General features: G+C 47.0%; 12 protein-coding genes and 1 pseudogene across 19 annotated transcripts in view; 9 read left to right on the top strand and 4 right to left on the bottom strand.

Annotated features, from left to right (window-relative positions):
* Window positions 1–66,706: 66,706 nt before the first annotated feature.
* LOC105156333 (protein DETOXIFICATION 14-like) lies at window positions 66,707–71,164 on the top strand (annotated as a pseudogene).
* Window positions 71,165–72,282: 1,118 nt separating this feature from the next.
* Window positions 72,283–75,730, top strand: LOC105156283 (protein DETOXIFICATION 16). Of its 3 annotated transcripts, none has more exons than XM_011072378.3 (8): window positions 72,283–72,668; window positions 72,871–73,415; window positions 73,950–74,036; window positions 74,106–74,162; window positions 74,314–74,552; window positions 74,632–74,750; window positions 74,835–74,921; window positions 75,508–75,730. In XM_011072378.3, the coding sequence occupies exons 1-8, from the start codon at window positions 72,381–72,383 to the stop codon at window positions 75,583–75,585; spliced, it is 1,500 nt and encodes a 499-aa protein (XP_011070680.1). In that variant the 5' UTR covers window positions 72,283–72,380; the 3' UTR covers window positions 75,586–75,730. The 3 variants fall into 3 exon arrangements, with proteins under 3 accessions (XP_011070680.1, XP_020554163.1, XP_020554160.1); XM_020698504.2 differs by having other exon boundaries at window positions 72,529–72,668; window positions 72,875–73,415; XM_020698501.2 differs by having other exon boundaries at window positions 72,533–72,668; window positions 72,812–73,415.
* A 44-nt stretch (window positions 75,731–75,774) lies between these two features.
* On the bottom strand, window positions 75,775–78,376 carry LOC105156284 (putative histone chaperone ASF1A). The gene is made up of 3 exons (XM_011072379.3): window positions 77,949–78,376; window positions 76,408–76,523; window positions 75,775–76,330 (listed from the first exon to the last, which is right to left on the bottom strand). The coding sequence occupies exons 1-3, from the start codon at window positions 78,055–78,057 to the stop codon at window positions 75,974–75,976; spliced, it is 582 nt and encodes a 193-aa protein (XP_011070681.2). The 5' UTR covers window positions 78,058–78,376; the 3' UTR covers window positions 75,775–75,973.
* A 3,209-nt stretch (window positions 78,377–81,585) lies between these two features.
* LOC105156282 (ATP synthase subunit beta, mitochondrial) lies at window positions 81,586–85,465 on the top strand. Its single transcript, XM_011072377.3, has 9 exons — window positions 81,586–82,166; window positions 82,928–83,003; window positions 83,081–83,169; window positions 83,308–83,425; window positions 83,512–83,615; window positions 83,711–83,869; window positions 83,971–84,195; window positions 84,280–84,591; window positions 85,038–85,465. Exons 1-9 carry the CDS (start codon window positions 81,708–81,710, stop codon window positions 85,149–85,151), a joined length of 1,656 nt encoding a protein of 551 aa, XP_011070679.1. The 5' UTR covers window positions 81,586–81,707; the 3' UTR covers window positions 85,152–85,465.
* A 470-nt stretch (window positions 85,466–85,935) lies between these two features.
* Window positions 85,936–89,386, top strand: LOC105156281 (fruit protein pKIWI502). The gene is made up of 5 exons (XM_011072376.3): window positions 85,936–86,650; window positions 87,627–87,726; window positions 87,857–87,952; window positions 88,026–88,106; window positions 89,080–89,386. Exons 1-5 carry the CDS (start codon window positions 86,094–86,096, stop codon window positions 89,140–89,142), a joined length of 897 nt encoding a protein of 298 aa, XP_011070678.1. The 5' UTR covers window positions 85,936–86,093; the 3' UTR covers window positions 89,143–89,386.
* Window positions 89,387–90,503: 1,117 nt separating this feature from the next.
* LOC105156280 (vacuolar-sorting protein BRO1) lies at window positions 90,504–99,377 on the top strand. Its single transcript, XM_011072374.3, has 9 exons — window positions 90,504–91,043; window positions 91,547–91,854; window positions 93,005–93,958; window positions 94,597–94,686; window positions 94,784–94,852; window positions 95,722–95,862; window positions 96,838–96,886; window positions 97,767–97,870; window positions 98,528–99,377. Exons 1-9 carry the CDS (start codon window positions 90,674–90,676, stop codon window positions 99,056–99,058), a joined length of 2,616 nt encoding a protein of 871 aa, XP_011070676.2. The 5' UTR covers window positions 90,504–90,673; the 3' UTR covers window positions 99,059–99,377.
* A 286-nt stretch (window positions 99,378–99,663) lies between these two features.
* LOC105156279 (loganic acid O-methyltransferase) lies at window positions 99,664–101,667 on the bottom strand. Its single transcript, XM_011072373.3, has 3 exons — window positions 101,278–101,667; window positions 100,502–101,167; window positions 99,664–100,280 (listed from the first exon to the last, which is right to left on the bottom strand). Exons 1-3 carry the CDS (start codon window positions 101,476–101,478, stop codon window positions 99,939–99,941), a joined length of 1,209 nt encoding a protein of 402 aa, XP_011070675.1. The 5' UTR covers window positions 101,479–101,667; the 3' UTR covers window positions 99,664–99,938.
* Window positions 101,668–105,824: 4,157 nt separating this feature from the next.
* On the bottom strand, window positions 105,825–107,258 carry LOC105156277 (loganic acid O-methyltransferase-like). Of its 2 annotated transcripts, none has more exons than XM_088877819.1 (3): window positions 107,014–107,258; window positions 106,252–106,910; window positions 105,825–106,180 (listed from the first exon to the last, which is right to left on the bottom strand). In XM_088877819.1, exons 1-3 carry the CDS (start codon window positions 107,143–107,145, stop codon window positions 105,829–105,831), a joined length of 1,143 nt encoding a protein of 380 aa, XP_088733945.1. In that variant the 5' UTR covers window positions 107,146–107,258; the 3' UTR covers window positions 105,825–105,828. The 2 variants fall into 2 exon arrangements, with proteins under 2 accessions (XP_088733945.1, XP_011070674.1); XM_011072372.3 differs by having other exon boundaries at window positions 105,958–106,138; window positions 106,257–106,910; window positions 107,014–107,245.
* Window positions 107,259–109,154: 1,896 nt separating this feature from the next.
* Window positions 109,155–110,751, top strand: LOC105156276 (loganic acid O-methyltransferase-like). The gene is made up of 3 exons (XM_011072370.3): window positions 109,155–109,391; window positions 109,487–110,140; window positions 110,264–110,751. Exons 1-3 carry the CDS (start codon window positions 109,260–109,262, stop codon window positions 110,621–110,623), a joined length of 1,146 nt encoding a protein of 381 aa, XP_011070672.2. The 5' UTR covers window positions 109,155–109,259; the 3' UTR covers window positions 110,624–110,751.
* Window positions 110,752–112,919: 2,168 nt separating this feature from the next.
* Window positions 112,920–117,372, top strand: LOC105156275 (rRNA-processing protein fcf2). The gene is made up of 6 exons (XM_011072368.3): window positions 112,920–113,170; window positions 114,564–114,785; window positions 114,891–114,951; window positions 116,346–116,423; window positions 116,504–116,619; window positions 116,811–117,372. The coding sequence occupies exons 2-6, from the start codon at window positions 114,565–114,567 to the stop codon at window positions 116,932–116,934; spliced, it is 600 nt and encodes a 199-aa protein (XP_011070670.1). The 5' UTR covers window positions 112,920–113,170; window position 114,564; the 3' UTR covers window positions 116,935–117,372.
* LOC105156274 (loganic acid O-methyltransferase) lies at window positions 116,642–121,129 on the bottom strand. Of its 5 annotated transcripts, XM_088877477.1 has the most exons (4): window positions 120,547–121,115; window positions 119,581–120,234; window positions 118,366–118,566; window positions 116,642–117,224 (listed from the first exon to the last, which is right to left on the bottom strand). In XM_088877477.1, the coding sequence occupies exons 1-4, from the start codon at window positions 120,697–120,699 to the stop codon at window positions 117,159–117,161; spliced, it is 1,074 nt and encodes a 357-aa protein (XP_088733603.1). In that variant the 5' UTR covers window positions 120,700–121,115; the 3' UTR covers window positions 116,642–117,158. The 5 variants fall into 5 exon arrangements, with proteins under 5 accessions (XP_088733603.1, XP_088733605.1, XP_011070669.1 ...); XM_088877479.1 differs by lacking the exon at window positions 118,366–118,566; XM_011072367.3 differs by lacking the exon at window positions 116,642–117,224 and having other exon boundaries at window positions 118,126–118,566; window positions 119,581–120,148; window positions 120,547–121,129.
* Window positions 121,130–132,038: 10,909 nt separating this feature from the next.
* Window positions 132,039–133,799, top strand: LOC105156273 (loganic acid O-methyltransferase). Its single transcript, XM_011072365.3, has 3 exons — window positions 132,039–132,265; window positions 132,375–133,028; window positions 133,267–133,799. The coding sequence occupies exons 1-3, from the start codon at window positions 132,197–132,199 to the stop codon at window positions 133,609–133,611; spliced, it is 1,068 nt and encodes a 355-aa protein (XP_011070667.1). The 5' UTR covers window positions 132,039–132,196; the 3' UTR covers window positions 133,612–133,799.
* Window positions 133,800–137,783: 3,984 nt separating this feature from the next.
* GLIP6 (GDSL-motif lipase/hydrolase 6) overlaps window positions 137,784–138,043 on the top strand; it is a 2,604-nt gene continuing 2,344 nt past the window's right edge. Inside the window, exon 1 of the mRNA XM_011072364.3 lies at window positions 137,784–138,043. This exon is cut by the window's right edge and continues 95 nt beyond it. Coding sequence (XP_011070666.1) covers window positions 137,904–138,043 — 140 coding nt within the window. The 5' untranslated portion in view covers window positions 137,784–137,903.

Raw genomic sequence — 138,043 nt, 5'->3', positions numbered from 1 at the left:
GCGCGCGCGCCCGCCCGGCAGTGCCAGCCTGCGCGCGCGCGCCCGCCCGGCAGTGCCCGCCTGCGCGCGCGCGCCGACAGCGTCCGCGCAAGCGTTTTTTTTTTTTTTTTTTAATAATTAAAATAATTAAATAAAAATTTTCATAACTCAAAAATAAATTATTTCAAGAAAAATGAATTAATCATGTGATTTTGAGGTGACGCGAAAATTTTCATGCAGTGGACGCCCGAGGCCCGGCGTCCGCGCAAGCGTTTTTTTGTTTTTTTAATAATTAAAATAATTAAATAAAAATTTTCATAACTCAAAAGTAAATTATTTCAACAAAAAAGAATTAATCATGTGATTTTGAGGTGACGCGACGCCCGAGGCGCGCGCGCGCGCACGTTGTCAGTGGCTGCCTGCGCGCGGCCGTCGGCAGTGGCTGCTGCGCGCGCCCGCCCGGCAGTGCCAGCCTGCGCGCGCGCGCCCGCCCGGCAGTGCCCGCCTGCGCGCGCGCGCCGGCAGCGTCCGCGCAAGCGTTTTTTTTTTTTTTTTTTAATAATTAAAATAATTAAATAAAAATTTTCATAACTCAAAAGTAAATTATTTCAACAAAAATGAATTAATCATTGATTTTGAGGTGACGCGAAAATTTTCATGCAGTGGACGCCCGAGGCCCGGCGTCCGCGCAAGCGTTTTTTTTTTTTTTTTTTTTAATAATTAAAATAATTAAATAAAATTTTCATAACTCAAAAGTAAATTATTTCAACAAAAATGAATTAATCATGTGATTTTGAGGTGACGCGACGCCCGAGGCGCGCGCGCGCACGTCGGCACGGGCTGCCTGCGCGCGCACGTCGGCAGTGCCCGCACAGGAGCGCGCGCGGCCGTCGGCACTGTCCGTACAGGCGCGCGCGCGCACGTCGGCAGTGGCTGCCTGCGCGCGGCCGTCGGCAGTGGCTGCTGCGCGCGCACGTCGGCAGTGGCTGCCTGCGCGCGCCCGTCGGCAGTGTCCGCGCGAACGTGAACTCTCCAGTTTTTTTCTCAATTATTTTTCAGACATTTGGGACGCACCATATAACTGAATATAATAAAATAAATATTTTGCGATACAAATACGATGCGTAAAAAATTAAAATATTATTCTATTGTGTCTTCATATTTTTCCCATTTTTTTCCTTTTATTTATTATTTTTTTAATATTTAAAATAATTAAATAAAAATTTTCACACCTCAAAAATTAATTATTTCAACAAAAATGAATTGATCATGTCATTTTGAGGTGACGTGCAAATTTTCATGCAGTGGTCGGCCAAGGCGCGCGTGCGCGCGCGTCGGCACGGGATGCCTGCGCGCGCGCGCAGGCCGGCACGGGCCGCGCAGGCGCGCGCGCGCATGCCGGCACGGGCCGCGCAGGCGCGCGCGCGCAGGCCCGCACGGTCCGCGCAGGCCAACACAGGCCGCGCAGGCGCGCGCCCGCATGCCGGCACAGGCCGCGCAGGCGCGCGGGGACAGGCCGGCGCAGGCCGCACAGGCCGCGAGGCGCGCGCGCGCAGGCCGGCACAGACCGCGCAGGCGCGCGCGCGCAGGCCGGCACAGGCCGCGCAGGCGCGCGCGGGCAGGCCGGCACACGCCGCGCAGGCATGCCGGCACAGGCCGCGCAGGCGCGCGCGGGCAGGCCGGCGCAGGCCGCACAGGCCGCGCAGGCGCGCGCGCGCAGGCCGGTACAGTCCGCGCAGGCGCGCGCGCGCAGGCCGGCACAGGCCGCGCAGGCGCGCGCGGGCAGGCCGGCACACGCCGCGCAGGCCGGCACAGTCCGCGCAGGCGCCCGCGCGCCCGGCAGTGCCCGCACTGGCGCCCGCGCGCAGGCCGGCACAGTCCGCGCAGGCGCGCGCGCGCCCGCCCGAGTCCCCGCGCAGGCGCGCGCGGCCCCGCGCGGCAGTGCCCGCGCAGGCGCGCGCGCGCCCGCCCGGCAGTGCCCGCGCAGGCGCGCGCGGCCCCGCCCGGCAGTGCCCGCGCAGGCGCGCGCGCGCCCGCCCGGCAGTGCCCGCGCATGCGCGCGCGGCCCCGCCCGGCAGTGCCCGCGCTGGCGCGCGCGCCGGCAGCGTCCGCGCAAGCGTTTTTTTTTTTTTTTAATAATTAAAATAATTAAATAAAAATTTTCATAACTCAAAAATAAATTATTTCAACAAAAATGAATTAATCATGTGATTTTGAGGTGACGCGAAAATTTTCATGTAGTGGACGCCCGAGGCCCGGCGTCCGCGCAAGCAAGCGTTTTTTTTTTTTTTTTTAATAATTAAAATAATTAAATAAAAATTTTCATAACTCAAAAGTAAATTATTTCAACAAAAATGAATGAATCATGTGATTTTGAGGTGACGCGACGCCCGAGGCGCGCGCGCGCGCACGTCGGCACGGGCTGCCTGCGCGCGCACGTCGGCAGTGCCCGCACAGGCGCGCGCGCGGCCGTCGGCACTGTCCGTACAGGCGCGCGCGCGCCCGTCGGCAGTGGCTGCCTGCGCGCGGCTGTCGGCAGTGGCTGCTGCGCGCGCCCGCCCGGCAGTGCCCGCCTGCGCGCGCGCGCCGGCAGCGTCCGCGCAAGCGTTTTTTTTTTTTTTTTAATAATTAAAATAATTAAATAAAAATTTTCATAACTCAAAAATAAATTATTTCAACAAAAATGAATTAATCATGTGATTTTGAGGTGACGCGAAAATTTTCATGCAGTGGACGCCCGAGGCCCGGCGTCCGCGCAAGCGTTTTTTTTTTGTTTTTTTTAATAATTAAAATAATTAAATAAAAATTTTCATAACTCAAAAATAAATTATTTCAAGAAAAATGAATTAATCATGTGATTTTGAGGTGACGCGAAAATTTTCATGCAGTGGACGCCCGAGGCCCGGCGTCCGCGCAAGCGTTTTTTTGTTTTTTTAATAATTAAAATAATTAAATAAAAATTTTCATAACTCAAAAGTAAATTATTTCAACAAAAAAGAATTAATCATGTGATTTTGAGGTGACGCGACGCCCGAGGCGCGCGCGCGCGCGCACGTTGTCAGTGGCTGCCTGCGCGCGGCCGTCGGCAGTGGCTGCTGCGCGCGCCCGCCCGGCAGTGCTAGCCTGCGCGCGCGCGCCCGCCCGGCAGTGCCCGCCTGCGCGCGCGCGCCGGCAGCGTCCGCGCAAGCGTTTTTTTTTTTTTTTTTAATAATTAAAATAATTAAATAAAAATTTTCATAACTCAAAAATAAATTATTTCAACAAAAATGAATTAATCATTGATTTTGAGGTGACGCGAAAATTTTCATGCAGTGGACGCCCGAGGCCCGGCGTCCGCGCAAGCGTTTTTTTTTTTTTTTTTTAATAATTAAAATAATTAAATAAAATTTTCATAACTCAAAAGTAAATTATTTCAACAAAAATGAATTAATCATGTGATTTTGAGGTGACGCGACGCCCGAGGCGCGCGCGCGCACGTCGGCACGGGCTGCCTGCGCGCGCACGTCGGCAGTGCCCGCACAGGAGCGCGCGCGGCCGTCGGCACTGTCCGTACAGGCGCGCGCGCGCACGTCGGCAGTGGCTGCCTGCGCGCGGCCGTCGGCAGTGGCTGCTGCGCGCGCACGTCGGCAGTGGCTGCCTGCGCGCGCCCGTCGGCAGTGTCCGCGCGAACGTGAACTCTCCAGTTTTTTTCTCAATTATTTTTCAGACATTTGGGACGCACCATATAACTGAATATAATAAAATAAATATTTTGCGATACAAATACGATGCGTAAAAAATTAAAATATTATTCTATTGTGTCTTCATATTTTTCCCATTTTTTTCCTTTTATTTATTATTTTTTTAATATTTAAAATAATTAAATAAAAATTTTCACACCTCAAAAATTAATTATTTCAACAAAAATGAATTAATCATGTCATTTTGAGGTGACGTGCAAATTTTCATGCAGTGGTCGGCCAAGGCGCGCGTGCGCGCGCGTCGGCACGGGCTGCCTGCGCGCGCGCGCAGGCCGGCACGGGCCGCGCAGGCGCGCGCGCGCATGCCGGCACGGGCCGCGCAGGCCGCACAGGCCGCGCAGGCGCGCGCGCGCAGGCCCGCACGGTCCGCGCAGGCCAACACAGGCCGCGCAGGCGCGCGCCCGCATGCCGGCACAGGCCGCGCAGGCGCGCGGGGACAGGCCGGCGCAGGCCGCACAGGCCGCGAGGCGCGCGCGCGCAGGCCGGCACAGACCGCGCAGGCGCGCGCGCGCAGGCCGGCACAGGCCGCGCAGGCGCGCGCGGGCAGGCCGGCACACGCCGCGCAGGCATGCCGGCACAGGCCGCGCAGGCGCGCGCGGGCAGGCCGGCGCAGGCCGCACAGGCCGCGCAGGCGCGCGCGCGCAGGCCGGTACAGTCCGCGCAGGCGCGCGCGCGCAGGCCGGCACAGGCCGCGCAGGCGCGCGCGGGCAGGCCGGCACACGCCGCGCAGGCCGGCACAGTCCGCGCAGGCGCCCGCGCGCCCGGCAGTGCCCGCACTGGCGCCCGCGCGCAGGCCGGCACAGTCCGCGCAGGCGCGCGCGCGCCCGCCCGAGTCCCCGCGCAGGCGCGCGCGGCCCCGCGCGGCAGTGCCCGCGCAGGCGCGCGCGCGCCCGCCCGGCAGTGCCCGCGCAGGCGCGCGCGGCCCCGCCCGGCAGTGCCCGCGCAGGCGCGCGCGCGCCCGCCCGGCAGTGCCCGCGCATGCGCGCGCGGCCCCGCCCGGCAGTGCCCGCGCTGGCGCGCGCGCCGGCAGCGTCCGCGCAAGCGTTTTTTTTTTTTTTTTAATAATTAAAATAATTAAATAAAAATTTTCATAACTCAAAAATAAATTATTTCAACAAAAATGAATTAATCATGTGATTTTGAGGTGACGCGAAAATTTTCATGTAGTGGACGCCCGAGGCCCGGCGTCCGCGCAAGCAAGCGTTTTTTTTTTTTTTTTTAATAATTAAAATAATTAAATAAAAATTTTCATAACTCAAAAGTAAATTATTTCAACAAAAATGAATGAATCATGTGATTTTGAGGTGACGCGACGCCCGAGGCGCGCGCGCGCGCACGTCGGCACGGGCTGCCTGCGCGCGCACGTCGGCAGTGCCCGCACAGGCGCGCGCGCGGCCGTCGGCACTGTCCGTACAGGCGCGCGCGCGCACGTCGGCAGTGGCTGCCTGCGCGCGGCTGTCGGCAGTGGCTGCTGCGCGCGCCCGCCCGGCAGTGCCCGCCTGCGCGCGCGCGCCGGCAGCGTCCGCGCAAGCGTTTTTTTTTTTTTTTTTAATAATTAAAATAATTAAATAAAAATTTTCATAACTCAAAAATAAATTATTTCAACAAAAATGAATTAATCATGTGATTTTGAGGTGACGCGAAAATTTTCATGCAGTGGACGCCCGAGGCCCGGCGTCCGCGCAAGCGTTTTTTTTTTGTTTTTTTTAATAATTAAAATAATTAAATAAAAATTTTCATAACTCAAAAATAAATTATTTCAAGAAAAATGAATTAATCATGTGATTTTGAGGTGACGCGAAAATTTTCATGCAGTGGACGCCCGAGGCCCGGCGTCCGCGCAAGCGTTTTTTTGTTTTTTTAATAATTAAAATAATTAAATAAAAATTTTCATAACTCAAAAGTAAATTATTTCAACAAAAAAGAATTAATCATGTGATTTTGAGGTGACGCGACGCCCGAGGCGCGCGCGCGCGCACGTTGTCAGTGGCTGCCTGCGCGCGGCCGTCGGCAGTGGCTGCTGCGCGCGCCCGCCCGGCAGTGCTAGCCTGCGCGCGCGCGCCCGCCCGGCAGTGCCCGCCTGCGCGCGCGCGCCGGCAGCGTCCGCGCAAGCGTTTTTTTTTTTTTTTTTTAATAATTAAAATAATTAAATAAAAATTTTCATAACTCAAAAATAAATTATTTCAACAAAAATGAATTAATCATTGATTTTGAGGTGACGCGAAAATTTTCATGCAGTGGACGCCCGAGGCCCGGCGTCCGCGCAAGCGTTTTTTTTTTTTTTTTTTAATAATTAAAATAATTAAATAAAATTTTCATAACTCAAAAGTAAATTATTTCAACAAAAATGAATTAATCATGTGATTTTGAGGTGACGCGACGCCCGAGGCGCGCGCGCGCACGTCGGCACGGGCTGCCTGCGCGCGCACGTCGGCAGTGCCCGCACAGGAGCGCGCGCGGCCGTCGGCACTGTCCGTACAGGCGCGCGCGCGCACGTCGGCAGTGGCTGCCTGCGCGCGGCCGTCGGCAGTGGCTGCTGCGCGCGCACGTCGGCAGTGGCTGCCTGCGCGCGCCCGTCGGCAGTGTCCGCGCGAACGTGAACTCTCCAGTTTTTTTCTCAATTATTTTTCAGACATTTGGGACGCACCATATAACTGAATATAATAAAATAAATATTTTGCGATACAAATACGATGCGTAAAAAATTAAAATATTATTCTATTGTGTCTTCATATTTTTCCCATTTTTTTCCTTTTATTTATTATTTTTTTAATATTTAAAATAATTAAATAAAAATTTTCACACCTCAAAAATTAATTATTTCAACAAAAATGAATTAATCATGTCATTTTGAGGTGACGTGCAAATTTTCATGCAGTGGTCGGCCAAGGCGCGCGTGCGCGCGCGTCGGCACGGGCTGCCTGCGCGCGCGCGCAGGCCGGCACGGGCCGCGCAGGCGCGCGCGCGCATGCCGGCACGGGCCGCGCAGGCCGCACAGGCCGCGCAGGCGCGCGCGCGCAGGCCCGCACGGTCCGCGCAGGCCAACACAGGCCGCGCAGGCGCGCGCCCGCATGCCGGCACAGGCCGCGCAGGCGCGCGGGGACAGGCCGGCGCAGGCCGCACAGGCCGCGAGGCGCGCGCGCGCAGGCCGGCACAGACCGCGCAGGCGCGCGCGCGCAGGCCGGCACAGGCCGCGCAGGCGCGCGCGGGCAGGCCGGCACACGCCGCGCAGGCCGCACAGGCATGCCGGCACAGGCCGCGCAGGCGCGCGCGGGCAGGCCGGCGCAGGCCGCACAGGCCGCGCAGGCGCGCGCGCGCAGGCCGGTACAGTCCGCGCAGGCGCGCGCGCGCAGGCCGGCACAGGCCGCGCAGGCGCGCGCGGGCAGGCCGGCACACGCCGCGCAGGCCGGCACAGTCCGCGCAGGCGCCCGCGCGCCCGGCAGTGCCCGCACTGGCGCCCGCGCGCAGGCCGGCACAGTCCGCGCAGGCGCGCGCGCGCCCGCCCGAGTCCCCGCGCAGGCGCGCGCGGCCCCGCGCGGCAGTGCCCGCGCAGGCGCGCGCGCGCCCGCCCGGCAGTGCCCGCGCAGGCGCGCGCGGCCCCGCCCGGCAGTGCCCGCGCAGGCGCGCGCGCGCCCGCCCGGCAGTGCCCGCGCATGCGCGCGCGGCCCCGCCCGGCAGTGCCCGCGCTGGCGCGCGCGCCGGCAGCGTCCGCGCAAGCGTTTTTTTTTTTTTTTTAATAATTAAAATAATTAAATAAAAATTTTCATAACTCAAAAATAAATTATTTCAACAAAAATGAATTAATCATGTGATTTTGAGGTGACGCGAAAATTTTCATGCAGTGGACGCCCGAGGCCCGGCGTCCGCGCAAGCAAGCGTTTTTTTTTTTTTTTTTTTAATAATTAAAATAATTAAATAAAAATTTTCATAACTCAAAAGTAAATTATTTCAACAAAAATGAATGAATCATGTGATTTTGAGGTGACGCGACGCCCGAGGCGCGCGCACGTCGGCAGTGCCCGCACAGGCGCGCGCGCGGCCGTCGGCACTGTCCGTACAGGCGCGCGCGCGCACGTCGGCAGTGGCTGCTGCGCGCGCCCGCCCGGCAGTGCCCGCCTGCGCGCGCGCGCGCCGGCAGCGTCCGCGCAAGCGTTTTTTTTTTTTTTTTTAATAATTAAAATAATTAAATAAAAATTTTCATAACTCAAAAATAAATTATTTCAACAAAAATGAATTAATCATGTGATTTTGAGGTGACGCGAAAATTTTCATGCAGTGGACGCCCGAGGCCCGGCGTCCGCGCAAGCGTTTTTTTTTTGTTTTTTTTAATAATTAAAATAATTAAATAAAAATTTTCATAACTCAAAAATAAATTATTTCAAGAAAAATGAATTAATCATGTGATTTTGAGGTGACGCGAAAATTTTCATGCAGTGGACGCCCGAGGCCCGGCGTCCGCGCAAGCGTTTTTTTTTTTTTTAATAATTAAAATAATTAAATAAAAATTTTCATAACTCAAAAGTAAATTATTTCAACAAAAAAGAATTAATCATGTGATTTTGAGGTGACGCGACGCCCGAGGCGCGCGCAGCGCGCACGTTGTCAGTGGCTGCCTGCGCGCGGCCGTCGGCAGTGGCTGCTGCGCGCGCCCGCCCGGCAGTGCCAGCCTGCGCGCGCGCGCCCGCCCGGCAGTGCCCGCCTGCGCGCGCGCGCCGGCAGCGTCCGCGCAAGCGTTTTTTTTTTTTTTTTTTTAATAATTAAAATAATTAAATAAAAATTTTCATAACTCAAAAATAAATTATTTCAAGAAAAATGAATTAATCATGTGATTTTGAGGTGACGCGAAAATTTTCATGCAGTGGACGCCCGAGGCCCGGCGTCCGCGCAAGCGTTTTTTTTTTTTTAATAATTAAAATAATTAAATAAAAATTTTCATAACTCAAAAGTAAATTATTTCAACAAAAAAGAATTAATCATGTGATTTTGAGGTGACGCGACGCCCGAGGCGCGCGCGCGCGCACGTTGTCAGTGGCTGCCTGCGCGCGGCCGTCGGCAGTGGCTGCTGCGCGCGCCCGCCCGGCAGTGCCAGCCTGCGCGCGCGCGCCCGCCCGGCAGTGCCCCCCTGCGCGCGCGCGCCGGCAGCGTCCGCGCAAGCGTTTTTTTTTTTTTTTTTTTAATAATTAAAATAATTAAATAAAAATTTTCATAACTCAAAAATAAATTATTTCAACAAAAATGAATTAATCATTGATTTTGAGGTGACGCGAAAATTTTCATGCAGTGGACGCCCGAGGCCCGGCGTCCGCGCAAGCGTTTTTTTTTTTTTTTTTTTTTAATAATTAAAATAATTAAATAAAATTTTCATAACTCAAAAGTAAATTATTTCAACAAAAATGAATTAATCATGTGATTTTGAGGTGACGCGACGCCCGAGGCGCGCGGCGCGCACGTCGGCACGGGCTGCCTGCGCGCGCACGTCGGCAGTGCCCGCACAGGAGCGCGCGCGGCCGTCGGCACTGTCCGTACAGGCGCGCGCGCGCACGTCGGCAGTGGCTGCCTGCGCGCGGCCGTCGGCAGTGGCTGCTGCGCGCGCACGTCGGCAGTGGCTGCCTGCGCGCGCCCGTCGGCAGTGTCCGCGCGAACGTGAACTCTCCAGTTTTTTTCTCAATTATTTTTCAGACATTTGGGACGCACCATATAACTGAATATAATAAAATAAATATTTTGCGATACAAATACGATGCGTAAAAAATTAAAATATTATTCTATTGTGTCTTCATATTTTTCCCATTTTTTTCCTTTTATTTATTATTTTTTTAATATTTAAAATAATTAAATAAAAATTTTCACACCTCAAAAATTAATTATTTCAACAAAAATGAATTAATCATGTCATTTTGAGGTGACGTGCAAATTTTCATGCAGTGGTCGGCCAAGGCGCGCGTGCGCGCGCGTCGTCACGGGCTGCCTGCGCGCGCGCGCAGGCCGGCACGGGCCGCGCAGGCGCGCGCGCGCATGCCGGCACGGGCCGCGCAGGCCGCACAGGCCGCGCAGGCGCGCGCGCGCAGGCCCGCACGGTCCGCGCAGGCCAACACAGGCCGCGCAGGCGCGCGCGCGCATGCCGGCACAGGCCGCGCAGGCGCGCGGGGACAGGCCGGCGCAGGCCGCACAGGCCGCGAGGCGCGCGCGCGCAGGCCGGCACAGACCGCGCAGGCGCGCGCGCGCAGGCCGGCACAGGCCGCGCAGGCGCGCGCGGGCAGGCCGGCACACGCCGCGCAGGCCGCGCAGGCATGCCGGCACAGGCCGCGCAGGCGCGCGCGGGCAGGCCGGCGCAGGCCGCACAGGCCGCGCAGGCGCGCGCGCGCAGGCCGGTACAGTCCGCGCAGGCGCGCGCGCGCAGGCCGGCACAGGCCGCGCAGGCGCGCGCGGGCAGGCCGGCACACGCCGCGCAGGCCGGCACAGTCCGCGCAGGCGCCCGCGCGCCCGGCAGTGCCCGCACTGGCGCCCGCGCGCAGGCCGGCACAGTCCGCGCAGGCGCGCGCGCGCCCGCCCGAGTCCCCGCGCAGGCGCGCGCGGCCCCGCGCGGCAGTGCCCGCGCAGGCGCGCGCGCGCCCGCCCGGCAGTGCCCGCGCAGGCGCGCGCGCGCCCGCCCGGCAGTGCCCGCGCATGCGCGCGCGGCCCCGCCCGGCAGTGCCCGCATGAAAATTTTCGCGTCACCTCAAAATCACATGATTAATTCATTTTTGTTGAAATAATTTATTTTTGAGTTATGAAAATTTTTATTTAATTATTTTAATTATTAAAAAAAAAAAAAAAAAAAAACGCTTGCGCGGACGCCGGGCCTCGGGCGTCCACTGCATGAAAATTTTCGCGTCACCTCAAAATCACATGATTAATTCATTTTTGTTGAAATAATTTATTTTTGAGTTATGAAAATTTTTATTTAATTATTTTAATTATTAAAAAAAAAAAAAAAAAAAACGCTTGCGCGGACGCTGCCGGGCGCGCGCGCGCAGGCGGGCACTGCCGGGCGGGCGCGCGCGCGCCTGCGCGGGCACTGCAGGGCGGGGCCGCGCGCGCCTGCGCGGGCACTGCCGGGCGGGCCGCGCGCGCCTGCGCGGGCACTGCCGCGCGGGGCCGCGCGCGCCTGCGCGGGCACTGCCGCGCGGGGCCGCGCGCGCCTGCGCGGGGACTCGGGCGGGCGCGCGCGCGCCTGCGCGGACTGTGCCGGCCTGCGCGCGGGCGCCAGTGCGGGCACTGCCGGGCGCGCGGGCGCCTGCGCGGGCGCCAGTGCGGGCACTGCCGCGCAGGCGGGCACTGCCGGGCGGGGCCGCGCGCGCCTGCGCGGGCACTGCCGGGCAGGGCCGCGCGCGCCTGCGCGGGCACTGCCGGGCAGGGCCGCGCGCGCCTGCGCGGGCACTGCCGGGCGGGCGCGCGCGCGCCTGCGCGGGCACTGCCGGGCGGGGCCGCGCGCGCCTGCGCGGGCACTGCCGGGCGGGGCCCCGCGCGCCTGCGCGGGCACTGCCGGGCGGGCGCCCGCGCCTGCGCGGGCACTGCCGGGCGGGGCCGCGCGGGCACTCGGGCGGGCGCGCGCGCGCCTGCGCGGACTGTGCCGGCCTGCGCGCGGGCGCCAGTGCGGGCACTGCCGGGCGCGCGGGCGCCTGCGCGCGCGCGCCTGCGCGGCCTGCGCGGCGTGTGCCGGCCTGCCCGCGCGCGCCTGCGCGGCCTGTGCCGGCCCCTGCGCGCGCGCGCCTGCGCGGCCTGTGCCGGCATGCGCGCGCGCGCCTGCGCGGCCTGTGTTGGCCTGCGCGGACCGTGCCGGCCTGCGCGCGCGCGCCTGCGCGGCCCGTGCCGGCATGCGCGCGCGCGCCTGCGCGGCCCGTGCGGGCATGCGCGCGCGCGCAGGCAGCCCGTGCCGGCCTGAGCGCGCGCCTGCGCGGCCAGTGCCGGCCTGCGCGCGCGCGCAGGCAGCCCGTGCCGACGCGCGCTGCGCGCGCGCCTTGGCCGACCACTGCATGAAAATTTGCACGTCACCTCAAAATGACATGATTAATTCATTTTAGTTGAAATAATTAATTTTTGAGGTGTGAAAATTTTTATTTAATTATTTTAATTATTAAAAAAATAATAAATAAAAGGAAAAAAATGGGAAAAATATGAAGACACAAGAGAATAATATTTTAATTTTTTACGCATCGTATTTGTATCGCGAAATATTTATTTTATTATATTCAGTTATATTGTGCGTCCCAAATGTTTGAAAAATAATTGAGAAAAAAACTGGAGAGTTCACGTTCGCGCGGACACTGCCGACGTGCGCGCGCAGGCAGCCACTGCCGACGTGCGCGCGCAGGCAGCCACAGCCGACGGCCGCGCGCAGCAGCCACTGCCGACGGCCGCCCGCAGGCAGCCACTGCCGACGTGCGCGCGCGCGCCTGTACGGACAGTGCCGACGGCCGCGCGCGCGCCTGTGCGGGCACTGCCGACGCGCGCGCGCGCGCAGGCAGCCCGTGCCGAGGTGCGCGCGCGCGCGCGCCTCGGGCGTCGCGTTACCTCAAAATCACATGATTAATTCATTTTTGTTGAAATAATTTATTTTTGAGTTATGAAAATTTTTATTTAATTATTTTAATTATTAAAAAAAAAAAAAAAACGCTTGCGCGGACGCCGGGCCTCGGGCGTCCACTGCATGAAAATTTTCGCGTCACCTCAAAATCACATGATTAATTCATTTTTGTTGAAATAATTTATTTTTGGGTCATGAAAATTTTTATTTAATTATTTTAATTATTAAAAAAAAAAAAAAAAAACGCTTGCGCGGACGCTGCCGGCGCGCGCGCGCAGGCGGGCACTGCCGGGCGGGCGCGCGCAGCAGCCACTGCCGACGGCCGCGCGCAGGCAGCCACTGCCGACATGCGCGCGCGCGCCTGTACGGACAGTGCCGACGGCCGCGCGCGCGCCTGTGCGGGCACTGCCGATGTGCGCGCGCAGGCAGCCCGTGCCGACGTGCGCGCGCGCGCGCCTCGGGCGTCGCGTCACCTCAAAATCACATGATTAATTCATTTTTGTTGAAATAATTTACTTTTGAGTTATGAAAATTTATATTTAATTATTTTAATTAATAAAAAAAAAAAATAAAAATAAAAACGCTTGCGCGGACGCCGGGCCTCGGGCGTCCACTGCATGAAAATTTTCGCGTCACCTCAAAATCACATGATTAATTCATTTTTGTTGAAATAATTTATTTTTGAGTTATGAAAATTTTTATTTAATTATTTTAATTATTAAAAAAAAAAAAAAAAAAAAAATCGCTTGCGCGGACGCTGCCGGCGCGCGCGCGCAGGCGGGCACTGCCGGGCGGGCGCGCGCGCGCCTGCGCGGGCACTGCCGGGCGGGGCCTCGCGCGCCTGCGCGGGCACTGCAGGGCGGCCGCGCGCGCCTGCGCGGGCACTGCCGGAAGGGCGCGCGCGCGCCTGCGCGGGCACTGCCGGGCGGGGCCGGGCGCGACTGCGCGGGCACTGCCGGGCGGGCGCGCGCGCGCCAGCGCGGGCACTGCCGGGCGGGGCCTCGCGCGCCTGCGCGGGCACTGCCGGGCGGGGCCGGGCGCGCCTGCGCGGGCACAGCCGGGCGGGGCCGGGCGCGCCTGCGCGGGCACTGCCGGGTGGGGCCGCGCGCGCCTGCGCGGGCACTGCCGGGCGGGGCCCCGCGCGCCTGCGCGGGCACTGCCGGGCGGGCGCTCGCGCGCCTGCGCGGGCACTGCCGGGCGGGGCCGCGCGGGCACTCGGGCGGGCGCGCGCGCGCCTGCGCGGACTGTGCCGGCCTGCGCGCGGGCGCCAGTGCGGGCACTGCCGGGCGCGCGGGCGCCTGCGCGGCCTGCGCGGCGTGTGCCGGCCTGCCCGCGCGCGCCTGCGCGGCCTGCGCGGCCTGTGCCGGCCTGCCCGCGCGCGCCTGCGCGGCCTGTGCGGCCTGCGCCGGCCTGCCCGCGCGCGCCTGCGCGGCCTGTGCCGGCATGCCTGCGCGGCCTGCGCGGCGTGTGCCGGCCTGCCCGCGCGCGCCTGCGCGGCCTGTGCCGGCATGCCTGCGCGGCCTGCCCGCGCGCGCCTGCGCGGCCTGTGGCGGCCTGCGCGCGCGCGCCTGCGCTGGCCTGCCCGCGCGCGCCTGCGCGGACCATGCCGGCCTGCGCGCGCGCGCCTGCGCGGCCTGTGCGGCCTGCGCGGCCCGTGCCGGCATGCGCGCGCGCGCCTGCGCGGCCCGTGCCGGCCTGCGCGCGCGCACAGGCAGCCCGTGCCGACGCGCGCGCGCGCGCGCGCCTTGGCCGACCACTGCATGAAAATTTGCACGTCACCTCAAAATGACATGATTAATTCATTTTTGTTGAAATAATTAATTTTTGAGGTGTGAAAATTTTTATTTAATTATTTTAATTATTAAAAAAATAATAAATAAAAGGAAAAAATTGGGAAAAATATGAAGACACAATAGAATAATATTTTAATTTTTTACGCATCGTATTTGTATCGCGAAATATTTATTTTATTATATTCAGTTATGTTGTGCGTCCCAAATGTTTGAAAAATAATTGAGAAAAAAACTGGAGAGTTCACGTTCGCGCGGACACTGCCGACGTGTGCGCGCAGCAGCCACTGCCGACGGCCGCGCGCAGGCAGCCACTGCCGACGTGCGCGCGCAGACAGCCACTGCCGACGGCCGCGCGCAGGCAGCCACTGCCGACGTGCGCGCGCGCGCCTGTACGGACAGTGCCGACGGCCGCGCGCGCGCCTGTGCGGGCACTGCCGACGCGCGCGCGCGCGCAGGCATCCCGTGCCGAGGTGCGCGCGCGCGCGCCTCGGGCGTCGCGTTACCTCAAAATCACATGATTAATTCATTTTTGTTGAAATAATTTATTTTTGAGTTATGAAAATTTTTATTTAATTATTTTAATTATTAAAAAAAAAAAAAAAACGCTTGCGCGGACGCCGGGCCTCGGGCGTCCACTGCATGAAAATTTTCGCGTCACCTCAAAATCACATGATTAATTCATTTTTGTTGAAATAATTTATTTTTGGGTCATGAAAATTTTTATTTAATTATTTTAATTATTAAAAAAAAAAAAAAAAAAAAACGCTTGCGCGGACGCTGCCGGCGCGCGCGCGCAGGCGGGCACTGCCGGGCGGGCGCGCGCAGCAGCCACTGCTGACGGCCGCGCGCAGGCAGCCACTGTCGACGTGCGCGCGCGCGCCTGTACGGACAGTGCCGACGGCCGCGCGCGCGCCTGTGCGGGCACTGCCGACGTGCGCGCGCAGGCAGCCCGTGCCGACGTGCGCGCGCGCGCGCCTCGGGCGTCGCGTCACCTCAAAATCACATGATTAATTCATTTTTGTTGAAATAATTTACTTTTGAGTTATGAAAATTTATATTTAATTATTTTAATTAATAAAAAAAAAAATAAAAATAAAAACGCTTGCGCGGACGCCGGGCCTCGGGCGTCCACTGCATGAAAATTTTCGCGTCACCTCAAAATCACATGATTAATTCATTTTTGTTGAAATAATTTATTTTTGAGTTATGAAAATTTTTATTTAATTATTTTAATTATTAAAAAAAAAAAAATCGCTTGCGCGGACGCTGCCGGCGCGCGCGCGCAGGCGGGCACTGCCGGGCGGGCGCGCGCGCGCCTGCGCGGGCACTGCCGGGCGGGGCCTCGCGCGCCTGCGCGGGCACTGCAGGGCGGGCGCGCGCGCGCCTGCGCGGGCACTGCCGGGCGGGGCCGCGCGCGCCTGCGCGGGCACTGCCGGAAGGGCGCGCGCGCGCCTGCGCGGGCACTGCCGGGCGGGGCCGGGCGCGCCTGCGCGGGCACTGCCGGGCGGGGCCGCGCGCGCCAGCGCGGGCACTGCCGGGCGGGGCCGTGCGCGCCTGCGCGGGCACTGCCGGGCGGGGCCGCGCGCGCCAGCGCGGGCACTGCCGGGCGGGCGCGCGCGCGCCAGCGCGGGCACTGCCGGGCGGGCGCGCGCGCGCCTGCGCGGGCACTGCCGGGCGGGGCCGGGCGCGCCAGCGCGGGCACTGCCGGTCGGGGCCGCGCGCGCCTGCGCGGGCACTGCCGGGCGGGGCCCCGCGCGCCTGCGCGGGCACTGCCGGGCGGGCGCTCGCGCGCCTGCGCGGGCACTGCCGGGCGGGGCCGCGCGGGCACTCGGGCGGGCGCGCGCGCGCCTGCGCGGACTGTGCCGGCCTGCGCGCGGGCGCCAGTGCGGGCACTGCCGGGCGCGCGGGCGCCTGCGCGGCCTGCGCGGCGTGTGCCGGCCTGCCCGCGGGCGCCTGCGCGGCCTGCGCGGCGTGTGCCGGCCTGCCCGCGCGCGCCTGCGCGGCCTGTGCCGGCATGCCTGCGCGGCCTGCGCGGCGTGTGCCGGCCTGCCCGCGCGCGCCTGCGCGGCCTGTGCCGGCATGCCTGCGCGGCCTGCGCGGCGTGTGCCGGCCTGCCCGCGCGCGCCTGCCCGGCCTGTGCCGGCCTGCGCGCGCGCGCCTGCGCTGGCCTGCCCGCGCGCGCCTGCGCGGACCGTGCCGGCCTGCGCGGCCTGTGCGGCCTGCGCGGCCCGTGCCGGCCTGCGCGGCCAGTGCCGGCCTGCGCGCGCGCGCAGGCAGCCCGTGCCGACGCGCGCGCGCGCGCGCCTTGGCCGACCACTGCATAAAAATTTGCACGTCACCTCAAAATGACATGATTAATTCATTTTTGTTGAAATAATTAATTTTTGAGGTGTGAAAATTTTTATTTAATTATTTTAATTATTAAAAAAATAATAAATAAAAGGAAAAAATTGGGAAAAATATGAAGACACAATAGAATAATATTTTAATTTTTTCCGCATCGTATTTGTATCGCGAAATATTTATTTTATTATATTCAGTTATATTGTGCGTCCCAAATGTTTGAAAAATAATTGAGAAAAAAACTGGAGAGTTCACGTTCGCGCGGACACTGCCGACGTGCGCGCGCAGCAGCCACTGCCGACGGCCGCGCGCAGGCAGCCACTGCCGACGTGCGCGCGCGCGCCTGTACGGACAGTGCCGACGGCCGCGCGCGCGCCTGTGCGGGCACTGCCGACGCGCGCGCGCGCGCGCGCAGGCAGCCCGTGCCGACGTGCGCGCGCGCGCGCCTCATGCGTCGCGTCACCTCAAAATCACATGATTAATTCATTTTTGTTGAAATAATTTATTTTTGAGTTATGAAAATTTTTATTTAATTATTTTAATTATTAAAAAAAAAAAAAAAAAAAAAACGCTTGCGCTGACGCCGGGCCTCGGGCGTCCACTGCATGAAAATTTTCGCGTCACCTCAAAATCACATGATTAATTCATTTTTGTTGAAATAATTTATTTTTGAGTTATGAAAATTTTTATTTAATTATTTTAATTATTAAAAAAAAAAAAAAAAAAATCGCTTGCGCGGACGCTGCCGGCGCGCGCGCGCCTGCGCGGGCACTGCCGGGCGGGGCCGCGCGCGCCTGCGCGGGCACTGCCGGGCGGGCGCGCGCGCGCCTGCGCGGGCACTGCCGGGCGGGGCCGGGCGCGCCTGCGCGGGCACTGCCGGGCGGGCGCGCGCGCGCCTGCGCGGGCACTGCCGGGCGGGCGCGCGCGCGCCTGCGCGGGCACTGCCAGGCGGGGCCGCGCGGGCACTCGGGCGGGCGCGCGCGCGCCTGCGCGGACTGTGCCGGCCTGCGCGCGGGCGCCAGTGCGGGCACTGCCGGGCGCGCGGGCGCCTGCGCGCGCGCGACTGCGCGGCCTGCGCGGCGTGTGCCGGCCTGCCCGCGCGCGCCTGCGCGGCCTGTGCCGGCCTGCGTGCGCGCGCGCGCCTGCGCGGCCTGTGCGGCCTGCGCCGGCCTGCCCGTGCGCGCCTGCGCGGCCTGCGCGGCGTGTGCCGGCCTGCCCGCGCGCGCCTGCGCGGCCTGTGCCGGCCTGCGCGCGCGCGCCTGCGCCGGCCTGCTCGCGCGCGCCTGCGCGGCCTGTGCCGGCATGCGCGCGCGCGCCTGCGCGGCCTGTGCCGGCCTGCGCGCCCGCACCTGCGCGGCCTGTGCGGCCTGCGCCGGCCTGTCCCCGCGCGCCTGCGCGGCCTGTGCCGGCATGCGCGCGCGCGCCTGCGCGGCCTGTGTTGGCCTGCGCGGACCGTGCCGGCCTGCGCGCGCGCGCCTGCGCGGCCTGTGCGGCCTGCGCGGCCCGTGCCGGCATGCGCGCGCGCGCCTGTGCGCGCACGCAGGCATCCCGTGCCGACGCGCGCGCGCGCCTTGGCCGACCACTGCATGAAAATTTGCACGTCACCTCAAAATGACATGATTAATTCATTTTTGTTGAAATAATTAATTTTTGAGGTGTGAAAATTTTTATTTAATTATTTTAATTATTAAAAAAATAATAAATAAAAGGAAAAAAATGGGAAAAATATGAAGACACAATAGAATAATATTTTAATTTTTTACGCATCGTATTTGTATCGCGAAATATTTATTTTATTATATTCAGTTATATTGTGCGTCTCAAATGTTTGAAAAATAATTGAGAAAAAAACTGGAGAGTTCACGTTCGCGCGGACACTGCCGACGTGCGCGCGCAGGCAGCCACTGCCGACGTGCGCGCGCAGGCAGCCACTGCCGACGGCCGCGCGCAGCAGCCACTGCCGACGGCCGCGCGCAGGCAGCCACTGCCGACGTGCGCGCGCGCGCCTGTACGGACAGTGCCGACGGCCGCGCGCGGGCCTGTGCGGGCACTGCCGACGCGCGCGCGCGCGCGCAGGCAGCCCGTGCCGACGTGCGCGCGCGCGCGCCTCGGGCGTCGCGTCACCTCAAAATCACATGATTAATTCATTTTTGTTGAAATAATTTATTTTTGAGTCATGAAAATTTTTATTTAATTATTTTAATTATTAAAAAAAAAAAAAAAAAACGCTTGCGCGGACGCCGGGCCTCGGGCATCCACTGCATGAAAATTTTCGCGTCACCTCAAAATCACATGATTAATTCATTTTTGTTGAAATAATTTATTTTTGAGTTATGAAAATTTTTATTTAATTATTTTAATTATTAAAAAAAAAAAAAAAAAAAAAAAATCGCTTGCGCAGACGCTGCCAGCGCGCGCGTGCAGTCGGGCACTGCCGGGCGGGCGCGCGCGCGCCTGCGCGGGCACTGCCGGGCGGGGCCGCGCGCGCCTGCGCGGGCACTGCAGGGCGGGCGCGCGCGCGCCTGCGCGGGCACTGCCGGGCGGGGCCGCGCGCGCCTGCGCGGGCACTGCCGGGCGGGCGCGCGCGCGCCTGCGCGGGCACTGCCGGGCGGGGCCGGGCCCGCCTGCGCGGGCACTGCCGGGCGGGCGCGCGCGCGCCTGCGCGGGCACTGCCGGGCGGGGCCGCGCGCGCCTGCGCGGGCACGGCCGGGCGGGGCCGGGCGCGCCTGCGCGGGCACAGCCGGGCGGGGCCGGGCGCGCCTGCGCGGGCACTGCCGGGCGGGGCCCCGCGCGCCTGCGCGGGCACTGCCGGCGGGCGCGCGCGCGCCTGCGCTGGCACTGCCGGGCGGGGCCGCGCGGGCACTCGGGCGGGCGCGCGCGCGCCTGCGCGTACTGTGCCGGCCTGCGCGCGGGCGCCTGCGTGCGGCGCCTGCGCGGCCTGCGCGGCGTGTGCCGGCCTGCCCGCGCGCGCCTGCGCGGCCTGTGCCGGCCTGCGCGTGCGCGCATGCGCGGCCTGTGCGGCCTGCGCCGGCCTGCCCGCGCGCGCCTGCGCGGCCTGTGCCGGCATGCCTGCGCGGCCTGCGCGGCGTGTGCCGGCCTGCCCGCGCGCGCCTGCGCGGCCTGTGCCGGCATGCCTGCGCGGCCTGCGCGGCGTGTGCCAGCCTGCCCGCGCACGCCTGCGCGGCCTGTGCCGGCCTGCGCGCGAGCGCCTGCGCCGGCCTGCCGGCGCGCGCCTGCGCGGCCTGTGCCGGCATGCGCGCGCGCGCCTGCGCGGCCTGTGCCGGCATGCGCGCGCGCGCCTGCGCGGCCTGTGCCGGCCTGCGCGCGCGCGCCTGCGCGGTCTGTGCCGGCCTGCGCGGCCTGTGCGGCCTGCGCCGGCCTGTCCCCGCGCGCCTGCGCGGCCTGTGCCGGCATGCGCGCGCGCGCCTGCGCGGTCTGTGTTGGCCTGCGCGGACCGTGCCGGCCTGCGCGCGCGCGCCTGTGCGGCCTGCGCGGCCCGTGCCGGCATGCGCGCGCGCGCCTGCGCGGCCAGTGCCGGCCTGCGCGCGCGCGCAGGCAGCCCGTGCCGACGCGCGCGCGCGCGCGCCTTGGCCGACCACTGCATGAAAATTTGCACGTCACCTCAAAATGACATGATTAATCCATTTTTGTTGAAATAATTAATTTTTGAGGTGTGAAAATTTTTATTTAATTATTTTAATTATTAAAAAAATAATAAATAAAAGGAAAAAAATGGGAAAAATATGAAGACACAATAGAATAATATTTTAATTTTTTACGCATCGTATTTGTATCGCGAAATATTTATTTTATTTAAATTCAGTTATATTGTGCGTCCCAAATGTTTGAAAAATAATTGAGAAAAAAACTGGAGAGTTCACGTTCGCGCGGACACTGCCGACGTGCGCGCGCAGGCAGCCACTGCCGACGGCCGCGCGCAGGCAGCCACTGCCGACGGCCGCGCGCAGGCAGCCACTGCCGACGGCCGGGCGCAGGCAGCCACTGCCGACGTGCGCGCGCGCGCCTGTACGGACAGTGCCGACGGCCGCGCGCGCGCCTGTGCGGGCACTGCCGACGCGCGCGCGCGCGCGCAGGCAGCCCATGCCGACGTCCGCGCGCGCGCCTCGGGCGTCGCGTCACCTCAAAATCACATGATTAATTCATTTTTGTTGAAATAATTTATTTTTGAGCTATGAAAATTTTTATTTAATTATTTTAATTATTAAAAAAAAAAAAAAAAAAAACGCTTGCGCGGACGCCGGGCCTCGGGCGTCCACTGCATGAAAATTTTCGCGTCACCTCAAAATCACATGATTAATTCATTTTTGTTGAAATAATTTATTTTTGAGTTATGAAAATTTTTATTTAATTATTTTAATTATTAAAAAAAAAACGCTTGCGCGGACGCTGCCGGCGCGCGCGCGCAGGCGGGCACTGCCGGGCGGGCGCGCGCAGCAGCCACTGCCGACGGCCGCGCGCAGGCAGCCACTGCCGACGTGCGCGCGCGCGCCTGTACGGACAGTGCCGACGGCCGCGCGCGCGCCTGTGCGGGCACTGCCGACGTGCGCGCGCAGGCAGCCCGTGCCGACGTGCGCGCGCGCGCCTCGGGCGTCGCGTCACCTCAAAATCACATGATTAATTTATTTTTGTTGAAATAATTTACTTTTGAGTTATGAAAATTTATATTTAATTATTTTAATTATTAAAAAAATTATTAAAAAAAAAAAAAAACGCTTGCGCGGACGCCGGGCCTCGGGCGTCCACTGCATGAAAATTTACGCGTCACCTCAAAATCACATGATTAATTCATTTTTGTTGAAATAATTTATTTTTGAGTTATGAAAATTTTTATTTAATTATTTTAATTATTAAAAAAAAAAAAAAAAAAAACGCTTGCGCGGACGCCGGGTCTCGGGCGTCCACTGCATGAAAATTTTCGTGTCACCTCAAAATCACATGATTAATTCATTTTTGTTGAAATAATTTACTTTTGAGTTATGAAAATTTATATTTAATTATTTTAATTATTAAAAAAAAAAAAAACGCTTGCGCGGACGCCGGGCCTCGGGCGTCCACTACATGAAAATTTTCGCGTCACCTCAAAATCACATGATTAATTCATTTTTGTTGAAATAATTTATTTTTGAGTTATGAAAATTTTTATTTAATTATTTTAATTATTAAAAAAAAAAAAAAAAAAAAAACGCTTGCGCGGACGCTGCCGGGCGGGCGCGCGCAGCAGCCACTGCCGACGGCCGCGCGCAGGTAGCCACTGCCGACGTGCGCGCGCGCGCCTGTACGGACAGTGCCGACGGCCGCGCGCGCGCCTGTGCGGGCACTGCCGACGTGCGCGCGCGCGCGCCTCGGGCGTCGCGTCACCTCAAAATCACATGATTAATTCATTTTTGTTGAAATAATTTACTTTTAAGTTATGAAAATTTATATTTAATTATTTTAATTATTAAAAAAAAAAAAAAAAACGCTTGCGCGGACGCCGGGCCTCGGGCGTCCACTGCATGAAAATTTTCGCGTCACCTCAAAATCACATGATTAATTCATTTTTGTTGAAATAATTTATTTTTGAGTTATGAAAATTTTTATTTAATTATTTTAATTATTAAAAAAAAAAAATCGCTTGCGCGGACGCTGCCGGCGCGCGCGCGCAGGCGGGCACTGCCGGGCGGGCGCGCGCGCGCCTGCGCGGGCACTGCCGGGCGGGGCCGCGCGCGCCTGCGCGGGCACTGCCGGGCGGGCGCGCGCGCGCCAGCGCGGGCACTGCCGGGCGGGGCCGCGCGCGCCTGCGCGGGCACTGCCGGGCGGGACCGCGCGCGCCTGCGCGGGCACTGCCGGGCGGTGCCGCCCGCGCCTGCGCGGGCACTGCCGGGCGGGCGCGCGCGCGCCTGCGCGGGCACTGCCGGGCGGGCGCGCGCGCGCCTGCGCGGGCACTGCCGGGCGGGGCCGCGCGCGCCTGCGCGGGCACTGCCGGGCGGGGCCGGGCGCGCCTGCGCGGGCACTGCCGGGCGGGGCCGGGCGCGCCTGCGCGGGCACAGCCGGGCGGGGCCGGGCGCGCCAGCGCGGGCACTGCCGGGCGGGCGCGCGCGCGCCTGCGCGGGCACTGCCGGGCGGGGCCGCGCGGGCACTCGGGCGGGCGCGCGCGCGCCTGCGCGGACTGTGCCGGCCTGCGCGCGGGCGCCAGTGCGGGCACTGCCGGGCGCGCGCGCGCCTGCGCGGCCTGCGCGGCGTGTGCCGGCCTGCCCGCGCGCGCTTGCGCGGCCTGTGCCGGCCTGCGCGCGCGCGCCTGCGCGGCCTGTGCGGCCTGCGCCGGCCTGCCCGCGCGCGCCTGCGCGGCCTGTGCCGGCATGCCTGCGCGGCCTGCGCGGCGTGTGCCGGCCTGCCCGCGCGCGCCTGCGCGGCCTGTGCCGGCATGCCTGCGCGGCCTGCGCGGCGTGTGCCGGCCTGCCCGCGCGCGCGCCTGCGCCGGCCTGCGCGCGCGCGCCTGCGCGGCCTGTGCCGGCCTGCGCGCGCGCTCCTGCGCGGCCTGTGCGGCCTGTCCCCGCGCGCCTGCGCGGCCTGTGCCGGCATGCGCGCGCGCGCCTGCGCGGCCTGTGTTGGCCTGCGGACCGTGCCGGCCTGCGCGCGCGCGCCTGCGCGGCCTGCGCGGCCGGTTCCGGCATGCGCGCGCGCGCCTGCGCGGCCCGTGCCGGCCTGCGCGGCCAGTGCCGGCCTGCGCGCGCGCACAGGCAGCCCGTGCCGACGCGCGCGCGCGCGCGCCTTGGTCGACCACTGCATGAAAATTTGCACGTCACTTCAAAATGACATGATTAATTCATTTTTGTTGAAATAATTAATTTTTGAGGTGTGAAAATTTTTATTTAATTATTTTAATTATTAAAAAAATAATAAATAAAAGGAAAAAAATGGGAAAAATATGAAGACACAATAGAATAATATTTTAATTTTTTACGCATCGTATTTGTATCGCGAAATATTTATTTTATTATATTCAGTTATATTGTGCGTCCCAAATGTTTGAAAAATAATTGAGAAAAAAACTGGAGAGTTCACGTTCGCGCGGACACTGCCGACGTGCGCGCGCAGGCAGCCACTGCCGACGTGCGCCCGCAGGCAGCCACTGCCGACGGCCGCGCGCAGCAACCACTGCCGACGGCCGCGCGCAGGCAGCCACTGCCGACGTGCGCGCGCGCGCCTGTACGGACAGTGCCGACGGCCGCGCGCGCGCCTGTGCGGGCACTGCCGACGCGCGCGCGCGCGCAGGCAGCCCGTGCCGATGTGCGCGCGCGCGCGCCTCGGGCGTCGCGTCACCTCAAAATCACATGATTAATTCATTTTTGTTGAAATAATTTATTTTTGAGTTATGAAAATTTTTATTTAATTATTTTAATTATTAAAAAAAAAAAAAAAAAAAACGCTTGCGCGGGCGCGCGCGCCTCGGGCGTCCACTGCATGAAAATTTTCGCGTCACCTCAAAATCACATGATTAATTCATTTTTGTTGAAATAATTTATTTTTGAGTTATGAAAATTTTTATTTAATTATTTTAATTATTAAAAAAAAAAAAAAAAAACGCTTGCGCGGACGCCGGGCCTCGGGCGTCCACTGCATGAAAATTTTCGCGTCACCTCAAAATCACATGATTAATTCATTTTTGTTGAAATAATTTATTTTTGAGTTATGAAAATTTTTATTTAATTATTTTAATTATTAAAAAAAAAACGCTTGCGCGGACGCTGCCGGCGCGCGCGCGCAGGCGGGCACTGCCGGGCGGGCGCGCGCAGCAGCCACTGCCGACGGCCGCGCGCAGGCAGCCACTGCCGACGTGCGCGCGCGCGCCTGTACGGACAGTGCCGACGGCCGCGCGCGCGCCTGTGCGGGCACTGCCGACGTGCGCGCGCAGGCAGCCCGTGCCGACGTGCGCGCGCGCGCCTCGGGCGTCGCGTCACCTCAAAATCACATGATTAATTTATTTTTGTTGAAATAATTTACTTTTGAGTTATGAAAATTTATATTTAATTATTTTAATTATTAAAAAAATTATTAAAAAAAAAAAAAAAACGCTTGCGCGGACGCCGGGCCTCGGGCGTCCACTGCATGAAAATTTACGCGTCACCTCAAAATCACATGATTAATTCATTTTTGTTGAAATAATTTATTTTTGAGTTATGAAAATTTTTATTTAATTATTTTAATTATTAAAAAAAAAAAAAAAAAAAACGCTTGCGCGGACGCCGGGTCTCGGGCGTCCACTGCATGAAAATTTTCGTGTCACCTCAAAATCACATGATTAATTCATTTTTGTTGAAATAATTTACTTTTGAGTTATGAAAATTTATATTTAATTATTTTAATTATTAAAAAAAAAAAAAACGCTTGCGCGGACGCCGGGCCTCGGGCGTCCACTACATGAAAATTTTCGCGTCACCTCAAAATCACATGATTAATTCATTTTTGTTGAAATAATTTATTTTTGAGTTATGAAAATTTTTATTTAATTATTTTAATTATTAAAAAAAAAAAAAAAAAAAAAACGCTTGCGCGGACGCTGCCGGGCGGGCGCGCGCAGCAGCCACTGCCGACGGCCGCGCGCAGGTAGCCACTGCCGACGTGCGCGCGCGCGCCTGTACGGACAGTGCCGACGGCCGCGCGCGCGCCTGTGCGGGCACTGCCGACGTGCGCGCGCGCGCGCCTCGGGCGTCGCGTCACCTCAAAATCACATGATTAATTCATTTTTGTTGAAATAATTTACTTTTAAGTTATGAAAATTTATATTTAATTATTTTAATTATTAAAAAAAAAAAAAAAAACGCTTGCGCGGACGCCGGGCCTCGGGCGTCCACTGCATGAAAATTTTCGCGTCACCTCAAAATCACATGATTAATTCATTTTTGTTGAAATAATTTATTTTTGAGTTATGAAAATTTTTATTTAATTATTTTAATTATTAAAAAAAAAAAATCGCTTGCGCGGACGCTGCCGGCGCGCGCGCGCAGGCGGGCACTGCCGGGCGGGCGCGCGCGCGCCTGCGCGGGCACTGCCGGGCGGGGCCGCGCGCGCCTGCGCGGGCACTGCCGGGCGGGCGCGCGCGCGCCAGCGCGGGCACTGCCGGGCGGGGCCGCGCGCGCCTGCGCGGGCACTGCCGGGCGGGACCGCGCGCGCCTGCGCGGGCACTGCCGGGCGGTGCCGCCCGCGCCTGCGCGGGCACTGCCGGGCGGGCGCGCGCGCGCCTGCGCGGGCACTGCCGGGCGGGGCCGGGCGCGCCTGCGCGGGCACAGCCGGGCGGGGCCGGGCGCGCCAGCGCGGGCACTGCCGGGCGGGCGCGCGCGCGCCTGCGCGGGCACTGCCGGGCGGGGCCGCGCGGGCACTCGGGCGGGCGCGCGCGCGCCTGCGCGGACTGTGCCGGCCTGCGCGCGGGCGCCAGTGCGGGCAGTGCCGGGCGCGCGCGCGCCTGCGCGGCCTGCGCGGCGTGTGCCGGCCTGCCCGCGCGCGCTTGCGCGGCCTGTGCCGGCCTGCGCGCGCGCGCCTGCGCGGCCTGTGCGGCCTGCGCCGGCCTGCCCGCGCGCGCCTGCGCGGCCTGTGCCGGCATGCCTGCGCGGCCTGCGCGGCGTGTGCCGGCCTGCCCGCGCGCGCCTGCGCGGCCTGTGCCGGCATGCCTGCGCGGCCTGCGCGGCGTGTGCCGGCCTGCCCGCGCGCGCCTGCGCGGCCTGTGCCGGCCTGCGCGCGCGCGCCTGCGCCGGCCTGCGCGCGCGCGCCTGCGCGGCCTGTGCCGGCCTGCGCGCGCGCTCCTGCGCGGCCTGTGCGGCCTGTCCCCGCGCGCCTGCGCGGCCTGTGCCGGCATGCGCGCGCGCGCCTGCGCGGCCTGTGTTGGCCTGCGGACCGTGCCGGCCTGCGCGCGCGCGCCTGCGCGGCCTGCGCGGCCGGTTCCGGCATGCGCGCGCGCGCCTGCGCGGCCCGTGCCGGCCTGCGCGGCCAGTGCCGGCCTGCGCGCGCGCACAGGCAGCCCGTGCCGACGCGCGCGCGCGCGCGCCTTGGTCGACCACTGCATGAAAATTTGCACGTCACTTCAAAATGACATGATTAATTCATTTTTGTTGAAATAATTAATTTTTGAGGTGTGAAAATTTTTATTTAATTATTTTAATTATTAAAAAAATAATAAATAAAAGGAAAAAAATGGGAAAAATATGAAGACACAATAGAATAATATTTTAATTTTTTACGCATCGTATTTGTATCGCGAAATATTTATTTTATTATATTCAGTTATATTGTGCGTCCCAAATGTTTGAAAAATAATTGAGAAAAAAACTGGAGAGTTCACGTTCGCGCGGACACTGCCGACGTGCGCGCGCAGGCAGCCACTGCCGACGTGCGCCCGCAGGCAGCCACTGCCGACGGCCGCGCGCAGCAACCACTGCCGACGGCCGCGCGCAGGCAGCCACTGCCGACGTGCGCGCGCGCGCCTGTACGGACAGTGCCGACGGCCGCGCGCGCGCCTGTGCGGGCACTGCCGACGCGCGCGCGCGCGCAGGCAGCCCGTGCCGATGTGCGCGCGCGCGCGCCTCGGGCGTCGCGTCACCTCAAAATCACATGATTAATTCATTTTTGTTGAAATAATTTATTTTTGAGTTATGAAAATTTTTATTTAATTATTTTAATTATTAAAAAAAAAAAAAAAAAAAACGCTTGCGCGGGCGCGCGCGCCTCGGGCGTCCACTGCATGAAAATTTTCGCGTCACCTCAAAATCACATGATTAATTCATTTTTGTTGAAATAATTTATTTTTGAGTTATGAAAATTTTTATTTAATTATTTTAATTATTAAAAAAAAAAAAAAAAAACGCTTGCGCGGACGCCGGGCCTCGGGCGTCCACTGCATGAAAATTTTCGCGTCACCTCAAAATCACATGATTAATTCATTTTTGTTGAAATAATTTATTTTTGAGTTATGAAAATTTTTATTTAATTATTTTAATTATTAAAAAAAAAAAAAAAAAAACGCTTGCGCGGACGCTGCCGGGCGGGCGCGCGCAGCAGCCACTGCCGACGGCCGCGCGCAGGTAGCCACTGCCGACGTGCGCGCGCGCGCCTGTACGGACAGTGCCGACGGCCGCGCGCGCGCCTGTGCGGGCACTGCCGGCGTGCGCGCGCGCGCGCCTCGGGCGTCGCGTCACCTCAAAATCACATGATTAATTCATTTTTGTTGAAATAATTTACTTTTGAGTTATGAAAATTTATATTTAATTATTTTAATTATTAAAAAAAAAAAAAAAAAAAAAAAAACGCTTGCGCGGACGCCGGGCCTCGGGCGTCCACTGCATGAAAATTTTCGCGTCACCTCAAAATCACATGATTAATTCATTTTTGTTGAAATAATTTATTTTTGAGTTATGAAAATTTTTATTTAATTATTTTAATTATTAAAAAAAAAAAAAAAAAAATCGCTTGCGCGGACGCTGCCGGCGCGCGCGCGCAGGCGGGCACTGCCGGGCGGGCGCGCGCGCGCCTGCGCGGGCACTGCCGGGCGGGCGCGCGCGCGCCAGCGCGGGCACTGCCGGGCGGGGCCGCGCGCGCCTGCGCGGGCACTGCCGGGCGGGGCCGCGCGCGCCTGCGCGGGCACTGCCGGGCGGGGCCGCGCGCGCCTGCGCGGGCACTGCCGGGCGGTGCCGCGCGCGCCTGCGCGGGCACTGCCGGGCGGGCGCGCGCGCGCCTTCGCGGGCACTGCCGGGCGGGGCCGGGCGCGCCTGCGCGGGCACAGCCGGGCGGGGCCGGGCGCGCCTGCGCGGGCACTGCCGGGCGGGGCCGCGCGCGCCTGCGCATGCACTGCCGGGCGGGGCCCCGCGCGCCTGCGCGGGCACTGCCGGGCGGGCGCGCGCGCGCCTGCGCGGGCACTGCCGGGCGGGGCCGCGCGGGCACTCGGGCGGGCGCGCGCGCGCCTGCGCGGACTGTGCCGGCCTGCGCGCGGCCGCCAGTGCGGGCACTGCCGGGCGCGCGGGCGCCTGCGCGCGCGCGCCTGCGCGGCCTGCGCGGCGTGTGCCGGCCTGCCCGCGCGCGCTTGCGCGGCCTGTGCCGGCCTGCGCGCGCGCGCCTGCGCGGCCTGTGCGGCCTGCGCCGGCCTGCCCGCGCGCGCCTGCGCGGCCTGTGCCGGCATGCCTGCGCGGCCTGCGCGGCGTGTGCCGGCCTGCCCGCGCGCGCCTGCGCGGCCTGCGCCGGCCTGCCCGCGCGCGCCTGCGCGGCCTGTGCCGGCATGCCTGCGCGGCCTGCGCGGCGTGTGCCGGCCTGCCCGCGCGCGCCTGCGCGGCCTGTGCCGGCATGCCTGCGCGGCCTGCGCGGCGTGTGCCGGCCTGCCCGCGCGCGCCTGCGCGGCCTGTGCCGGCCTGCGCGCGCGCGCCTGCGCCGGCCTGCGCGCGCGCGCCTGCGCGGCCTGTGCCGGCCTGCTCGCGCGCGCCGCGCCGGCCTGCGCGCGCGCGCCTGCGCGGCCTGTGCCGGCCTGCGCGCGCGCGCCTGCGCTGTCTGTACCGGACTGCGCGCGCGCACCTGCGCGGCCTGTGCGGCCTGCGCCGGCCTGTCCCCGCGCGCCTGCGCGGCCTGTGCCGGCATGCGCGCGCGCGCCTGCGCGGCCTGTGCGGCCTGCGCGGCCGGTTCCGGCATGCGCGCGCGCGCCTGCGCGGCCCGTGCCGGCCTGCGCGGCCAGTGCCGGCCTGCGCGCGCGCACAGGCAGCCCGTGCCGACGCGCGCGCGCGCGCCTTGGCCGACCACTGCATGAAAATTTGCACGTCACCTCAAAATGACATGATTAATTCATTTTTGTTGAAATAATTAATTTTTGAGGTGTGAAAATTTTTATTTAATTATTTTAATTATTAAAAAAATAATAAATAAAAGGAAAAAAATGGGAAAAATATGAAGACACAATAGAATAATATTTTAATTTTTTACGCATCGTGTTTGTATCGCGAAATATTTATTTTATTATATTCAGTTATATTGTGCGTCCCAAATGTTTGAAAAATAATTGAGAAAAAAACTGGAGAGTTCACGTTCGCGCGGACACTGCCGACGTGCGCGCGCAGGCAGCCACTGCCGACGGCCGCGCGCAGGCAGCCACTGCCGACGTGCGCGCGCGCGCCTGTACGGACAGTGCCGACGGCCGCGCGCGCGCCTGTCCGGGCACTGCCGACGCGCGCGCGCGCCTCGGGCGTCGCGACACCTCAAAATCACATGATTAATTCATTTTTGTTGAAATAATTTATTTTTGAGTTATGAAAATTTTTATTTAATTATTTTAATTATTAAAAAAAAAAAAAAAAAACGCTTGCGCGGACGCTGCCGGCGCGCGCGCGCAGGCGGGCACTGCCGGGCGGGCGCGCGCAGCAGCCACTGCCGACGGCCGCGCGCAGGCAGCCACTGCCGACGTGCGCGCGCGCGCCTGTACGGACAGTGCCGACGGCCGCGCGCGCGCCTGTGCGGGCACTGCCGACGTGCGCGCGCAGGCAGCCCGTGCCGACGTGCGCGCGCGCGCGCCTCGGGCGTCGCGTCACCTCAAAATCACATGATTAATTCATTTTTGTTGAAATAATTTACTTTTGAGTTATGAAAATTTATATTTAATTATTTTAATTATTAAAAAAAAAAAAAACGCTTGCGCGGACGCCGGGCCTCGGGCGTCCACTGCATGAAAATTTTCGCGTCACCTCAAAATCACATGATTAATTCATTTTTGAGTTATGAAAATTTTTATTTAATTATTTTAATTATTAAAAAAAAAAAAAAAAAATCGCTTGCGCGGACGCTGCCGGCGCGCGCGCGCAGGCGGGCGCTGCCGGGCGGGCGCGCGCGCGCCTGCGCGGGCACTGCCGGGCGGGGCCGCGCGCGCCTGCGCGGGCACTGCAGGGCGGGCGCGCGCGCGCCTGCGCGGGCACTGCCGGGCGGGCGCGCGCGCGCCAGCGCGGGCACTGCCGGGCGGGGCCGCGCGCGCCTGCGCGGGCACTGCCGGGCGGGGCCGCGCGCGCCTGCGCGGGCACTGCCGGGCGGGCGCGCGCGCGCCTGCGCGGGCACTGCCGGGCGGGCGCGCGCGCGCCTGCGCGGGCACTGCCGGGCGGGGCCGGGCGCGCCTGCGCGGGCACAGCCGGGCGGGGCCGGGCGCGCCTGCGCGGGCACTGCCGGGCGGGGCCGCGCGCGCCTGCGCGGGCACTGCCGGGCGGGGCCCCGCGCGCCTGCGCGGGCACTGCCGGGCGGGCGCCCGCGCCTGCGCGGGCACTGCCGGGCGGGCGCGCGCGCGCCTGCGCGGGCACTGCCGGGCGGGGCAGCGCGCGCACTCGGGCGGGCGCGCGCGCGCCTGCGCGGACTGTGCCGGCCTGCGCGCGCGCGCCTGCGCGGCCTGCGCGGCGTGTGCCGGCCTGCCCGCGCGCGCCTGCGCGGCCTGTGCCGGCATGCCGGCGCGGCCTGCGCGGCGTGTGCCGGCCTGCCCGCGCGCGCAGGAAGCCCGTGCCGACGCGCGCGCGCGCGCGCCTTGGCCGACCACTGCATGAAAATTTGCACGTCACCTCAAAATGACATGATTAATTCGTTTTTGTTGAAATAATTAATTTTTGAGGTGTGAAAATTTTTATTTAATTATTTTAATTATTAAAAAAATAATAAATAAAAGGAAAAAAATGGGAAAAATATGAAGACACAATAGAATAATATTTTAATTTTTTACGCATCGTGTTTGTATCGCGAAATATTTATTTTATTATATTCAGTTATATTGTGCGTCCCAAATGTTTGAAAAAATAATTGAGAAAAAAACTGGAGAGTTCACGTTCGCGCGGACACTGCCGACGTGCGCGCGCAGGCAGCCACTGCCGACGTGCGCGCGCAGGCAGCCACTGCCGACGTGCGCGCGCAGGCAGCCACTGCCGACGGCCGCGCGCAGCAGCCACTGCCGACGGCCGCGCGCAGGCAGCCACTGCCGACGTGCGCGCGCGCGCCTGTACGGACAGTGCCGACGGCCGCGCGCGCGCCTGTCCGGGCACTGCCGACGCGCGCGCGCGCGCAGGCAGCCCGTGCCGACGTGCGCGCGCGCGCGCCTCGGGCGTCGCGTCACCTCAAAATCACATGATTAATTCATTTTTGTTGAAATAATTTATTTTTGAGTTATGAAAATTTTTATTTAATTATTTTAATTATTAAAAAAAAAAAAAAAAAAACGCTTGCACGGACGCTGCCGGCGCGCGCGCGCAGGCGGGCACTGCCGGGCGGGCGCGCGCAGCAGCCACTGCCGACGGCCGCGCGCAGGCAGCCACTGCCGACGTGCGCGCGCGCGCCTGTACGGACAGTGCCGACGGCCGCGCGCGCGCCTGTGCGGGCACTGCCGACGTGCGCGCGCAGGCAGCCCGTGCCGACGTGCGCGCGCGCGCGCCTCGGGCGTCGCGTCACCTCAAAATCACATGATTAATTCATTTTTGTTGAAATAATTTACTTTTGAGTTATGAAAATTTATATTTAATTATTTTAATTATTAAAAAAAAAAAAAAAAAAAAAAAAAAACGCTTGCGCGGACGCCGGGCCTCGGGCGTCCACTGCATGAAAATTTTCGCGTCACCTCAAAATCACATGATTAATTCATTTTTGTTGAAATAATTTACTTTTGAGTTATGAAAATTTATATTTAATTATTTTAATTATTAAAAAAAAAAAAAAAACGCTTGCGCGGACGCCGGGCCTCGGGCGTCCACTGCATGAAAATTTTCGCGTCACCTCAAAATCACATGATTAATTCATTTTTGTTGAAATAATTTATTTTTGAGTTATGAAAATTTTTATTTAATTATTTTAATTATTAAAAAAAAAAAAAATCGCTTGCGCGGACGCTGCCGGCGCGCGCGCGCAGGCGGGCGCGCGCGCGCCTGCGCGGGCACTGCCGGGCGGGGCCGGGCGCGCCTGCGCGGGCACTGCCGGGCGGGCGCGCGCGCGCCTGCGCGTGCACTGCCGGGCGGGGCCGCGCCCGCCTGCGCGGGCACTGCCGGGCGGGGCCGCGCGCGCCTGCGCGGGCACTGCCGGGCGGGCGCGCGCGCGCCTGCGCGGGCACTGCAGGGCGGGCGCGCGCGCGCCTGCGCGGGTACTGCAGGGCGGGCGCGCGCGCGCCTGCGCGGGCACTGCCGGGCGAGGCCGCGCGCGCCTGCGCGGGCACTGCCGGGCGGGGCCGCGCGCGCCTGCGCGGGCACTGCCGGGCGGGGCCGCGCGCGCCTGCGCGGGCACTGCCAGGCGGACGCGCCCGCGCCTGCGCGGGCACTGCCGGGCGGGCGCGCGCGCGCCTGCGCGGGCAATGCCGGGCGGGGCCGGGCGCGCCTGCGCGGGCACAGCCGGGCGGGGCCGGGCGCGCCTGCGCGGGCACAGCCGGGCGGGGCCGGGCGCGCCTGCGCGGGCACAGCCGGGCGGGGCCGGGCGCGCCTGCGCGGGCACTGCCGGGCGGGGCCGGGCGCGCCTGCGCGGGCACTGCCGGGCGGGCGCGCGCGCCTGCGCGGGCACTGCCGGGCGGGGCCGCGCGCGCGCCTGCGCGGACTGTGCCGGCCTGCGCGCGGGCGCCAGTGAGGGCACTGCCGGGCGCGCGGGCGCCTGCGCGCGCGCGCCTACGCGGCCTGCGCGGCGTGTGCCGGCCTGCCCGCGCGCGCCTGCGCGGCCTGTGCCGGCCTGCGCGCGCGCGCCTGCGCGGCCTGTGCGGCCTGCGCCGGCCTGCCCGCGCTCGCCTGCGCGGCCTGCGCGGCGTGTACCGGCCTGCCCGCGCGCGCCTGCGCGGAATGTGCCGGCATGCCTGCGCGGCCTGCGCGGCGTGTGCCGGCCTGCCCGCGCGCGCCTGCGCGGCCTGTGCCGGCCTGCGCGCGCGCGCCTGCGCGGCCTGTGCCGGCCTGCGCGCGCGCGCCTGCGCGGCCTGTGCCGGCCTGCGCGCGCGCGCCTGCGCGGTCTGTGCCGGCCTGCGCGCGCGCACCTGCGCGGCCTGTGCGGCCTGTCCCCGCGCGCCTGCGCGGCCTGTGCCGGCATGCGCGCGCGCGCCTGCGCGGCCTGTGTTGGCCTGCGCGGACCGTGCCGGCATGCGCGCGCGCGCCTGCGCGGCCTGTGCCGGCCTGCGCGCGCGCCTGCGCGGCCAGTGCCGGCCTGCGCGCGAGCGCAGGCAGCCCGTGACGACGCGCGCGCGCGCGCGCCTTGGCCGACCATTGCATGAAAATTTGCACGTCACCTCAAAATGACATGATTAATTCATTTTTGTTTAAATAATTAATTTTTGAGGTGTGAAAATTTTTATTTAATTATTTTAATTATTAAAAAAATAATAAATAAAAGGAAAAAAATGGGAAAAATATGAAGACACAATAGAATAATAATTTAATTTTTTACGCATCGTATTTGTATCGCGAAATATTTATTTTATTATATTCAGTTATATTGTGCGTCCCAAATGTTTGAAAAATAATTGAGAAAAAAACTGGAGAGTTCACGTTCGCGCGGACACTGCCGACGTGCGCGCGCAGGCAGCCACTGTCGACGTGCGCGCGCAGGCAGCCACTGCCGACGGCCGCGCGCAGGCAGCCACTGCCGACGTGCGCGCGCGCGCCTGTACGTACAGTGCCGACGGCCGCGCGCGCGCCTGTGCGGGCACTGCCGACGCGCGCGCATGCGCAGGCAGCCCGTGCCGACGTGCGCGCGCGCGCGCCTCGGGCGTCGCGTCACCTCAAAATCACATGATTAATTCATTTTTGTTGAAATAATTTATTTTTGAGTTATGAAAATTTTTATTTAATTATTTTAATTATTAAAAAAAAAAAAAAAAAAACGCTTGCGCGGACGCCGGGCCTCGGGCGTCCACTGCATGAAAATTTTCGCGTCACTTCAAAATCACATGATTAATTCATTTTTGTTGAAATAATTTATTTTTGAGTTATGAAAATTTTTATTTAATTATTTTAATTATTAAAAAAAAAAAAAAAAAAACGCTTGCGCGGACGCTGCCGGCGCGCGCGCGCAGGCGGGCACTGCCGGGCGGGCGCGCGCAGCAGCCACTGCCGACGGCCGCGCGCAGGCAGCCACTGCCGACGTGCGCGCGCGCGCCTGTACGGACAGTGTCGACGGCCGCGCGCGCGCCTGTGCGGGCACTGCCGACGTGCGCGCGCAGGCAGCCCGTGCCGACGTGCGCGCGCGCGCGCCTCGGGCGTCGCGTCACCTCAAAATCACATGATTAATTCATTTTTGTTGAAATAATTTATTTTTGAGTTATGAAAATTTTTATTTAATTATTTTAATTATTAAAAAAAAAAAAAAAACCGCTTGCGCGGACGCCGGGCCTCGGGCGTCCACTGCATGAAAATTTTCGCGTCACCTCAAAATCACATGATTAATTCATTTTTGTTGAAATAATTTATTTTTGAGTTATGAAAATTTTTATTTAATTATTTTAATTATTAAAAAAAAAAACGCTTGCGCGGACGCTGCCGGCGCGCGCGCGCAGGCGGGCACTGCCGGGCGGGCGCGCGCAGCAGACACTGCCGACGGCCGCGCGCAGGCAGCCACTGCCGACGTGCGCGCGAGCGCCTGTACGGACAGTGCCGACGGCCGCGCGCGCGCCTGTGCGGGCACTGCCGACGTGCGCGCGCGCCTCGGGCGTCGCGTCACCTCTAAATCACATGATTAATTCATTTTTGTTGAAATAATTTACTTTTGAGTTATGAAAATTTATATTTAATTATTTTAATTATTAAAAAAAAAAAAAAAACGCTTGCGCGGACGCCGGGCCTCGGGCGTCCACTGCATGAAAATTTTCGCGTCACCTCAAAATCACATGATTAATTCATTTTTGTTGAAATAATTTATTTTTGAGTTATGAAAATTTTTATTTAATTATTTTAATTATTAAAAAAAAAAAAAAAAAACGCTTGCGCGGACGCCGGGCCTCGGGCGTCCACTGCATGAAAATTTTCGCGTCACCTCAAAATCACATGATTAATTCATTTTTGTTGAAATAATTTATTTTTGAGTTATGAAAATTTTTATTTAATTATTTTAATTATTAAAAAAAAAAAAACGCTTGCGCGGACGCTGCCGGCGCGCGCGCGCAGGCGGGCACTGCCGGGCGGGCGCGCGCAGCAGCCACTGCCGACGGCCGCGCGCAGGCAGCCACTGCCGACGTGCGCGCGCGCGCCTGTACGGACAGTGCCGACGGCCGCGCGCGCGCCTGTGCGGGCACTGCCGACGTGCGCGCGCAGGCAGCCCGTGCCGACGTGCGCGCGCACGCGCCTCGGGCGTCGCGTCACCTCAAAATCACATGATTAATTCATTTTTGTTGAAATAATTTACTTTTGAGTTATGAAAATTTATATTTAATTATTTTAATTATTAAAAAAAAAAAAAACGCTTGCGCGGACGCCGGGCCTCGGGCGTCCACTGCATGAAAATTTTCGCGTCACCTCAAAATCACATGATTAATTCATTTTTGTTGAAATAATTTATTTTTGAGTTATGAAAATTTTTATTTAATTATTTTAATTATTAAAAAAAAAAAAAAAATCACTTGCGCGGACGCTGCCGGCGCGCGCGCGCAGGCGGGCACTGCCGGGCGGGCGCGCGCGCGCCTGCGCGGGCACTGCCGGGCGGGGCCGCGCGCGCCTGCGCGGGCACTGCAGGGCGGGCGCGCGCGCGCCTGCGCGGGCACAGCCGGGCGGGGCCGCGCGCGCCTGCGCGGGCACTGCCGGGCGGGCGCGCGCGCGCCTGCGCGGGCACTGCCGGGCGGGGCCGGGCGCGCCTGCGCGGGCACTGCCGGGCGGGCGCGCGCGCGCCTGCGCGGGCACTGCCGGGCGGGGCCGGGCGCGCCTGCGCGGGCACTGCCGGGCGGGCGCGCGCGCGCCAGCGCGGGCACTGCCGGGCGGGCGCGCGCGCGCCAGCGCGGGCACAGCCGGGCGCGCCTGCGCGGGCACTGCCGGGCGGGGCGGCGCGGGGACTCGGGCGGACGCGCGCGCGCCTGCGCGGACTGTGCCGGCCTGCGCGCGGGCGCCTGCGCGGCCTGCGCGGCGTGTGCCGGCCTGCCCGCGCGCGCCTGCGCGGCCTGTGCCGGCCTGCCGGGCGGCGCCTGCGCGGCCTGTGCGGCCTGCGCCGGCCTGCCCGCGCGCGCCTGCGCGGCCTGTGCCGGCATGCCTGCGCGGCGTGTGCCGGCCTGCCCGCGCGCGCCTGCGCGGCTTGTGCCGGCATGCCTGCGCGGCCTGCGCGGCGTGTGCCGGCCTGCCCGCGCGCGCCTGCGCGGCCTGTGCCGGCCTGCGCGCGCGCGCCTGCGCCGGCCTGCCCGCGCGCGCCTGCGCGGCCTGTGCCGGCATGTGCGCGCGCGCCTGCGCGGCCTGTGCCGGCATGCGCGCGCGCGCCTGCGCGGCCTGTGCCGGCCTGCGCGAGCGCGCCTGCGCGGTCTGTGCCGGCCTGCGCGCGCGCACCTGCGCGGCCTGTGCGGCCTGCGCCGGCCTGTCCCCGCGCGCCTGCGCGGCCTGTGTTGGCCTGCGCGGACCGTGCCGGCCTGCGCGCGCGCGCCTGCGCGGCCCGTGCCGGCATGCGCGCGCGCGCCTGCGCGGCCCGTGCCGGCCTGCGCGCGCGCCTGCGCGGCCAGTGCCGGCCTGCGCGCGCGCGCAGGCAGCCCGTGCCGACGCGCGTGCGCGCGCGCCTTGGCCGACCACTGCATGAAAATTTGCACGTCACCTCAAAATGACATGATTAATTCATTTTTGTTGAAATAATTAATTTTTGAGGTGTGAAAATTTTTATTTAATTATTTTAATTTTTAAAAAAATAATAAATAAAAGGAAAAAAATGGGAAAAATATGAAGACACAATAGAATAATATTTTAATTTTTTACGCATCGTATTTGTATCGCGAAATATTTATTTTATTATATTCAGTTATATTGTGCGTCCCAAATGTTTGAAAAATAATTGAGAAAAAAACTGGAGAGTTCACGTTCGCGCGGACACTGCCGACGTGCGCGCGCAGGCAGCCACTGCCGACGTGCGCGCGCAGGCAGCCACTGCCGCAGGCAGCCACTGCCGACGGCCGCGCGCGGCAGCCACTGCCGACGGCCGCGCGCAGGCAGCCACTGTCGACGTGCGCGCGCGCGCCTGTACGGACAGTGCCGACGGCCGCGCGCGCGCCTGTGCGTCGGCACTCGGGCGTCGCGTCACCTCAAAATCAAATGATTAATTCATTTTTGTTGAAATAATTTATTTTTGAGTTATGAAAATTTTTATTTAATTATTTTAATTATTAAAAAAAAAAAAAAAGAAAACGCTTGCGCGGACGCCGGGCCTCGGGCGTCCACTGCATGAAAATTTTCGCGTCACCTCAAAATCACATGATTAATTCATTTTTGTTGAAATAATTTATTTTTGAGTTATGAAAATTTTTATTTAATTATTTTAATTATTAAAAAAAAAAACGCTTGCGCGGACGCTGCCGGCGCGCGCGCGCAGGCGGGCACTGCCGGGCGGGCGCGCGCAGCAGCCACTGCCGACGGCCGCGCGCAGGCAGCCACTGCCGACGTGCGCGCGCGCGCCTGTACGGACAGTGTCGACGGCCGCGCGCGCGCCTGTGCGGGCACTGCCGACGTGCGCGCGCAGGCAGCCCGTGCCGACGTGCGCGCGCGCGCGCCTCGGGCGTCGCGTCACCTCAAAATCACATGATTAATTCATTTTTGTTGAAATAATTTACTTTTGAGTTATGAAAATTTATATTTAATTATTTTAATTATTAAAAAAAAAAAAACGCTTGCGCGGACGCCGGGCCTCGGGCGTCCACTGCATGAAAATTTTCGCGTCACCTCAAAATCACATGATTAATTCATTTTTGTTGAAATAATTTATTTTTGAGTTATGAAAATTTTTATTTAATTATTTTAATTATTAAAAAAAAAAAAAAAAACGCTTGCGCGGACGCTGCCGGCGCGCGCGCGCAGGCGGGCACTGCCGGGCGGGCGCGCGCAGCAGCCACTGCCTACGGCCGCGCGCGCGCCTGTACGGACAGTGCCGACGGCCGCGCGCGCGCCTGTGCGGGCACTGCCGACGTGCGCGCGCGCGCGCCTCGGGCGTCGCGTCACCTCAAAATCACATGATTAATTCATTTTTGTTGAAATAATTTACTTTTGAGTTATGAAAATTTATATTTAATTATTTTAATTATTAAAAAAAAAAAAAAAAAACGCTTGCGCGGACGCCGGGCCTCGGGCGTCCACTGCATGAAAATTTTCGCGTCACCTCAAAATCACATGATTAATTCATTTTTGTTGAAATAATTTATTTTTGAGTTATGAAAATTTTTATTTAATTATTTTAATTATTAAAAAAAAAAAAAAAAAAATCGCTTGCGCGGACGCTGCCGGCGCGCGCGCGCAGGCGGGCACTGCCGGGCGGGCGCGCGCGCGCCTGCGCGGGCACTGCCGGGCGGGGCCGCGCGCGCCTGCGCGGGCACTGCCGGGCGGGCGCGCGCGCGCCTTCGCGGGCACTGCCGGGCGGGGCCGCGCGGGCACTCGGGCGGGCGCGCGCGGGCACTCGGGCGGGAGCGCGCGCCTGCGCGGACTGTGCCGGCCTGCGCGCGGGCGCCAGTGCGGGCACAGCCGGGCGCGCGGGCGCCTGCGCGGCGTTTGCCGGCCTGCCCGCGCGCGCCTGCGCGGCCTGTGCCGGCCTGCGCGGCCTGTGCGGCCTGCGCCGGCCTGCCCGCGCGCGCCTGCGCGGCCTGTGCCGGCATGCCTGCGCGGCCTGCGCAGCGTGTGCCGGCCTGCCCGCGCGCACCTGCGCGGCCTGTGCCGGCATGCCTGCGCGGCCTGTGCCGGCCTGCGCGCGCGGCCTGTGCCGGCCTGCCCGCGCGCGCCTGCGCGGCCTGTGCCGGCATGCGCGCGCGCGCCTGCGCGGCCTGTGCCGGCATGCGCGCGCGCGCCTGCGCGGCCTGTGCCGGCATGCGCGCGCGCGCCTGCGCGGCCTGTGCCGGCATGCGCGCGCGCGCCTGCGCGGCCTGTGCCGGCCTGCGCGCGCGCGCCTGCGCGGTCTGTGCCGGCCTGCGCGCGCGCACCTGCGCGGCCTGTGCGGCCAGCGCCGGCCTGTCCCCGCGCGCCTGCGCGGCCTGTGCCGGCATGCGCGCGCGCGCCTGCGCGGCCTGTGTTGGCCTGCGCGGACCGTGCCGGCCTGCGCGCGCGCGCCTGCGCGGCCTGTGCGGCCAGCGCGGCCCGTGCCGGCATGCGCGCGCGCGCCTGCGCGGCCCGTGCCGGCCTGCGCGCGCGCGCAGGCAGCCCGTGCCGACGCGCGCGCGCGCGCGCCTTGGCCGACCACTGCATGAAAATTTGCACGTCACCTCAAAATGACATGATTAATTCATTTTTGTTGAAATAATTAATTTTTGAGGTGTGAAAATTTTTATTTAATTATTTTAATTATTAAAAAAATAATAAATAAAAGGAAAAAAATGGGAAAAATATGAAGACACAATAGAATAATATTTTAATTTTTTACGCATCGTATTAGTATCGCGAAATATTTATTTTATTATATTCAGTTATATTGTGTGTCCCAAATGTTTGAAAAATAATTGAGAAAAAAACTGGAGAGTTCACGTTCGCGCGGACACTGCCGACGTGCGCGCGCAGGCAGCCACTGCCGACGTGCGCGCGCAGGCAGCCACTGCCGACGTGCGCGCGCAGGCAGCCACTGCCGACGTGCGCGCGTGCGCCTGTACGGATAGTGCCGACGGCCGCGCGCGCGCCTGTGCGGGCACTGCCGACGCGCGCGCGCGCGCGCAGGCAGCCCGTGCCGACGTGCGCGCACGCGCGCCTCGGGCGTCGCGTCACCTCAAAATCACATGATTAATTCATTTTTGTTGAAATAATTTATTTTTGAGTTATGAAAATTTTTATTTAATTATTTTAATTATTAAAAAAAAAAAAAAAAAAACGCTTGCGCGGACGCCGGGCCTCGGGCGTCCACTGCATGAAAATTTTCGCGTCACCTCAAAATCACATGATTAATTCATTTTTGTTGAATTAATTTATTTTTGAGTTATGAAAATTTTTATTTAATTATTTTAATTATTAAAAAAAAAAAAAAAAAACGCTTGCGCGGACGCTGCCGGCGCGCGCGCGCAGGCGGGCACTGCCGGGCGGGCGCGCGCAGCAGCCACTGCCGACGGCCGCGCGCAGGCAGCCACTGCCGACGTGCGCGCGCGCGCCTGTACGAACAGTGCCGACGGCCGCGCGCGCGCCTGTGCGGGCACTGCCGACGTGCGCGCGCAGGCAGCCCGTGCCGACGTGCGCGCGCGCGCGCCTCGGGCGTCGCGTCACCTCAAAATCACATGATTAATTCATTTTTGTTGAAATAATTTATTTTTTAGTTATGAAAATTTTTATTTAATTATTTTAATTATTTTAAAAAAAAAAAAAAAACGCTTGCGCGGACGCCGGGCCTCGGGCGTCCACTGCATGAAAATTTTCGCGTCACCTCAAAATCACATGATTAATTCATTTTTGTTGAAATAATTTATTTTTGAGTTATGAAAATTTTTATTTAATTATTTTAATTATTAAAAAAAAAAAAAACGCTTGCGCGGACGCTGCCGGCGCGCGCGCGCAGGCGGGCACTGCCGGGCGGGCGCGCGCAGCAGCCACTGCCGACGGCCGCGCGCAGGCAGCCACTGCCGACGTCCGCGCGCGCGCCTGTACGGACAGTGCCGACGGCCGCGCGCGCGCCTGTGCGGGCACTGCCGACGTGCGCGCGCAGGCAGCCCGTGCCGACGTGCGCGCGCGCGCGCCTCGGGCGTCGCGTCACCTCAAAATTATATGATTAATTCATTTTTGTTGAAATAATTTACTTTTGAGTTATGAAAATTTATATTTAATTATTTTAATTATTAAAAAAAAAAAAAAAAAAAACGCTTGCGCGGACGCCGGGCCTCGGGCGTCCACTGCATGAAAATTTTCGCGTCACCTCAAAATCACATGATTAATTCATTTATTTTGAAATAATTTATTTTTGAGTTATGAAAATTTTTATTTAATTATTTTAATTATTAAAAAAAAAAAAAAAAAAACGCTTGCGCGGACGCCGGGCCTCGGGCGTCCACTGCATGAAAATTTTCGCGTCACCTCAAAATCACATGATTAATTCATTTTTGTTGAAATAATTTATTTTTGAGTTATGGAAATTTTTACTTAATTATTTTAATTATTAAAAAAAAAAAAAAAAAAACGCTTGCGCGGACGCTGCCGGCTCGCGCGCGCAGGCGGGCACTGCCGGGCGGGCGCGCGCAGCAGCCACTGCCGACGGCCGCGCGCAGGCAGCCACTGCCGACGTGCGCGCGCGCGCCTGTACGGACAGTGCCGATGGCCGCGCGCGCGCCTGTGCGGGCACTGCCGACGTGCGCGCGCAGGCAGCCCGTGCCGACGTGCGCGCGCGCGCGCCTCGGGCGTCGCGTCACCTCAAAATCACATGATTAATTCATTTTTGTTGAAATAATTTACTTTTGAGTTATGAAAATTTATATTTAATTATTTTAATTTTAAAAAAAAAAAAAAAAAAAAAACGCTTGCGCGGACGCCGGGCCTCGGGCGTCCACTGCATGAAAATTTTCGCGTCACCTCAAAATCACATGATTAATTCATTTTTGTTGAAATAATTTATTTTTGTGTTATGAAAATTTTTATTTAATTATTTTAATTATTAAAAAAAAAAAAAAAATCGCTTGCGCGGACGCTGCCGGCGCGCGCGCGCAGGCGGGCACTGCCGGGCGGGCGCGCGCGCGCCTGCGCGGGCACTGCCGGGCGGGCGCGCGCGCGCCTGCGCGGGCACTGCCGGACGGGGCCGGGCGCGCCTGCGCGGGCACAGCCGGGCGGGGCCGGGCGCGCCTGCGCGGGCACTGCCGGGCGGGGCCCCGCGGGCACATCGGCAGTGGCTGCCTGCGCGCGGCCGTCGGCAGTGGCTGCTGCCCGCGCACGTCGGCAGTGGCTGCCTGCGCGCGCACGTCGGCAGTGTCCGCGCGAACGTGAAATCTCCAGTTTTTTTCTCAATTATTTTTCAAACATTTGGGACGCACAATATAACTGAATATAATAAAATAAATATTTCGCGATACAAATACGATGCGTAAAAAATTAAAATATTATTCTATTGTGTCTTCATATTTTTCCCATTTTTTTCCTTTTATTGATTATTTTTTTAATAATTAAAATAATTAAATAAAAATTTTCACACCTCAAAAATTAATTATTTCAACAAAAATGAATTAATCATGTCATTTTGAGGTGACGTGCAAATTTTCATGCAGTGGTCGGCCAAGGCGCGCGCGCGCACGCGTCGGCACGGGCTGCCTGCGCGCGCGCGCAGGCCGGCACGGGCCGCGCAGGCGCGCGCGCGCATGCCGGCACGGGCCGCGCAGGCGCGCGCGCGCAGGCCGGCACAGGCCGCGCAGGCGCGCGCGCGCATGCCGGCATAGGCCGCGCAGGCGCGCGGGGACAGGCCGGCGCAGGCCGCACAGGCCGCGCTGGCGCGCGCGCGCAGGCCGGCACAGTCCGCGCAGGAGCGCGCGCGCAGGCCGGCACAGGCCGCGCAGGCGCGCGCGCGCATGCCGGCACAGACCGCGCAGGCGCGCGCGGGCAGGCCGGCGCAGGCCGCGCAGGCGCGCGCGCGCAGGCCGGTACAGTCCGCGCAGGCGCGCGCGCGCAGGCGCGCGCGGGCAGGCCGGCACACGCCGCGCAGGCATGCCGGCACACGCCGCGCAGGCGCGCGCGCGCAGTCCGGCACACGCCGCGCAGGCATGCCGGCACAGGCCGCGCAGGCGCCCGCGCGCCGGGCAGTGCCCGCACTGGCGCCCGCGCGCAGGCCGGCACAGTCGGCGCAGGCGCGCGCGGCCCCGCCCGGCAGTGCCCGCGCAGGCGCGCGCGCGCCCGACCGGCAGTGCCCGCGCAGGCGCGGGCGCCCGCCCGGCAGTGCCCGCGCAGGCGCGCGCGGCCCCGCCCGGCAGTGCCCGCGGCCCCGCCCGGCAGTGCCCGCGCAGGCGCGCCCGGCCCCGCCCGGCTGTGCCCGCGCAGGCGCGCCCGGCCCCGCCCGGCAGTGCCCGCGCAGGCGCGCGCGCGCCCGCCCGGCAGTGCCCGCGCAGGCGCGCGCGGCCCCGCCCGCCCGGCAGTGCCCGCGCAGGCGCGCGCGGCCCCGCCCGGCAGTGCCCGCGCAGGCGCGCGCGCGCCCGCCCGGCAGTGCCCGCGCAGGCGCGCGCGGCCCCGCCCGGCAGTTCCCGCGCGCCCGGCCCCGCCCGGCAGTGCCCGCGCAGGCGCGCGCGCGCCCGCCCTGCAGCGCCCGCGCGCGGCCCCGCCCGGCAATGCCCGCGCTGGCGCGCCCGGCCCCGCCCGGCTGTGCCCGCGCAGGCGCGCCCGGCCCCGCCCGGCAGTGCCCGCGCAGGCGCGCGCGCGCCCGCCCGGCAGTGCCCGCGCAGGCGCGCGCGGCCCCGCCCGCCCGGCAGTTCCCGCGCGCCCGCCCGGCAGTGCCCGCGCAAGCGCGCCCGGCCCCGCCCGGCAGTGCCCGCGCAGGCGCGCGCGCGCCCGCCCGGCAGTGCCCGCGCAGGCGCGCGCGCGCCCGCCCTGCAGTGCCCGCGCGCGGCCCCGCCCGGCAATGCCCGCGCTGGCGCGCGCGCGCCCGCCCGGCAGTGCCCGCGTAGGCGCGCCCGGCCCCGCCCGGCAGTGCCCGCGCAGGCGCGCGCGCGCCCGCCCGGCAGTGCCCGCGCAGGCGCGCGCGCGTCCGCCCGGCAGTGCCCGCGCAGGCGCGCGCGCGTCCGCCCTGCAGTGCCCGCGCAGGCGCGCGCGGCCCCGCCCGGCAGTACCCGCGCAGGCGCGCGCGGCCCCGCTCGGCAGTGCCCGCGCATGCGCGCGCGCGCGTCCGCCCGGCAGTGCCCGCCTGCGCGCGCGCGCGCCGGCAGCGTCCGCGCAAGCGTTTTTTTTTTTTTTTTTTTTTTTTTTTAATAATTAAAATAATTAAATAAAAATTTTCATAACTCAAAAGTAAATTATTTCAACAAAAATGAATTAATCATGTGATTTTGAGGTGACGCGACGCCCGAGGCGCGCGCGCGCGCACGTCGGCACGGGCTGCCTGCGCGCGCACGTCGGCAGTGCCCGCACAGGCGCGCGCGCGGCCGTCGGCACTGTCCGTACAGGCGCGTGCGCGCACGTCGGCAGTGGCTGCCTGCGCGCGGCCGTCGGCAGTGGCTGCTGCGCGCGCCCGCCCGGCAGTGCCCGCCTGCGCGCGCGCGCCGGCTGCGTCCGCGCAAGCGTTTTTTTTTTTTTTTTTTAATAATTAAAATAATTAAATAAAAATTTTCATAACTCAAAAATAAATTATTTCAACAAAAATGAATTAATCATGTGATTTTGAGGTGACGCGAAAATTTTCATGCAGTAGACGCCCGAGGCCCGGCGTCCGCGCAAGCGTTTTTTTTTTTTTTTTTTTTAATAATTAAAATAATTAAATAAAAATTTTCATAACTCAAAAATAAATTATTTCAACAAAAATGAAGTAATCATGGGATTTTGAGGTGACGCGAAAATTTTCATGCAGTGGACGCCCGAGGCCCGGCGTCCGCGCAGGCGTTTTTTTTTTTTTTTTTTTTAATAATTAAAATAATTAAATAAAAATTTTCATAACTCAAAAATAAATTATTTCAACAAAAATGAATTAATCATGTGATTTTGAGGTGACGCGACGCCCGAGGCGCGCGCGCGCGCACGTCGGCACGGGCTGCCTGCGCGCGCACGTCGGCAGTGCCCGCACAGGCGCGCGTGCGGCCGTCGGCACTATCCGTACAGGCGCGCGCGCGCACGTCGGCAGTGGCTGCCTGCGCGCAGCCGTCGGCAGTGGCTGCCTGCGCGCGCACGTCGGCAGTGTCCGCGCGAACGTAAACTCTCCAGTTTTTTTCTCAATTATTTTTCAAACATTTGGGACGCACAATATAACTGAATATAATAAAATAAATATTTCGCGATACAAATACGATGCGTAAAAAATTAAAATATTATTCTATTGTGTCTTCATATTTTTCCCATTTTTTTCCTTTTATTTATTATTTTTTTAATAATTAAAATAATTAAATAAAAATTTTCACACCTCAAAAATTAATTATTTCAACAAAAATGAATTAATCATGTCATTTTGAGGTGACGCGAAAATTTTCATGCAGTGGTCGGCCAAGGCGCGCGCGCGCGCGCGTCGGCACGGGCTGCCTGCGCGCGCGCGCAGGCCGGCACGGTCCGCGCAGGCCGGCACAGGCCGCGCAGGCGCGCGCGGGCAGGCCGGCGCAGGCCGCACAGGCCGCGCGGGCAGGCCGGCGCAGGCCGCACAGGCCGCGCGGGCAGGCCGGCGCAGGCCGCACAGGCCGCGCAGGCGCGCGCGCAGGCCGGCACAGTCCGCGCAGGCGCGCGCGCGCATGCCGGCACAGGCCGCGCAGGCCGGCACAGTCCGCGAAGGCGCGCGCGCGCAGGCCGGTACAGGCCGCGCAGGCGCGCGCGGGCTGGCCGGCACAGGCCGCGCAGGCGCGCGCGGGCAGGCCGGCACAGGCCGTGCAGGCGCACGCGCGCATGCCGGCACAGGCCGCGCAGGCGCGCGCGGGCAGGCCGGCGCAGGCCGCACAGGCCGCGCAGGCGCGCGCGCTGAGGCCGGTACAGTCCGCGCAGGCGCGCGCGCGCAGGCCGGCACAGGCCGCGCAGGCGCGCGCGGGCAGGCCGGCACAGGCCGCGCAGGCGCGCGCGCGCAGGCCGGCACAGTCCGCGCAGGCGCCCGCGCGCCCGGCAGTGCCCGCACTGGCGCCCGCGCGCAGGCCGGCACAGTCCGCGCAGGCGCGCGCGCTCCCGCCCGAGTGCCCGCGCAGGCGCGCCCGGCCCCGCCCGGCAGTACCCGCGCAGGCGCGCGCGGCCCCGCCCGGCATTGCCCCGCAGGCGCGCGCGGCCCCGCCCGGCAGTGCCCGCGCAGGCGCGCGCGGCACCGCCCGGCAGTGCCCGCGCAGGCGCGCGCGCGCCAGCCCGGCAGTGCCCGCGCAGGCGCGCGCGCCCGCCCGGCAGTGCCCGCGCCGGCGCGCGCGGCCCCGCCCGGCACTGACCGCGCAGGCGCGCGCGCGCCCGCCCGGCAGTGCCCGCCTGCGCGCGCCCGCCCAGCAGTGCCCGCCTGCGCGCGCGCGCCGGCAGCGTCCGCGCAAGCGTTTTTTTTTTTTTAATAATTAAAATAATTAAATAAAAATTTTCATAACTCAAAAATAAATTATTTCAACAAAAATGAATTAAACATGTGATTTTGAGGTGATGGAAAATTTTCATGCAGTGGACGCCCGAGGCGCGCGCGCGCACGTCGGCACGGGCTGCCTGCGCGCGCACGTCGGCAGTGCCCGCACAGGCGCGCGCGCGGCCGTCGGCACTGTCGGCACAGGCGCGCGCGCGGCCGTCGGTAGTGGCTGCCTGCGCGCGGCCGTCGGCAGTGGCTGCTGCGCGCGCCCGCCCGGCAGTGCCCGCCTGCGCGCGCGCGCCGGCAGCGTCCGCGCGAACGTGAACTCTCCAGTTTTTTTTCCAATTATTTTTCAAACATTTGGGACGCACAAGATAACTGAATATAATAAAATAAATATTTCGCGATACAAATACGATGCGTAAAAAATTAAAATATTATTCTATTGTGTCTTCATATTTTTCCCATTTTTTTCCTTTTATTTATTATTTTTTTAATAATTAAAATAATTAAATAAAAATTTTCACACCTCAAATTAATTATTTCAACAAAAATGAATTAATCATGTCATTTTGAGGTGACGTGCAAATTTTCATACAGTGGTCGGCCAAGGCGCGCGCGCGCGCGCAGGCCGGCACGGGCCGCGCAGGCGCGCGCGGGCAGGCCGGCGCAGGCCGCACAGGCTGCGCTGGCGCGCGCGCAGGCCGGCACAGTCCGCGCAGGCGCGTGCGCGCATGCCGGCACCGTCCGCGCAGGCGCGCGCGCGCAGGCCGGCACAGGCGCGCGCGGGCAGGCCGGCACAGGCCGCGCAGGCGCGCGCGCGCATGCCGGCACAGGCGCGCGCGCGCATGCCGGCACAGGCCGCGCAGGGGCGCGCGGGCAGGCCGGCGCAGGCCGCACAGGCCGCGCAGGCGCGCGCACGGAGGCCGGCACAGTCCGCGCAGGCGCGCGCGCGCAGGCCGGCACAGGCCGCGCAGGCGCCCGCGCGCCCGGCAGTGCCCGCACTGGCGCCCACGCGCAGACCGGCACAGTCCGCGCAGGCGCGCGCGCGCCCGCCGAGTGCCCGCGCAGGCGCGCGCGGCCTCGCCCGGCACTGACCGCGCAGGCGCGCGCGCGCCCGCCCGGCAGTGCCCGCGCAGGCATATACTTGCTTTGAAACATATCGAGGCCACATCTTTATGCATATACTTGAAAATGATAAAGGCACTAGGATAAAAACCCCTTTAGCTTAAAAAGACCACCTACATACAAATCCCCTTAGTAAGCCCATTTGAGCCTTATAAGCCTTAATTCCTTGTTATGCAACCCTATGTATAAACAAACTCTACCGTTTTTTTATTACCCTTGTTTGGCCCTTCCAAGGACTAGTAGAGTGTCAAAGAACAAAGATGTATTCTAAGTATATGTTTTGACATTAAGTGGGGGGATATCTCAATTATTGTAAAGGACGTTTATGAGCTAACATGTCACATGACAATCTTGTTCTATGCCTTAATAGACAAAGAAAGAGAGAAAAGAAAAAAAAATACTTTAAAAAAAAAGATAAAAAAAAAAAAGAGAAAAAAAAGGAGAAGAAAAAGAAAATTCTCTCTTCGAAAGAAAGGCATAGTTCAAGTCGAGGAAAGTGGGACATGAAAGAGCATGAGATAAATCAATTTTGAAAAGCTTGGATTCCTACATCTATTACTTGGTGCTCTAATTTAGTTCCTTGGATTTTCACCTCATTTTTCCTTATTCTTCCTACCCCCAAACGAAAGCCCCATTACAACCAAAATATAAGACCTCTTGATTCAAGTGTGTGCATATTTATAAGTGGTGGAGATTTTGGTGTATAATCAAGCCTATGGTGAAGCATTTTCATAGCAAGCATTTGAGCGAAACACTCAACCAAAAACACTTGAAAGATTGGGAGATATGAGAGCATAGTCCACTTGTTTTCCATGCTTAGTTTTCATTAAGATCATCTTGTGAAAACTTGTTTGAAGCTTGTTGAATTGTCTTTATCATATGATGTACTATTCTTTGAACACTTAACTAGATTCTTGCTTGTTACTTTCGTCTGCGATCCATAAAGTTTGGAATGAATTTCTTCAACTATTTTATCTCTATTTCTTTGCATCGAGGACGAGCAAAGGGTTAAGTGGGGGGAAATATTTGATAGAATCGCATTTTGTACTTATTTCATATAATATTTTAGCCTATTTTGTGATCAAATACTCCTAATTAAATATTATTTTGCAGCATTAGGACAAAAGAATTGGAAAATGAAGAAAAGCACCAAAATGGAAATTCAAACAAGACTCAAACTCAAATTCTGGCAAGAGTTTGGAACTGCTTGGACTACCTCTGATGAAGGAAGAGTTTAACTAGGATTATAATTTTATCTCTATAAGTCTTTTAGTTCAACTAGGAATCTACTTCTAATCCTAGTAAAACTAGGTATCTAGCTATTATAAATAGGTGGTGTAATTCACTTTAAGAGACAACTTTTGAACTCTTTTATTTCTCTACGTTTTTATATTATTTTGCTTTTCATGCGTTCTTCCATGAGCATGTCTAGCTAAATCTCTCATTCCGGTTGAAGACTTGGTGAACGCTTAAATCCAACGGGTTGTGAGATCTAATTTATGCTTTCTACTTTTATTCATATTGGTATTTGTGTTGTTCTTTGTGCTTTTATTACAAATAATCTGATTTATTGTCAAGAATATTTGCCTAGCCAATTGAACTTTCAAATCCATAATTGTTTGTTTAGTTCGATAACTAGTGGTAACTCAACATAATTGATTATGTAGAAGTTTTCGATTATGTTGTGGGGATTGCACAATCTAACTTAAATAAATCCTCGTAGGAATTTATTGGTTAGAATTGGGCCTTTCTAGTTCTTAATGCTGTCGATAAATTAAATCTTGAGAATGTTCCGAAGGTTGTTTACTGATTAGGGATTTAGTCAACGGACGTTCCTTGACTATCCACAAGGTAAGGAAAGGTGAGGTCGTTAGGTCGTACCAATTGCCATAACCAATTTATCTATCATGAATAATTGTTATCTTTGCATCTATGATCAACCGTGGAATTAAGTGTGATCCTATCTTTAACTGGAATACTCTTCTCTTATATTTATCTTTTCTAATTTTATTAGCTTTTTAGTTTTATTCTTCTTCCAATCAAAACTCCCCCTAATTATTTTCGTTTTTGAAAGAATTAATTTAAAACCAATTTCTGTGGATTCGACCCTATTCACACATCTACAAAAGTGTTCGTAGGAATTATTTTTGGTGGATTCGACACCCATCAGCAGTGGCTGCCTGCGCGCGGCCGTCGGCAGTGGCTGCTGCGCGCGCCCGCCCGGCAGTGCCCGCCTGCGCGCGCGCGCCGGCAGCGTCCGCGCAAGCATTTTTTTTTTTTTAATAATTAAAATAATTAAATAAAAATTTTCATAACTCAAAAATAAATTATTTCAACAAAAATGAATTAATCATGTGATTTTGAGGTGACGCGAAAATTTTCATGCAGTGGACGCCCGAGGCGCGCGCGCGCACGTCGGCACGGGTTGCCTGGGCGCGCACGTCGGCAGTGCCCGCACAGGCGCGCGCGCGGCCGTCGGCAGTGGCTGCTGCGCGCGCCCGCCCGGCAGTGCCCGCCGGCGCGCGCGCGCCGGCAGCGTCCACGCGAACGTGAACTCTCCAGTTTTTTTTCCAATTATTTTTCAAACATTTGGGACGCACAATATAACTGAATATAATAAAATAAATATTTCGCGATACAAATACGATGCGTAAAAAATTAAAATATTATTCTATTGTGTCTTCATATTTTTCCCATTTTTTTCCTTTTATTTATTATTTTTTTAATAATTAAAATAATTAAATAAAAATTTTCACACATCAAAAATTAATTATTTCAACAAAAATGAATTAATCATGTCATTTTGAGGTGACGTGCAAATTTTCATGCAGTGATCGGCCAAGGCGCGCGCGCGCGTCGGCACGGGCGCGCAGGCCGGCGCAGGCCGCACAGGCGCGCGCGGGCAGGCCGGCGCAGGCCGCGCAGGCGCGCGCGCGCCCGCCCGAGTGCCCGCGCAGGCGCGCGCGGCCCCGCCCGGCAGTGCCCGCGCAGGCGCGCGCGCGCCCGCCCGGCAATGCCCGCGCAGGCGCGCGCGCGCCCGCCCGGCAGTGCCCGCGCAGGCGCGCGCGCGCCCTCCCGGCAGTGCCCGCCTGCGCGCGCGCGCCGGCAGCGTCCGCGCAAGCGTTTTTTTTTTTTTTTAATAATTAAAATAATTAAATAAAAATTTTCATAACTCAAAAAGAAATTATTTCAACAAAAATGAATTAATCATGTGATTTTGAGGTGACGCGAAAATTTTCATGCAGTGGATGCCCGAGGCGCGCGCGCGCACGTCGGCACGGGCTGCCTGCGCGCGCACGTCGGCAGTGCCCGCACAGGCGCGCGCGCGGCCGTCGGAACTGTCCGCACAGGCGCGCGCGCGGCCGTCGGCAGTGGCTGCCTGCGCGCGGCCGTCGGCAGTGGTAGCTGCGCGCGCCCGCCCGGCAGTGCCCGCCAGCGCGCGCGCGCCGGCAGCGTCCGCGCAAGCATTTTTTTTTTTTTTAATAATTAAAATAATTAAATAAAAATTTTCATAACTCAAAAATAAATTATTTCAACAAAAATGAATTAATCATGTGATTTTGAGGTGACGCGAAAATTTTCATGCAGTGGACGCCCGAGGCGCGCGCGCGCACGTCGGCACGGGCTGCCTGCGCGCGCACGTCGGCAGTGCCCGCACAGGCGCGCGCGCGGCCGTCGGCACTGTCCGCACAGGCGCGCGCGCGGCCGTCGGCAGTGGCTGCCTGCGCGCGGCCGTCGGCAGTGGTAGCTGCGCGCGCCCGCCCGGCAGTGCCCGCCTGCGCGCGCGCGCCGGCAGCGTCCGCGCAAGCGTTTTTTTTTTTTTTTTTTTTAATAATTAAAATAATTAAATAAAAATTTTCATAACTCAAAAATAAATTATTTCAACAAAAATGAATTAATCATGTGATTTTGAGGTGACGCGAAAATTTTCATGCAGTGGACGCCCGAGGCGCGCGCGCACACGTCGGCACGGGCTGCCTGCGCGCGCACGTCGGCAGAGCCCGCACAGGCGCGCGCGCGGCCGTCGGCACTGTCCGCACAGGCGCGCGCGCGGCCGTCGGCAGTGGCTGCCTGCGCGCGGCCGTCGGCAGTGGTAGCTGCGCGCGCCCGCCCGGCAGTGCCCGCCTGCGCGCGCGCGCCGGCAGCGTCCGCGCAAGCGTTTTTTTTTTTTTTTTTTTAATAATTAAAATAATTAAATAAAAATTTTCATAACTCAAAAATAAATTATTTCAACAAAAATGAATTAATCATGTGATTTTGAGGTGACGCGAAAATTTTCATGCAGTGGACGCCCGAGGCGCGCGCGCGCACGTCGGCACGGGCTGCCTGCGCGCGCACGTCGGCAGAGCCCGCACAGGCGCGCGCGCGGCCGTCGGCACTGTCCGCACAGGCGCGCGCGCGGCCGTCGGCAGTGGCTGCCTGCACGCGGCCGTCGGCAGTGGCTGCTGCGCGCGCCCGCCCGGCAGTGCCCGCCTGCGCGCGCGCGCCGGCAGCGTCCGCGCGAACGTGAACTCTCCAGTTTTTTTTCCAATTATTTTTCAAACATTTGGGACGCACAATATAACTGAATATAATAAAATGAATATTTCGCGATACAAATACGATGCGTAAAAAATTAAAATATTATTCTATTGTGTCTTCATATTTTTCCCATTTTTTTCCTTTTATTTATTATTTTTTTAATAATTAAAATAATTAAATAAAAATTTTCACACCTCAAAAATTAATTATTTCAACAAAAATGAATTAATCATGTCATTTTGAGGTGACGTGCAAATTTTCATGCAGTGGTCGGCCAAGGCGCGCGCGCGCGCGCATCGGCCTGGGCTGCCTGCGCGCGCGCGCAGGCGCGCCCGCGCATGCCGGCACAGGCCGCGCAGGCGCGCGCGGGCAGGCCGGCGCAGGCCGCAAAGGCCGCGCAGGCGCGCGCGCGCATGCCGGCACAGGCCGCGCAGGCGCGCGCGCAGGCCGGCACAGTCCGCGCAGGCGCGCGCCGCAGGCCGGCACAGGTCGCGCAGGCGCGCGCGGGCTGGCCGGCACAGGCCGCGCAGGCGCCCGCGCGCCCGGCAGTGCCCGCACTGGCGCCCGCGCGCAGGCCGGCACAGTCCGCGCAGGCGCGCGCGGCCCCGCCCGGCAGTGCCCGCGCAGGCGCGCGCGCGCCCGCCCGGCAGTGCCCGCCTGCGCGCGCGCCGGCAGCGTCCGCGCAAGCGTTTTTTTTTTTTTTTTTTTTAATAATTAAAATAATTAAATAAAAATTTTCATAACTCAAAAATAAATTATTTCAACAAAAATGAATTAATCATGTGATTTTGAGGTGACGCGAAAATTTTCATGCAGTGGATGCCCGAGGCGCGCGCGCGCACGTCGGCACGGGCTGCCTGCGCGCGCACGTCGGCAGTGCCCGCACAGGCGCGCGCGCGGCCGTCGGCAGTGGTAGCTGCGCGCGCCCGCCCGGCAGTGCCCGCCTGCGCGCGCGCGCCGGCAGCGTCCGCGCAAGCGTTTTTTTTTTTTTTTTTTTTAATAATTAAAATAATTAAATAAAAATTTTCATCACTCAAAAATAAATTATTTCAACAAAAATGAATTAATCATGTGATTTTGAGGTGACGCGAAAATTTTCATGCAGTGGACGCCCGAGGCGCGCGCGCGCACGTCGGCACGGGCTGCCTGCGCGCGCACGTCGGCAGTGCCCGCACAGGCGCGCGCGCGGCAGTCGGCACTGTCCGCACAGGCGCGCGCGCGGCCGTCGGCAGTGGCTGCCTGCGCACGGCCGTCGGCAGTGGTAGCTGCTCGCGCCCGCCCGGCAGCGTCCGCGCAAGCGTTTTTTTTTTTTTTTTTTTAATAATTAAAATAATTAAATAAAAATTTTCATAACTCAAAAATAAATTATTTCAACAAAAATGAATTAATCATGTGATTTTGAGGTGACGCGGAAATTTTCATGCAGTTGACGCCCGAGGCGCGCGCGCGCACGTCGGCACGGGCTGCCTGCGCGCGCACGTCGGCAGTGCCCGCACAGGCGCGCGCGCGGCCGTCGGCAGTGGCTGCTGCGCGCGCCCGCCCGGCAGTGCCCGCCTGCGCGCGCGCGCCGGCAGCGTCCGCGCGAACGTAAACTCTCCAGTTTTTTTTCCAATTATTTTTCAAACATTTGGGACGCACAATATAACTGAATATAATAAAATGAATATTTCGCGATACAAATACGATGCGTAAAAAATTAAAATATTATTCTATTGTGTCTTCATATTTTTCCCATTTTTTTCCTTTTATTTATTATTTTTTTAATAATTAAAATAATTAAATAAAAATTTTAACACCTCAAAAATTAATTATTTCAACAAAAATGAATTAATCATGTCATTTTGAGGTGACGTGCAAATTTTCATGCAGTGGTCGGCCAAGGCGCGCGCGCGCTCGCATCGGCACGGGCTGCCTGCGCGCGCGCGCAGGCGCGCCCGCGCATGCCGGCACAGGCCGCGCAGGCGCGCGCGGGCAGGCCGGCGCAGGCCGCAAAGGCCGCGCAGGCGCGCGCGCGCATGCCGGCACAGGCCGCGCAGGCGCGCGCGCGCAGGCCGGCACAGTCCGCGCAGGCGCGCGCCGCAGGCCGGCACAGGTCGCGCAGGCGCGCGCGGGCTGGCCGGCACAGGCCGCGCAGGCGCGCGCGGGCAGGCCGGCACTGGCCGCGCAGGCGCGCGCGCGCATGCCGGCACAGGCCGCGCAGGCGCCCGCGCGCCCGGCAGTGCCCGCACTGGCGCCCGCGCGCAGGCCGGCACAGTCCGCGCAGGCGCGCGCGGCCCCGCCCGGCAGTGCCCGCGCAGGCGCGCGCGCGCCCGCCCGGCAGTGCCCGCCTGCGCGCGCGCGCCGGCAGCGTCCGCGCAAGCGTTTTTTTTTTTTTTTTTTTAATAATTAAAATAATTAAATAAAAATTTTCATAACTCAAAAATAAATTATTTCAACAAAAATGAATTAATCATGTGATTTTGAGGTGACGCGAAAATTTTCATGCAGTGGATGCCCGAGGCGCGCGCGCGCACGTCGGCACGGGCTGCCTGCGCGCGCACGTCGGCAGTGCCCGCACAGGCGCGCGCGCGGCCGTCGGCAGTGGTAGCTGCGCGCGCCCGCCCGGCAGTGCCCGCCTGCGCGCGCGCGCCGGCAGCGTCCGCGCAAGCGTTTTTTTTTTTTTTTTTTTTTAATAATTAAAATAATTAAATAAAAATTTTCATCACTCAAAAATAAATTATTTCAACAAAAATGAATTAATCATGTGATTTTGAGGTGACGCGAAAATTTTCATGCAGTGGACGCCCGAGGCGCGCGCGCGCACGTCGGCACGGGCTGCCTGCGCGCGCACGTCGGCAGTGCCCGCACAGGCGCGCGCGCGGCCGTCGGCACTGTCCGCACAGGCGCGCGCGCGGCCGTCGGCAGTGGCTGCCTGCGCACGGCGTTCGGCAGTGGTAGCTGCTCGCGCCCGCCCGGCAGCGTCCGCGCAAGCGTTTTTTTTTTTTTTTTTTTTAATAATTAAAATAATTAAATAAAAATTTTCATAACTCAAAAATAAATTATTTCAACAAAAATGAATTAATCATGTGATTTTGAGGTGACGCGAAAATTTTCATGCAGTTGACGCCCGAGGCGCGCGCGCGCACGTCGGCACGGGCTGCCTGCGCGCGCACGTCGGCAGTGCCCGCACAGGCGCGCGCGCGGCCGTCGGCACTGTCCGCACAGGCGCGCGCGCGGCCGTCGGCAGTGGCTGCTGCGCGCGCCCGCCCGGCAGTGCCCGCCTGCGCGCGCGCGCCGGCAGCGTCCGCGCGAACGTGAACTCTCCAGTTTTTTTTCCAATTATTTTTCAAACATTTGGGACGCACAATATAACTGAATATAATAAAATGAATATTTCGCGATACAAATACGATGCGTAAAAAATTAAAATATTATTCTATTGTGTCTTCATATTTTTCCCATTTTTTTCCTTTTATTTATTATTTTTTTAATAATTAAAATAATTAAATAAAAATTTTCACACCTCAAAAATTAATTATTTCAACAAAAATGAATTAATCATGTCATTTTGAGGTGACGTGCAAATTTTCATGCAGTGGTCGGCCAAGGCGCGCGCGCGCGCGCATCGGCACGGGCTGCCTGCGCGCGCGCGCAGGCGCGCCCGCGCATGCCGGCACAGGCCGCGCAGGCGCGCGCGCGCAGGCCGGCACAGTCCGCGCCGGCGCGCGCCGCTGGCCGGCACAGGTCGCGCAGGCGCGCGCGGGCTGGCCGGCACAGGCCGCGCAGGCGCGCGCGGGCAGGCCGGCACTGGCCGCGCAGGCGCGCGCGCGCATGCCGGCACAGGCCGCGCAGGCGCCCGCGCGCCCGGCAGTGCCCGCACTGGCGCCCGCGCGCAGGCCGGCACAGTCCGCGCAGGCGCGCGCGGCCCCGCCCGGCAGTGCCCGCGCAGGCGCGCGCGCGCCCGCCCGGCAGTGCCCGCCTGCGCGCGCGCGCCGGCAGCGTCCGCGCAAGCGTTTTTTTTTTTTTTTTTTTAATAATTAAAATAATTAAATAAAAATTTTCATAACTCAAAAATAAATTATTTCAACAAAAATGAATTAATCATGTGATTTTGAGGTGACGCGAAAATTTTCATGCAGTGGACGCCCGAGGCGCGCGCGCGCACGTCGGCACGGGCTGCCTGCGCGCGCACGTCGGCAGAGCCCGCACAGGCGCGCGCGCGGCCGTCGGCACTGTCCGCACAGGCGCGCGCGCGGCCGTCGGCAGTGGCTGCCTGCACGCGGCCGTCGGCAGTGGCTGCTGCGCGCGCCCGCCCGGCAGTGCCCGCCTGCGCGCGCGCGCCGGCAGCGTCCGCGCGAACGTGAACTCTCCAGTTTTTTTTCCAATTATTTTTCAAACATTTGGGACGCACAATATAACTGAATATAATAAAATGAATATTTCGCGATACAAATACGATGCGTAAAAAATTAAAATATTATTCTATTGTGTCTTCATATTTTTCCCATTTTTTTCCTTTTATTTATTATTTTTTTAATAATTGAAATAATTAAATAAAAATTTTCACACCTCAAAAATTAATTATTTCAACAAAAATGAATTAATCATGTCATTTTGAGGTGACGTGCAAATTTTCATGCAGTGGTCGGCCAAGGCGCGCGCGCGCGCGCATCGGCACGGGCTGCCTGCGCGCGCGCGCAGGCGCGCCCGCGCATGCCGGCACAGGCCGCGCAGGCGCGCGCGGGCAGGCCGGCGCAGGCCGCAAAGGCCGCGCAGGCGCGCGCGCGCATGCCGGCACAGGCCGCGCAGGCGCGCGCGCGCAGGCCGGCACAGTCCGCGCAGGCGCGCGCCGCAGGCCGGCACAGGTCGCGCAGGCGCGCGCGGGCTGGCCGGCACAGGCCGCGCAGGCGCGCGCGGGCAGGCCGGCACTGGCCGCGCAGGCGCGCGCGCGCATGCTGGCACAGGCCGCGCAGGCGCCCGCGCGCCCGGCAGTGCCCGCACTGGCGCCCGCGCGCAGGCCGGCACAGTCCGCGCAGGCGCGCGCGGCCCCGCCCGGCAGTGCCCGCGCAGGCGCGCGCGCGCCCGCCCGGCAGTGCCCGCCTGCGCGCGCGCGCCGGCAGCGTCCGCGCAAGCGTTTTTTTTTTTTTTTTTTTTAATAATTAAAATAATTAAATAAAAATTTTCATAACTCAAAAATAAATTATCTCAACAAAAATGAATTAATCATGTGATTTTGAGGTGACGCGAAAATTTTCATGCAGTGGATGCCCGAGGCGCGCGCGCGCACGTCGGCACGGGCTGCCTGCGCGCGCACGTCGGCAGTGCCCGCACAGGCGCGCGCGCGGCCGTCGGCAGTGGTAGCTGCGCGCGCCCGCCCGGCAGTGCCCGCCTGCGCGCGCGCGCCGGCAGCGTCCGCGCAAGCGTTTTTTTTTTTTTTTTTTAATAATTAAAATAATTAAATAAAAATTTTCATCACTCAAAAATAAATTATTTCAACAAAAATGAATTAATCATGTGATTTTGAGGTGACGCGAAAATTTTCATGCAGTGGATGCCCGAGGCGCGCGCGCGCACGTCGGCACGGGCTGCCTGCGCGCGCACGTCGGCAGTGCCCGCACAGGCGCGCGCGCGGCCGTCGGCAGTGGTAGCTGCGCGCGCCCGCCCGGCAGTGCCCGCCTGCGCGCGCGCGCCGGCAGCGTCCGCGCAAGCGTTTTTTTTTTTTTTTTTTTTTAATAATTAAAATAATTAAATAAAAATTTTCATCACTCAAAAATAAATTATTTCAACAAAAATGAATTAATCATGTGATTTTGAGGTGACGCGAAAATTTTCATGCAGTGGACGCCCGAGGCGCGCGCGCGCACGTCGGCACGGGCTGCCTGCGCGCGCACGTCGGCAGTGCCCGCACAGGCGCGCGCGCGGCCGTCGGCACTGTCCGCACAGGCGCGCGCGCGGCCGTCGGCAGTGGCTGCCTGCGCACGGCGTTCGGCAGTGGTAGCTGCTCGCGCCCGCCCGGCAGCGTCCGCGCAAGCGTTTTTTTTTTTTTTTTTTAATAATTAAAATAATTAAATAAAAATTTTCATAACTCAAAAATAAATTATTTCAACAAAAATGAATTAATCATGTGATTTTGAGGTGACGCGAAAATTTTCATGCAGTTGACGCCCGAGGCGCGCGCGCGCACGTCGGCACGGGCTGCCTGCGCGCGCACGTCGGCAGTGCCCGCACAGGCGCGCGCGCGGCCGTCGGCAGTGGCTGCTGCGCGCGCCCGCCCGGCAGTGCCCGCCTGCGCGCGCGCGCCGGCAGCGTCCGCGCGAACGTGAACTCTCCAGTTTTTTTTCCAATTATTTTTCAAACATTTGGGACGCACAATATAACTGAATATAATAAAATGAATATTTCGCGATACAAATACGATGCGTAAAAAATTAAAATATTATTCTATTGTGTCTTCATATTTTTCCCATTTTTTTCCTTTTATTTATTATTTTTTTAATAATTAAAATAATTAAATAAAAATTTTCACACCTCAAAAATTAATTATTTCAACAAAAATGAATTAATCATGTCATTTTGAGGTGACGTGCAAATTTTCATGCAGTGGTCGGCCAAGGCGCGCGCGCGCACGCATCGGCACGGGCTGCCTGCGCGCGCGCGCAGGCGCGCCCGCGCATGCCGGCACAGGCCGCGCAGGCGCGCGCGGGCAGGCCGGCGCAGGCCGCAAAGGCCGCGCAGGCGCGCGCGCGCATGCCGGCACAGGCCGCGCAGGCGCGCGCGGCCCCGCCCGGCAGTGCCCGCGCGCGCCCGCCCGGCAGTGCCCGCCTGCGCGCGCGCGCGCCGGCAGCGTCCGCGCAAGCGTTTTTTTTTTTTTTTTTTTTAATAATTAAAATAATTAAATAAAAATTTTCATAACTCAAAAATAAATTATTTCAACAAAAATGAATTAATCATGTGATTTTGAGGTGACGCGAAAATTTTCATGCAGTGGATGCCCGAGGCGCGCGCGCGCACGTCGGCACGGGCTGCCTGCGCGCGCACGTCGGCAGTGCCCGCACAAGCGCGCGCGCGGCCGTCGGCAGTGGTAGCTGCGCGCGCCCGCCCGGCAGTGCCCGCCTGCGCGCGCGCGCCGGCAGCGTCCGCGCAAGCGTTTTTTTTTTTTTTTTTTTTTTTAATAATTAAAATAATGAAATAAAAATTTTCATAACTCAAAAATAAATTATTTCAACAAAAATGAATTAATCATGTGATTTTGAGGTGACGCGAAAATTTTCATGCAGTGGACGCCCGAGGCGCGCGCGCGCACGTCGGCACGGGCTGCCTGCGCGCGCACGTCGGCAGTGCCCGCACAGGCGCGCGCGCGGCCGTCGGCACTGTCCGCACAGGCGCGCGCGCGGCCGTCGGCAGTGGCTGCCTGCGCACGGCCGTCGGCAGTGGTAGCTGCGCGCGCCCGCCCGGCAGTGCCCGCCTGCGCGCGCGCGCCGGCAGCGTCCGCGCAAGCGTTTTTTTTTTTTTTTTTTAATAATTATAATAATTAAATAAAAATTTTCATAACTCAAAAATAAATTATTTCAACAAAAATGAATTAATCATTTGATTTTGAGGTGACGCGAAAATTTTCATGCAGTGGAAGCCCGAGGCGCGCGCGCGCACGTCGGCACGGGCTGCCTTCGCGCGCACGTCGGCAGTCCCCGCACAGGCGCGCGCGCGGCCGTCGGCACTGTCCGCACAGGCGCGCGCGCGGCCGTCGGCAGTGGCTGCTGCGCGCGCCCGCCCGGCAGTGCCCGCCTGCGCGCGCGCGCCGGCAGCGTCCGCGCGAACGTGAACTCTCCAGTTTTTTTTCCAATTATTTTTCAAACATTTGGGACGCACAATATAACTGAATATAATAAAATAAATATTTCGCGATACAAATACGAAGCGTAAAAAATTAAAATATTATTCTATTGTGTCTTCATATTTTTCCCATTTTTTTCCTTTTATTTATTATTTTTTTAATAATTAAAATAATTAAATAAAAATTTTCACACCTCAAAAATTAATTATTTCAACAAAAATGAATTAATCATGTCATTTTGAGGTGACGTGCATATTTTCATGCAGTGGTCGGCCAAGGAGCGCGCGCGCGCGCGTCGGCACGGGCAGCCTGCGCGCGCGCGCAGGCCGGCACGGTCCGCGCAGGCGCGCGCGCGCAGTCCGGCACAGGCCGCGCAGGCGCGCGCGCGCAGTCCGGCACAGGCCGCGCAGGCGCGCGCGCAGGCCGTCACAGGCCGCGCAGGCGCGCGCGCGCAGGCCGGCACAGTCCGCGCAGGCGCACGCGCTTAGGCCGGCACAGGCCGCGCAGGCGCGCGCGGGCTGGCCGGCACAGGCCGCGCAGGCGCGCGCGCGCAGGTCGCACAGGCCGCGCAGGCGCGCGGGCGGAGGCCGATACAGTCCGCGCAGGCGCGCGCGCGCAGGCCGGCACAGGCCGCGCTGGCGCGCGCGGGCAGGCCGTAGGCGCGCGCGCGCAGGCCGGCACACTCCGCGCAGGCGCCCGCGCGCAGGCCGGCACAGTCCGCGCAGGCGCGCGCTCGCCCGCCCGAGTGCCCGCGCAGGCGCGCGCGGCCCCTCCCGGCAGTGCCCGCGCAGGCGCGCGCGGCCCCTCCCGGCAGTGCCCGCGCGGCCCCTCCCGGCAGTGCCCGCGCAGGCGCGCGCGGTCCCGCCCGGCAGTGCCCGCGCAGGCGCGCGCGGCCCCGCCCGGCAGTGCCCCCGCAGGCGCGCGCGGCCCCGCCCGGCAGTGCCCGCGCAGGCGCGCGCGCGCCCGCCCGGCAGTGCCCGCCTGCGCGCGCGCCGGCAGCGTCCGCGCAAGCGTTTTTTTTTTTTTTTTTTTGAATAATTAAAATAATTAAATAATAATTTTCATAACTCAAAAATAAATTATTTCAACAAAAATGAATTAATCATGTGATTTTGAGGTGACGCGAAAATTTTCATGCAGTGGACGCCCGAGGCGCGCGCGCGCACGTCGGCACGGGCTGGCTGCGCGCGCACGTCGGCAGTGCCCGCACAGGCGCGCGCGCGGCCGTCGGCACTGTCCGCACAGGCGCGCGCGCGGCCGTCGGCAGTTGCTGCTGCGCGCGCCCGCCCGGCAGTGCCCGCCTGCGCGCGCGGGCCGGCAGCGTCCGCGCAAACGTGAACTCTCCAGTTTTTTTCCAATTATTTTTCAAACATTTGGGACCCACAATATAACTGAATATAATAAAATAAATATTTCGCGATACAAATACGATGCGTAAAAAATTAAAATATTATTCTATTGTGTCTTCATATTTTTTCCCATTTTTTTCCTTTTATTTATTATTTTTTTAATAATTAAAATAATTAAATAAAAATTTTCACACCTCAAAAATTAATTATTTCAACAAAAATGAATTAATCATGTCATTTTGAGGTGACGTGCAAATTTTCATGCAGTGGTCGGCCAAGGCGCGCGCGCGCGCGTCGGCACGGGCTGCCTGCGCGCGCGCGCAGGCCGGCACGGTCCGCGCAGGCGCGCGCGCGCATGCCGGCACAGGCCGCGCAGGAGCGCGCGGGCAGGCCGGCGCAGGCCGGCACAGGCCGCGCAGGCGCGCGCGGGCAGGCCGGCACAGGCTGCGCAGGCGCGCGCGCGCAGGCCGGCACAGTCCGCGCAGGCGCCCGCGCGCCCGGCAGTGCCCGCACTGGCGCCCGCGCGCAGGCCGGCACAGTCCGCGCAGGCGCGCGCGCGCCCGCCCGAGTGCCCGCGCAGGCGCGCGCGGCCCCGCCCGGCAGTGCCCGCGCAGGCTCGCGCGCGGCCCCGCCCGGCAGTGCCCACCTGCGCGCGCGCGCCGGCAGCGTCCGCGCAAGCGTTTTTTTTTTTTTTAATAATTAAAATAATTAAATAAAAATTTTCACACCTCAAAAATTAATTATTTCAACAAAAATGAATTAATCATGTCATTTTGAGGTGACGTGCAAATTTTCATGTAGTGGTCGGCCAAGGCGCGCGTCGGCACGGGCTGCCTGCGCGCGCGCAGGCCGGCACGGTCCGCGCAGGCCGGCGCAGGCCGCGCAGGCGCGCGCGCAGGCCGGCACAGTCCGCGCAGGCGCCCGCGCGCCCGACAGTAAAAAATACAAATACGATGCGTAAAAAATTAAAATATTATTCTATTGTGTCTTCATATTTTTCCCATTTTTTTCCTTTTATTTATTATTTTATTAATAATTAAAATAATTAAATAAAAATTTTCACACCTCAAAAATTAATTATTTCAACAAAAATGAATTAATCATGTCATTTTGAGGTGACGTGCAAATTTTCATGCAGTGGTCGGCCAAGCCGCGCGCGCGCGCGCGACGGCACGGGCTGCCTGCGCGCGCGCGCAGGTCGGCACAGGCCGCGCAGGCGCGCGCGCACAGGCCGGCACAGTCCGCGCAGGGGCGCGCGCGCCCGGCTGTGCCCGCACTAGCGCCCGCGCGCAGGCCTGCACAGTTCGAGCAGGCGCGCGCGCGCCCGCCCGGCAGTGCGCGCGCAGGCCCGCTCGGCACCGCCCGGCTGTGCCCGCGCTGGCGCGCAAGCGCCCGCCCGGCAGTGCCCGCGCAAGCGCGCGCGGCGCCGCCCGGCAGTGCCCGCGCAGGCGCGCGCGGGCCCCCCCGGCAGTGGCTGCCCGCGCGCACACGTCGGCAGCGTCCGCGCAGGACTTTTTTTTTTTTTTTAATAATTAAAATAATTAAATAAAAATTTTCATAACTCAAAAATAAATTATTTCAACAAAAATGAATTAATCATGTGATTTTGAGGTGACGCGAAAATTTTCATGCACTGGTCGCCCGAGTCGCGCGCGCACGTCGGCAGTGTCCGCGCAGGCCTTTTTTTTTTTTTAATAATTAAATAAAAATTTTCATAACTCAAAAATAAATTATTTTAACAAAAATGAATTAATCATGTGATTTTGAGGTGACGCAAAAATTTTCATGCAGTGGTCGCCCGAGGCGCGCGCGCGCGCGCACGTCGGCAGTGCCCGCACAGGCGCGCGTGCGGCCGTCGGCACTGTCCGTGCATGCGCGCGCCCACGTCGGCAGTGGCTGCCTGCGCGCGCACGTCGGCAGCATCCGCGCAAACGTGAACCCTCCAGTTTTTTTTCCAATTATTTTTCAAACATTTGGGACGCACAATATAACTGAATATAATAAAATAAATATTTCGCGATACAAATACGATGCGTAAAAAATTAAAATATTATTCTATTGTGACTTCATATTTTTCCCATTTTTTTCCTTTTATTTATTATTTTTTTAATAATTAAAATAATTAAATAAAAATTTTCACACCTCAAAAATTAATTATTTCAACAAAAATGAATTTATCATGTCATTTTGAGTTGACGTGCAAATTTTCATGCAGTTGTCGGCCAAGGCGCGCGCGCGCAGGCCGGCACAGGCCGCGCAGGCGCGCGCGCATGCCGGCACAGGCCGCGCGGGCGCGCGCGGGCAGGCCGGCACAGGCCGCACAGGACGCGCAGGCGCGCGCGCGCAGGCCGGCACAGTCCTCACAGGCGCGTGCGCGCAGGCCGGCACAGTCCTCACAGGCGCGCGCGCGCCCGGCAGTGCCCGCACTGGCGCCCGCGCGCTGGTAGGCACTGTCCGCGCAGGCCGGCACAGTCCGCGCAGGCGCGCGCGCGCCCGCCCGGCAGTGCCCGCACAGGTGCGCGCGCGCCCGCCCGGCAGTGGCTGCCTGCGTGCGCACGTCGGCAGCGTCCACGCAGGATTTTTTTTTTTTTTAATAATTAAAATAATTAAATAAAAATTTTCATAACTCAAAAATAAATTATTTCAACAAAAATAAATTAATCATGTGATTTTGAGATGACGCGAAAATTTTCATGCAGTGGTCGCCCGAGGCGCGCGCACGACGGCAGTGCCCGCACAGGCGCGCGCGCGGCCGTCGGCACTGTCCGCACAGGCGCGCGCGCGCACGTCGGCAGTGGCTGCCTGCGCGCGCACGTCGGCAGTGTCCGCGCAGGCCTTTTTTTTTTTTAATAATTAAAATAATTAAATAAAAATTTTCATAACTCAAAAATAAATTATTTTAACAAAAATGAATTAATCATGTGATTTTGAGGTGACGCGAAAATTTTCATGCAGTGGTCGCCCGAGTCGAGCGCGCGCGCACGTCGGCACGGGCTGCCTGCGCGCGCACGTCAGCAATGCCCGCACAGGCGCGCGCGCGCACGTCGGTAGTGGCTGCCTGCGTGCGGACGTCGGCAGTGGCTGCCTGCGCGCGCACGTCGGCAGTGGCTGCGTGCGCGCGCACGTCGACAGTGTCCGCGCGAACGTGAACCCTCCAGTTTTTTTCTCAATTATTTTTCAAATATTTGGGACGCACAATATAACTGAATATAATAAAATAAATATTTCGCGATACAATTACGGTGCGTAAAAAATTAAAATATTATTCTATTGTGTCTTCATATTTTTCCCATTTTTTTCTTTTATTTATTATTTTTTTAATAATTAAAATAATTAAATAAAAAATTTCACACCTCAAAAATTAATTATTTTAACAAAAATGAATTAATCATGTCATTTTGAGGTGACGTGCAAATTTTCATGCAGTGGTCGGCCAAGGCGCGCGCGCGCGCGTCGGCACGGGCTACCTGCGCGCTCGCGCGCAGGCCGGCAGTGCCGGCGTAGGCGCCCGCGCGCAGGCGGGCAGTGCCCGCACAGGCGCGCGCGCGCCCTGCCGTGCCCGCACTGGCGCCCGCGCGCAGGACCGCGCGCGCAGGCCGGCAGTGCCCGCGTAGGCACCCGCGCGCAGGCGGGCAGTGCCCGCACAAGCGCCCGCGCGCAGGCCGGCATTGTCCGCGCAGGCGCGCGCACGCCCGGCAGTGCCCGCACTGGCGCCCGCGCGCAGGCGGGCACTGTCTGCGCAGGCGCGCGCACGCAGTCCGGCACAGACCGCGCATGCCGGCACAGGCCGCCGTGCGCGCCCGTCGGCAGTGCCTGCCTGCGCGCGCACGTCGGCAGCGGCCGCGCATGCCTTTTTTTTTTTTTTTTTAATAATTAAAATAATTAAATAAAAATTTTCATAACTCAAAAATAAATTATTTCAATAAAAATGAATTAATCATTTGATTTTGAGGTGACGTGAAAATTTTCATGCAGTGGTCGCCCGAGTCGCGCGCGCGCACGTCGGCACGGGCTGCCTGTGCGCGCACGTCGGCAGTGCCCGCACAGGCGCGCGCGCGCACGTCGGCAGTGGCTGCCTGCGCGCGCACGTCGGCAGTGTCCGCGCAGGCCTTTTTTTTTTTTTAATAATTAAAATAATTAAATAAAAATTTTCATAACTCAAAAATAAATTATTTCAACAAAAATGAATTAATCATGTGATTTTGAGGTGACGTGAAAATTTTCATGTAGTGATCGCCCGAGGCGCGCGCGCGCGCACGTCGGCAGTGCCCGCACAGGCGTGCGCGCGGCCGTCGGCACTGTCCGTACAGGCGCGCGCGCATGTCGGCAGTGGCTGCCTGCGCGCGCACGTCGGCAGTGGCTGCCTGCGCGCGCACGTCGGCAGTGTCCGCGCAGGCCTTTTTTTTTTTTTAATAATTAAAATAATTAAATAAAAATTTTCATAACTCAAAAATAAATTATTTCAACAAAAATGAATTAATCATGTGATTTTGAGGTGACGTGAAAATTTTCATGTAGTGGTCGCCCGAGGCGCGCGCGCGCGCACGTTGGCACGGGCTGCCTCCGCGCGCACGTCGGCAGTGCCCGCACAGGCGTGCGCTCGGCCGTCGGCACTGTCCGTACAGGCGCGCGCGCATGTCGGCAATGGCTGCCTGCGTAGGCGCCCGCGCGCAGGCGGGCAATGCCCGCACAGGCGCCCGCGCGCAGGCCGACACTGTCCGCGCAGGCGCGCGCGCAGGCAGGCACTGTCCGCGCAGGCGCGCGCGCCCGTCGGCAGGGACTGCCTGCGCGCGCACGTCGGCAGTGTCCGCGCAGGCCTTTTATTTATTGTTTTTTTAATAATTAAAATAATTAAATAAAAATTTTCATAACTCAAAAATAAATTATTTCAACAAAAATGAATTAATCATGTGATTTTGAGGTGACGTCCAAATTTTCATGCAGTGGTCGCCCAAGGCGCGCGCGCGTACGCCGGCACGGGCTGCCTGCGCGCGCAGCCGTCGGCAGTGTCCGCATAGGCGCGCGCGCGCACGGCGGCAGTGTCCGCACAGGCGCGCGCGCACGTCGGCAGCGTCCGCACGGGTGCGCGCGCGCGCGTCGGCAGTGGTCGGGCAGGCGGCGTCTGCCGCCTTCTGCCTGCACGCGCGCACGTGAAGACGTATAGGATGTGCTCGTGAAGACGAACAAGTAACTGCCCGCGCCAATATCGTATTGGTATGGAGGAGGATTTGTTGTTGAAAGAGAAAGAAGAGAGCGTGATTTGGGAGGAGATGAAGCGGGTGGGTTACGTAGCAGCACCAATGGTAGCTGTCACTTTATCGGAGTATATGCTGCAAGTTATATCAGTGACGGTGGTGGGTCATTTAGGTGAACTCTCCCTCTCCACCACCGCCTTCGCCATCTCTCTTTCTCAGCTCACTGCTTGGAGTCTGCTCGTAAGTCTCTTCCCCCACCAAACAACTCCTTAAATAATTGATTTCCTACGAAACTCGAGAATTACCAAATAACCAACAACCACGTTATAATAAATATTTTAATTATATCATAATAAATGAAGAAACTCGTTAAACCCCTAATTTAATTGCATTTTTATATGTTGTGATTACTTAAGTTGGTAATCAAAATTCATAATTATTTAAATAAGACTTATATATTATTTTAAAAATGGGGAATGCTAACTATTTCTTGGCAATAAAATTTAGATATAACTTAATTATAATGGTAATAGTTCGTCACTTTTTTAACCTCCACAATCATAATAATTTTTGTTTTTAACCGAAACTTTTAATATATTGCTCAAGCCGATTGGACCTGCCCTACAAGTTTTAGACCAGGATGGGACAGACGGGTTGCAAGTCCACTCCTACCTGCCCCATACTCGTTCGCTCCCAAACCTAACTGCAGTGCATGAATAGAAAATGAGAGTATAATTGGATTTTATTTTATTATTATTATTATTTTTCAATCAAAACCTTTTAAATATTTTAAATATATAGAAGGTCAATTTCATAGATATGATGGACATATGAGATTGCATGAAAAAAATGGGAATGGCCATATGGGGAATTTTGTACCTCGTACTTTCTTTTGGATTGGACTTAATTTTCTACTTTAATTTTATAAAATTAGAGATAGTAACATTATGGAACTGAAAAAAATAATAATAATAAGGAAGAAAGAAATTGATTCTGAGAGGATATTGATTATAAGATAATTTTTTTTTTGTGAGAGAATGGATTTTGGAACACTTTATTAGAAAATGTGATTCTGGTATTTAGATTCATAATTGTGTGAGGATAAATTACTATCACCTCTTTACAAATATATGATTGTTGTTTGAGAAATTATAATTACTCCACTGATGTTAACATTCGTCTAATAATGAACCCATTCTGTTAGCCTTTATTAGGTTTCTATCCAATTTTTATGTATAAACTGATCAAAATGCCCTTTTGAACTATAAATTACAAATTTATACATATTTTATAAAAATTATTTTATGAACTAATATTTTCTACAAATTATTTATTTTATCCACACTCAAAATTTTTTTTTATGTTTTTTGAAATATTTTTTTACTTTTTAAACAAAATTCAGCAAGGTAAAATAGTAATGTCCGCTTTAGCGTCTACGGGTTTTACATAATTATTTTTCATTTAGTGGGGGTATTTGTAATTTTAAACTACAAAAAGTATTCGTAATTATGTCAAACTTTGATAAAATTAGTTGAATCCACCTTTCTTTTTAAATTAACCTCTTACTTAGAGTTAATGAATGAAATAAAAAACAATATTTAGTAACATTAATGTGTAATTAGATGAAAAATAATTGCAATGGACTTAAAGCTACAAACTGTAGCATTTATGGAAACGTGATTATGATGGAGTTAGTGATTCGGAAACTTATTATTGGAAAAAAAGAGCCAAATGTCATACAGAATTGCCTTTGCATTCAAAATGCAGATTTTCTTGAAAAAACAAATGTAAAGTTTTACAAATTTTCCGTGAATTATTCTCGTCTTAAAATTTGTTGCTAAGGTCCATTTCTGGTTTCCACAGTAATGTGGTTGTAATTTTGATTAATAGATGGAACAAGAATTTTATCCTCAATAAAATAAATAGTTAAATTTGGACAGAGAATTTTTGGGAGAGAGAGGTTATGAATTGTCGTATGAATAATAACTTGGTGTAAAAAATAATATTTTGGGTATTTATAGTAATGTTGAAAATTATGCAGTGTGATAGGGTTTATGTATTTATGGTATGAGCTTATATATAAAAAAATTACAATTTTATCCTCACAAATAAATATTTATTACCAACATATACATAACAGAGTTTTTTCTCCTAATTAGTAAAACTTTGAGGTGGAGTTGAGTTCCGTCTCCAAAATTCCGTCTCTAGGAGTTGTTATCCCCTAGAGAAGTATACATTATAGAAGCAATGAAAACTTGAGAAGAATTCCTCACATGTTATTGATATGTATGTTAATTATGCATTTGGTTCAAATACATGGAAGGAAATGGTGATACAACTACTGCACGTAGATTTCATGTGGTTTGAAGATGAATTCCGCATGCATGCATCGCGCCTCGCATTCGTTTACTTTGATAGAATAGTATTATAGTTTCGATTTTGGTCACCCATCAACGACAATATATAACTGGGGCGTGTTCCAATTATAGCAAACTTACATAAAAGTCATGAGTGTCTGCAAGTTCAAACATCTTGTTGTATGCTCATACTCTTTTGTTTTGTTAATCTTACCCTTGAAATTAACAACGTTTTGATTAGACTGATTGTACTAGTGTTTTCCGGTTATGTGTTGTGGAACAGTTAGGCTTGGCAGGTGGTCTGGAAAATCTGAATGGACAAGCTTATGGTGCTCGACAATACGAAAAACTCGGAACTCAAACTTACACTGCTATTTTCTGTCTTAACATTGTGTGTATTCCTCTGTCCATTTTGTGGATATATATGGGAATTTGCTAAGGTTGGTAGGCTAAGATCCTCAAATTTCCCATGAAGCTGGGAAATTCTTGATGTGGCTTCTTCCTTCTCTGTTTGGCTATGCAACTCTTCAACCACTAATTCGGTACTATCAGATGCAAAGCTTGATCCTCCCAATGCTTGTGAGCTCGAGCATCAGTATCTGTTTCCACATTATAGCATGTTGGTTACTAGTTTTCAAGTCTGGATTGGACAGTCTCGGAGCAGCAGTTGCCATGGGACTTTCGATGTGGTTAAACGTGATCATCCTCATTTTGTACATGAAGTACTCTTCCACATGTAAGAAAACTCGCGCTGCGATTTCTATGAAGATATTTCGAGGAATAAGAGAATTTTTCCGGTTTGCAGCTCCTTCTACTGTAATGATTTGGTAACCAATTTCGCCTTTTTTCACTTTCTTGGGCAGCAGATCCTAATGCACACATACACACCCACCGACCTGTTAATGGTTGTCTTTTCATGCTAAATCGCCTACATTTTGATTCACATTTGTTGGTTGTAGTCTCGAATGGTGGTCGTTCGAGCTACTTATTTTGCTCGCGGGACTTTTGCCAAATCCGAAACTTGAAACCTCAGTGCTATCCGTGTGGTAGGTTCCTCATGAGTTTCATCTATGGTAGAATAAATAAATACAGCTTGTTTCAACTTTAATTTCTGTGCATGCCTGTTATGAACAGCCTCAACACCATTGTCACACTTAATGCAATACCTTATGGATTATCTGCTGCTGCAAGGTACTTTAAGCACAGCTCTCTGTATTTGATATGTCATTTGTGTGGTATGCTGCTAGTTCATAATCTGCATCGAACTAGCAGATCCAACGGGTCATCAATCCGGTAGGGTGAGATTGCGCATATCTGTTATTGCTACACTGATGGATAGGTTTATGAGCTAGTCATAATTGTTTATAACTAATCATGAGTAACACGGATTTTGCTACATCCAGCATACGAATTTCAAATGAGTTAGGAGCCGGACAACCACATGGAGCTCGTATATCTGTTATTGCTACCATGCTTCTTACAGCCACGAGTGCAATAATTATAAGCACGACCCTCTTAGCTAGCCGAAAGGTTTTTGGCTACACTTTCAGCAATGAGAAGGAAGTTGTGGACAGTTTCAGTAACATGGCTCCCTTTGTTTGTTTGTCGCTTATAATTGACAGCATACAAGGGCGCCTTTCAGGTCAGATTTTTTCCCTCAGTGATGCCTGTCATGAATTGATCAAACTTGTTAAGCTTTCCGTTTCTTGCTAGGTGTTTTGAGGGGTTGTGGCCGGCTGCATACCGGGGCTTATGTCAATATAGCTGCATTTTACCTCTTTGGAATTCCAATTGCTGTTACACTGAGTTTCTGGTTGGACTTCAGAGGAAAAGGTCTCTGGATCGGAATACTCTCCGGTGCTGCATTGCAGGCCGTCATGCTAAGCGTAATCACAAGCTGCACAAACTGGACAAAAGAGGTTTCTCCACTTACTTGGTCCTTCTTTCTTTAACAAGCCAGCAGCCAGCTAATGATTCTTTCCTGTGTGATTCTGAAAGAAATGAATTGATGCCAATAAATTTGGCCCTGCAGGCAGCTAAGGCAAGGCGGAGGTTACTTGAGGTGGAGCCTTCACTAGAAGGTGGCCTTACTTGGAGAAACCACGAGGCTATAATAGTTTAGGAGTTAACAGAGTGTCAGAAAGAATTATCTGAATGGTTTCTTTTCTTTTCTATTTTGCACTATGATTCCTCGTTCATGGCACAACCGAGAAGACGAAATTAAGGACTTTTTTTCATGTGGAAATGGAGGAATCAGTTTGCATGTCTGTGCTGGTTATTTTCCTTCATTCTTTGGATAGATGTCTGAAGTAATGGTGTTGTGTACCATAAAACTATATGTTTATTTGGTCTTCTAAGGTAGGATGATCATGATTCTAAGGTTTGAACCTGATGTATTCCGGTATTTAGTTCATAACCTTATTGCAGAATCTTTGAGGATGAATAATCTGTTAATTGAAGAAGGCCTTAGGAACTAGACTTAAATGGTAAGATTTGTTGGATTTATGAACTTTGAGTCACTTCCAGCTATTTTTTCTAGGGATAACTACACTGTCCTCTTTTGAGATTTAGTATAATTATTCAATGTGGTTTAGAAGATTACATCCAGTAAGTTTATTTCCGTCTAACAAATAGATCCCTACGTTAGTCAAAATTCACCGAATTTGTTGATAGTAGCAAAAAGTTGAATGAAGATACATATTTACACCCAATTGATTTATTATTGATCTATCGCAAGTCAAACAAATCTTTTCTGATCAAACTACTCTTGTAAGGGTGACAATATACTCCTCAAATGCATTAGCGTGTAACCATGTATACGAATTGTTTTATCAGAAAAAGATTCGTTTCAATTGCAATAAGTCAATCGGGGTAAATATGAATTTTTATTTAAGTTTTTTGTTAATATCAGCAAATTCCGTAAATTTTAACTAAATGGTGAAACATAAATAAATACTAAATATAATTTTTCAAACTATTAAAATTTATGTGTAATTATCCCATTTTTCTACTTGCATCTTGTTAAATGATGAAGATATATCTTGTGCTAAGTGCCATAGTTTTAAGTAATAAATATATATCTATAGAATGAGAAAGGTGACAAGGATGTATACAATAAAATCATGCAACACATAATAATATTAAGTTTTGTAAGTGGTGTTTGACCCTTCCAGAGTTCCTGATGATGACACCACACCTAACCATCACCAAGGTCTCTATCTTTGCCATAACTATCATTTGAATGTACATGTTCACAGTGGGAACCACTTCCCTCGCAAATCATAGCTTCTCCAGATTGATTACTGCGTTATTGTTATGAACAAGCAAGATAGGCCAAAATGAGAGGAGAAGAATCAGATCCTCTAATTTCGGACCAAGAAATTGGAAGCCATCATGTTCACAGAGAACAGAACCATAAGGCCGATGAAGGTGGTTGTGGAACTGAGGAATTTATTGAGGAAGGAAAGAGGCAGCTTGGCTTGGCACTGCCTCTCATAGCAGTAAACATGCTGCAGTATTGTTTACAGGTGATTTCTGTGATGTTTGTTGGTCACCTTGGTGAACTTGCACTCTCCAGTGCTTCCATGGCCACTTCCTTCGCATCAGTTACTGGCTTCACTCTTCTTGTGAGTATTTACCATCTACTCTCGTTGACATAGAGAACTCCTAATGATTGAGCATATTATTGAGAAACACTTGAATTTCATAAAATTATAGTTCAGTTGTTCTCGTAATAGAAGAGAATTCATATTGTAAAACATGATTGTAGGAGTATTTTAAGAGTAACAGAAACATTTCTGAACCATCAATATTCGCAACATTCTGAAGCTAGGAATGGGAAGTGCACTGGAAACTCTGTGTGGACAAGCCTATGGAGCAAAGCAATACCACATGCTCGGCGTTTACACGCAACGAGCAATTCTGATTCTCTTAGCCGTAAGCATCGCCCTTGCAGTTATCTGGTACCACACCAGCTTCCTTCTTGTTGCTCTAGGTCAAGATGAAGATATTTCAGCTGGAGCTGGCGAGTTCACCCGTTGGATGATTCCTGGCCTTTTTGCCTACGGCATTCTCCAATGTCTCATTCGATTTTTACAGGCACAGAATAATGTAGTTCCCATGATGATAAGCTCTGGGATGACCGCTACATTCCATATTTTCATGTGTTGGCTTTTCCTGTTCAAGATGAAGCTTGGAAGTAGAGGGGCTGCTTTGGCGAATGCCATCTCATACTGGATTAATGTGCTTTTCTTGGCTGTGTATATTAAGTTCTCCACAGCCTGTGCAGAAAGTTTCACTGGTTTCTCAAGAGAAGCGTTTGAAGATATACTTAGTTTTCTGAGGCTTGCAATTCCTTCAGCTATAATGATCTGGTATGGCCTAGTATTACTGTTATATACAAACTTCACTACATACACATGTGAATATTCACCAAGTGCAACATGCATCATAGCTACTCGAGACTGGTTTTCTTGTGTTTTTTTCTAGGGTAAAATATTTTTTGACATCCGAATTATAACTGTTTGTACACTTTGCCATCTAACCTTTTTTTTGTATCAATTTACCATCTCAATTTTACGAAATTTTGCACTTGCCATTTATAACTATTTTTCCACCAAGTTTTTGTCAAAAAAAACATCACATGCAGTGAACATGTGATATTTAAGGGTCATGTGATGGGATATTTTTAACATATGCACAACATGTGATGTTTTTCCTACAAAAAAAATCAGCAAAAAAACATCATGTATGGTAAATTGAAAATTTTGCAAAATTGAGATGGCAAATTGACTTTAAAAAAAAATGCCAAAAGTAAATATATGTATAGTTCAAATGGCAAAATACAATTTATCCTTTTTTTTTTTTTTTAATATGGGAGAGTTTCTGCTGATTACTTGGAATTGCAGTTTCGAGTACTGGTCATTCGAGATGGTGGTTCTTTTGTCCGGTCTGCTCCCAAATCCAAAGTTAGAGACATCAGTATTATCGATAAGGTCTGTATTTCAAATTTAACAAGTACTTTTTATAGTAACCATATAACAAAAGTTAGTACATCACCGCAGCCTTAACACATGCTGGATGGTTTATATGATCTCAGTTGGTCTTGGTGGTGCAGTAAGGTTAGTCTTACTACAGTTCTAATTATAGTTTCTATAACATAACACTACAATTCTCACATTTTCAGAAGAAAATATAGCAAAGACTAGACGGGAGAACATTGTCCCCATGTTTCACATTCTAACAACTATCTGCTCTCATAACAAACTCTAGCACTAGAGTTTCAAATGAATTAGGCGCTCGGAACCCACAACGTGCACGTCTAGCTGTATGTGTAGCAGCAGCAATCGCCACTTCAGAGGGTGTAATTGTTGGAATAACTACAATTTTGGTTCGACATATTTGGGGAAAGCTATACAGCAATGAAGACGAAGTAATTAAGTATGTTGCCAAAATTATGCCCCTGCTCGCATTATCAGACTTTTTGGATGGTTTTCAGTGCGTGTTATCAGGTAAGATAATGGAAATAAATGTGTCAGCTCTACATAAGCAGAGGAATAATGAATAAAACAATTTTGGAGCCAATCTCAGGAGCTGCTAGAGGATGTGGGTGGCAAACTTTATGTGCAGTTATCAATCTTGGAGCTTACTATGTGGTGGGGATTCCTTCTGCTGTGCTCCTCGCTTTCATGTTTCATGTTGGAGGCATGGTAGGTAAATGTGCCTGTTGTGCTCTGATTTTGTGCACAGACACCGTTTTACATTTCAACTGAAAGGTCAAATGGCCATTGTAGGGACTTTGGATGGGAATAATCTGTGGACTTTCTGTTCAAGCTGTAGCACTGGTGGTTGTAAATGTAGCCACTAATTGGGATGATGAGGTGAGTCTTTCTGATACACTGATGAAAGGTTTGAGTATGAAGTCCAGTAGTCAGAAGCAAGGTTAAATCTGATAACAAGTCTTTTGAGATTGCTAGAAACTGATACATATTTTGACTATTTATATATACTAATATAAAAAATAAACGACATCCATCCATACTCACAATTGAGTGACACCGTCATAACAATTTTTTGTAAAGTAAAAAGTACCCTTCAATTAATAGGATAAATATCTTATTCGACTTTTCAAATTATACATTGACAGATAAGTTACTTTTTTTTTTCTTTTTCTTAGTGTAACGTACTGATTTGTATATTTACTCTTATTTATATTTTAAAGCATGAAAGTTTATTTATCATATACACACAACAGCTAGTAAAACCAAACAGGAAGAATCATTGTTACTGACAAAGCAGAGCATCTCATTTGTTTCTTCAAGTAACTTATGCTCAAAACTAGAATTTTGTTTATTCCAGAAAAGTCATTTTCCAGAGCTCCCCTTTCCTTTTGTTCAGGGTCACTTTCTATCTTCTTTCGAATTTTAATCTCGTTGCTGTTTTCTGCTGCATTTTGTCATGGTTTAGGTGATGAAAGCCATAGACCAAATTCAAGCTACCAGGCACTTAAATGACAACAGAATCAGACTTTTCACAACTTATTGACGCCAAATGAATGCATCAAGACTAGAAACAGAGGAAAGTTTAGATTTGTTGTCTTTATATTCACTCTTGTTATGCTTTGACATAGACAATCCTCTTCCTACCATACATTTGCCTACATAATACCGACACAGAAGCTATTCCAACATGAAGGGAGGGAACATCTTGTTGAAATCTTTATTTGGAGATTGCTGATTGAAGGAGATTTGTATTAACCATTATACAATGTAAAAGCATGTTCTTGCAATTTGTGCGGATGAAGAAACAAAAATCAATACATTGCTACCGGAAAAAACAAAAGATTCCTTTAGCATGACACTAAGAACTTCTAGATTCTAATGAATTAACTGACATCAATTCAACAAAAAAGCCTGACCTTGATGTCTGTAGTTCAGGAACACTCGACAGAGGGCTGGTTGGAGCAAGGCAGCTCATCACCTTTCACATTCATTTCTGTAGGATGATGCTCTGGTGATGGACAAGGCTGTTCTCCATTTTCATTGTTCACAGGATTAAAGTTAATTGGAAACTTAGTCACTCTTGGTTTGTCAGCTAAAATATTTCTTTGGACCTTGTCTATTAAAACCTTCTGGGGAGGCTCTTCTCTTAGCTGCTCATCATCATAATCATTATTGATGTAGTATCCTACTCGAACAAATTCTTGTCCCTGATAAGAGCAAGTCAAAAGTAGCACTGTGACCCCAATAATATCTTCCTCTTGAATTTTTGTCGGGTCCGGAGGATCAGCCTGAAAATTTTGAGCAAGAATTAATGCATGATTTGGAGTGTGAAAACAGAAATGTGCAATGTTAGCATAAAAATTACCTGGAAAACAAAACGATAATTACCAACATTTACAGGCCCAACAAACACACTTTCAAGGACTTGGTCATAAGTTTCATCCTCAGCTGATCCCACATAGATCAGCTTCCATTCCAAATCTGAGACAAACAAGAAGTACCATAACATCTTCAGGAGATGTGACCTTTGTTTGCAAAAGCTAATAAATACAGTGAAATTAATGAACAAAAAATTTCAAACAATTGAACTGGAAAAAAATTCATTTATTTGTTAGAATTGTATAGATCATCTTTGATGGAGATTTTGTTGTGTCTCCAAATTACTTAAGACATGGAAGTCAATTACAGAGAAGATGAACGGGGGGTGCTTGCCCCATCTCCTGAGGGATATTCCCCCCAACAAAAAGATAGTATCACTTCAGTGTGGATTTGTAACGTCATTCCCAAAACCATGATGAAAGTCACATTTTAGCATATAGCACAATTTGGTGACAACCAAGAAAAGATCTAAATCTTGACATTGGACCCTCTTCCACAACTACAAATCACAATTGACTTCTAAGGATTCATGAAAACTAAAAATAGTCTCCCCTGCCTTAGAGCCACCCGATACTCCCTATTTACCTCCATTTTTTAAGTTAGAGACAGCATAAGAACTATCATTGATGTCAAGCAAGAAATTCTTCCAAGAAGATATTTTAGAGAAGGTTTAGACTGTTAAATGTCATCATGCATCTGACTTCCGTATGACTACCGGGTGTAGCACCTGAAGTACCTAATTGGCAAACTCCTGCTTGATTACCATGTAACTTAGTTTGGTTAGAAAATATCAAAATCTGGTATAATTGGTTTAGCCGAAATAGAAGCCAAAGAGCAATTTATGTGCCATATGTCAACATTATACAGATCCTTCTGGCTTAAAGAGAAAAGATAATAGCTAAATCTTGACACAACATGATGACATCAACAGGTACTGAACTTTGATCAATTGTTTTTCTTTTTTTTTTTTCTGTGCAACAAGTAGACCATCGAGTGACGAGTTGCTCAAGATCAGCTAAAACAATGAGATTTTACAAAACAATTCCCATTCAAGACATGATAGAACAGAAGTCTCATAATTAAACAATAAGATTCATTTTTCTTTTATCTAATAGCATTAGATCCTAAACCAATCACGCAAAACCTCAAAATCAAATATATTCACTGCTAGCAGTACAGTGTCCAAGGCTTCTTTCATTCTCCACTTATAAATAAAGAGAAGCAAAAACAAACTTCAATGAAGTTGTAGTGACAACATAATTCCGAACCCAAATGCTTCAAAAATTTTCTGACACTTCAATTCTAACAATAATATTAGCACATCAAACTCGAGGGTCAGATAGAAAAAAACAGAACAAACAATAATGAGAACGGAAATTTCAACAGTTGAATCTCCTCCGACAAGGAACCCTAAGCATCGAAAATATACAAATTCATTTCCAAGAATAGACATATTCGAGTTTCAATACAAGAAAAGGCAAAAGCAAAAAAATAACGCGCGAACTAAGATCAGATTTGTATTTTTACCGTCTTTAAGGGGAGTCAAGCATTCGTAAGAGATTTCGAATTGGAAAGGGTCGATGAACGGAGCCGGGTTGTCCAAAACGGTGACATCCTTTATATTAACTGCGCTCATCGTTCCTCAACAGCGAATTCAACTTCAACCTTTGGATTGGGGAAAAAACAGAAGACCATCCACACAAACGAAACCCTAGAAATTTTGAAAAGCAGTGAAGGAGCTAGAGAGAGAGAGAGAGAGAGAATGCGAAGGCAAGTTTTATACAGAAACAGCAACGGCGAGTTGTGGGTTGGCGGGAAAGTTTTGAGCTTGGAATTGGGCAACCGCGAAAATGAAAGCCCTGGACGAAATCATGAAGTGCAATTATCTGCTTTATTTGATGGAAATCGTAAGCCCTCAAAAGCGATTACAGCTCCCAGGGGAGTGTATTGGAGAGGCTGAAACAGGACGAGCATCCGTAGCGCCATTGAGTGAGTATAAGTACGAAAAGGCCCTTGAACTAAACTTTAGGAATAATTATAGTGTCCTCCCATAATATTTTGTACAATTACACGTATAACTCCTATAATTTAAAAAATAATATTTAATATTCTTAAAATTTATTATTGTCTAATAAATAAGTTATTTTGTTAGTTAAAATTCACCGAATTTATTGATATTAACAAAAAATGATATGAAAATCTATGTTTACTTTCGATTGGCTTATTATTAATTTATTGCAAGTCAAATAAATATTTTTATGATCAAATTATCCTTATACATTTTCAAACATTAGTACATGTGAGGAGGTGTATTTTCACTATTATAAAGGTATTTTAGTAGAAAAAAGTTATTTGACGTACAATAAATTAAAAATAAGTTAATTAAGAGCAAATATTAATTTTTATTTAGTTTTAGTTAATATTAGCAAATTCAGTAAAATTTTATTAACGAATGAACTTATTTGTTAGATTGAAAATTTAAGAATACTAAATATAATTTTTCAAATCATACGGGATCTACATGTAATTACACCAATAGAAGAGTATAATTATCCCAAAAGTTTACGTTCAAATCGCCTCCAATAAAAATAAGTTAATTACATAGCGTAAATTACAATGCATTCCCTGAGATCCGTTATAATTACAAATTCATTGTTTAACAAGTTACAAAAAAATTTTAAAATTAACAGTCGTCTAAAAAATGCCCCTCGTGACAGTCTATTGCAAGGGCATTTATTAGACGGCTGTTAATTTTATAAGATATTTATAAATTTTTAAATAATGATGAGATATTTATAAATTTTTAAATAATGATAAGATATTTATAATTATGTAAAATCTCATCAAACGCATTGTAATTTACCCTAAATACAATTTATCCCTTGGGCATCATTTACTTTGTGATGTTAGGTTGAAATAGAAAATTTATTTAGTTCAAGTGTTTACTTTGTTTTTGGTAAAATTTTTAGGAAAAGAGCTCATAATCTCTAAATATTGAGGAAAATGCATCTCGTTCTTATGTGTTGTACAAAAATAACAATTTACCTCGTTGTATTAAAAAAATAAGCAACTCATTCCCTTGTGTTTTTAAAAAAGAAGCAAGATAACCCCCTTATGAAGAGGTGCAACGCCGCGCTATATGTGCGATTTTGATTATATTTTACCTATAAAATAACATTTTTACCCCTAATTTTGAATTGTTAGATTTTATATATATATAAACGGTGGAAATTTATAAGCAAATCAATGGCTTAGATCTATTTTTATTTAGATCAACAATTCATATTTATATACAAGATAAATGGCTCATATCTATTTGAATTAGATCGACGGTTCAGATTTATAAAAGTTATAAACATAATTATAATCTATATATACATATATAATATAAATAAAAAATAAAAAAATATTTTGAAATTTAATCTCATATATATTATTTATATATAATTTATAAAACTACAAAATACAATAATTAGAAAAAAAGGGCAAAAAAGATCTTAATTTTTATTTAAATTAGCTATAAAATTATCACTATTAACATATTATAAGATCCATAAATTTATTTTATCAAAACACTTCATGAATTTATTCTTAAAATATAATTTACATCTTATAAGTTCTAAAAATATTTTATAAAATGTGCGTACTTATAAAATATTTTAAATAAATTTAGTCAGACATTATTTAATTTTAAATGCAAGATATTGAATCTGACATTGGATAGTTTGATCAATAAATCAACTGAATATGCAAGAAATATGAATCAAGCTAAAAAATGACCTATTTTTCCCAATTGTGCGAAGAATAACACAAAACCCAATGACTTAATTTGACATCTTCAACTATTTTGATTCATCGGAGGACTTCTTGTGAATAAGTAAGCATTGTATTCTTACTCATTCTCTCAACAACTTCATCTGAGACAAAAAGTTGAGGAAAAATTGCATACATCCCCATGTGTTTTAGAAATTCAACTAAAAATCTTCCCTATTAAAAGTATATGTAAAAATCCTCCTTGTAGCTTTCGAAATATTGCACATAGTCTCCTCGCCGTTTATTTGACTTAACGGAGTTATTGTTTTTGTAATTTCTCGTTGTACCATTATGTATTATAAAATAATTTTATTACAATGACCATTAGATTTTCTATGATTGTATTAAAATCATAAGAACCAATCAAATTTTAGTAACCATTGATCTTCCATTTTAAAAATAAACGGTCCGGATATTATATATATGTATAATTGTATATAAATTTATCATACATACATATATAATATTTGTATAGAAATATATATATATATATATATATATATATATGGCCAAACGTGACTTTAATTAACATTCCAGAAAAAATGGTAAATGAGGATTTAGTATATTGATATAATCAATTGATCAATCAGCATATTCATAAACTTGCTTATTCTTACTTAAGTACTATTTTGATTTTTTTTTTCTATAATAGAATTTGATCAACGTGACTTCTTTTCTCAACTATTAATTTTCAATTTGCTCATTTTTTTCACACTTATGGTGTAATAAAAGATTTTATTTAATATTTTAAAAAAATAAAAATTATATAACCATACATAGTACGAATTTTATGTTAGTACTTTATTATTAAGAGAAATAAATATTTGGTGTATTATCTTTTTGAATTTTATTTCGTATCTTTTTAGATATTTAACTTATTTATTTATTTAATTTTTCAGTCTCATGATATTTTTTGATAGTTATTTTTTCTATTTTCATACATTTTTTCCCTGTAATATTATATCATTACATCTTTACAAACATAATATTAATTTATTATTTTATACCTATTTTATTAAATAATATATGTATTTTTGAATAATATTAAAAAACTACGCACACCTAAAAGAACAAAGAGAGAGTAATACCACACGAGAAATTCAAATTATTTTATTATTAAAAGTAGAAAGAAGAAAAAACGAAATTAAATAAAGAAAAAGAAAATAAAGACGTGCAAGAGGTGAGCGGTTCATCACATGCCACGTGTTTGTTCTGTATCCATCCGGACGGTCGATTGATCCCTTTTTTATAAACTGATAATGATTCCCCCATTCGCAGGCGTTACTATTCCTACAGTAAAAAGAAACACTCTGCGGTGAAAAGTTAAAAACACGCTCTACAGTCTCCACTCCTCACTTCCTTTCTCTCTCTAGATAATCCCACTTACAAACCCTAGCTGTTCTTTTTTCTCTCTCTGTCGTCTCTCTTTTTTCTCTCTCCAAAAACCACATCCCAATCGTCAACTCCTCCGCCATGGCTTCTAGGAGGCTCCTGGCCTCACTCCTCCGTTCATCTGCCGCACGCCGACCCAGATCTCCATTCTCTTCCGCTCCGAAGCCCAGCCCTCGCCCCTCTCCCGCTGGCCACTTCCTCCACCGCTTCGCCACCAATTACGCTACCTCCGCGGCTGCTGCTGCTCCTCCCCCATCCAAATCCCCTAGCGGTGGCGCCGGTGGGAAGATCACGGATGAGTTCACAGGTCAGGGCGCGATCGGGAAGGTGTGTCAGGTCATCGGTGCCGTCGTCGATGTGAGGTTTGATGAGGGTTTGCCCCCTATTTTGACGGCGTTGGAGGTTTTGGATAATCAGATCAGGCTTGTATTGGAGGTTGCTCAGCATTTGGGTGAGAATGTGGTCAGGTGTATTGCTATGGATGGGACTGAAGGGTTAGTTAGGGGCCAGCGCGTGCTCAACACTGGGTCACCTATTACTGTGAGTTTGTGATCGATTTTGTTCTTGTTTATTTGTTGAATGCGATCTGTTTTAGGATGATTGTCTGTTTTTATTTTTTCTTCAATTGCTGATGTTTGTTTTAATATAAGAATTTTGTGTTTGGTAGATCTCATTTTGAGTGCATTATGGGCTCTTAGCTTGATTTTTAGGGTATTGCTTGATCCCTAGATGCGCCTTTTTTTTTTAAGTTTCTGTTATTGCTTGTACCATTGTTTCATAGGTAAAAGGGCTTTGTGAATGTTCTGACTTGGTACATCTCGACTTATCTTTTTATTCATGTTTTGACTTTTGTTTTGGAGTTTCAGCTTTGCAATGCCTGATTTTGTAACTTGTGGTTTGTTGATGTCACTTAGTGTGGATTTTTCTTTTCCGATGTTGAATTCGTTCAACCCCTGAGACCAGATTTTATATGTTGAAGCTATTTATAGATGGGCTTCAGAATTTCCAAAATCCTTTGGTTTTATCTGTGGGAATAGTGTTAGTTGTGCGGACTATTACGTTACCTGCGCTTCATTATGTTTAGCATTGAGCTTTTAATTCCTTGGAATTCAGTGTTTGGAGTGGTGTGTTTATTTTGGGTTTTGATGGCCTATTTATGTGTTTCGTGTACCATTCTTTGGGTTCTTTCAGAAATACTTGGAGGCCTGATATTAAATTCCTTGATGATGCTAATTGTCACTGAGATGTTGTGCCATTAATGCTATTTTTTAATAATCTAACCTCTCTGATTTAAATCATAGGTGCCTGTCGGTAGGGCTACTCTAGGCCGCATCATTAATGTTATTGGAGAACCTATTGATGAGAAAGGCGATATTAGTAAGTGAAGTTGCCGTTTTGATAATGAGGTATTGCAGAAGGATTGCAGCTTTACTAACAAAGCAATTATGTTGCAGAGACCGAACACTTTTTACCAATTCACCGTGAAGCTCCGGCATTTGTGGAGCAAGCAACAGAACAGCAAATTCTAGTCACTGGTATCAAGGTACAATCCGAAGAATCCTGTTTGATGACTAGTTCATAACTTCGTATCATCTTCTCTTCATAGCATTGTCCTTACTTTTTTTTTTTTATTTTTTCGTGTTGGGTGCTAATTTACCATTTCTTTTTGTTTAAACTCCAGGTGGTCGACCTGCTTGCACCATACCAAAGAGGAGGAAAGATTGGACTGTTTGGTGGTGCTGGTGTTGGAAAGACTGTGCTTATCATGGAACTTATCAACAATGTTGCAAAAGCTCATGGTTGGTTCCTGTTTTGTACGTTATATGTTTTGAGCGCTAGTAATATTGGCTACCTGATATCTCACTATTACCTATTTCCTTGTCAGGTGGTTTCTCTGTCTTTGCTGGTGTAGGAGAACGTACTCGTGAGGGTAATGACTTGTACAGAGAAATGATTGAAAGTGGAGTCATTAAGCTAGGTGATAAGCAGGTGGGTATCAGTTAATATTTAACAATTTGTTTTTTTCCTTCCCCTCATTTGATATCACCTTTAACCTTATGTTTTCTCCTCTTACTGGTTATCAGGCTGATAGCAAGTGTGCGCTAGTGTATGGTCAAATGAACGAGCCCCCAGGTGCTCGTGCCCGTGTTGGACTTACTGGATTGACTGTCGCTGAACACTTCCGTGATGCAGAAGGGCAGGATGTGCTTCTCTTCATTGATAACATCTTCCGTTTTACACAAGTGAGCTTGCATTTTATTATCATTATTCAACGAGTATCCTGGATTGGTTTAAAATGTCGCTCATGTTGTGTTTTATCATTTCTTTGCTTGAATTTTCACAGGCTAACTCAGAAGTGTCTGCTTTGCTTGGGCGTATCCCTTCTGCTGTTGGTTATCAACCTACTTTGGCTACAGATCTTGGAGGCCTTCAAGAACGTATTACCACAACTAAAAAAGGTTCCATTACATCTGTCCAAGCCATTTATGTGCCAGCTGATGACTTGACGGATCCAGCCCCTGCTACCACCTTTGCTCACTTGGATGCCACAACTGTGTTATCTCGACAGGTATATAATTTTTTAAGTGGCTAGAAGAAACATACCTTTGCCAACTATGATTTTGAGTGTAGGTATTATTGTTTTGGTGTTCAGATTTCTGAGCTTGGTATTTATCCCGCTGTCGATCCGCTTGACTCAACATCTCGTATGCTTTCCCCCCATATCTTGGGAGAGGATCACTACAACACTGCTCGTGGAGTACAAAAAGTTCTTCAGAACTACAAGAATCTGCAAGATATTATTGCCATTCTGGGAATGGATGAACTAAGTGAAGATGACAAATTGACAGTTGCGCGTGCTCGTAAAATTCAAAGATTCTTGAGCCAGCCTTTCCATGTTGCTGAAGTTTTCACGGGTGCCCCTGGCAAGTACGTTGAGTTGAAGGAGAGTATTAACAGCTTCCAGGTAAAAAATTATATCTTTGGAGCTCATGCAACATAGTTTCCTCTGTTGTCTTTGCATCTTCATCTGGAATTGAAGTTTCTTATACATTATTCCTGTCATGCTGTACTTGTAAGGAAAAGAGATAATTATGCAATAGAATGTGTCTTAGTTTGTAAAGCTATTTGAACTACTGACTTCATGCACAAATACTTTTTTATTCCTCTTGTTCACTTGTTCCTTGTACTCCTGGTATTTTATTTACATCCATGACATATGTAGTCTGATTGTGCCTTTATTCGTTCAGAACTTAGATAAATTGCTCTTTAGGAATGATCTGTTTACTTTTGTTACTTGAGGTGTCCTTGTAATGAATGTCAAACTGTATCAATCTTTACTCTCTACTCTGGAATTTAAGTTTTGGTCAACAAGTATCACGCTCTGATGCATTTGTTGATTCCTCTTAACAGGGAGTCTTGGATGGTAAATACGATGATCTCCCAGAACAGTCATTCTACATGGTTGGAGGGATCGACGAGGTTATTGCCAAGGCAGAGAAGATTGCCAAGGAATCTGCTGCCTAGCCCTAGTTAGATAAAAAATTTAATGGACTTCCTCTTGTTCTTCCCAGACTGATAATTTCGAAAATAATTTAAGTTCGTGGCAATCAATGCCAATCATCAAGAGTTTTAATTTTTTCTTGGGACCCAAATTTTCCAAATTATATGTTCCTGTTTTGTATGTACTGCGGGAAGTGTGATACAGATGAGGGAGCCAAGAGGCCTCCCCTACCCAACAAGCCTCCATTTGCTTTTTTATCTGTGTGACATAATAAGAGGAGGGATAGATGACAACGGACTTGTATATTTTTGCGTTGAATTTATTTTCCATTCTTCAATTCAATGCCCTCATCGTGAAATGTTTTTTCTATTTCTGCTGTTTAATTATAAACCCCCGCCCTTTCCTTCCAAGTCAACTTCGAAACATTCTGCTTTTACTTGCTTAGTGGCTCAAAACATGATGGTGTTTTTTAACATATGTGCACGATTCATTTTAAATAGTGCAAAAGAAACGAACGAGATTTGAGTTTAGAGGAAATGAAACCCCAAATTGTGTTGAGAGAAAAAAGTAAATGCAATATATAGTTTAGAAAATAAAAATAAATTAATAAAATATTTAAAGACACCAAAAAGAAAACTAGAACTTAAGAAATTTAGAGAAAGAAAATAACATAAGATAGTTATACACAAAAAAAAAAAAAAGAAAATGATAAGAAATTAAAGATGCTAAAAAACTTGTATTAAAAAAAAGTATAGATTAATGTGAGAACACATTAAATAATATAATTTGGAAATCTAAAATTTTAGCATGCTTGGTAATCCCAGACTTATCAAGACGTCCCACGTGGAAGTGCAGTGCAGTGAGAGTTCACCTCAACGCCACCACAAACTTCCACCCACCATCCCCGGCGGTGCTTTCTATCTCACGACTAACTCAAACTATTCACAGTACAACCTTTCGAGAAAATGGCGCTTCTTGCTCACTTGCCTAATCTCAGCTACAATGCCCCCCACCGTCCCCTCTCTTTCCTCTCCCCACCCATGACTCTTGTCAAACTCCAACCCCTGCGCCAATTGTCCCGCCCCCTCCGCCGTCGCACCCTCACTGTCCCCTCTGCTTCCGTCCGCCAAGATACAACCGTCTGGACTCCTTCCCCGCTGCTAAAAGTCTCCCCGGCCGCCGAGTCTCTTTTCACTGTTGCCATCGACGTCTCGGGGTCGCCCGAGCTCGCCGCCTCTTACACCAAGGCTGGCCAGTATTTACAGCTCCGCCCTCAGGTTCCTGACGCCAAACCCTCGTTCTTGGCCATCGCATCGCCCCCGTCATTCGCCGCGTCCAAAGGTGTCTTCGAGTTTTTGATAAAATCCGTCGCCGGGTCCACCGCTGAGCTCCTTTGCGGGCTCCAAAAAGGTGATGTGGTGGAGTTGACTCCCGCCATGGGTAAGGGATTCGATATTGACCAAATCTCCCCGCCGGAGAAGTATCAGACGGTGCTGATTTTCGCCACCGGATCCGGAATTAGGTGAATAAAAAAGTCCTAATTAGTTTTGCATTTCATATAATTGCGTGATTTCTTTTTCTTTGGGAATCAAGCGGTAGTTGGAGTAGATTTGGTTTCTTTTCATTTTCGCCCTGTTTTTCTTTTAGTAAGCTACGAACATAGCCACACCATTGGTTTGGCTGTTACAAATTTGAGCTTTTTACTATCTGCACTAGAGTTTTGGGAAACTTTCCTGTACTTGTAATATGCAATTTTAGCAAAAACCAGTTTGGTTGGATGTGAACATAACTGCCACAAGGAGCAATCAATTTCATGTTGTTAACTAGTGTTTGAACTGTGTTTGGAAAGTACAATATAGTAACATTCAGTAGGACAAGGAGAAGATTCATTTAGCAGAGTTAAATACTCCATTCTCAGGTGAGCATGCATGCATGCAATCAAGCAACCATGCCGTGAAATGTCATAGAGAAGCCATGAATTCATTTTTTTCCTGGTGTTTGAGATCAATAATCTACAAATTTATCCCAAATGCCCATCTCATATTTTTGGTTGGTCATTGACCTTACCGTATATTTCTAGTGCTAATTTATCTCCTGACAAGGTGCTTGCTTGAAAAACTGGGGCACAAGGACCTGGCTGAATGTTTCTTTTTTTATGATATACTTGCAATCTATTTATAGGGTTGCTGTTTTCTTGTTGCTTGCTGACACCATGTAGTCACCTGATGTTCAACTTTTCTTATCTTCATTGGAAAACGGTGCATTTTGCACTTTGGTAACATCAATTTTCTGATATGTAATCTAGATTCCGTGAAACTGCTTTAGCTTTCTGTTTTCTATGATTGATAGTGGTAATTTCTTCTGTCAGGAAGGTCCACTGTGTTATCTAATAGGAAATTACTTACTAGGATTGTGTTTTGTAGTGTAACGAGTTCCATATGGTGCCTTTATTTTTTCTGTCATTCTGTTCACCTTTTCTCTTTCTGCATTATTTATAGCCCAATTCGGTCTTTAATCGAGGCAGGCTTCAGTGCTGATAAGAGATCTGATGTAAGACTCTATTATGGTGCTAGAAACCTTAATCGAATGGCATATCAGGTATATTGTGTTTTGCTTGTTATTGATAATCTTTTACTATACATTTGAGCAAAGGGGTTAAATAGGTGATGCTGATGTTAAATTTTCTCCAATTTTGATCTCTAAGTCTTCCCCCCAAAAATTGCTGTAGGAGAGGTTTAAAGACTGGGAATCTTCTGGTGTTAGTATTGTGCCAGTGCTGTCCCAGCCAGATGATAGTTGGACAGGGGAGCAAGGTTATGTGCAGGTTGGCAACACTTTTGTCTTTAAGGGAATCTGTGATGCCTTTTGTGTATATATTCACAATATTGCTTTTGCAGGCTGCATTTGCTAGAGACAAAGGAGTCTTTAGCCCTCAGTCTACTGGTGCAGTCCTCTGTGGCCAAAAACAGATGGCAGAGGTTAGTAGTACTTATAGCAAATCATGTATAAGTCTTAGCAGTTTTATAAGAGAGTTATTTTGGATAATTGGTATCTTGCTATTTCGTGTTAGACAATATTCCTATTGGTTAATTTGATTGTTGAGTCATGTTGTCTTTTGGATCGTCCAACCTCCTTTCTCATCTCATCCTTTAGGTCATTTGGGGATAGTTTAAGTGGCACATACTGTAAGTTTAACTGTATATGTGGCATGTTATATTTTTATCTCAGAGGGTTCAGGACTGAACGTGTTTCCCTATAAATCAATGTGGTACAACTATCATATTGCTAGCTGAAGGTGTGTCTGAAGAGGAAAATAATAAGAAAAATGTATGGTCTAGTGATTCAAAAGATGACCAGAAAGGAAAAATCTAGTGATGGCAGGATGCCAGATAGGGAGCCATTTGACTTCACTTTTCACTTGGAATGTGAATTTAAGCGGTGAAATGTCCTTTTTCTGATATGTCAGCATGCTGAATTGTGTTTTGCACTATTCTTGTTACAATTGAGATCCTTTAACCAACTTTTATTGTGATGTCCTAATTTCATTGTCATGGAAGTTTAGGGTTATGTTTGATAAAACAGGAACTGGCAAAGTGACCTGTTAAACACAAATTGCTGAAAGATGTTTTTTGAGATAGTTGTGGCATATCAATGAAGTTTGTAAACAACAGTTAAGAGTTGTATTGGAACTATTACATTCGTGATAACTTAGAGGACTAGGGTAGTTGGAAGTGGCAGGGAATGAGGTAATTGCGGAAGATTTGAGCCAGTGTAGTCGGCCTTACAGCATCAATGATGTTCTACAGATGAGTTGTCCTTTTGGTATTCCTCCGGGCTCCGACCTTGGAGAATAAATAATCAAAACTATGAGTTGTATATATTCCTATAATCAAAATTCCAGATTTTATTATGATGCATCTGGATGATGAGCTTGATATCTGCTTCTTGCAGGAGGTCACTTCTGTTCTCGTAGCCGATGGAGTATCGACTGAAAAGATTTTGAAGAACTTCTGACAGCCACATAGGTTAGAAGATAGCCGTGTTGTATTATTTTGATTATTGCAACATTATCATTCATTTTTCACCAGCTGAGCTTCAAGAATCAAGCTTAAAATCACAGGATAAGATGAAAACCAATTGTATTATGAGACCCCAGTAAACCTCTGATCCTTTGCACCAGAGCTTCTGCAGTACTGGGCACAGATGCATTGTTAATTGTCAATATTAATGCGATTCATACCTATACTCAAAGCATATACATATTAAGCCTAGTTTATATTTCACTTGAAAGAGAGAAACATCGTCCCGGATGAATGTATCACATATTTGCATAAGCTTATCTCTATATCCATCAGTTAAAACAGAGATAACCTTAATTTTCTTCCTCATTTTTTCCTACAACATACAATCAGTAGTTATATAAATCTACACATATTAATAGAATGAATAATTCATCTTTATGCATCCTTGGATTGACCCCACTTAGATTCGTAATGAACTGTCCATATAAATATTTGTTGAATATTCTGCAAACTTTGTGAATAATGCGATGTTTAAGGACCTGATGCAATTTTCATTCACCAATTCTAATCCTCAAAAAATGAAGTTGAAAGTAAAACCAAATGACAAGGATGAAATTAACATAACCCAAAACATGATGGATGATCTTTCAATGAAATGAGAAAGTCAGGGTCCGTTTGTGCTCAATCTATTCCGCTGGTCCAAAAACCTAAGAAAGTAAAATAAAAGTTTTTATGGTAAAATTCAACTACCTCTCCTTAAATTTATTATAATTATAAAAGATCTTTTATTATTTAAAAAAATTATAAATATTATTTTAAATAAGAAATTATTATGTAGCTCTTACATGGTGAGCAAAAAATTATTATTTCAATATTTTTTCTTAAAGACGAAATGTTTGAAAAATTAGGGCACACAAGTCTTTGGAAAATTTTAGAAAATTTTGAAAATATATAAAATTATATTCATAATTCAAATGGATATTTTGATAAGTTTATCATAAATATTAAATAAAAATTTAATTAAGGTTAATAGAATAAAATCGTTGTTAGATGATGATAAAGTTACAAAATATTTTTAATTTTTTAAATAATGTAGAAGTATTATAGTTATGTTAAATTTAAGCGAAATTGATTGTAATTTATCCATTTTTTTTTTCTTTTTTAGTTTATCCAAAATTTTAATTTCACGTTGATATTTCCAATCAAATTGTGATTGACTGACTTATTCTTTTAATTTCACAATCGCCCCATGAAATCTATGTAATCTTGCAAAACACCCCATCTATTTCCCCTGGACCCTGGCTTAAGGCTTTAGCACTCCTTTCCAACTAAGCTAAAACAAAAAATCATTAACCAAAAGAAAAGGGGGAAAAAAGGACGTAAATAAAAAATCAAATCACAGAAAATAAAGCAGATGGAAATTTCTCGTCGTTGACTAAAATCTTCATATAGAGTTTCTTTCTATTTAATTTCATTATCACGACTGCTTTTCCCATCCACTGCCACCGTTCCAACCACCAGTAATGGCGTCGCCGTCGTCAACCACCACCACTAACATCATGCTGGCGATCTTCGAGAAGAAGACAAACTCCCTAGACCTCTACCGCCCGCTCCGCAACTTCATTGTGATAAATTATTCTGAGCGCGAGGCGCAGAATTTGGAGGACGATCTAGAGACTCTGAAGCAGCTCCGCTTTGACGTCGAGCGCGGTGGCGCCTCGGATTCTCCGTCGGCTCGACGTGACCTCCTGCAGAATTACTATAAAGCCCTTTGTGCGGTGGAGTCCAGGTTTCCAATTTCGCCGGACGCGGATCATGTCAATACGGTGTCGTTCACTTGGTTTGACGCTTTTAAGACTAAGCAGAAGGCTTCTCAACAGAACATACATCTAGGTAGGTGCTTTTCTTGTATTCATTCATGAAACAGTTTATTTGCTCGTCATGTTGTAGAAGTTTTTATTAGAAAATTCATATGTCTATGCGTCATCCTTAGCTATGCAATTCGATTACAAAAGGGAATTTAGTGCTAGTGGAATTCTATCGGACGGAAATGACAGTTGCCAGAGCACGCGGCAAAAATGTGAACATGTTTTCTAATTGAAATAATCAACAATAGAATATGTTTGATCTTCGGCGTTGATGTCTTTACTGACTTATTTCACGTGAATCTCTTCAATGTGGATTCTGGAGCAGCAATTCAATCCCAGAAAAAGGAAATGAGAAAGAATCTTCTTGATAAGAAGTTCTTTTGAGAAATCTGTTAGTTTTAAATTTATTCACAACAAACAACTGTACAGGCATAAATCTTGAAGACAGGACATCATTTTTTATTTTTCTTAAATGTTGTTTGCTATTCCTAAAATAATATCATTGATATTCTAGTTTAATTTGTGTAGAAAAAGCTGCGGTATTGTTTAATTTGGGGGCAGTGCACAGTCAAATGGGACTAAGTTTCGACCGATCTGCGGTGGAAGGAAGGAGACAGGCATCACATTCTTTTATAGCAGCAGCTGGCGCATTTGCATTTTTGAGGGATAATGTGGCAATGAAGGCATCAGTAGGAAGTTCAACCACGCTGGATGTGTCTGTGGAGTGTGTGGGAATGTTAGAGAGGTTGATGTTAGCTCAGGCTCAAGAATGCGTATATGAGAATACCATAGCCAAGGGAAGTAGTCCTGGAGTCTGTGCAAAGATTTCAAGACAGGTACATCTGCAAACTGAAAGTTTTCCCACTTCCTCGCATTTTATTTACTGATCGTATAGCTAATTATATTTTGCAAAATCTTTTGGGATTTAAAATTGTGCCTTAAAAGTATTTTGCCGCAAAAAGTAACACATGGGACATAGCTTTGCTTCTTCTTTTAACAAGAAATTAGAGGATACAAAATTTCTGAGGGCCAGCATACAAAAGTTAACAAAATTGTGAGAGGCAAGTGTATGAATTGGGAAGCTTAGTGAATTTTAGCCTATGGTTCCAGATCTATGGATTTAGCAATGATGAGTATGATCTGTTTGAGTTTACTATCATTTGGAGTGAATGATAAGTATGATTTTGTTTGACTTTACTCTCATATGGGATGGACAAATTTATACATGTGAGAGAAGCATCTACCTATTTGCTCTGAGCATCAAGATGGTTATGGCCTTCACATAAGCAGAGGTGTCGAGTCCTGTGATCACTCCCTTGGTTTCACAAAATTAAATCTGAAACCCTTTAGATTGTCTTTCTGAGGTCTGATTATATGCTTCATGCTTGGAATTGAAATGTTCTGAACATGTAGGGACGTAATTCCTGGACAACTGCCACAACACAGGACAATTCTTTTAGCACCCTTTACTTTTTTATTTTTTTATATTATTCTATTTCTAGATCAATTTCCCGAATCTTGTAGAATTGAACAGCTTCAATCCTGCTCATGGGAAAGTTTTTAATGCTCTTTTGCCATATTGAAGAGTCAGAATAGGTTTTCTAGGGAACTAGTTGCTATCTGCAGCTAATATGATTATTCCTAGTAGCTGGTGACTTGGTTCTATGGGTTAACTTCATTAGATCATATATAGTCTGTCTCTCACAGGGAACAAATTAACCTAGAGGGATACTGCTCTATAGACTCTCAAGACCTGTTTTTCGTGATATTTTACTTGTCTCTCAGTCAGAAACGAATAATTGTCTAATCTATAATGTGTGAAAAGTTAACTCAAGTTCATGGTATATGTCCACTAACTTTTGGCTGCGATATGGTGGGAAAAGATTTTGTAATTTCTGAAGTCGAATCTCACATATTGGGACATAACAAATTTTTGAAGTCTTCTGTTTTATATGTGACCATGATTTATGATGACCTTTATTGCAGGTTGGGTTATTCTATGAGGAAGCTTTGGCAGCATTGAGTGTTGCCCCTTTAAACCAGCACTTCGATAAAGCGTGGATTGCTCATGTTCAGCTGAAGGCAGCTTTGTTTTATGCTGAGGCTTGCTATAGATATAGTTTAGAGCTACATGATAAAGAAGAGATTGCAGAGGAAATTGCGCGATTGAAAAGTGGGGTTAATGCTCTGTCTGAGGCCAAAAAGTCATCTCCCAGAGGGGCAGCTCAACAGCTCTTGGATGCAATAAACAAATTAGAAACTAGTTCAAATCGTAACCTGGAGAGGGCTGTGAAAGAGAACGACAGAGTGTACCTAATGAGGGTTCCTCCTGCCAGTTCTTTAGCACCACTTCCCACTTTTTCCATGGTTAAGCCTCTGCCAATGAATGAGGTGTTGGATGCTAGCAAGGAGAAAATGTTTGCTACACTTGTTCCTGATAGTAGTGCAAAAGCCCTTTCTAGGTACACTGAAATGCTTGATGACATCATTAGGACCCAGGCTGAGAAATTGCAGCAGGGAAGTGAACTTGCTCGAGTGAGACTGAAGGAAATGGATTTGCCTGATTCAATTCTTGCTTTGGAAGGAAATCTTACTCTGCCAACAGCTTTAAAAGAAGATGTGGAGGCAGTACAAATTTGTGGGGGCCCTGCTGGTTTGGAAGGTGAGCTTCAGCAACTAAAAGACTTAAGGAGGGTAAACCATGAGCTCTTGGTACAGATAGAGGAGCAGTTGCAGAAAGAGGCAATGGAGGATTCACAGTTTAGAAACCAATTTGGAACTCGGTGGACGAGACCACAATCTAGTACCTTAACAAAGAACTTGCAGGACAGGTTGAATAGGTTTGCAGGGAATTTGAAGCAAGCTGCAGAAAGTGATGCTCGAATAGAGAGATCTGTGAGAGAACATTCTGCACTTATGTCAATCCTTGACCGCCGGCCAGTAAGCCTTTAGACCTACTTTTGGGGTCTGCTTTTTGATGCATGTCTTAGGCTTCTTGAGTTGGTCAATTTATTTGTTCATGACCAAGACATGGAGTACAGCAGAACTTTCTTAACTTTTATTTTTAGTACTTCTGGTTGTCTATATTTACATCTTTTTAGATGGTCATACGTGAACTAGTATGGTAAAGTGGCATGCTTCTCTTGCTAGTAGGAAAAAATAATGGTCTACTTGCCCCTGCAACCTGAGAAACACTGGTGTCTGTAACACCAAGTAAACATAGGCTTGTCTGTTCTACTAGATATTGATTGACTGTATAGGCTGTTATCACGGAATTTTGAGTTCTTATTTTTCAACTTTTCTCCGTCTCTGATACTGTCACTATTTGGTGACTGCCACAAAAATTGCCTATTATTTCCCATGATTATATGATTACTAAAATCAAATAACATGAAATTGGAAAAATGAAATCATGGTCCATCAACTTGTTCCTTGACTAAAATTAATTGATGCAAGCCTTCTGGATTACCAATGGATAGCTTTATTATTTAAATTTTTGCTTCTGATTAAACTTTATCTGTGATTGTTCTTGATACCAAAGCATAATCCTTGTGTTTGTGCTGTTTGGATTGTGATAGATTGAATCAGCGCTGCCAACTCTGGCTAAGCCAATGATGTCTCTGGATGCCAATGAAGATGCTGTAGTTGGAGCATTGAAACAGAGCTTGGTAACTTCATATTACTGAAGCTATAGTTCAAATTTTCTTAAACTTCATTTGGGACTGGTGCATCAGCAATCTTGTGACTGATTGGACATGTTTGCAGAGGCAACTGGAGACTCTTGGTGCTCAGAGAGCAGGTCTTGAAGACATGCTGAAAGAGATGAAGAGGAAGGTATGACAGATTGGTTCTGTAATTTGGTCATTATATGTATTTGTCACGTCAAAGATTCTGTGCTACAAGAGTTGCACTGGGAGTGCTATTTGTTCTAACCTCAAGCAGGAATGTGCTCAATTCCAGTCCTGACTGTTTTCAGATCTATTAAGTAAAAGTATTTCTATATGCAGGATCTCAGTTATATGGTTGTTTTTTTTCTTTTTTCCATTAGGGTGTTAAAACTTTAAGCAGGGGTCTTCTCTGAGTTATGGAATCTAAGTTTTTACCCTAAGCTTATTATTAATGAGCTGTCTAGTCATAGTTTTATCTCAGTTGGAAACGACTGTATTTCTATTTCCATGGATATGATCTGTCCTGTTTACTGAAAATTACCAGCTTAATTTTCAACCTTGTTTATTTTAGTTTTAGGCTCTGCTGCTCTGTCCCTATTCAACATGTAGAAATTTTGTGCACCTAATTGTAATTAAATTTGTATCTTTTAAATGACTTCAATCACGTAAAGATGCTGCTTAAGATCATTTCTTTTTGTCATTTTTTCAAAATCAAATTAAGTTAGGGTAGATTAATCTATGTTTTGCAAGGACAAGAAAACAAGGGCGACAGAGAGTCATGAACTTAAAAAACGGGGGAAGTTATAAGACTAATATTGTGTTCTAATAGAGGTAGCTTTTAAGTCTTCGTGTCTATGTCAGAGAAACTTTACAAAAGTTAATAATTGGACTTAAGTTATGTGAATATAGTTAAATCTTGTATTGTTCGACTCAATCCTTTGTTCTATCAGAATACTTGGTAACGTCGTCTCTCCTCTATTCTGGTTCATTTTCAGATATTTGTTTGATTTGTTGTGCTTCTGGTATGTGCTTCAGGATGATATACTTCCCAAGTTAATGACCTCAACTGGCTCCCACGAGGATCTTTTCAGGAAGGAGATATCAAAGTATGATAGCATTTGCGAAGAAATCGCTCAAAACCTCGAAGCTCAAGAACAGCTATTACTGCACATTCAGGTCTGCATTTAGATTGTGCCAAAAAAACAAAGGTCTGCATTTAGTTCATTATGTCAATGACCATTTACTTCCATCTTCTTTTTGTTGGGAATTTGAATTAGTTTATGCTGCGCTGCTTATATTCTGACACATTCTTTTTGGTTTTAATGGCTGTTTTGTGTGAGCAGTAATACAGACAATGGGCCATAGGAACCTTAGTTTGGGGCTTTTGTTGCATCTATGTCTCTCAGACACCCACATACAAATTGCCAAAAATTTGTCCAGTCACATGCATGAGTAGTGAATAATTGATTACCAAAGATTTAAATATTTGAAATCCTGGTTCGCATTATTTTGAAGCTGATCTCAATATTCAAGCTCTTTGCTAATTGTCTCCTAAGTCTCTGTCATTCTGTGCCATCAATTATTGATCTTTAACAATTAAGACTTCTAATACTTGTATTTATAAGTTTAGAAGAAATGGAACTTCTCGATAAACTGAATCGACTGGTTTATGTGGTCCCAAATGCAAGTGTATTTTGGAAGTTTTTGGATTTGGCTGTGATTGGGCAATAATTGATGGTTGTCTTTCAACCTTTCTAATAGAAAGAAGTCCCTTAAAGTTTATCTGGAAGTAGGCTTATATGCTTGCTAGCCATTTTATCTTTTCTGATATGGTGAGGAAGGAAGTTGAATTACCAGGATACTGCCTCTTTACAATTTATCTGGCTTTGGAAGCATAAAGGATTGTCCTGGCAGAAAAGGAAGCAATTGTAAAATAAAATGTCAGGTTGTTGAGATGGTTATTATAATCTGACTCCTGGTTCATGTTCTGCAAATTCGATGCAGGCCTAAGATTGCACGTACAGCTTTGTTTAAGATTACCTTGCGAAGTGCCGATTCTTTGAACTAGTTTTGTATTAAGGATTAGATCAAGAGCTTTACAAACCACTGAAGAATTGTTCATCTTAAGATGATCTTATATGTCTTGTGCAGGCCCAAAATGATCAGTTTGCTGCTATATTTAACCTTGAAGATTATAAAGGTACAATACTCTGTCATAATGTTCTGGGGTCGTACAAGAAATGTTTTATGCCCACACATATAGTCATCTGTTTTCCTGGTCTATCCAATCAAAACTAATGTCATGATGTACGTTTCCTTAGGGTTAACTATTCGTGTTCATTTATATATAGTATTTCGGTTTTGGGGTCAGGTGATTTAAGAATTAACATGAATCACCTGGTTGTCAACCTATCAATGGAAGACCCCATTTTCTAGTTCGGGAAATGTGTTTTACTCCTCCAGCTTATGCTTTGTATGGTATGGAGATGGGAGGGGACCCTGAAATTCCCCCACCGGTCTTGGTGTTTTGCTTTATAAAAAAAAAAAGAAAGAAAGAAACTCTGTCAAAGAAACGTGAGTTCTGATATGGATTTTACTGCTATCAATGCATCTCATGTTACACGAATGAAGCTCTAGGTATATTTTTGATGATTTAGAAGTATGCCATCTTATTCTAGCAAACATCTTTCATATATCTATTGCAACTTAAACTGAGAAGATTGGGTTATAGTGACGCAGAATCTTTCTGTTAACCATTCTTTTCCATGACAAACAAGTTTATAACTAAAACTTGCTAGTTCTTTATCCCCCACCCCTCGCCCCCCCTCCCCTGTTGCATCCTTCTCCTATAATTTTGTTGATGATGCCATAATGCATTCAGGCTGAATTAATATGTGAGCGGATAACAAGTGGTGTCATGGTTGATTTTCATTTTTATTTTTATTTTTTCCCTGAAGCAAAATCTACCCTTTTTGAGATCCTTTTACTGGGAAGCATTTATTCCAGTACAACTGCTTTCAGGATGCAAATAGATTATCATGTTTGCTCTGTGTTGATGTTTCCTTGCTTTCAATCCTCAGCATCTCGTGAAAAGGGCTGTAGACAGATTGAAGCTGCTATAGCTAAATTCCGTGAAATTAAGGAGAACATCAATGAAGGACTGAAGTTCTATGTTACCCTTCAGGTACTTACAATTCTGTGCTGACTGTAGGCTACTTACTAAACTAGCTGGAACTTGTTGGTGAGAGGAGCTTGGATTTGAACTCTGTAGGTCAAACAAGAAATAGGATTTCCCGGTGTATTCAGGATGGTACTTGGACTTAGATATTTGGAAGTAACAAATAATAGGCCTGGATTTGAGCATTGTGCTGCCAGACTCCTAATGGGTCTAAAAGAAAGTAAACCTGTAAAAGTATAGTGATGATTGGAACAGTGGTTTCACCTGCCTCATTTAAGATGAAACCATCCTATACATTTAAGAATGTGATAGCACTTAAATAAGGAAGAAGAAGAGAAATGAAATCATTTTGCATGAAGAATGCCAGATATAGAGGACTTGTTACCACCTGAACTGCTGATGGTAAAAACATACATGGTTTTCCAATAGCTCATAGAGGGAGCATCCTTCAATGATTGTTTGTTCTAAATGAAATTTGCGACTCATTAGTAACTGAAGGGAAAATGGATGGTGGGCTGTGGTTCAGCTTTATTCTCTGTGTATAGTAAGAGTCATACCACTAGCTTTCTGAGAACAAGATGATTCATTAATGTTCTCTTCTAGTTTTCTGTTTTGATATGGAAGACAGAATTCATCTCTGAATATATACTTCTGTTTAAACAGGATGCTATTACAATTGTAAAGCAACAATGCAGTGATTTTGTGATGACTAGAAGTATCCAGTGCCGCGATATGATTGATGATGTTCAGAGGCAAATATCAGGTCTTAGTTTCCAGGATGGCAAAAGCACTACTAGTGGCCACTCTTTTCCTTCTGCTGGCCCTCCTTATCACTCTCAAAGATCCAACTCTCAACAGCAACTGGATGTTGGGAACATGCCCAACTCATCTCATCCACAACCCCCAGCTTACCAGCCACCTCAGCAGCCAATAGCATCTGGATATGCTCAAACTCCTTATGGGAGCCAGCAACAGCCACCGCCTCCCTATCATGCACCTGTTTCAGGCCCATATCCATCTCCCCAACACCAGCCACCTGCAGTTAGCCATGAATACGGGCAACCTGCATATCCTGGTTGGCGGGGCCCATACTATAATGCACCTGCTCAGCAACCTGGATCAATGCCGCGCCCGCCTTACACAGTTCCATCTCCATATCCACCTCACCATCAGAGTGGCTACTACAGACAATGATAATTTTTTCGTTAAAATTTGTATGTAGTTTCATTTGTTAACTCTTCACTTTTCGCTTGTTTCGATAGAATGGATCTGGTGCCGTTAAAGTCTAGACCTAGGTTGTAGTACTGTAATGTAAGTGAGCTGCATCTTCTGTCCAGCGGCCGGTATGTACACAGTGCTATCCTCCATTAATTTTGGCGTCTGCATAGTATATTATTTAAAGAATATTCAGAAATGGCTGCTGATATTGTTGCAATATGGCTGTGTAAAATGAACTTCGTAAGACTTTCCTGTGGGATCATTGTTCAGATAAAGACAGTTCATGGATTCTGCATTCCTCTGTGTCAATCTTCTAGTGTATGTTGTAGATGACAATGTCATTTATGCTTTCTTTAAATGGTTTTCTTGTTGGCTAGAAGGGACTAAATATTCCATAATTGCTCGGCTTAGTGGTTAGCAAGAAAAATCAGATGAGAGGAAACTTTTGATATCTTTCACTTGATTTCTGTAGCTTTTGCCTCTTTGATGGTGGTTTGAGTAGAAAATACACATAGCAGGTTGTGAATTTTTGATAATTCTTATTGGGTCAAAGGATCTCAGGCTATAACGCATACATTGAATTGATATTGTTGATGCATTATGCGCTGAAACTTTTTGATTCACTGAGAAAATCCATCCCCGGTTACAATGGTAGCCTTCACTATGAATGCTGCATTATTAAAAGGATCCTAATGCTTCTTCTGATGCTCTTTTGAGTAAAAGTGCAGCTTTATTCTCCTACAAACCTTTAGCTTGTATGGATGGGCAGTATTGTGGAAGTTAATATTATAAAATAGCAAGCCAATGCTACTTCAGATGTAGTCGTGTCGCAGATGGAAGAAACCATGTTACAATATCATTCGACTTTGCGCTTGAGAAGGACAAATATTATTATCGATTTCTCATTGTCAGGGTCTAGGAAATGCGGTGAAGCTGCAAGTTTCTTTGTGTACAGCTCGAATAACTCATCCATGATTTCACTTCCAAAGTGATTTATCAACAATCCCTCAAAGACTGCCCTGAGGTATGTGGCTCGTGCATTAACGCTGCGCAAGGTGCGTTTCCCTGGATTGTTTAGTATTTCCATCCTTTCAATATTGAAACTGTCACTCCTCCCTATTATTGTCTTTAATTCGTCTGGGATGGTAAAATACAATGGAAAGTTGAACGAGTCTACCTTCTCTTCTCCAAACCTTCCCTGCAATCAAAGTAGTTTTAGAACTTTGAAGCTGCGTGATTTGATCAATACAACTGCATGGTTGATAGAATTTGCCTGTAGAAAATTTTAATGGCTGGAGGTTTCTGTATCTTGCGGTTTCTTACATACTGTAACGTGTTTAGAGGGAGACATATGGTTCTTTGCGAGGCAAAGAATAGGGGATCGTATGTTTCTAATGTCAAGTTAGTGCTGGAATTTACCTTCTTGGCCATGTCGACTAGGCAAGAACCTATAAGATCCATCTCCGTTGGGGTAGTGTAGGATGTGCCAGAATTCTTAAAAGCAGGTACTGCCGGAACAAGAAGTGCCATTAGCCCTCCTTGCACCAGCTCTTGCGCCCTAGCGTTCAAGAACGCCCCTATATCATTGACATAATGGTTTGAATAGGCTTCAAAAACTTCCTGTCTGGCTTCTGTATAGTGAACTTTCCCATTATTCCATGCTGGAGAATTATGGTCTGCCACTGCCTTTGGCACTTCGGAGAGCCAGTTAAGGGCACAAGAACAATAAGCAAAATCAAGGGAAGCATTCGGAAAGAGGCGGCCATGAAAGGGACCGGGAACTCCTGCAGCATGGTAACTCCTTTGGGGTGGAAGTGAAAGGAAAAGGGTGTTGAAGTCATTCATGACTTGATCGTTAAAGAACACTTGAAAGTCTGGGATTTGGGAATTTAATCCTTCTGTCTGGAACTTTTTCTCAACAGCTTCGGTGATTATTTGCATAGCCGGAAATGAGTTATGTCCTGTTGAGCAGCCAAAATCTGCAATCCGGAAAGACTTTGTGTTGGTTAACAAAAGCTGCTTAACGTCAAGTTTCATCGAGATTTCTTCTTCAATGATTGGTTTTGCAACATCTACCACTCCTCTCTGCCGGAAAAATGAGATAGGTTAGTAACTTCAAAGTAGATTTTTACCTCCCTGATTCAGTGATTTCTTAGTGAATACCATGATATGTGTTTGAATCAGAAACTACATACCTGGTAGGATGAGTTTTGGGCATAGCTAGTAGGTCCTTCTCCACCATTCATGGCATAGAGGTTCGATACAGACGTTTCCATAGTTTGTTCACCCGGATTGAGCTGGATTCTATGCCTGGAATCGAGCGGGGAGCTCAACGTCCTCCGTATCGACATCCGTGGATATTGGAAGCAGTTCACCATGGCATACAATTGAGCCATCTCTCTACAGGTTCGTGTGCGTGTGTGTGTCTGTGTGTTCTGGAGTTGTTATTTATGCACATCCATCTTTATTCCAGAAATGCTTGCTTCAGCTACGGCGGATAGTTCATATTTAGCATCCCGCATTTATTGTACTTGTATCGCGATTGGTCACTATCTCTCAACTGTACACCAGTCACATCACAAGTGCAATTGACATTATTTTCTGTTGAAGCCTCCATTTCAGACAAGTGGTAGAGATTTGAAATTATAATGCAGATTGCCGGTGGTGACATATAATTCAAATACTTTGCTACTATTTAACTCGAAACATTTCATGCTACGTATTTGGATATGTTATCAGATGAATTATTACATAATGTAATAATATTAAAAATCAAAATAATTGCATTTTTATATAATGATCTAACAGTGTATCCCACTTAATATGTTCACTTAGCTGTCATAAATACGTGCCTAGAAGCAAATTGACAGAGTGATGGGAGGCGGCTATGACCACTGACCAATTTGCAGCCATTACGCTGCATTACGCAATCAATTCAATTATGTTGCTTGAAAATATATCTCATACTTCTAGTAACACACAAGAAATACAATGAATAAGCCCCATACAACAGATTTGCCTTCCAAAAATAACAAAACTCCAATTCATAGGTCCGCATCTTTTTGAACGGTGGGGTCGAACCCGGTTCTCATGACCTGCTGAATGAATTATTAACCATAAATCTTTTTCTCATTTGATGGCTTTTTAAATGACATGTGGTTTGTGCATACGACTTTTGGTACAAAAACTTTTATAAATATCAATTGAGCTATTTCAGTAGGTATGGTATTTATTACTATCAAATCTCACTTTGCGACCTTTTTATTTTCGAGTTCCATACTAACTTAAGTATTAGAAGATTTCAATTGGAACCAGTACTTCAACAAGTCTAACGTTTTGTGTTGCCAATCTTATTTATTCAGATAAAAGTAATCATTTGGTCGTAGACTCCAAGTCCAAGAAGTCATAAGACCATCGTCTGATCATGACCGAGTGATAGAAGACCTTGACGTGGATCATTCTTTCTGAGATGTTTCATCCTATGTTGTGAATTAATAATAGTATTAAAGTTTGGCATATATGCAGTTGCTGGTAATAAAAAAAATGTTGAGTATTTATTATGTAAGTATCTTTTGGGTTGCTGATCATGTGGGGAACAAAAACACGTTATTGCTTGTTCAAGTTTGTAAGTTTTGATTTCCATTTGGATGCCGAGTTTTGTGACAATGATCGTAAGTGCCGATAATCATAATCATTAGGATGAATAGTTTGATTATGTGATTAAGGAAAAATTCTAATTTAAGTTGAATTTTATAAATTCGAATAAGTTACATAGCAAGGATAGTAAATTGTTGCATTGTGGTTGTACAATTCATGAGAAATATCAATGACATGATAAGTGTATTATACTTACTCTACAATTAATTTGATTTGACCAAACCTAATTTAGGTAAAAATTTTCCTTCTTTCAATGGTAAAGCCAATGAAGGAGCAGAACATGGGCCTAATTGGGATAGTTTGCTTATTGTGTAATTACACCTCATGATCTATGATTTATTTATAAAAGTACATTTTTACATCCTATGATCTATGATTTATTTACATAAACCACAGGTAAATTGTATTTTTGATCTCACCGGACAGACCCATTCCCAATTTTGATTTGAAACTTTACGGAGCAATAATTTCGACCCCAATCCTAATTTTTGAATGGCGTTGACATAAGAGGGGTCACTTGCGGACTTTTCAAATGCAATTTTCAGACAAAAAAAAAAAAAAAAAGAAAGAAAAAAATCTAACTCCCTATTTTTTCTATTTTCGCCTAATTTCTAACCCCAAGTCAAACACTCACTCTTTTCAGTTTTCTTGGCACTTATCTAACAAATTTCATATTACAGATTACACAAGAACTAAATAGGAATTTAGTTAATTAATATCGACCACTACTGAAAGATCATTTTGCAAAATATTGACCATTACTAACCATCATCTGGGTTTTCCTATGGCTATTTCTACTTAGTTTCTTTCTCTTGTACATTCCTTCAACGCAATAAATCAGGAATTGTTATGATCGCTTGCATACGTTGATGGAACTAACCACTTAAAAAGCCCACAATTGCCTCTGCCTCCTTGAAAAATAGGTATAAAACCTCCTATCAAAATTGTCACTTATCTAAGAGGTCATCAAATGAGCATCTTTATGATAATAGCATTCAATATTTATGGTATCCTGAGAGGATTGCGACATAATTGGCCTTTGGTTTTTCAGCCTAAAATATGGGGGGAAAAATCCAGAAAAAATGGCTGTAAAATTTTGTGGCAGACTTTTGGAGCTTTGATGGAAGATTTGTGGATGTATTATGTATATATGGGCAGAGGGGAAGAAAAGGTTTTGTGGATTCTATTTTTTTGACTATTCATGTGAGTGTGCTGTTAAAAACTAACAGCGTGTGATCAAATGTGTCTAAAAACTAAGAATTTGGGATTAAAAGTGTTGATTTCGTAAAGTTTGGAGGTCAAAAGTGAAAATTGGCATATTCGATGGGACCAAAAGTGCAATCATCCCTAGAAACCACTTATGTCTTTTGTATGATTATAGAAATCATCACTGACTGTAAAAAAAAAAAAAGATTACTTATGTAATGTTGTTGACATTTTTAAAATGTATGTGTAATTTTTGAAAAAATAAAAATGATTTTTGTAAATAGTGTTAATTTTTTTGATGGACGTATGTGTAATTTTTCAAAAAACAGAAAAGAATAATTTGTATAAAAAAAAAAACTATGGAGTGTAGACCTATCCCTTTTTATTAATCTCTTGTCTAGTATGAATTGTGACATTAATGACATAGCCGAAAATTATAATTGTAGCTGTATGAGTTTGGCTATATGGTTGTACTACTACAATCAACTTCATAGGTGAAAGAAAGAGTATGCCAATTCTCTACCACTAAAACACGAAAACTTCATTACACACTAGCAGGCGTGATAAGTTATTTTTGCGTGTATATAATAAATAATTTTTTATATTTATAATATATAGTAAATAAGAATAAAATATATAGACAAACATACATGACATTTCACACAAAAAAAAAGAAAAAAAAAGGGGTAATCAACACAACAAAAAAATTGATGTCGTGGTGTCATAAATCACCGTTTATGAATAAAATTTTTTTTATATATATTAGTATAGATATAATAACAGAATAATTGTAGCTATTGTTTGTACTCTTCCGTCTTTAAAAATTACAAACGTCTCATCTTTAAGTTTTCACATATTGAAATATTTTTTGGGTGAATTACAACAAATTCTCCTAAATTTTTAACATAATTATAAATACTCTTTACTATTTGAAAAATTACCTATACCCCATAATGTTCAATGAAATTATATAATTTTTGGATGGATGACTAAAATTGTCAACTTTGCCCCTTTTGTGTTTTTTTTTTCAAATTAAACAATTATAAAAAAATCAAGCGAGGTGGATGAAAAAAATTATAAAAAAATATTCACTTTGTTCATAATTTATTTTTAATTTTAAAAAAATAAATAAAATTATAATTTATATATAATTATATAGGTATTTTGGTTAGTTCATGATAAAAACGAACGAAACCTAACTGATAGAGTTAGCTGTTAGACAACTGTTAAAATTAGAGCAGCATTAATAATTTCTCAGATGATATAACACATTTATAATAATGCCAAACCCCATAAGAAATGATTGTAATTTAACCAAACTTTATCATTACCTTCCTCCCTTGCAGGATTAGATACAAACAACATCCTATGTTCTCGATCATAGAAACCTATTACCAGACTTACCAATATGCATGATTTACTTAAAGTAAGATGCCATGTAAAATTTGGAAAGAAAATTTCGATAATTGTAAGAGAAGGAGAAATAGTTCATATATGCTAATACTATTTTTTAGGGGATATTCACATCATCAGAAGCATTAGAAAAGGATCACACATCTTTACAAACAATTTTTTTTTAATTAAACCAAGTTTGGTCAAATTAAACTAATTATAAAGCAAGTGTAATAGTGTATCATACTTTCCATATGATTGGTTATACTTTTAGAATTTTAGACCAATCATACCATAAGTGTATTAAAAATGCCATACAATTAATTTAAGTCCTACCAAACTCAATTTAAGTTAAAATTTTCTGATTGAACGAGACAACTTCTAACACAAGCTTATTATGAGCAGGATGGATCATGATCTCTACTTTTGATCATATGGTTTTTCTTCTTGTTTTTCTTTGATGACATCCACCAAAGCAAGAAAGCAGTAAATCAAGAAGCAGAACAATATGATTCCAGTTTACGCTGGAGGAGGACAAACATTATAATTGACTTGTCACAATTGGGATCTGAGAAAAGCGGTGAAGCTTCAAGTTTCTTTGTGTAGCGGTCAAACAATTCTTCGATTATTTCGCTTCCAAAGTGATCCATCAGCATTCCCTCAGAGGTTGCTCTGAAGTATGCAGCACGGTCTTTGGGGCCGATCAAGTTGTGCTTCCCTGGATTGTCCAGTACCTCCATTCTTTCGATTGTGTATTTGTCATTCCTCTCTATTATGGCCCTTCGCCTCGCTGAATCTTCCCTGCAATAAGAGTAACAGCTCTTTTTTTTGGTGATTTTCGTCCTACAAGTTGTTATATGACGAAATTGAGAAATAGGCAGGAGACATTTTTTTTGGCGTAATGGGTGTTGGACTGTACCGCTTTCGCCATGTCCATGAAGCATGAACCGAAAAGATAAATCTCGGTGGTCGTTGTGTAGGCCGAGTTGGGATCCCAAGAAGCAGGGACTGCAGGCACAAGAAGGGCCATTAGCCCTCCAGGCACCAGCTCCTCTGCTCTAGAATCCAAGAATGACTCTATATCCTTGGCATACTGATTGGCATACTCTTCACACACTTCTCTTCTAGCTCCCAAATAGTGAATTTTCCCCTGGTTCCATGCAGGAGACGTATTGTCCAGCACTGCCTTTGGTACCTCCGAGAGCCAGTTAAGGGAACAACTGGAATAAGCAAAATCAAGTGTAGCTTTCGGCAACAGCCGGCCATGAAAAGAACCCGGTACTCCAGCAGCACCATAAAGTCTTTCTCGTGGAAGTGAATTGAAAAGAGTGTTGAAATCATTCGTGACTTTATCATTAAAGAACACGTAAAAATCCGGGAGTTGAGAAATTAATCCCTCTATTTCAAACCTTCGCCTGATGGCTTCAGTTATAATTTGCATGGCTGCACAAGAATTGTGGCCCGTTGAGCAGCCGAAATCCGCAATCCTGAAAGTGGATGAAAGGTGTTTGATATCTAGTTTTCTGGAAATTTCTTCTTCAATTATAGGTTTTGCCACATCCACAACTCCTTTCTGCATTTAAGAGGTTGTTACATACTTGAAATTGAAGGCTTTGTGTGTCAAAATTGGTTCATAAACAGTGTGGTAGCTGGAAAATGAAAATGGATAAATATACCTGATAGGATGAGTTTTGGGCATAGCTATGAGGTCCATCTCCACCATTCATAGCGTAGCGGCTGAGCATTCGTCCAAGTACTGGAGATCGGATCGAGCAACGCCTACACAAATATGGTTGGAACATCTTCATTTTCTCAATTTGTTTATACAAATCTATCGATTCTTCATTTCAGCAATAAACTGTATTTATGGTCAGCACTAACAAACAATATTGCGCGTATGAAGATAGAGGATACCAACTAGCACAGTTTGGTGTTTACCTAACTGTGTTAAAACTATAATTTATTCTTCTTCTTCTTTTTTATTGTGTATTATTTAGGGTGTATATGTGAAAATTTCTGTTGTTTGATAAGTGATTTTTTGTAAACAAAAGTTAAAAGTTGTATCAGAATAAAAAGTGGTTAGTGATTGTTAAAAAAAGTAAAAAACAAACAAAAGCTAAATTGAATAGTCTTAGGAAAATAATTACTTTTAAACCACTTATGTTTTTACCAAACTAGAAATGAGATTAAAAGTGTCGATTCCGTAAAGTTTGGAGATCAAAAGTGAAAATGAGCATATTCGGTGGGACCAAAAGTGCAATTATCCTTAGAAACCACTTATATCTTTTGTGTGATTATAAAAACCATCACTGACCGTCAAAAAATATAAATTATTTATATAATGTTGTTGATATTTTTAAAGTGTGTAATTTTTGAAAAAATAGAAATAATTCATGTAAATAGTGTTAATTTTTTTGATGGATATATGTGCAATTTTTCAAAAGACATAAAAGAATAATTTGTATAGAAAACAAAAAATTATGGAGCGTCGACTATCCCTCTTTATTGATCTCTTGTCTAATACGAATTGTGACATTAATAACATAGCCGAAAATTATAATTGTTGCTGTATGAGTTTGACCCGCTGCCCCAATAGCTTCGTTCAGGAGCGAACTTTGTGGTGTGCTACTACAATTAACTTCATTACACACTAGCAGGCGTGATAAATTATTTATGTATGTATATAATAAATAATTTTTTATATTTATAATATATCGTAAATAAAAATAAGATATATAGACAAACATACCTGATATTTCACAAAAAAAAAAAAAAAGGAACACTAACTTAGGAGTAATCGACATAACAAAAAAATTGGTGTCGTGGTATCATAGATTGCCGTTTGTAATTGAAAAAGATCTTTTTTTCTTTATATATTAGGATAGATATAATATCAGAGTAATTGTAGCTACTGTTTGTACTCTTCCCTCTTTTAAAACTACAAAAGTCTCATCTTTAAGTTTTCACATATTGAAATACTTTTAGGATGAATTACAATAAATTTTTTTAAAATTTAACATATTTATGAATACTCTCTTTACTATTTGAAAAAATATCTATACCCATAATATTTTATGAAATTATATAATCTTTGGATGGAGAACTAAAATTGTCAATTTTGTTCTTTATTGTACTTTTTTGTCTTTTCTTTTTAAAAAATTAAACTATTATAAAAAAATCGAACGAGATGGATGAAAAAAATAAAAACTATAAAAAATTTATTCACTTAGTCCATAATTTATTTTTATAAATTTTAAAAAATAAATAAAATTATAATTTAAAAATATTCATATGGGTATTTTAGTTAGTTCACTATAAAAACGTATTATTAATTTCATAATTAACAAAATTAGAGCTGTTGGACGACACTAAAATTAGAGCAGCATTGTTTTTCAAATAATATAACGTATTTATAATCATGCTAAACCTTATAAGAGATTGTTGTAATTTACCGAACATTAGCATTACCTTCCTCTCTTGCAGGATTAGATACAAACGACATCCCATGTTCTCGATCACAGAAAATTAACCTGGCACCAAACGTAACAATATGCTTGTATACATAAAGTAAGATGGTATGTAAAAGTTGTAAATTTCGATAATTGCATACACAAGCTTATTATGAGCTAGATGGATCATAATCTCTACTTTTGATTATATGGTTCTTCAATTATTGGACAGGAAAAGGCACTGCAAAAAGGAAGAAGAAGAAGAAGAATTTGGTATTCAATTATTTGACAATCTAAATCATAACCGAATCGAATACCTAAATTATAGTTTTAACACGGTTAGATAAACACCAAACTGTGCCAGTTGGTATCCTCTATTTTCGTACGCGCAATATTGTTAGTTAGTGCTGACCATAAATACAGTTTAATGCTGAAATGAAGAATCAATACATGTGTATAAACAAATCGAGAAAATGAAGATGTTCCAACCATATTTGTGGAGGCGTTGCTCGATCAGATCTCCAGCACTTGGACGAATGCTCAGCCGCTATGCTATGAATGGTGGAGATGGACCTCATAGCTATGCCCAAAACTCATCCTATCAGGTATATTTATCCATTTTCATTTTCCAGCTACCACACTGTTTATGAACCAATTTTGACACAAAACCTTCAATATGTAACATGCCTCTTAAATGCAGAAGGGATTTGTGGATGTGGCAAAACCTATAATTGAGGAAGAAATTTCCAGAAAACTAGATATCAAACACCTTTCATCCACTTTCAGGATTGCGGATTTTGGCTGCTCAACGGGGCACAATTCTTGTGCAGCCATGCAAATTATAACTGAAGCCATCAGGCGGAGGTTTGAAATAGAGGGATTAATTTCTCAAATTCCGAATTTTTACGTGTTCTTTAATGATAAAGTCACCAATGATTTCAACACTCTTTTCAATTCACTTCCACGAGAAAGACTTTATGGTGCTGCTGGAGTACCAGGTTCTTTTCATGGCCGGCGGTTGCCGAAAGCTATACTTGATTTTGCTTATTCCAGTTGTTCCCTTCACTGGCTCTCGGAGGTACCGAAGGCAGTGCTGGACAATACGTCTCCTGCATGGAACCAGGGGAAAATTCACTATGCGGGAGCAAGAAGAGAAGTGTGTGAAGAGTATGTCAATCAGTTTGCCAAGGATATGGAGTCATTCTTGGATTCTAGAGCAGAGGAGCTGGTGCCTGGAGGGCTAATGGCCCTTCTTGTCCCTGCAGTCCCTGCTACCTGGGATCCCAACTCGGCCTACACAATGACCACCGAGAATTATCTTTTTGGTACATGCTTCATGGACATGGCGAAAACGGTACAGTCCAACACCCATTATGCAAAAGAAAAAGAAAAAAGAGGTTCTCCGGCCTATTTCTCAATTTCATCATATAACAACTTGTAGGACGAAAATCACCAAAACAAAAGACTCTTATTGCAGGGAAGATTCAGCAAAGCGAAGGTAGACTCCTTCAACATTCCGGTATATTTTCCCATCCCACAACAATTCAAGGCCATAATAGAGAGGAACGACAAATACACAATCGAAAGAATGGAGGTCCTAGACAATCCAGGGAAGCGCAACTTGATCGGCCCAAAAGACCGTGCTGCATACCTCAGAGCAGTCTCTGAGGAAATGCTGATAGATCACTTTGGAAGCGAAATAATTGAAGAATTGTTTGATCGCTACACAAAGAAACTTGAAGCTTCACCGCTTTTCTCAAATCCCGACTGTGACAAGTCAATTATAATGTTTGTCCTCCTCCAGCGCAAACCAGAATCATATTGTTCTGCTTCTTGATTTACTATGATCAAAAGTAGAGAACGTAATCCATCCTGCTCATGTGTATCGTCACACTTGCTATGTGATTAATTTAGTTCGACCAAATTTGATTTAATTAAGAATGTTCCCATTTAATGTTGTTTGTATAGATGAGTGATCCTTCTATAATGCTTCTGATGGTGTGAATATCCCCTGAAAATTAGTATTTGCATATATGAACTATATTTCTCCTTCTTTAACAATTATCGAAAATTTCTTTCGAAATTTACAACTTTTACATACCATCTTACTTTATGTATACAAGCATATTGGTAAGTCTGGTACTAGGTTAATTTTCTATGATCGAGAACATTCTAATCCTACAAGGGAGGAAGGTAATCATAAAAATTTGGATAAATTATAACGATCCTTTATGAGGTTTGGCATGATTACAAATACATTTATTTGAAAAATTATCAACGCTTTCCTAATTTTTACAGTCATCCAATAACTAACTCAATCAGTTAGATTTTCATTTATTTTGTTATGGTGAACTGACCAAAATACATTTATGATTATGAATTTTAATTTTACTTATTTTTTAAAGTTTTATATAAAAAAATTATGGACTATGTGAACAATCTATTTTTATATTTTTTTTTTCATCCACCTCATCCGATTTTTTTATAATTATTTATTTTAAAAAAAAGATAAAAAAATACAGTAAGGACAAAGTTGACATAAATCCCCCATCTAAAAATTATATAATTTTATTGAACATCATGAGGTATCGGTAATTTTTCAAATAATAAAAAGAACATTTATAGTTATGTTATATTTTCTTGATTATGATAATTAATCATGACAAAGAATCATATTTTTGTAATACTACTTACATCTAACAAGTAACCCAATGAACATATTGCTCGTTATAGTTGTACATATATGATCCGGGTCGAATAATGCGATCTCGAGATTCGATCTCCCTTCAGAATGTCAATTCGTCCAAGACCAGATTTTGGGTTCCCTGAGAATTAAAACACGAACCGTGAGCTCGTCGGGCACGTCCCCGACAATGACCCTCCGTCGCTCAAGTTAGGTTGATCGAGAGAAATAGGTGCGATCTAGAAATTCGGTCTCAATTAATACGTATCAGTTACCTCATTTATGGTGCGTCGGGGTCTATTTATAGAACACAGTTGTACGTCAAGTACTGGGCCACGTGGCCTCATCTCGTCGGTGCGCGTCCTGATCGAACGGTGGTCATTATCCGGGTCTTCGGTCGGTGTACGCGATCCGGGTCGGGTCAACTGCGACCCGCCTGCTACAACGTACGCGGATCCTGATCGCGAAATGACTATAATGCCCTTAATGAGGGGCGTTTCGGTCCTTTTGTAGGTGCGATATTTGGATACTCATCAATATATTTTTATAAATGATTTATTAATTACATGTATAAATAAATGTATAAGTATATCTATATGTGTATACTTGTATTTTAGTATATAAAACTTTTCTTCAAGTCATGGACCGAGGGAGCTACGGCACATACATGTTTCAGGAATTGAATTAAAAGTAAATGTTTTGCCTTTAACCTGCCTTACTACTTTAGTTTGTATCTATACTCTTTTTCTTCTTTCTGTGTTTGTCTGCTTAATTAAGTTCTGTAGCTTGTATTTTGGGGACATCTGGTCTAGGGATGGCAGAGGAGTCGAACCGACTCACGAGTTTTGTGAGTTGGCTCGATTTTGAATTTGATTCGAGTGCGATTCGAGCTCAATGCTCTCTATTTATAGCTCGTCAGTTTTTTTTTTTTTTTTTTTATATATACTTTTATTTTTAAATTTTTTTAATTCCATATTCAATATTTTATTAATTTTATACTCAAAATTGACCATATATTATGATTATTAATCAATATCATATATTTTATTTTAAATAATAATAAGCTATTGTATTTTTATTTGTACATTTAATTTTTATACAAAACAAGCTTAATCAACAATTTAGTAAATTTTAGTATTTTTTTAAATAATTATTTAATATGACACACATAAATTTATGTTATATTTTAATATCTTTAGATTAATAATGAGAATCACTAAATTTCGATATAAATTTATAAATAATATAATAGACTGTATATTATTTTAATAATAAAGCATGAGGGGGTATTGTTATGTCTGCATATTATTTTCCAAAAATATGCTTATTCAATTTATATATAAAGGACACTATCTCATATTATTGCTTCAAACAACGGAAGTTAACAATTAATACATAAATTAACATAGAAAGTGTTAATAGGTTTTCGACACTTTTTGAAGGTGTAACACTTTTACTTACCTTAGTGACTTCTGCGGTCCTCACCAGAGGTCCAGAGGAGAGTCAGAGAGACCGAGAGAGAGGCATCTCGTGCGCGTAGGAGAAAAGAATTCAGGCAAGTCTACCATCGCCGCAGACCCCCACCGCCACCAGACACAGCATAAAAAGGTCTCCACCGTCCGGTGACTCCGCCCATCCGCCGCTTCTGAACACCCTTCAATCGGAAGGTCTCAATCCTGATAAAAACCCTACTCACTCAAGGTAGGAATGTTTTCTTCAATTTCTTTGTATATGCTTTTGGTTTCAACTATCACTTCAATTGTGTGGCTTCATTGTTATGTTTTGTATATGGCTTCATGATTGTTATATTTTGTATATCTCCTTTGTATTAGATTATATTTGGTGAAAGATGTACTTTTTTAACTTGAAGAGAAGCACATGGGTGTTTTGCGCTTTTTAGAGTAGGAATTGAAACGATTTATTACTGAATGAACTGATAGGTGACGATGAGTACTGGTACAGACTAGATAGTGGCTAAGGTGTGTTAAGCAGTTACGGGCATCTGATATATGTTGATTGGAACCAAGAAGTAACTGTGGAGCTCTGTTTTTAAGTTGATGCATAATTTCTCTTGAGCAAATTGTTTTGCTGAGCATGGAAACTATGCATCGAAGAACATTTGCTTTCCACAAGCTAAAAGAATTCTTTATCTTTGCTTGATGACTGATTGTTGTTTCCACAAACTATTCTTGATTTTTCATTAGTTCACAAAGAAAAGATAGAGATAAAAGCTGAATGTATAGGCCTGAGATCCCAAAATACAAAAGAAGAAAAAGAGGAGTAGAGAGACAAACTAAAGTAGTAAGGCAGGTAAAGGCAAAACATTTACTTTTAATTCAATTCCTGAAACCATGTATATGCCAAAACTCCATGAGTCCATGACTTTAATAAAAGTTTTTATATATGAAAATACAAGTATACACATATAGATATACATATACATTTATATATACATGTAAATATATATACAACTATGACGAGAAATATGTTCATTGAGCTACTTGTTAGATGTAAGTAATATTACAAATTGATTCTTTGTCATGACTAATTACCATAACCAAGAATAAAAACCCTAGTATATAGCAATGGTGCTCAGTAAGTACTACAGTGAGCATCCCATGTGCATTGCCTGTTAAAGAAGGAAGGCCCTCAAATTCTACAGCTTAATCTAATTTATGAAAGAAAACGTCCTTGTAATATATTACTGCTATTCCAAAATAACCTATCATATTAAATCTCTGATAATTTTGATGCTTGTATACTTCTAAATATTATTATATTAGTTATAGAAAGAATGAAAGATGACTTGGTATTTTATTTATGTCTAGTCTACACATATTTTAAGTAATCCAAAGAGCACGATAAGATGCTCTTAAAATTGATATTAAGAGAAAACTAAGGCTCAAAAACATACTTAATCCCTACCTCTTTACTAATAGACTTTTAGTTATGATATCTGCAATTTTTGAGACCCATATAAATCTGTTAACTTGTTAAAAGTAGCTTATTTAATTCCTCAGACTGCTGCTATAGTTAACCATTTGTTTGCATCTTCGCACCATTCAAAACCCTACATCCTCTCAATTTATGTCAGGATGTCGGAAAACAACGCGGTGATAGGGCTTTCATGGCAACCTAAACTGGATGCTTTTTCATCTACCAAAGTTGAAAAGATCTCTTCCAAGGAAGCTGAAACCAGTGCCCTTTACAAACCCAATTCTCAACTCATTGATGGTCTTTTTCTTCCTCCCAATGACCCCAGAAAGCTCAACAAATTGTCCAAGAAACAAGTAAAGGATACTGCCGGCAAGAATTGGTGCTCACTCCAGTTTTCCCTCTTAAATTTTATTTTCATCGATTGCTTTTGTGGTTATGACCAGAAAGTTTTGATTTTGTAATGTGGATTGGTGTTCTGCAATAGGTTTGATATGCCTGCTCAAACAATCACCCCGGAGCTGAAAAAAGATCTCCAGCTATTGAAGGTGCTGTTCATTATTTGCTTTGTCAATGTTCCACCAAGTTTTTTGTTTTTGTTGTGTTTTCATATGGTTATTCATTCATAGTCCTATATGTATAAGATCAAAATATTTGAAACACAATTTTGCATCATTCGCACTTTTTGTCTTGCATTTAGCATGGCGTATCATGACACAACATTCTTGAACATGTTCATGTATTGGTTATAGGAGGTAATTGGTGACATTGGCATAATTTTGTGACAGTAGAATTATTCATCTATGTTAGTTATAGGTAGAAATCGGTGACAGCGTATGACCACAAATTAGTTTTTGATTGAATGTTTTGCATTTTATGGAGGCTGCCAAACTAAGTAACTATAATATGAACCAAACTCTAATGAGCTTTATAGTTTCTTATGCCCGTATAATGCAAAACAATGCATATTTGATATGTTGTGTGTATGTGTGCCATAATTACTTATCAGGCATTTCAAATTGTTTCAGCTATCTCATTTTGTGAAGTTCATAATTTACTTTGAAGGATAACATGCATGGGTTAGAGAATTCTCTTGTTTTCTTCTTTTTCTTTTTCTTTTTTCAATTGGGGGGAGGTGTGGTAGGGGAATGAAGCCAGGCCTTTCCCTAGTTGCCTCTTTGTGGGAACTGAGAAGTTTTGGAATTGAGTAATGTAGAACAATTTATTCTACCGATAATAGGGAGTCAATGTTTTATGTTTTGCTCACATGTCACGTCACATACACATGAGGTAGATGAAGCTTAGCATCTAATTGTTCTAACTGTTGTGTAGGATGATTGGACACTTAAGCTCATTTGAATATTGATGTCATGTCCATTAATGTTTGCTGGCCATTTTGTAGATGTATAGTGCTGCTTATAAGACTAGGAATGAAAAGTCAGTGCCTAAAACAAACTTCATATGAACTATGGATGAGATTCTCTCTTTTTGTTGGTAAGTTACATTCTGGAACTGGTTATGAAACTACTTTGTGAGGTTCTGTATAGTCATTGGAGGACCACCATGATGTAGAGATTGTGATATTAGAGTGACTAATGAAAGCAAACAATTTTTACCTGTAGAATATGAGTCTATTTGCTTCTTCCACTAGTACCTTGGAACAGGCTTTCCGTTTCTTTGGACATTTATTTGAATTGGATTGGCCTACAAGTGATCTTGGTCATTGATTCAGTTTCTATGAGAAATAAGGAAGAGAAAGGCATTATTAATGTTCTTTCCCCCAGCCTCTTTGCTTATAGTTAATCTTTATTATGAAGGTAGACATTTTGGTTCCTCCTGTTTTTCAGGAGGCGAAGTTTGTATTACAGCTTTTTTAATCTACTGCAATTTGTTTTTGAAAAAGTATTTCTTGGCAAAAAGTGATACGTGGTGATTGTTACAGTTGAGGAGTGCAGTAGATCCCAAAAGGCACTATAAGAAGGGTGATTCTAGATCAAAAACACTTCCCAAGTATTTCCAGGCAAGTATATCCTGTGATGTAAAAATATAATATTTCACTGATCTTAAGATGGAGATGTTTGAAGTTTTTTGATATATCAGGTGGGCACTGTTATAGAGTCAGCAACTGAGTTCTTTACTGGTAGACTTACTAAGAAGGAGAGGAAAACAACCCTTGCTGATGAGCTGCTCTCCGATGGTAACCTTCGTGAATATAGGTATGTAATATTTGCTAGATACTGCACAATGCTCCATCCTGTTATTTTTAGATACAGTACAGAGTGATGTGCAGCAAGCATTCTTTTATGCGTACACGTTGCTAACTCTATTAAGAGAAAATAAGCTAGTCATGGCATCATGGTCCTGCTAGGCCTCTAATTTGTTTTTCTTATGTACCATCTCTATGCAGGAAACGAAAGGTTCGAGAGATTGAAGAAGTAAACCGGCCAGCTGGGGTGGACAAGTGGAAGTTAAAGAAGTCGCGGAAGCATGGAAAGTCAGGAAAGAGTAATAGATCAAAAAAAGGGCACTGAAATAGCCCGACATTCAAATCGCCCTTCTGTTACCATTGATATTGGCTCATAACGAACTCCCAACTGCCAATTTATCCTAGAAATGTCACCAGTGCTGCTGGAGAACTGTGGATTAACCATTATCCTTTAGTCATTTTTTGCGATCTTCCAGAGATTCTTCTTGCTTTGTTGGTATGATGGGCAATACCGAAGTGCGTCTACCACATGGCCATGGCGAATATTAGTTACACCATCAATTTCTCCTTCCACTTCTTGGCTGCCTGTTCGGATCTTGAAATCTCAGTGGTAGCCTGGACGTGTTAAGATTTATTATATTACTACAGTGGATAACAAAGTGGAAGTAATGCATCTTGTAGTCAAGTTGTTAAACATTACTGCTTGTTTTATTTTGCATTAGTCTGGAGCTAGTTTTATAAAAAATTAATGTGGGTTAAGACACACGGGTTCAATTCAGTTCAACTAGTATGTTATAATTTAAAAAGAATTGCTATGGGTGAGATTTAAACAAAATTGGTATTTATTATGAGTGAGAGATGAATTTAATATAGGTTGATTATTGATTCAATCCATAAAATAATAGTAAAAACAATAAAAGTAAAGATATAAGAAAGGGAAAAAAACATGATTTTCTTCTCAAACAGAGTAGCACCTTTGGGACTCTCTCTCTCAAGCAGAATAAATGACTATATTTAGGGATAAAAAATATGATTGATCCTTTCATATTACAATATATGATTTTTTTATATTAAAATTATCTCTCAACAAATATGAAAAAATTTGATTGTATGGTTTGGCATCCCTTCAAAATGAGCATTCAAGATTTTCTTTATTCTTTTTCTTCTTCTTATTATTAACAATAGTACTACATTGCTCATAATTTTTTTTTCCCTCTAGATAAGAAATATATGTATTAGAGCCTTGCTAACGAGTCAGAATAAACCACGATGCCTAAGACAACTTATCATGAACAGGATAATGAACTCTACTTTTTGATGATAGCTAGGGTTTTCTGGTTGTCTTTAGTTAATCACATCCATCAATTCTTTTCTTTTCATTTTCAACTATTATTTTATTTTACTTTAATAAATCAATTATAATTGATATCAAATATTTATAAATAACAGTTATTGATAGTCATAACAATTATATATTAATTAATAATTTTAGATAATTATATCTAATCAACAACTATTATTAGAACAAAATAACATTCCGCGTTAATTGGTGAGGATTGAACCCATGATCTTATAGTCGTGGAGTCACAATTTTTTAAATCAAGAACTAGAAAAACATGATTGGCTTGCGCTGGAGGAGGACAAATATTAGGATGGTTTTGTCAGAGTTGGGGTCTGAGAAAAGTGGTGAAGCTTTAAGTTTCTTGGTGTAGCGATCAAACAATTCATCCATTATTTCAGTTCCAAAGTGATTTACCAGCATTCCCTCATTGACTGCTCTCAAGTATGAGGCACGCTCTTTGGGGCCTGTCAAGCTGCGCTTCCCTGGATTGTCTAGTATCTCCATTCTTTCCATTATGTAATTATCGCTTTTCTCTATTATAGCCTTCAATTCTTGAGGGACGGGGAAATATACTGAATAGTTGAAGGAGTCTATCTTGTCCTCGTAGAATCTTCCCTGAGAGTAATAACTTATGTCACTTAGTAAAAATAGGTATTCTTGGTATCTTTGCATAGTCCATATCAAGATTTTGCACCTTTACATATATAGGCATAAATTTGAGGGCTGTAAGTCGTCATAGACCATATCTGTACAAATTCAAATAGGCGGCATCACCACTATTTCTTAGATTGTGTTTGGTTGAGGAGGAAAGTGGGAGTATAAGAGAAGTGGAAGTAAAAATCAATGCATAAGAGATAATTTAATATTTGGTTAGGGGAAAAGATAGAGATTAGTAAAACTCGATATATATGAAACCCATTTGAAGTTCATTTTTGTTTTCATCTAAAATTAGGTGAAAAAGTGGAAGTATAAGATTAAAAAAATAAAAAAGAATTTTTATTTACTCTATTACCTATATAAATATCTATATAAAATTTTTCTCCAATTCTTTTCTTCTTTCCGCTGATAATATCATACATAATTGCCATATAAAAGATAATAAATTGCTGAAAACTACTACATCAAAGTTAATAATCAGGTAAACAATCTTATCAGCAATTTTTATTTTATTAAAACTGAACAATTTAGAATAAATGAACAATACTCATTTTCATAAATATTTTTATTAATAAAAATATTCTTATTCTTATTTGAAAAATATTTTTGTTAATAAGGTTTTTAAATTTTTAATATACTAAAATTATATTAATATAATATTAATTTATTTATTTATTAATACAAAATGAAGGAAGGATTATTCAATAAAATTATAAAAAATAGACCTTTCTTCTCAATTTATTTTCCTCGTATAAAAGAAAGAAATATTTAAAATTTATCCACTTCCAATTGTACCAAACAAATTGAAGTAAAACTATTATTCTTTGGCTTTCCTTCCCCCTCCCCTTTTTACTTCTCCTCCTCCTTTCACTTCCCTTTTCATCTAACTTGAACAATCAGAATTGAAGGTAAAGAGCCACCTCTAGAAGTTGTCAACTAAACTTGTTTGCAGGATGGGTCTTGAAACTTTACCTTTTTTGCCATGTCGACGAGGCATGAACCGAGATGATAAACCTCGGTGAGCACTGTGTACGCTGAGTTGGGATTCCAGGAAGCAGGGACTGCAGGGACAAGAAGGGCCATTAGCCCCCCAGGCACCAGCTCCTCTGCTCTAGAATCCAAGAATGACTTTATATCCTTGGCATACTGATTTGCATACTCTTCACACACTTCTCTCCTTGCTCCAAAATAGTGAACTTTCCCACTGTTCCACGCTGGAGATGTATTGTCCAGCACTGCCTTTGGCACCTCAGAGAGCCAGTGAAGTGAAAAACACGAGTAGCCAAAATGAAGTGAAGCTCTCGGCAACAGGCGGCTGTGGAAAGAACCTGGCACTCCGGTGACATGGTAAAGTCCTTGGGGGGGAAGTGAACTGAAAAGAGTGTTGAAATCATTGGTGACTTTATCATTAAAGAACACTTGAAAATCAGGGATCTGCATAACTTTTCCATCTGTTTCGAATTTGCGTTTGATAGCTTCCACTATAATTTGCATAGCTGCAAAAGAGTTGCGCCCCGTTGAGCAGCCAAAATCTGCAATCCTGAATGTAGAAGAAATGTGTTTGATATCTAGTTTTCTGGAAATTTCTTCTTCGAGTATTGGTTTTGCCACGTCTATAACTCCTCCCTGCTTAAGGAAGAACATGTTACACATGCTACTCAGAATTGGGAAAATATGGAATAGGGCTTGGCCATATGTGACCAATTATACGACAATTGTAATATACTTGACGTGTGATTGGGTACAATTCAGGAAGGTGATTAATCATGCGGCAAGTTTATTGCACTTAATTTGGTTAAGCCAAAACCTGATTTGAATAAAAATTTCTCAAAAAATTTTGCTCTTTGAAACTTCATTACTAATAAAGAAGAAAAGAAGAAGAATTTTGGTTCTTCTCCAGAACAGTGCCATTTGCTAGAATACAAAATGGAAATATACCTGGTAGGATGAGTTCTGAGCATAGCTATTAGGCCCTTCTCCACCATTCATAACATATTGGCCGAGCATTCCTCCTCTTACATCATTGCTGCTGTCGGGATCGACAACCTGATTCTGGACTCTAAGGTTGAAACCCGATCGGCAGCTCAACATGCGGATGCAAGTTGCCGGAGTTGTGATCAAGAAGAATTGCCTCACGGAATACAATAGCCTCACCTTCAGTTTGTTGTATTGTTATTATTGCATGATGCTCTTTGAACTGCATTTCCAATCACTGGTAATAATGTATGATGTTTGATAGGCTTGTTAATGGATAAGTATTATCCTATTCATACTCAAAGATAATTTTGAGACCCATACCCTACCCAAAAGGACTAAAAGATCCTGCATTATCATGTACTCATTAAATTAAATGATTGAACATGGGTAGGGTCTAATACCTTAAAATACCCATGGGTATGGGTAATGACTTGATACCCTATCATACCAATGAGTATTGATATTATTAAGCTCAAAGATGTTTATTTATTTCTTAATTAATTTTTAGTAAATCAATCGACTAAATCTATTTAATATTTTAAAAAATTAAATAGTATAAAATCATTTCATTACATATCTTATTTATATTAATTACTTATTTAAATTTTGATCAAATATGCTAGAGTTTTTCATGTTGATTCCGTAATTGCTCAAATTATGATCAAATTAAACAAATTTTAACTTGACATTTAGAAAATAAAAAAAATATGAAGTAACTTAATTTAGTTAAATTTGACTAATACATGGAATAAATAAAATTTGTTTGAACTCAAATTATTAAAAATTCACCAAATCAAAGCGAAATGCAAACAAATTCAAATTCAAATGATACTTAAGAGATCTAAATGAAAGTTAGATCGATTATACTTAATTTTATTTATTTTTACCAACTCTTACGTCTTTATTTTTATTTTGAATTTGTCTCAATTTCATGATAAAATAATATTATTGGTCCATTATCTGGATAAGTTTAAGATTCTTATTTAAAATTTTATTAATATCGATCCGTTGTTTGGATAAAATCAAGTTTATTATTTAAATTTCTCAATTTGCACCTATTGAAATTCGAGTAATTAATTTTAGTTTATCTGCCGACCGGTCATGAAAATCCACTTATAAATTATTTTGGTAACATATATTATTTGACTTGAATGTAAACCTATAATTTGAGAACTTATAATCTTTTAGCCATATTGTAAAAGAAAAAGAGAATGGGTCTCAAATAGGTAAGGCCCAAGCTCTACCCTATTCTTTTGAGTACAATTTAGGTAAACCTGTTGGAAAAATATTTGGTTTCAAGTAATGAAAACGATGTTTTGAAATAGTACAATCGGATTTAGAAATCAAAAGCAATAAAACCACGTTAGAACAAGTAACATAAAGCAATTAGAAACGCTATTTACGACAAGAAATTTAAATCAAAAACTTACAACGAGAATTGTATCGTAACAATTCTCAGTCCAATTAAAGTCGTTAATTTAACCGAATCGCAGAATTGCTGCTTGCCTTGAAGAAAATATACGCCCCGTATCAGCAGTGCACCGAGTTCAACGTAATTTCTCCCAGGATAAGATGATTATATTTCTTTCAGTTTTAGCACTATACCTAAGAACACCTAGATCAAACACTCAGAAGCTTATCGAAACAAGAGACTCAAATACCAAAATTTGAAAGAAATACGAATGCCAAGTGAAAGAAGGCAATTGAGAGAGTGTTTAGGGAGAAGTGAGAATGTTGTGTGTTATCAAATGAGGGATTGCAGCTTTATATAGAGGGTCATTTCTTCCCAATGAATGCAGGAATTGAACACGGCCTTAATGGCCTTCATTTCAACTTGAAGGTTACAGCACTAATTATCCACTAACGGCAGAATTGCAATCAAATTATATTAAAAAAAATTGAAACAGTAGCATTGGGAATTGATTTTGATTAAAGAGGCAATTTGAATGTGAAATGAATGTCCAATACAAGAATTTGCTGCTGCGAATCAAAACTCCTTTTTCCTCCCTCATTCTAATCTTTGAATTTCAAAAAATCAGATTATGAATTTCAAGAAATCCCCACAAATTCAAAGATTTGAACTTAAGTTTTCATGACTTGCTTTCAACAATGGTACCTTTCGGTTTGAACCACTGTCTAAGTTATCTAACATTAGTTATCACCAGGTCAAATAGAACTAAGCCTTGAATTTAAGCCTGTGAGTGTGACAATGTCTGTTGCAACAACAAGCCACCAGTTTTGTGTTGATCTTTAGGGTTGACACTTAGGCCATGTATCCTGATCCTGTTCATGAATGCTTTCAGGAATAATCCAATTCCTTAGTTGCGGCCAAACAACGATATTCACTTAGTTGGGCGTCTCCTGGGATGCACTGCTAGCATCTCATCTTATAAGACTTGACCCCATTCAGAGATAAACTCTTACGATACTTGCAGTAGCATCACCTTCCAGAATTTCAAGGGAGAGACTCCAGATACAAGGTATCAGTCTATTTGGTGCTCTGACATACCCTTACGACTTGTTGATACCACATTAAACTTTCTTTGTGGGATCTCCACTCAAAGATTGGGTTGCCGTCGTAGATACATCACTGACGGGTTTTCAGTCCCATCCCCAATCTGGACTTATGAACTTATGACAGATTCAATCCTTTCATCAAAGGATCAACCACATTGTCCTTTGTTCCCACAAAGTCAATGCCTATTACTCTGTCTGACACTAATGCCCTTATAAACTTCAGTCTAACTTGGATGTGTCGTTTGGTCTTTTGATTGTATTTATGACTTCTTACCTCTGCTATTGTGGTTTGGTTATCACAATGTACAGTTATCGGTGGAAGAGGCTGACTTACAATGAGAAGTTGTGATAACAACCCAAATAGCCATTCTGCCTCGGTACCAGTTGTATCTAACGCACGTAACTCGGCTTCAAATGTAGACCGGGTTATCAAAGTCTGTTTTGCAGACTTCCAGGAAACTGTGCCCCCACCTAAGGTAAAAACATATCCTGAACACCCATTGCTCCCGAAAGTTTTGGCTATCCAGCTAGCATCACTATATCCCTCAAGAACAATAGGGAATCTGCAATAATATATGGCCAGTGACACTGTGCTCTTTAAGCACCTTAGTACTCTATCCAAAGCACCCCAATGGGTTTTGTTAGGACAACTAGTTTTCTAGCCAGTTTAGAGACAGAAGAGAATATATCTGGTCTCGTGCCATTTGCCAGATACTGTAAGCTCCCAATAATTTGGGAATACCTTAGCTGCGGAATCGAAACACCACTTTCATTTTTGAATAAAGCTACAGAAGGATCATATGGTGTTTTAGCAATTCTACTGTTTTGATAACTAAATTTCTCAATTATCTTCTCAACATAATGAGATTGAGAAATGACTATTCCATCAGTTGACCAAGTCAACTTGATACCAAGAATCACATTAGCCTCACCCATATCCTTCATTTCAAACTTATTTTTAAAAAATGACTTGGTTTCAATGATAATATCTAGACATGATCCTATTAACAGAATATCATCCACATACAGGCATAGAATTATCATTTTATCTCCTTTAACATTGCAGTATATACATTTGTCATTCTCATTTACAGTGAAGCCGAACACAAGAATAGTTTTATCAAACTTTTCATGCTACTGTTTGGGTGCTTGTTTAAGTCCATACAGAGACTTAACAAGTTTACAAACTTTATGCTCGTTACCATGAGCTACAAACCCCTCAGGCTGATCCATGTAAATTTCTTCCTCGAGTTCACCATACAAGAAGGCTGTTTTCACATCCATCTGATGAATCGGGAGATTATACACCGAAGCAAGTGCTATAAGCACCCGGATTGTAGTCAATCGAGCTACCGGGGAATAGGTATCGAAATAGTCTATTCCATCCTTTTGTTTAAATCCTTTATCCACCAATCTGGCTTTAAACTTATCTATGGTCCCATCAGGTTTCAGTTTTCTTTTAAAGATTCACTTGCACCCAATAGTAGTATACCCCGGAGGGAGATCGACTAGCACCCACGTTCCATTGGAAACAATGGAGTCCATCTCACTTTTGACAGCTTCTTTCCACTGCTTGGCTTTTGAAGAAGCCATAACGTCTTTAAAAGTGATCGGATCATCCTCGATGTTGTAAGTGACAAAGTCACTTCCAAAATCCTCGATAACCTAGCTCTCTTACTCCGCCTAGGTTCATCTGACTCCTCATAAGTCTGATTAGAACTATTAGAACTAACCCCCACATTTTGACATCTTTTCCACATGTTCAGGAATAGATGTGGAGACAAGTGAATCATCAAATGAAACATTTGAAGGTATTCCTGTTTTTAACGGAAATACATTTTCTAGGAATACAACATCACGAAATTCGACTATTGTGTTGACCTCAATGCCTGGAATTTCTGATTTAATAACCAGAAATCTTAAGGCATAACTTGTCTCCACATAGCCCAAGAACACAACATGGACAGTTTTAGGACCTAATTTCTTTCATTTGTGTTCCGGGATCAACACTTTTGCTAGGCACCCCCACACTCGAAAGTATTTGAGGCTTGGTTTCCTACCTTTCCACAACTTGAAAGGAGTACTCGTATTGTGTTTCAGAGGGACTCTATTCAAAATATAGCAAGCTGTATTCAAAGCCTCTCCCCACAAATACTTTAGTAACTCGGAGGTTAGTAGGATATTGTTAATCATGTCTTTGAATGTTCTATACTTTCGTTCAGCCGTTCCATTAGACGAAGGGGAATACGGAGGAGTCTCTTCATAAATAATGCCAAAAGTTTGACAATATTCATTGAACTTACTCGACTCATACTCTCATCCTCTATTAGACCTTAGTCTTTTAAGTTTCTTACCAATTTGAGTTTCTGCTTCATTTTTGAACAAAATAAATTTATGTAAGGCTTCATTCTTATTTTTTATGAGAAACACATAACAGTATCTACTGCAATCATCTATAAAGGTGATAAAATATTATTTGTGGTCCCTGGTCAAAACTCCATTCAACTCACAAATATCAGTGTGAACTAAATTAAGTATTTTCGAATCCCTTTCAATTGATTGATAGGGTTTCCTAACTTGTTTAGCTTCTACACAAATTTGGCATTTGCGATTTCGCTCAATATTTTGACTAGGAATTAAATTCAAATTCATCATTCGTTTGATCGAATTGAAATTTAAATGACCTAACCTACTATGCCATAGAGTAGAAGATTCAACATTATAATAGAATCAGAAACATCAATTTTATTATTATCAACTCGAACTTTGAACAAGCCATCGTCTAAATAGCCTTTACCGACAAAAATACCATATTGATGAATAACAACTTCGTTAAACTTGAAAACCAATTCATATCCCTCCCTAACTATTACAGAACCACTAATAATATTCCTTCTGATAGTTCCAGCATGGTTTGTTTGCTTTTGGTTTCTTATTTTTGGAGGCCTTGCTTTTATTGATGGCTTTCGAATTCGAGTTAATCTTATTCACTTTCTATTTCCCCACTATAAGATTGGCCCTTAGTTGATATTCAGCAGGCATCTTGTGCGTTTGATTTCTATGTTCTTCCTCAATGCTGATAGCAATTATAAGATCATCCTGAGACAATATCCATTTCTGATGCTTGAGTGTCATGCCAAAATTTTCCCAAGATTTGGGAAATTTGTCCACTATGGACATGACCAAAAACTTCTGGGGAAGCTTCATCTCAGCATCAGTCAGAGCCTACTCAAGGTTGATAATCTCATGAGTCTGTTCAGCTACAGACCGGTCTTCAACCATTTAATACCTCACAAACTTGGAAACATAATACTTTTCGAGCCCTTGCTCTTCAGTATTATATTTTCGGTCCAATTCATCCCATAGAGACTTAGCAGTGTAAGAATCGGAACAATAGACATCGAAAAGCATATTTGACAAGGCTGACAAAATTGCTCCTCTGGCTATTTGATCCCTTTCAGTCCACTATGCTATCTCAGCAGTTTTGGGATCGGTATCAGTAAGTTCAGGTCTGATCACCTGAATCACTGACAAGAGTCCTTTCATCATCAACCAAATTTTCGTTCGTTGTTGCCAGCGTTTGAAAAATTGGCCCGAAAACTTGTCCGGTAAATCGGTCAAGTCGACCTTTTCTGTGATCGAAATTGCAATAGAAATCGGCTCGGCCATCTTTAGTATTTTAGGAAACTAAAAGTAACGTTTCAAATAAAGAGTTTGAAAATAGCGTTTTTCAAAATAGTTCCAACGACAAAATCCGATTTTTCAAAACCTGTATGTTTTCTTCAAGATTGTTGGAAAAATATTTGGTTTCAAGTAATGGAAACGACATTTTGAAATAGTACAATCAGATTTAGAAATCAAAAGCAATAAAACCACGTTGGAACAAGTAACATAAAACAATTAGAAATGCTACATATGACAAGAAATTTAAATCAAAAACTTACAACGAGAATTGTATCGTAACAATTCTCAGTCCAATTAAAGTCGTCAATTTAACCGAATCGCAGAATTGCTGCTTGCTTTGAAGAAAATATACGCCCCGTATCAGCAGTGCATCGGGTTCAACGTAATTTCTTCCAGGATAAGACGGTTATATTTCTTTCGGTTTTAGCACTATACCGAAGAACACCTCGATCAAACACTCATAAGCTTATCGAAACAAGAGACTCAAAATCCAAAATTTGAAAGGAATACGAATGCCAAGTGAAAAAGGGCAATCGAGAGAGTGTTTTAGGGAGAAGTGAGAATGTAGTGTGTTATCAAATAAGGGAATTGCAGCTTTATATAGAGGGTCATTTCTTCCCAATGAATGCAGGAATTGAACACGGCCTTAATGGCCTTTATTTTAATTTGAAGGTTACAACACTAATTATCCACTAACGGCAGAATTGCAATCAAATCATATTAAAAAAAATTGAAACAGTAGCATTGGGAATTGATTTTGATTAAAGAGGCAATTTGAATGTGAAATGAATGTCCAATACAAGAATTTGCTGCAGCGAATTAAAACTCCTTTTTCCTCCCTCATTCTAATCTTTGAATTTCAAGAAATTAGATTAAAAATTTCAACAAAACCTTATGGACATTTTATAGAGTAGGATATGAAAAAATTATCGTAAGCATTTGTTAGGTCTAAGTCCGAGTCGGACAATACCCACCGATTAACAAGCCTAATGCTTAATATTCAAGCGGTTACACGTGAAGAATCTTATTACAATTATGTTGAAAGATACAAAGTTAGATGGATAAGACGACATGATGGGTCATATTATGCATTTGTGGAACACATATTGTTGTCCATATCCTATTGCTAAGCATATTAACAGGCCTAATGCTTGATGTTCAAGCGGTCACACGTGAAGGATCTTATTACAATTATGGTGAAAGATGCAAAGTTAGATGGATAAGACGACATGATAGGTCCTATTATGCATTTATTTGCCCATATCCTATTGCCAAACATATTGAACATGCCAATATGGAGAGCACTCTATGCAGCTATTCCTTGTCAACCTGCTAACACTCTTCCGTCCGATTTATACAATTGATATTATCTTTTCCTTTTCACTGAAAACAGCGAAATAAGTTATGGCAAATTGATGTCATTGTATAAGAAAATCTAATTACTGAATTGGGTAAACTTTAATCTTTGTCATAATTATAAATACTCTTTTATTATTTTAAAAATTATAAATACCTTTTGTAATTAAAGATCGTGCAATAATACTCAATCGTGACAGCCTATTGTTGAGGATGTTTGTTAGACGGTCGTTAATTTTAAAAATATATTTGTAATGTTTCGAACAATTAAAAATATTTATAATTAGACAAAAATCAGGAGAATTTATTGTAATTAACCGAATTTAATTAACTTTTTTTTCTCATAGTGGGATGCAATACAATAAAGTATGAAATATGAGACCTCTGGAAGGAGAGGCAAGAACAAGTTTCATGAATTTTGGACAAAAACAATTAAGATCTCTAGTTTTGGAATCGGCCAAGTTTCATATGTGACACAAAATTGAAATATAGCATGTATGTGTATTAAAAATCAGGATTGGATCATATGTTCGACGGAAGAACATTGCGATCAAACAAGTTGAAATCGCTACTTAGTTTGAAACAAAAAGTTGGGGGTATATCAATTTGGGACAAACGTCATGTCTGATTTGAAAATTGGCTTGAAAACTTTTATCATATCTATTAGTGGGTTTGGCATCAGTCTCATAATTAAATCTACTTCTTTACAATCATAATTCTCCGACAAGAAGAATTTGATATGCAATAATTCTAATTATTTTATTTTATCTCAAACCAAGGAAAGGTGGTAAAAAATTACCTAAAATATAATAATTATAACATACATTTCATTTGTATGTAACGTTCATTTTTTACATTAATTATTTCTTCTAATCATGTCAATTAATTCATTTGATGAATCAGTCCTACAAATCAACTCTTTTGATAAATTAAAATAATGATAATATATTGATAGAACGGAATTTATTTTTCCTTAACTATGATAATTATTCAAGCTTGAATTAAAGTCTAAATATCATAAAATAGTTTATATAAAATGCCGTTTGCTTTCTCTTATTATACATATTTATATACATTCTGAAAGAAAATAAAAACAAAAAAATGAAAAAAGAATAATCATGTAATTCAAATTCGATGGACCATGCTGTATATCTACTACTTCAACAGGTATCAAAATCAGTTTCCTATGTCAATTTTATTTGTATGTCTCGATTCTTTTCTGTCGTCTTTTTTTTTTTTTTATGTTTTTTCCCATCCCTTACATGTATTTTGGATCATATTTGGTGTTTGTTTAAAGTTTAAATTTTTTTTCGTTATTCTTATTATGCAATTTCCTCTTTTGTTTAGCCCTTTGTGATGAGGGTAATTACCTCAATCAAGGGAAAAGGATAAATTGCCCTTCAATCTTAAAGGAATTAACAGAAATAAACAGGATCCACATGTAATTCTGCAGGTCGAGTCGGCCTGACCCGATCTAAAAGGCAGACCCGACTTGATAACCGTAGGATCATCCGACACCCGAACGCCCAGATGACGCCACGTGACACCATTCTATATGATACCGTACACTTATCATATGAACATTTATGATAAATGCATTTATTACATTCTCAATCTTACAAGCTCTCCTTAGATCGAATTCGATCCCACTCTTTCTAATTTAAGCATTAGAAGGCCTTAGCTGGGGGTCACCCAACAAGTCTAAAGAGTGTTTTGTTCTCAGGATCCATTGTGAGAAAGCTTGAAAAGGGTTCTGCAACCCAACCTCAGGGTATTAAGATATGACGATCCGACTCCAATCGTGCGACCTGCATCATTTTGCACTCCCAAGGAGCGGGAAAAGCCGTAGTACGCTTTGAGTGAAGGTCGACCCTCCTTCCTTCGCACAGAAACATCACAGGTGGATGTTGGGATAAGGTTCGTATATGGCTTTAGGAATTTTTGGAGCTCTCCTCAGGCGTAGTTTTATGTGATCATCTAATAACGCAGTCTCTGATTCAGCTAGTGTGATTCCTAATACAAGAGTCAAAATTGGGACCACCCAGGACTAGTGTGATCCTAACCCATCTTCTTCTTACTTACACTATTTTCTTTTTCGGGATTGATGTCCGCTTTAGCAATGGAAATCAGAAAAAAACGATAGAAAATTCATATTCAATAGATAAGGGATTGTGAATTTGTTCTCAGTGAAGACAACTGGATTGGGACAATCAGGTCGGTTCAGTGCAGAATACTTTTGTTCATGTTTTTACTTTTGTTCAAACTTACTTGTATTATGAGGCATGGTCAAGATTAATTAATTATGCGATTTTTACAATAATTATTGAAGTTTTTTTCTTATATGATATAATTTTTTAATTTCTAAATATTTTTGTTTTTAATTTCTGTAGTTAGTGTTAATTAAATTTTTTTTGACTAAATTCCAAATCCCTAAAGAATAAAGAGGGAGAAGAAGATCTCACATGTCAATAAGGCTTAACATTTCATCCAAATTTAATTTTATTGAAACGTGTATCTTTTTATTCTTATTTTGATGATTGTAAATTTTATGATATTGATGCATGAAAAAATAATTTCACATTATTTCTTCACAAACTTTTAGATAATTTATAAAATATAATTTTAATCATAACTAAATTAAATTTGTGCATAGTGCATGCACACACTACTATATAATTATGGTGAAGGAGACAAGGAATTATAAAAGCAATTGTTCCTGCATGGACTTGGAAGGTGCAAGTCAATCAACAATCGATCTTCCAGTACACTGCTGTCTGCTGCTCCCATCAACGCAAACCCTTTTCATATACGAAGGCCCGTTCAGTTGCGTTGATAAGCCTGGAAATGATTCATATTACAAACTTATCAAACATTTACTTTGCGGACAAGAGTTCGAGTCTTCATATAAAGATTTTTATTAAATTATTACTAAAATTAATTTGAATAAAAATGAGCAATATATAAGTTTTTTAAATATATAATAATAATTTGGAATTGAGGATTTTAATTTGTTGGTGTGAGTAAGGAGGGCATAAAAGGCATATGGCCTTTGAAAATAATTTAACCACCTAAATAAACAAACTACAACATCTAATCAACAAAAATAAATCCCACAAAGTAGATGATTTATAATTAATCCCAAGGTTTTTTTTATCATACATTTAATTCACCAAGAATAATAAAAATCGAATGTATGTTAGATGTGCTAAAGATGATTGTTAGTGGAGCATAAATGCACATAAAGTGAATGATGAATGCACCTTTCAGATAAGAGAATATAATTCCAATCACACTTGTGGAAGGGACTATCATGTTAAAAATCTAAAGTCAAAGTGGTTTGCAAACAAGTAAATTCAAAAAAAAAATTTCCCGCCTACGCCACGTCATTAGCCACGTAAGCTGCTAGGTGTTTAAGTTGCGCTCACATGGACGTCGAAACTCTAAACCCCAAATTCTCCACCGCATTGTTGGCCAATTTTGGTCCTTCCGACCGAAATTGCTAAAAAATCGATACTTATAGGATTAAAATTGTCAATCCTGTAGTTACGGTTCTAATTTTGCCAACCCATGGAACCAATTTTGCAATATTACCATAATAAAGGATATAGTAAGATGGAGATGTAGATTGCAGAGGGTACAAAGGATGGATGACGAATAGAGAAGTGGGGCGTGGACAGGTAAAGAGAAGACGTGACAAAACAGGTGGTGGTGTAAATATGAATGTGAACGTGAGTGTGATGGATGGGTTTGGCGGAGCAGTCCAAAATCAGTTACCTAGAAAACGCCAACCTAGTGTTCGACATTTTCCCTCGTTGGTTTTATTTATTTGTTTTTTTTTAAAAATTTTGTCTGTGTTGGCCTCTTTGTTGCGCCTTGCCGCACCCGCAATTAATTAAATATTGCACGGAATCCACACGAGACGCACGAGACATGTTCCGATTACATCTTGCAATTAAACTACTCCACAGAATCCGCACGAGCTCATAATTCTCATCACTGATTATAAATAGTTTTTGATTATCATCATGATTTTTGCAGTTGCAGAAGAGGAAAAATGGAGGGCGAATCTGTTATGAATGGTGGCGAAGGAGCTAATAGCTATGCTCAGAACTCATCTCTCCAGGTGCATTTATTACTATCCATTAATTCAATTGAACAGGGTTTCTGAAGATCATAATTCCAGGTATATATATAAATGTAACATGTATGTATATCCTCCTGAATTAATGCAGGGAGGAATAGTAGAAGCCGCAAGACCAGTAATTGAAGAAGAAATCTCCACCAAAATAGATGTCAAACAAATTTCTTCCACATTCAAGATCGCAGATTACGGCTGCTCAACCGGCCATAACTCCTTTGCAGCCATGCATGTTATAACTCAAGCCATCAGTAGAAAATTTGATACTGAGGAACTGAGTTCCCTGACCCCGGATTTTCACGTCTTCTTTAACGACCAAGTCTTCAATGATTTCAATACTCTTTTCAAGTCACTTCCACCTAAGAGACTCTACTATGCTGCCGGAGTGCCGGGTTCTTTTCGAGTCCGTCTGTTGCCCAAACGTTCTATCGATTTTGCGTATTCTTCGTTTGCTCTTAATTGGCTTTCCGGGGCGCCCAAGGCAGTGGCGGAGAAGACATCTCCAGCATGGAACAACGGGAAGATTCACCATTTTGGAGCACGAAAAGAAGTACTTGAAGCGTACACAAATCAGTTTGCCGAGGAAACCAAGGCATTCTTGGACTGCAGAGCCGAGGAGCTGATGCCTGGAGGATTATTAACCATTCTTCTCCCTGTAGTCCCAGCCTCCTGCAATCCCGATACCGCCTACACGGTGGACACTGAGCTTGGTGTATTCGGTTCTTGCCTCGTGGACTTGGCAAAACAGGTAAACTCCCATTACGGATGCAAACAATGAAAAATTCTTACCCAAATTATAATTCAAATCAAATTAATCACGAACAAGTTTTATATATTTATCATGCAACTCATACGATAAGTATATTGCACTTGTCATGTAATTCCTTCAGTTCTGGTCAATCGATCTGGATTAAAATTTTCTGACAAAGAATATTTTCTTTGGTCTATAAAGTTGTTGATCATCTTCAATATTTCATATTATGCAGGGAAGATTCAGCGCGGACAAGGTAGATTCGTTCAACTTACCATTGTATTTCACCAACCCGGAAGAATTCAAGGGCATCATAGAGAGTAGCAACAACTACACAATTGAAAGAATGGAGACGCTATACAATCCAGGGAAGCGCGTCTTGAGCTCCGGCCCCAAAGTCCGCGCCACAATCTTCAGAGCTGCCTTTGAGTTTATGCTGATAAATCACTTTGGTGGTGAAATAATCGACGAACTGTTCGACCTTTATGCGAACAAACTTGCAGCTTCATCAGTTCTCTCAGACACTGCCAACGATAAGACATTCGAAATCATTGTCGTCCTCAAGCGCAAGCCCAGTTGATCACGACAATGTCTCTTTCTCTTTTGTTTGGTGCTTATCAATAAATGTGATGTTTTGCTGACGTCACAGTAAAGAATGTCTGTATGATTACTATTTTCTTTGTAATTTGAGGTACAACCACTGTACTGCGAACCACTTTATGTAATTTTGGTTTCCAAGCATAAATGCTTTTGGAATTATTTACAAAACCGTCCATATGTGTACTTGAAGAAAACCTACCTTTTACCACCGTCAGCAACTTACCTAATTCACCAGCTTAATCTCTGTACCGCAGCTTCCGCTTCTGTTCTGCAACATACAAGAAAGAAGGAAGAAAAGGACGTGTCATTGACTTGACAAGGGCCCTGGCAAAGGTGTTACTTAAAGAAGTGCGTTTTTATTAGTATGAGTTACGTTTTCTTTTAACAGCTTATTTTTTTTTTATAAACGTAATTTTCATTAATAAAAAAAACACAAATAATAGTACAACAAAGTTCTTCCTCTTTTACCAGCTTTGTTTCCGCGTATTTCTTTAGGTAAACGCGTGACGGCGCTTTTAGCTAGAGTTCTTAGACGTTGACAGGTTAGCCTTGACAGCTGCTTTGCACTTCAGGCTTGTTTAGTTTAAGTTAGGTGATTAGATTAGTTAGTTTACAGTTAATCCGTTGACTACCAGAGTGAAGGGTGCTGTATATGTACTGCTAACTCTCTAATTCATTACTTGCTTCTCTTTTTCAAGTTTCTTCTTGCTTCTTCAATGGCTTTTCCTTGGTTTCAATTCCAAAGTGATTTATCAGCATTTGCTCAAACACTGCTCCGTAGAATGAGGCAGAACCTGTTCGGCCAGTCAACATGTGCTTCCCTGTTTGATTGTCTACTATCTCCAATCTCTCGATCCTGTAATTATCACTTCTCTCAATCAATTATGGCCTTGAGTTCTTTTGGGACGGTAAAATGCAAAGGTATGTTGAACGAGTCTACCTTGTCCTCACTGAATCATCCCTGGAATAAGTGTGAGCAACATTTTTCTTGTTATCTCTTCACAGGTACTAAACGTTTTAGGACAATCTTTTTATGTGATTTTCCCTCCTCAAACTGTTGTTCATTGATGCATTTAAGGAAATATTTTATGCATGTTTAAATGTCTACATGAATTACGTTAAATACGAGATAAAACATCAACCGAAATACAAACTGACGATCAGGAAGATGGCGATTGCCTGTTTGGCCTAGTCCATGAGGCATGAACATAAAATATAAAATCTCGATTGTCGTCGTGTAGGCCGAGTCGGGATCCGACAAGAAGGGCCATTAGGCACTAGCTCCTCTGCTCTGCAATCCAAGAATGACTGTACGTATATTCTTGGCATACTAATTGGAATACACTTAATTCAGAGACTTCTCTTTTTGATCGAATGTAGCGAACCTTCCCTCCATTCCATGCCCCGGACGTGTTTTCTACCACTGCCGTTGGTAGGAGTGTGCGTCGGGTAGGGTTAATCGGGTTTGAGTTAATTGGGTAAGTTACCCGATTAGTTAGTAGTGTATAACACTACTTGATCTTGAACCCAAGTAGAGCGGGTACCCGACTCACTCGATTAGTTGGGTACCCGTCAAGTTCGAATATCCGACGGTCGGGTTCGAGTGATTTCTACAAGTTAGAATTTTTTTCTATTATTATTTTTATTATGAAGTAATAAAATTTTATTCACAAAATAAATTGCCATTGAAAGAATCACAAAACTCCATTAACCCAACTAAAAACATAACTAATAGCCCAACACTTATAATTTATAAACTCATTTTAAACATATAATTTCATAACTAGCAAGTTAGTAACAAAAAACTCAATTTTTGTATTAGCAAAATGCACAAACTCAGACATCTAATTTTATGAAATAAATCCTCCCTAATTTTGCCCCTTTTCTAATTGGGTACCCGATCGGGTTATTCGGGTTGGGTTTTAAAACTCGAACCCAACCCGATTAAAAACAGGCAATTAAAAATAATTCAACCCATTTCATCCGCAACCGATTGGGTCGGGTTGGGAATCGATTAACCCGATCCGTTTGCCCACCCCTAGCCTTTGGTAAATCCCAAAGCTAATTGTGCGCTGTCTGCAAAAACTTAAGGTTTTTAAAAGTGATTAATTGAAAAAAGTTAGATAAGTGATTAAGATATAAAAGTTGGGAGTGTTTGAATGTAATCATCATAGGTAGCAAATGTTCAGGTAGAAAAAGGTTGTGTATTATTAATTTATTTGGGAAATTACCTAAGCTACTTTGGTAAATTGGTAGATTTTATCCGGGAGGGGCATTTTTTAAATACAACAAATTAAAAATAGTTAGGGCAAAAAAAATCATATTATTACCAAAATTATTTATTAATTGTGTTTGGATCTGCGAATTTGAATTTAAAATTTTCAAATTAATAGTAACAAATCCATCAATTTGTTTGGACAAATTCATGCCAAATTAAAAAAAAAATTAAATTTTTAAACTTTCATTTTGTATATATTTTGTGACATTGTAATAACTTTCAATTCATTTAATATTGAGTTATTTAAAATACTTACTCCATATCCGAATTATTCCGTCCACACACTGCCAGCAGAAAAAAATATTTGATGAAGGAGCTAATAAATGTACAACTGAATTGCCATCTCGTCTGACGTCCCAATCTAACAGTAGTCCAGCGGCCATGCTCGATTAGTGACATCAAATTTCTGGACCAAACGTCCCGTCAGATGGTGTCGTAATTTTCAATATATATTATTTCTATATCACAAATTTAATTATTTTCTTGTTTATCTAGAACATCGTGTCACCGACAAGCCTTGAAATTTTCATTTAAATAATTGTCTTTTAAAAATCAATTATCTACCTTAATAAATTTAGGATATTAGCTCTTGCAGATCTTAACATTTATTGTGGAATATATCATGTAATTAAATTGTTGACACTTGACACATATCCATTTTTTTAATAATGGCACTAGAAAATTATTTTTTATTGACTATATTTTAGGGACTATTGATTAAAGATTGTGATTAGTGATTATTATTAATTATAATTAATTAAAATCGATACAAATACTTAATTTATTCACTACGACAAAATATTTGTCATAATAAATATTTCAGTCACACTTACAAAAACTACAACCAACAAATGTTGTTAATTTGTTCGTAGTCATGACTATTTATCATAACTATTTATTTTTAATCCTGACAATTAGATATGGTCAAATATTATATTTCTTGTAGTACGCAGAGTATATGGATTAAATGCATTTTTGGTCTATTATTTGGCATTTTTGTCCTTCAACTTTTTAGTCATTTTTTCAAATTTTCATGATTTCAGACATTTTTTCTTGTTAGAATTCACCTCCACATGCGAGTGAACTCCTTCGAAAAAAATGACTGAAATAACAAAAATTAGAAAAAATTGCAAGACCACAAAATGTTTCTTTAGAAAGTTCAAAGAACAGTAGCCCCAATTTTAAAATTAAGATCGCGTGAGATCACAAGCATTAATTTTTTGGTCGAGAAGGGTGAACTTCGTTGGAAAAAATTTAAATTGCAAAAACCAAAGGTACGGGACACAAATATTATCCTAAAAGAAATGGCCAGATAATCTAATGGGACAAAAAAATGGGGAAAAAATGTAATTTAGCCCCCGTGATATTGTAAATGTGCAGATTATCCCTCTATGAAAAAAAATTAGCAATTTATCCCTCTGTATTTTTTGAAGTACAACAATTTACTCCCTTATATTTTTTTGAAATTAAGCAATTTACCTCCCTAAATAAAGCGAAATATTATTTCATTTTAAAAAATATAGAAGGGTAAATTACTATTATTTTTTATATGAGGATTATTTGCTCATTTATAATATCATACACCTAAAAATTGCATTAAACCCAACAATTAAATGCATTCAAGCCAACAATTATCTATACGTCATTGTACAAGATATCGAGTGTCTTGCAGACTATTTCAGAAATTAAAATTAACTTTATGTTTTACTTTTAAAATCTTAACAAAATTAGTGATATCAGAAAAGAATCGAGATGAACACCACGCATAAATAAGAAAAGTACAAAAAATGCTGTTGAGCGAAGAGCTGTGACCATGAATGTGCTGATGAGGGGCTGTTTGGCCATGCATGCATTTAGTTCGTGTGAGTTTGTTTCAAGTTTTTGTCTTGGTCCTCACTTTAGCTCTTCACCTTTTCCTTGTTTTCCGAGATATATAATTGTTACAACTTCGATATCAAATTTTGTTAGAGCAGCTGGAAACCTGGTAAGCCCCGATGGCGTGCCGGAAATTGCTGATTGTTTGTGTCCATCTCAGCGTTTTGGCTTCTGTCATGGCCGGATCCAGTGCTCCAGCAATTTTCATCTTTGGGGATTCCATTTTTGACGCTGGTAACAATCACTACAACCTGAATTG

The sequence above is a fragment of the Sesamum indicum genome, linkage group LG2 (assembly GCF_026168435.1).
Source record: "Sesamum indicum cultivar Baizhima isolate 11 linkage group LG2, ASM2616843v1, whole genome shotgun sequence".
Classification (NCBI taxonomy): domain Eukaryota; kingdom Viridiplantae; phylum Streptophyta; class Magnoliopsida; order Lamiales; family Pedaliaceae; genus Sesamum; species Sesamum indicum.
The sequence above is the reverse complement of the archived record's forward strand: the minus strand, read 5'-3'. Positions and strand labels throughout refer to the sequence as shown.

Excerpts from the sequence above, each read along its gene's own strand:
- LOC105156283 (XM_011072378.3), top strand. The coding sequence starts at position 72,381 with ATGAGAGGAGAAGAATCAGATCCTCTAATTTCGGACCAAGAAATTGGA. Across the intron at positions 74,163-74,313 it reads GGTCTTGGTGGTGCAGTAAG|CACTAGAGTTTCAAATGAAT; the intron begins GTTAGTCTTACT and ends AACAAACTCTAG. Across the intron at positions 74,922-75,507 it reads CCACTAATTGGGATGATGAG|GTGATGAAAGCCATAGACCA; the intron begins GTGAGTCTTTCT and ends GTCATGGTTTAG.
- LOC105156284 (XM_011072379.3), bottom strand. The coding sequence starts at position 78,057 with ATGAGCGCAGTTAATATAAAGGATGTCACCGTTTTGGACAACCCGGCT. Across the intron at positions 76,524-77,948 it reads CTTGACTCCCCTTAAAGACG|ATTTGGAATGGAAGCTGATC; the intron begins GTAAAAATACAA and ends TGTTTGTCTCAG. Across the intron at positions 76,331-76,407 it reads ATTATCGTTTTGTTTTCCAG|GCTGATCCTCCGGACCCGAC; the intron begins GTAATTTTTATG and ends CAAAATTTTCAG.
- LOC105156282 (XM_011072377.3), top strand. The coding sequence starts at position 81,708 with ATGGCTTCTAGGAGGCTCCTGGCCTCACTCCTCCGTTCATCTGCCGCA. Across the intron at positions 83,170-83,307 it reads TTCTAGTCACTGGTATCAAG|GTGGTCGACCTGCTTGCACC; the intron begins GTACAATCCGAA and ends TTTAAACTCCAG. Across the intron at positions 84,196-84,279 it reads CAACTGTGTTATCTCGACAG|ATTTCTGAGCTTGGTATTTA; the intron begins GTATATAATTTT and ends TTTGGTGTTCAG.
- LOC105156281 (XM_011072376.3), top strand. The coding sequence starts at position 86,094 with ATGGCGCTTCTTGCTCACTTGCCTAATCTCAGCTACAATGCCCCCCAC. Across the intron at positions 87,727-87,856 it reads TTAATCGAATGGCATATCAG|GAGAGGTTTAAAGACTGGGA; the intron begins GTATATTGTGTT and ends AAATTGCTGTAG. Across the intron at positions 87,953-88,025 it reads GGGAGCAAGGTTATGTGCAG|GCTGCATTTGCTAGAGACAA; the intron begins GTTGGCAACACT and ends TTGCTTTTGCAG.
- LOC105156280 (XM_011072374.3), top strand. The coding sequence starts at position 90,674 with ATGGCGTCGCCGTCGTCAACCACCACCACTAACATCATGCTGGCGATC. Across the intron at positions 94,687-94,783 it reads GAGCATTGAAACAGAGCTTG|AGGCAACTGGAGACTCTTGG; the intron begins GTAACTTCATAT and ends ACATGTTTGCAG. Across the intron at positions 95,863-96,837 it reads AGCTATTACTGCACATTCAG|GCCCAAAATGATCAGTTTGC; the intron begins GTCTGCATTTAG and ends TGTCTTGTGCAG.
- LOC105156279 (XM_011072373.3), bottom strand. The coding sequence starts at position 101,478 with ATGGCTCAATTGTATGCCATGGTGAACTGCTTCCAATATCCACGGATG. Across the intron at positions 101,168-101,277 it reads CCCAAAACTCATCCTACCAG|AGAGGAGTGGTAGATGTTGC; the intron begins GTATGTAGTTTC and ends TTTTTCCGGCAG. Across the intron at positions 100,281-100,501 it reads TAGTCGACATGGCCAAGAAG|GGAAGGTTTGGAGAAGAGAA; the intron begins GTAAATTCCAGC and ends CTTTGATTGCAG.
- LOC105156277 (XM_088877819.1), bottom strand. The coding sequence starts at position 107,145 with ATGAAGATGTTCCAACCATATTTGTGTAGGCGTTGCTCGATCCGATCT. Across the intron at positions 106,911-107,013 it reads CCCAAAACTCATCCTATCAG|AAAGGAGTTGTGGATGTGGC; the intron begins GTATATTTATCC and ends TCTTAAATGCAG. Across the intron at positions 106,181-106,251 it reads GACATGGCGAAAGCGGTACA|GACGAAAATCACCAAAAAAA; the intron begins GTCCAACACCCA and ends AACAACTTGTAG.
- LOC105156276 (XM_011072370.3), top strand. The coding sequence starts at position 109,260 with ATGAAGATGTTCCAACCATATTTGTGGAGGCGTTGCTCGATCAGATCT. Across the intron at positions 109,392-109,486 it reads CCCAAAACTCATCCTATCAG|AAGGGATTTGTGGATGTGGC; the intron begins GTATATTTATCC and ends TCTTAAATGCAG. Across the intron at positions 110,141-110,263 it reads TCATGGACATGGCGAAAACG|GGAAGATTCAGCAAAGCGAA; the intron begins GTACAGTCCAAC and ends CTCTTATTGCAG.
- LOC105156275 (XM_011072368.3), top strand. The coding sequence starts at position 114,565 with ATGTCGGAAAACAACGCGGTGATAGGGCTTTCATGGCAACCTAAACTG. Across the intron at positions 114,786-114,890 it reads GATACTGCCGGCAAGAATTG|GTTTGATATGCCTGCTCAAA; the intron begins GTGCTCACTCCA and ends GTTCTGCAATAG. Across the intron at positions 114,952-116,345 it reads AAGATCTCCAGCTATTGAAG|TTGAGGAGTGCAGTAGATCC; the intron begins GTGCTGTTCATT and ends TGATTGTTACAG.
- LOC105156274 (XM_011072366.3), bottom strand. The coding sequence starts at position 120,699 with ATGTTGAGCTGCCGATCGGGTTTCAACCTTAGAGTCCAGAATCAGGTT. Across the intron at positions 120,235-120,546 it reads CTCAGAACTCATCCTACCAG|GGAGGAGTTATAGACGTGGC; the intron begins GTATATTTCCAT and ends TTCCTTAAGCAG. Across the intron at positions 118,567-119,580 it reads TCGTCGACATGGCAAAAAAG|GGAAGATTCTACGAGGACAA; the intron begins GTAAAGTTTCAA and ends TATTACTCTCAG.
- LOC105156273 (XM_011072365.3), top strand. The coding sequence starts at position 132,197 with ATGGAGGGCGAATCTGTTATGAATGGTGGCGAAGGAGCTAATAGCTAT. Across the intron at positions 132,266-132,374 it reads CTCAGAACTCATCTCTCCAG|GGAGGAATAGTAGAAGCCGC; the intron begins GTGCATTTATTA and ends GAATTAATGCAG. Across the intron at positions 133,029-133,266 it reads TCGTGGACTTGGCAAAACAG|GGAAGATTCAGCGCGGACAA; the intron begins GTAAACTCCCAT and ends CATATTATGCAG.